At 39.7% G+C, this 144,179-nt stretch overlaps 4 protein-coding genes across 6 annotated transcripts in view; 3 read left to right on the top strand and 1 right to left on the bottom strand.

Moving 5' to 3' along the window:
• The first annotated feature begins 32,209 nt into the window (after positions 1–32,209).
• LOC134222667 (uncharacterized) lies at positions 32,210–35,462 on the top strand. Its single transcript, XM_062701827.1, has 2 exons — positions 32,210–34,168; positions 34,653–35,462. The coding sequence occupies exons 1-2, from the start codon at positions 32,210–32,212 to the stop codon at positions 35,460–35,462; spliced, it is 2,769 nt and encodes a 922-aa protein (XP_062557811.1).
• Positions 35,462–38,005, top strand: LOC134222666 (uncharacterized). Its single transcript, XM_062701826.1, has one exon. The coding sequence runs from the start codon at positions 35,462–35,464 to the stop codon at positions 38,003–38,005; it is 2,544 nt and encodes an 847-aa protein (XP_062557810.1).
• Positions 38,006–40,806: 2,801 nt separating this feature from the next.
• Positions 40,807–115,353, bottom strand: LOC134225337 (proton-associated sugar transporter A-like). Of its 3 annotated transcripts, none has more exons than XM_062705313.1 (7): positions 114,806–115,353; positions 57,140–57,202; positions 56,217–56,538; positions 55,851–56,113; positions 55,511–55,786; positions 41,377–42,311; positions 40,807–41,314 (listed from the first exon to the last, which is right to left on the bottom strand). In XM_062705313.1, exons 2-7 carry the CDS (start codon positions 57,174–57,176, stop codon positions 41,081–41,083), a joined length of 2,067 nt encoding a protein of 688 aa, XP_062561297.1. In that variant the 5' UTR covers positions 57,177–57,202; positions 114,806–115,353; the 3' UTR covers positions 40,807–41,080. The 3 variants fall into 3 exon arrangements, with proteins under 3 accessions (XP_062561297.1, XP_062561298.1, XP_062561299.1); XM_062705314.1 differs by lacking the exon at positions 114,806–115,353 and adding an exon at positions 76,750–76,819; XM_062705315.1 differs by lacking the exon at positions 57,140–57,202 and having other exon boundaries at positions 114,806–115,351.
• Positions 115,354–143,805: 28,452 nt separating this feature from the next.
• LOC134222665 (uncharacterized) overlaps positions 143,806–144,179 on the top strand; it is a 1,367-nt gene continuing 993 nt past the window's right edge. The window contains exon 1 of the mRNA XM_062701825.1: positions 143,806–144,179. This exon is cut by the window's right edge and continues 32 nt beyond it. Within this exon, the coding sequence (XP_062557809.1) occupies positions 143,806–144,179 (374 nt within the window).

The raw sequence follows: 144,179 nt of genomic DNA, 5'->3' as shown, positions 1-144,179 counted from the left end.
TCACAAAAATAAGAAACAACTCAAATTTATTTCCATTACTTTGTTTTTTTTTAGGACTATGAGATGGAGTCCAGGAGTAGTAACCCTATATGAAAAATACGAGACAAGAAATAGAACTTAACTCTCCACAACCTAAATTTTAATACAGTTCATTTCATTTATTTAGTCTACATCTATACAGATAACACTGAATCAACAATTTGACGCCACAATACACGGTTCGAGGCCGCATCTCTCCATCCTCGAATACGCCCCACGCTCGCCAAGTCGTTCTGCACCTGGTCTGCCCATCTCGCTCGCTGCGCTCCACGTCGTCTCGTACCTGCCGGATCGGAAGCGAACACCATCTTTGCAGGGTTGCTGTCCGGCATTCTTGCAACATGCCCTGCCCATCGTACCCTTCCGGCTTTAGCTACCTTCTGGATACTGGGTTCGCCGTAGAGCTGGGCGAGCTCATGGTTCATTCTTCGCCGCCACACACCGTCTTCTTGTCCACCGCCAAAGATGGTCCTAAGCACCCGTCTCTCAAATACTCCGAGTGCTTGCAGGTCCTCCTCGAGCATTGTCCATGTTTCATGTCCGTAGAGGACTACCGGTCTTATTAACGTCTTGTACATGACACATTTGGTGCGGTGGCGAATCTTTTTCGACCGCAGTTTCTTCTGGAGCCCGTAGTAGGCCCGACTTCCACAGATGATGCGCCTTCGTATTTCACGACTAACGTTGTTGTCAGCCGTTAGCAAGGATCCGAGGTAGACGAATTCCTCGACCACCTCGAAGGTATCCCTGTCTATCGTAACACTGCTTCCCAGGCGGACCCTGTCGCGCTCGGTTCCACCCACAAGCATGTACTTTGTCTTTGACGCATTCACCACCAGTCCAACTTTTGTTGCTTCACGTTTCAGGCGGGTGTACAGTTCTGCCACCTTTGCAAATGTTCGGCCGACAATGTCCATGTCATCCGCGAAGCAAATAAATTGACTGGATCTGTTGAAAATCGTTCCCCGGCTGTTACACCCGGCTCTCCGGATGACACCTTCTAGCGCAATGTTGAACAACAGGCACGAAAGTCCATCACCTTGTCTTAGTCCCCGGCGCGATTCGAACGAACTGGAGTGTTCGCCCGAGATCTTCACACAGTTTTGCACACCATCCACCGTTGCTTTGATCAGTCTGGTAAGCTTTCCAGGAAGCTGTTCTCGTCCATAATTTTCCATAGCTCTACGCGGTCTATACTGTCGTATGCCGCCTTGAAATCAACGAACAGATGGTGCGTTGGGACCTGGTATTCACGGCATTTTTGAAGGATTTGCCGTACAGTAAAGATCTGGTCCGTTGTCGAGCGGCCGTCAACGAAGCCGGCTTGATAACTTCCCACGAACTCGTTCACTAATGGTGACAGACGACGGAAGATGATCTGGGATATCACTTTGTAGGCGGCATTAAGGATGGTGATCGCTCGAAAGTTCTCACACTCCAGTTTGTCACCTTTCTTGTAGATGGGGCATATAACCCCTTCCTTCCACTCCTCCGGTAGCTGTTCGTTTTCCCAGATTCTGACTATCAGTTTATGCAGGCAAGTGGCCAGCTTTTCCGGGCCCATCTTGATGAGCTCAGCTCCGATACCATCCTTACCAGCTGCTTTATTGGTCTTTAGCTGTTGAATGGCATCCTTAACTTCCCTCAAGGTGGGGGCTGGTTGGCTTCCATCGTCCGCTGAACTGACGTAGTCATCTCCTCCGCTGCCTTGACTTTCATTGCCTGTACTCTCAGCCAGGGTTGGTTCGCTCTGAGGAGTATTCAAGAGAAGGTGTAAAAACTTCTCTTTTCTCGATCTGTTATCCGAGTGTATTGTGCAGAAATACACTTTATCTTTGTATGAAGGAGCGTGCGTAGCATCCACTCTTCGTCGCACAAGTCCACAAGTGTAAAGAGTACAGGAAAATGGTAATTTGCTGTTTACCAAAATGCATACATTTAGGCTATATTCTAAATCTTCCATGTAAATACGCTGTTGTGAGCGCCTAAACATAGGCCATTTTGTACACAATATCAAAACACACGCGACCGAAAATATTCTCACTCTTTATCGATCATGTTTCTCTTGGCTTCAATCACACGTACGTGTGAACGCTCTCGAGTGTGAATCAATACACTTCTCTTTATTTGTAAATTCTCTACACATTTCAAGACGAAGTGTGAGAAATGACCAACCCTGCTCTCAGCGCCATTCAGATGTTCCTCGTAGTGCTGCTTCCACCTTTCGATCACCACACGTTCGTCCGTCAAGATGCTCCCATCCTTATCCCGGCACATTTCGGCTCGCGGCACGAAGCCTTTGCGGGATACGTTGAGCTTCTGATAGAACTTGCGTGTATCTTGAGAACGGCACAGCTGTTCCATCTCCTCGCACTCCGCTTCTTCCAGGCGGCGTTTCTTCTCCTGAAAAAGGCGGGTCTGCTGTCTCCGCTTCCGTCTATAACGTTCCACGTTCTGCCGGGTACCTTGCTGCAGCGCGACCGCCCGCGCTGCGTCCTTCTCCTCCAGAATCTGTCTGCACTCTTCGTCGAACCAATCGTTCCGTCGACTTCGGCCCATATACCCGACGTTGTTCTCCGCTGCGTCGTTAATGGCTGCTTTGACTGTATTCCAGCAGTCCTCAAGAGGGGCCCCATCGAGCTCACCCTCTTCCGGCAACGCTGCCTCGAGATGCTGCGCGTATGCAGTGGCGATATCAGGTTGCTTCAGTCGCTCTAGGTCGTACCGCGGCGGTCGTCGGTACCGAACATTGTTGATGACGGATAGTTTTGGGCGCAGTTTAACCATCACCAGATAGTGGTCAGAGTCGATGTTAGCGCCACGATAAGTCCTGACGTCGATAATGTCGGAGAAGTGCCGTCCATCAATCAGAACGTGGTCGATTTGTGATTCTGTCTGCAGTGGCGATCTCCAGGTGTACCGATACGGAAGGCTGTGTTGGAAGTAGGTGCTGCGAATGGCCATATTCTTGGAGGCGGCGAAATCAATTAGTCGTAGGCCGTTTTCGTTCGTCAGCCGGTGAGCGCTGAACTTTCCAATAGTCGGTCTAAACTCCTCCTCTTGGCCAACCTGAGCGTTCAAATCTCCTATGATGATTTTGACGTCGTGGCTTGGGCAGCTGTCGTACTCACGTTCCAGCTGCGCGTAGAATGCGTCCTTATCATCATCAGTGCTTCCGGAGTGTGGGCTATGGACGTTGATTATGCTGAAGTTGAAGAACCGGCCTTTGATCCTCAACCTGCACATTCTTTCGTTGATCGGCCACCACCCGATCACGCGCCTTTTCATGTCGCCCATCACTATGAAAGCTGTTCCCAGCTCGTGTGTGCTGCCGCAGCTCTGGTAGATGGTATGATTACCTCTAAACGTTCGCACCATTGATCCCTTCCAACAAACCTCCTGCAGCGCTACGATGCCGAATCCACGGTCCTTGAGCACATCGGCGAGAATGCGTGTGCTCCCGATGAAGTTGAGAGATTTGCAGTTCCACGAACCGAGTTTCCAATCGCCAGTCCCTTTCGTCGCAGCGGTCTTAGCCGATGGTTCCGGTCCGTACTCTCTTGTTGATTGTTCGTTGCTTATGATTTTTTAAAGGCTGGCTTGCAGGGCCTGACACCAAACCCCTAAATTTCCGGAGGACCATTCCTCCTTATTTCCGGTGGACCATGGTGCACAGTTTCACTTAGAGTCCCTCGCTGGCACTCGGACGATGATCAGCCGCCCCTAACATGGAGAACAGACGCTGTTGTGAGCCGATCCTGACATGGAGAACAGACGCTCAATAAGATTTGCACCTCCGGAGAGGAGCAAACCCCTTCCCTGTCAGTATACGACCATAGTTCCCACTGGGGTTGGTTACCTGATCTTCCCTAAGGTTGCTCGTATCCCGGCGTAATACAGTTATTATACTGTATATTATAATACAGTAGGAAATGAAAGGAATTTAGGGTGCTTAAGTTTTTACGATGCTGATGTTCACATAGCTGACATTCTTGGAGATGTTTCACATCTGTAACGGGACAAACAAACATTTTCTTGGGAGACAACAATGACAGGAAGTCAAACGGACGGGGTCAACGACAGACATTGAAATGGACAACAAGAAGAAGACATTCGTTATGGGGTACGACAGACAAGGGAATGAGCAGACTAAGATTACAGTTCTACATCAGCAACAGCAACAAATTGGTGGACGAGAGACATATATTCTAGATCAAGGCCCGCCAACACTTCTCTAATAGGCTTTGGTTGTTTTCCTTGGACCCGGAGATGTTCAGTTAAAGCAGATCTGGGGCCGCGATTCTCCTCGCACGCCCATCCGACATGAACAATGTCCTGATAATCCTCGCCGCAAACACAGAGATTGCTTTCCGAGAGCCGTACTCTGAAAAGATGTGCGTTTAAAGTGTAGTGATTGAACATTAGACGACACATTGTTCGAATGAAATCTCGTCCCATATTAAATTTTTTGAACCATGGACGCTTCGACACTTGCTGGCGAATTGAATACAGCCATTAACCCAATTCCCATTTGTCCATTTCTGTTGCCAGCTGTTCAAGGTTTCCTGACGAACTAATGAGAAAAAATCATCGAAGGTGATTTGCCGATAGTAAATATCACCTTCCACAGCGCCCACCTTAGCCACAGAGTCCGCTTTTTCATTTCCCAGGATCGAGCAATGCGAAGAGACCCAAGCCATGGTGATTGTAAATTACCGTTTTGATAAAGCACTCAAAGCTTTCCGTATCCCGGTTAGAAGATACGCTGAGTGCTTTACAGATTTCTTTGACAGACTCTAGGGTACTTAGACTGTCGGTGAAGATAAAGAAGTGGTTAGGAGGTAGGGATGCAATATGCTCAAGTGAATAGTGTACAGCTGCTAGCCCAGCGGTATACACGGAACTAGGCTCTTTCAGCTTAAAGTAGGCGCTATGAAAAACGTTAAAAACACCGAAACCAGTAGAGTCATCCATTTTTGACCCGTCTGTAAAAAAGCTTCTCTCCTCGCTGGCATGTCCGTATTTGCTTGCAAATAATGGAGGTTTCACATTATCTTTTTTTCTTCTTTCTTCCTTCTTCCTTCTTCCTTCTTCCTTCTTCCTTCTTCCTTCTTCCTTCTTCCTTCTTCCTTCTTCCTTCTTCTTTCTTCCTTTTTTCTTCTTTCTTCCTTTTTTCTTCTTTCTTCTTGCCTTTTCCTTTTTCCCTCTTCTTTCTCCATCTTCCTTCTTTCTTCTTCCTTCTTCCATCTTCATTTTTCCTTCTTTTTTCTGCCTTCTTCCTTCTTCTTTCTTCCTTCTTCCTTCTTCCTTCTTCCTTCTTCCTTTTTCCTTCTTCTTTCTTCCTTCTTCATTCTTCTTTCTTCCTTCTTCCTTCTTCCTTCTTCCTTCTTCCTTCTTCCTTCTTCCTTCTTCCTTCTTCCTTCTTCCTTCTGCCTTCTTCCTTCTTCTTTCTTTCTTTCTTCCGCCTTTCTTCTTCCCTCTTCATTTTTCCCTCTTCTTTCTTCCTTCTTCCTTCTTCCTTCTACCTTCTTCCTTCTTCCTTCTTCCTTCTTCCTTCTGCCTTCTTCCTTCTTCTTTCTTTCTTTCTTCCGTCTTTCTTCTTCCCTCTTCTTTCTTCCTTCTTTCTTCTTCCCTCTTCCTTTTTCCCTCTTCTTTCTTTCTTCTTTCTTCTTCCCTCTTCCTTCTACTTTCTTTCTTCTTCCTTCTTCATTCTTCTTCCCTCTTCCTTCTACCTTCTTTCTTCTTCCTTCTTCCTTCTTCTTTTTGCTTTCTTCCGTTTTTTTGGTTCTTTCTCCCGTCTTCCTTATTTCTTCTTCCTTCTTACTTCTTCTTTCTTCCTTCTTCTTTCTTCCTTCTTCCTTCTTCCTCCTTCCTTCGTCTTCCTTCTTCCTTCCTTTTTCCATCTTCCTTTTTTTCTCTTCCTTATTCCTTTTTCCTTCTTCCTTTTTCCTCTTCCTCTTCCTTCTTTCTTCTTCCTTTTTCCTTCTTCCTTCTTCCTTTTTCCTTCTTCATTCTCACTTTTTCCATCTTTTTTCTCCTCTTTTCCTTCTACCTTCTTCCTTCTGCTTTCTTCTTTCTTCCGTTTCTTTTCTTCTTTCCTCGTCTTCCTTCTTTCTTCTTCTTCCTTCCTTCAGCCTTCTTCCGTCTTCCTTCTTCCCTCTTACTTATTCCTCCTTTTTCTTTTTTTCTTCTTCCGTTCTAATTCTTCCTCACTTCGCACTACTCACTTCTCACTCCCCAGTTCTCATTCGGCCTGATGGCCATTCGGTCTAATGACCATTCGGCCTAATGGCCTTCGGCCTAATGACCTTCGGCCTAACGACATTCGGCCTAATGACCCAGCATCGGCATAAGTACGTTAGGCATAAGGACGTTAGGCATTTCTTTTTCATTTTTTTGTATCTTTATTAGAGAGGCTTTCAGCCCTTGGCTGGCTCACCTCCGGACGTTAGGCATAAAATGACCCAAAGAACAGCCTATGACATAAAGAAGGCATAATTATGCCTAACGTCCATTATGGTCACTCCTGACGGAATCCAAGTTTAAAAGTGCTCGCGTTTTCGGGGGCACACCACTCGATTCAGAGGTGGCGCACAACTGTCATTTTTGTTTATTTAGCTTTGCTGCGTCGCAGCATGCGTGAAATAATAAAAATGACAGTTGTGCGTTGCTTCCGTATCGAGTGGTGTGCCCCCGAAAACGCGAGCACTTTTAAACTTGGACTCCGTCAGGAGTGACCTTATGCTCAACGTGGAGTAGTTACATGAATACAGCAAGCGAGTATTCAATCGTCGAAAAGGGGCGATCCATATCATCCCTGTCAGCAAAAGTATCACGTAACTTTTGCTTCACCGCTACCGAATCCTGACAATCTTTCTTTGCGAAGTCGAGTATCCACCGCGGCAAGCTTTCACGATCTTCGTTTACGGACGACGCGTTGCGCATTCTTTTCCCGACGTTCCACAGAGTTTCGCGCGATAGGCCTTCGACAAAAGTGCGCCACTATCCGCGTTTCTTTGGTTTGACCAGCTTCTTGAACTGGATCTCGAGCGTGATGTACCGTTTGTGAAGTACACCCGATTCTGTTTTTACACGATTTTTTTGCAAAGTTGCTCCATTTTGCATGATTCGTCGAAAAATCATAAAACTTTTTTTACACGGATTTTCAAATTTTGAACTGAAAACTTTTTTTACACGGAACGCATCCCCCATGTAAAAAAAGAATCGGGTGTACAATCGAACCGTGTTTCCAAAATTCTTGAAACGCGCCGGATTTCTCGCGATAAAGTTGTGCACACTCGATATCCCACCACGGACTATGTGGTTTCCTACGAACCGAAGCTCCTGGCACTGGCCGTCGTTGTACTCTTGTCGCGGAGGAAGCTATCTACTGTAAGCCATCAATGATGACCTCCGCATATTTTCCCCAATCGATGTACATCGTGAGGTCATATGAGAGGTCGATAGATACAGATAGTTTACGTCGATTGGAAATCGAGACTTCGATCGGCAAATAATCGGCAGATAGTTTACGTCGATTGGAAATCGAGACTTCGATCGGCAAATAATCACTACCATGGGGATCTTGGACTACGTTCCAAGTATGTACAGTCCAACGATAATGAGCTCGAACAAATGGAAAGATCTAGACGGCTCTCTCTTGCTGGAGGGGCCACTCGTGTAACTCCTCCTGCATTAGAAATCGACTTATAGAAGTCGTCTCAGAGGTCGATTATCATTGCTGAACGAATAGGAAGAACAGTTTTGACCATGTTCTTCACGGGGTCGGAAGCATCAAATACACTGTGTAACCGTTAGGTTCCATTAGAAGCTTGTAGCTCTACCACAAGTATAAAACACAAACAAAATCCCTAAAGGATTCCTAAAACACCCCTATTGCAAACTTAATGAAATCAGTGAGAAATATATTTCTCGCATTTCTCAGCAATTGAGTGCCGTAATCTCGTACTAAAATGTCACTGTCAGCGGTTGACACATATGTCGACCAGTTTGAACGAAAGGGACAAATCTATACTTGACACTTTCCCGTCCACAAACAGATGAAGCGCATGTGAGATGATGAATAGGGTGCATTAGCCGCGAATATTGTCCACACATAATGTTTTTTTAATGCAATAGCATTTACCTATAAAAGAAGGGTTCTGATGTGGAAACGCACTTTTTTTTTTTAACTAGTTTTATTTGCTAATTATCTAATACATGCATTCATCTCTTAGACTAGGTGTTCCGTGTTTTCTTAACACTATCATCCTTATTTGCTATGTTATAATTTTAGTTATTATTAATACATTTCAATTGCCTCTGGCAGTTAGAATTTTCCCTCTGGTTGAATTGAACCATGTAGGAATTACAATGTTTTCAACTTAAACTAATCTTAACCTATTTTATACTAAGGGTACAAGGAGTTAATCGTTGCAATAGAAGATTGCAACGATTTTTGTCTAAAATTGGAAATTATTTTGTTGGACATTTGTTGCAATGTCTCAATATTAGAAATTCTATGAAGTTCAATGGTACTATACCACGGAGGCAACTTCAGAATCATTTTCAGAATTGAAGTGCCTTCTTTCTGGTATTGCAGCAACTAGTCCATATTGGTACAGCATACAACATGGCAGGTCCATAGGCATAACTAGAGTTTCGGTCTAGGGGGGGCCATGGCACCAGCTGGTGGGATGTAATTTTCAAAGGCGATTTAAAGCACTGTGCGCATGGATTGCAATAGAATTTGACTAAGTTTACTAAGTGTTTTCTGATACGAACTGGTTTCTAAATCTATTTTTTTTCATCCTAAAAAACAAATTCTAACTAAAGCAGGCATAAAAGAGTTTTCCGATGATCCTTATGAAATCGCCAAAAAATTAAATGGAACAAGATCTTTTGAGGATTATAAAAATATTTCTTTAATGCAATCTCTGTTGTGAGTGCGAAGGTTGCCTAAGTTTTGTCCTAATACTTTCAATGGAATGCGTTGTTGATTTTTCTGTCATTGTAACAAAGATTCTTAAGTTTTATAATTTTATATCTTTCTGTGCCAGAATTATATAGCGAGAGCAAAAAGCTCCATAGGAATTTGATCAACTGTTTTGCGGCATACCTTGCGATTAACTCGAAGATTTTCGAAAGAATGGTCGTTCGAAATTTCATTGATCGGATTTGTGTACATGTGCTCATTTTGATGTAGTTGCTTCAGTCTTTTTTGAAGCGGATGGTAGTTTAATAGAACAGAAATATTTATATCTTAATACAATTATGTTTTTATGTTTCTGCGACCAGGATACTAGTCAAACAAAGGCAGAACAAATTTATTATTTTAAGTTAGCAACTGAATTAGAAGCGGCATTGATTTTAGCTTAAAAATCGAGAAAATGTTCCCGGGGGTCCAACTTAAATATTTCGATGCTTTGCTGAACAAATGGTCATAGATGTGATAACGCAACAAAAAATATGTTTATAGAAGTCATAATCAAAATTAAGAAATATGTAGGAAGTATGTAAATGAAATAAAAACTGACTAAGTTGGAATAACTTTTCAAAATTTTCTGGGGGGGGGGCACAAGTAGGTCTGGAGGGGGCCAGGCCCCCCCCGGCTCCCCCTTATTTACGCCAATGGGCAGGTCTAAAAATTTGTTTGTAAATCAAAAGTTTGTTCTTAAGACAAAGCTTTGATTTTCTGTTTATAAGTGGATATAGACACTTAATATATTTGTTACATTTGGCTTGAAGGCCTTCAATGTGTTGAGTGGTTGAATGCCCATGGCGAAAACCAAATTGCTCATCAGCAAAAATAGAATTGTCATTAATATGAACCATCATTCTATTTAAAATAATTTTTTCAAACAGTTTGCTTATTGAAGAAAGCAAACTGATTGGGCGATAACTAGAAGCCTCAGCTGGATTTTTGTCCGGCTTCAAAATTGGAACAACTTTTGCGTTTTTCCATTTATCTGGGAAGTATGCCAATTGAAAACATTTGTTAAATATATTAACCAAAAAGGAAAAAGGGCTCTCAGGAAGTTTTTTGATAAGTATGTAGAAAATACCATCATCACCCGGGGCTTTCATATTTTTAAATTTTCTAGTAATAGATCTTACTTCATCTAAATTAGTTCTTAGCGAAGGGTCAAAAACATTCTCTTGATTGAGAATGTTTTCGAAGCTCCGTGTAACCTGATCCTCAATTGGACTAGTGAGACCTAGAATAAAATTATGGGCACTCTCGAACTGCTGAGCAAGTTTTTGAGCCTTTTCGCCATTTGTTAATAAAATTTTATTTCCTTCTTTAAGCGCTGGAATTGGCTTTTGGGGTTTTTTTTAAGAATTTTTGTTAATTTCCAAAAGGGTTTCGAACTGGGATCCAACTTCGAGACATTATTCTCAAAGTTGGTATTTCTCAGAATAGCGAAACGTTTTTTAATTTCATTTTGCAAATCTCGCCAAATAACTTTCAAAGCGGGATCGCGAGTTCTTTGGTATTGCCTTCTTCTCACATTTTTAAGACGGATCAGTAGCTGAAAATCGTCGTCAATAATAATGGAGTTGAATTTAATTTCACATTTCGGAATTGCAATGCCTCTGGCTTCGACAATTAAATTTGTCAAAGATACGAGCGCATTGTCAATATCACTTTTGGTATCCAAAGGAATATTAACATCAAAATTCCTATCGATATACGTTTTATATAAATCCCAATCAGCCCTATGATAATTGAAAGTAGAGCTGATTGGATTATAAATGGCTTCTTGTGAGATTTCAAATGCCACAGGAAGGTGATCAGAGTCAAAGTCAGCATGAGTTACCAATTGGCCACACAGCTGACTTGAATCCGTTAAAACTAAATCAATTGTAGAAGGATTTCGACTGGAAGAAAAACAAGTAGGGCCATTGGGATATTGAATAGTATAATATCCCGCAGAACAATCTTCAAATAAAATTTTACCATTGGAATTGCTTTGAGCATTATTCCATGAACGGTGTTTGGCATTGAAGTCACCAATTACGAAGAATTTTGATTTGTTGCGAGTCAGAATTTGAAGATCAGCTTTCAACTAATTCTTTTGCTGCCCATTGCATTGAAAAGGCAAGTAGGCTGCAATGAAGGAAAATTGACCAAAATTTGTTTCAACAGAAACTCCCAAGGTTTCAAAAACTTTGGTTTCAAACGAAGAAAATAATTTATGTTTGATACGTCTATTAATGACAATGGCGACCCCACCACAGGCGCTGTCAAGACGATCATTTCTGTAGATAAAATAATTTGGATCTCTTTTAATGGAGGTTCCGGGCTTTAAATAAGTTTCTGTTATAATGGCAATATGCACATTATGAACTGTTAGGAAGTTGAATAATTCATCTTCCTTACCCTTTAGAGAGCGGGCATTCCAATTTAGAACTTTCACACAATTATTTAGATCCATTAAAACGGAGTCCGATAACAATTTTTTGTGTGTACTTTATACCAACCTGAACAGCTTCTGGTATGGTATTTGCTTTGAACATTGCATCAATCATGTGATGCAATTGTTCAGTTAAAAAATCAAAATCGGAAGCAGTCATGCTACCTGAATCGGCAACATGACCATTATTTTCCGTTGGGACATGGGTATAAACCTCATTTTGAGAAGAGAAAGTTTGTCTACCAGCAGCGATGTTTGCATACGTAGGTACATTCGAAAAATTGGAATTTACTGAAGTGCTTGCTACCCGTTGACGAGCGGCAAAATTTGTTTGTGAATTGTGGTGGGTATGAATTGCTCGACCGGTAACCGGTTTCGAAATTTGAGCGTTTGAAGAATAATGAATTATTCAGAGACTCCCCCTTCCTCTTGTTTTTATTAATGCTCATGGCTGAGCATGCAGACGTGACCTTCTAAGAGGCTTTTTTCCCAGAACGGTGTCCCTGCAGGATTACCACCGCTTGTCGGAATTTTACTTCCGCAAACGGGTCCAACGTAAAACGAAGGCACGGGTCCTTGCAAAGATCGTAACGGGATCAGTGGGTACAAATAGCGCTAAAAAGCATAGTTGAAATTAAAATAGCTTCGGGTAGTATTAAAAACTTCCTTCCGCAAAGAGAGAAAGAACCGCACAGCACGAAAGCACGATGCGGTCTGATGTGGAAACGCACTCTTTTCGCTTGTGATCCTGGACCGATTAGAAGTGCGCGCGTGTGTAGCATACTCCAAGATTTTGAGGTTAGATTGTGATACCTCGTTTTTGTGGAAATGGTATAATTCAGTGTTATTTTCTTAAAATAGGTTCAGCACCCGTAAAGCTAGTTTGTTAGTAACTTAAAACTAGTGTTAATCTGTAAATCCTGATGTTAATTATTTGTTAAAAGCTAGAGGTTCCTACTATACTGCATCTAAAAAGTGAAACTAAAACTAAACAGAGAAACTTGTAAGAAAAAAGTAAATGCGCAATTATGAAAGAAAAGTGTTAAAAAGTGTAAAGGCCATAACGACAGACACAGGGGTTTAATAGTGTGCTTAGGCCCAAGAAGTGGGCCTTTTTCTTTTACTCGGCAGTAAGTGGCCAACCTACGGCGAAATCAAGACCTTGGAGTGAAGCGCGTCGTGGCCAGGGGAACAGCGGAAGAAACAAGCAAGTGCGATATCCTTGCAGCAGGTTCGGAATGCTTTCCAGAACCGTCAGTGGTCCACCATTTTGTGGGATCAGAGTAGCCACTTTCTGGACGTCAACCAAAGCATCAGCGACGCCATGTTTCCATCGTTTTCCAGCCCGATCCGGTGTCATGAACGGCATCCTGTTTCCGGAACCGTCTGGAGATTTCAATCGTCCTTCGAATCCCGGACGAATCCCAGTTCCTCGAAGCGTTCCTCGTCCAAAGCCAGTGTATCACTCCTCGGCCAAATTGAAAACCAACCCGAACATCAGCAACGAACAAATAATGCTCAAGTACCCTAACCAAAAATGTGACGTCACACAAATAAATATTGTACATAGTGATTAAGGAAAACCTCTGTGATCATTATTTGGGAATCAGCCCTGTACCTTATCGTTTCCACAATGTTGTCGTTTGTTTCGTTTTCCCGTGCTTGAAAGGAGCATTCGAGCCTCGTCGTTCCGGTAGTCCGTCGAATGGAAGGTTTCTCTAAGTACCCCACCCCCTTTTAATATGCATGCTAATTTGCCGTGTTCCGCCTTACATGTTCCACGTCAGTTTGTCAAGGATTCTACCATCGGTTCCTGTTCACGTTTGTGACACCAGCTGACAGAAAGACAGAAAGATAGTGAGTTTGGTAATAACGATAACGACCCTGTAGATCCTTAACTTTAAGGCACCCGGGCTAGGGGGGTTTCAATTGAGGATGAGCTCCACCATACCAGAAAATGTGAACATTGGAGCGCTCGGAGGTTGTTCTGCTCGCTCTCTATGGCTCTATGCTCTCTTTCTGCCTGAGAAATGGCAATAATTGGGGCATCTGGGATTTTAGATGTTCCCGGAAGCGGTGGAAACTCTCGTTCATTTTGATGTGAAACCACAAAAGTCTCTCACTTATCATCTCTGTATACATATACGGATTTGCAGCATACCGTGAGAAGCTTTTTTTTCGGGAGACTTTACCTCATGATAAATCTCTTTTAAAAAAGCTCCAAACGTGAGGAGCACTGGTTCTGATGATGCATTTCAACTTATTCTACACTGCTGTGCGGTCTCCAACACAAAATGAACGAGAACAAAGTGAGAATCATCATTTCTCTATGGGGGCTGCTTATCCGATTCGGGTTTTTCGCACTTAAATACTAGTTTCGCACTTGTATACAGTTTTACCTTTCTTTTATCGTTGATCGTTATCTATTGAGAGCGATTTTTGCAAACCCTGATGCGAGAAGAACTAGAATACGCCATAAATAAGTGACTGATTATGGATCGACTGTACGATTGAATTATATTCATTGAACGGCTACTCAGTTTTACAATTTCAAAACGAGTTTATTATCCTTCTTCAGGAGGGAAATATTTCTGTTGTTTGTCGTTGTGTGTTTAATATAACTTGAACCAGCTATTTTTTCTAAATGTCCGTCTAATTTTTCCGACAACAAACAACAAAAATATTTTCCCCTTGAAAAAAAAAACACAATTCCCGTGTCGAAACGTCGGGTAGATAATAAACTCGTTGTGAAATTGTAAGACTGAGTACCCGTTCAATAAATATAAATCCATAAATCAGTTTGTTAATCCTAAAAAAACGAGTTGATTGATTTATTTGATTGATTTTACAAAAGTTATCACAAAGGAATTGGCTCTTTTTGAACTCCACGGTAGGTTAAATGAAAATCTGGAAATCATTCACATTGCGTTGAAATCAATCAAACCAACATCCACCGACAGCGAGCGAATCTTCTCTAACTCAGCCAATATATGTTTTTGCTTCTTGAAATCATACTTTCAAAAAATCAAATCGATTTAACAATAATTTTTGTTATTTTTTTTTAAAGTAATAAACGTTTGCCAACAAATTTTTTTTTCGGAGTTCATTTCTTGAATTTTACAAAAAAAATCCCGAGAAATGCGAACATTTCTATCACTAATCCCTTTGCCTTTTAAACGGGAGACTGAAAAAATAGAGCTGATCATAAACTCTGTCATAACTAAGTACTTGGTGGCTGGCAGAGAACGTGGCAGTCAAACGGTGTTGGTCCCGAGGTGAATGGGATGCGGTTTGAGGTTGTCGACGAATTCATGTATCTTGGAACACTCGTTACATGTGATGATGAGATTAGTCACGAGGTGAGAAGACATGTAGCGGCTGCAAGTAGGACTTTCTACGGTTTGCGTAGCCAGTTTAAGTCTCGCATCCTACAGACAAGTTCAAAACTAGCTCTTTACTCATCGTTTATTCGTCCAGTCGCCATATACCGCCATGAAGCATGGACGTTAAAAGATGCAGGCAATCGAAATCTCGGAGTGTTTGAGCGGAAAATACTGCGCTCAATGCTTTTCGGCGTGGTGAAAAATTATGAATAGACGCATGAATCACGTACCAGGTGTACAAAAATGCAGACATCGGCAGGCTGATCAAATACGGCAGATTACAGTGGGCTGGACATGTAGCGCGTATGCCGAATGAAAGTGCAATCGAGAAAGATGGGCGTGCAGGGAGACTGGCGACCTGGAACAAGACATTACATTCGGTTTTGCTCCGGACAGCACGGAGTGTACAACCATCATAGCAATAACGATAGCAAAAATTCCATCAATAGTAATAATAAGTTATTCAAGTGTTGCCTTTGAGCGGGCTTATTATACCGTCTTACCCTACAATAACAATGATGTGCGGTACACGATTCCGTGAAAATGACCTTAAAGAAGAATATTGTAAACGATGACTAGGCTGACGAAACCCCTTCCTTCATTCCTCTAGGGCTACCACCCGAAATCACTTTCAATCCTAAGGAGGTCCATGAAGCTTTTTTCTCACATAATAGTGTCGTGATATGATATATTGAGAGAAATCTATTATTTAATTCAAAATTATTAAGTTTCGATGAAACTAAACGAAATTAAAAAAAGAGTCTTTATTAGATTTCACGGAACTATAAGCGTACGCGTAGCTTTTCTTGATTATATCAAGCGGAATATAAATTCTCCCGTCTGTTTTTGTTTACATAGATTAATGATGCCCCATCAAATTATCAATTTAGTTATTTTTATATTACGATTATGCAACGCTGATAAAATCTAAAAAACAGAAACATTCTGCGACCTGAGCTGTCATTCCATTATCACGCGGAATCACTTTTCCAACAGCTTGATATTGCACCGTTGACACTGACGGATGACCCCACGTTGCTATTTAATCGACATTCGTTTCACTATGTCACGAAATTGTGCGACTTAATACCATAGCCGGAGAAGATCAACAAGAACACTTTTATTCGCTTCTCAAGACAAATGTTTGGATTGTCGGCTGATAAGAGCCAGAACTGGAAAGTTTTGGATGTCAACCGCTTCATGTGGGTTATTTTGTCATAATGTGTTGCGCGTTGGATGTATTATTTATTCTATCCATTGATCGCCTCACCGAAGACATTTTCTAAATTAATTATTTTTTAAGTAATTATCGAGTATGTGCTGAAAATAAACACCGGATACAAATCTCTAAGGTCTTTTATGATTTATCTTTTTTTTTGCTGTGCATACAATCATGGCGCAAATCTCGCAATTTTACTCTTTTTGCATTTTGTGAACACTTTAGAATGAAGATCAACCACAATTTCTTTATTTTGATTAATGTTCTGCAGTCTAGCATTAATCCCAAATTCTATGGAACGCTTGGGAGTTGGGAGTCCATCACGTCGAACCCACCATTGCTCATTAAACTGGAATCATTGCACGTTGGCCGTAAGTAAAAATGGTCTGAGATGTGAATAAGGGATTTTGTCTGTTGATTTGATACTGATTATCCATAATGATTTTTACAATTTTTGATTTACTTCAGAATGTCTGGTGCAGTGACAAATAACAATTCAACCATTCACGATCTTCTTCGTGAGAAAGACAATATTACAAATATCACAATATGTATACTACAATCAATCGCTATGTATTTTACCTGTTTTAAGGCTACCTTACACCTCGGGAAAATTTTCCGCCGGATTTTGGTCCACGTGCATTTTAAATGGGGCCGGGATTTTGATTTTCCGTGCCCAAATCCCTTAAAGGAGGCCTCACACCTCGGGAATTTTTTCGGAAATTTTCCCGAGGTGTAAGGTAGCCTTTAGGGCTCCCCCAGACCTAAGCGATTTCATCGCCACAACGGCGACAACTAGTCACCGCTATTCTATCGTTGGATCGCTGCAGGCAATGTTCTATACCAACTGCGACAGAATCGCGTCGCGTGTGTGGGAATCTTTATACTGAAAACAAATATCTAGTAATGATAACTTGAAGATGGCTTCATGGGGCGACTATTTTATCAACAGAAACATCAGATTTCATCGTCATCGTCCAGCACGGGAGCGTGACCCCATTTTCATGGACTTTATAACATTAATAAGCCGTCCTTGAGATCATTTCACTAAATGCAAAAGAGAACTGCGCAGAAAACTGTAAAATCATGTGCTTTGATTGTGCAGGATAGAAAAAAGGTTTGAATAGGTGTTCAACGCGTTTTAGTTTTTGATTTTTTTTTCTGCTGGAAGAACTACACTGACAATAGCTTCCATATGTGGCAGATCAACTTATACTATGGCACGTGTTCAGTTCCACAAGTGCGTGGTCAATTTCCAATTAGTGGATAAGTTTTCAGTTTGCCCAGTTCATGTTTTGGATTGTTATAAAAATCATCCAATCATTGAACATAACTACGCTGTTTTTTGTCTCGATAAGAAATGGATATTGTTCAATAAACTACGCATTGCCTCGCAGAGTGTACTGGATATAGAGGAACCAGTCCCATCCATCGTTCCAATGTAAAATATTTTTAAAACCCGATAAAATATTAATTAACACCAATTTCTTCACTTGTCATAAGACGAAGTAGTCTTAGTACTATCACATTTAATTCCAACGCTTGAGCGGTGGAATTCAATGGGACTCGTCATATGACAAGTGAAGAAATTCAACTAACCGCTATTAAAATATTGCTAACCATTTTCTTCGTTTGTTTGCTACAAAAACAAGAAACAAAGCTGTTAGTTCTAAAGTTTTTGATAGAATGAATTCGGCAGCAATGAGATTAAATGCTGGAACAGGAACCCTACTTTTAAATTCAATCCCAACTAAGCTCTTACCGTCAGTTAATCCAAGCGCCAGATGATTAGCAGCTTTGAAACAGGATATGAGCTGATCGATAATGCTTTGAATGCTTAGCAATCTGAAGACAGTCACCTGTTTCAGATCTGAAATATTCCAAGTAAAGAGCGCACCAAGCAATAATCCACCCTTTACAAATCTTTTTCTCGATTAGAAAAAAAACAAGTTGTCTGCAAACGCTAGTGAACATGGCATCTCTTTGTTTTTACTTCCGTCTCGATATATCTAAGTGTTTTCAAGTGCCGAAATCGTCAAAGCCGGATTGTACATGTCACATTATTTCAACTGGCACGGCACTGTTTGCTATTTACTAGCTTTTCAAATAATAGGAGATCAGATCAAATGCTCTCAAGGTCTTCTCGTCACATAACCTATTTGATTCTATAGGAGATGATGGTCCAATTTTGTCAAATGACTCCATGAAATAAAAAACCGTTTCGTTTCGTTAAATTCCAAAAATTTCGCCAGCAAAATCTAGCTTTTAACGGAATTAAAGAGAATTCGGAGCAAATTACCAATACGTCTAATTATATGATAAAAAAATCGGCTATGCCTCCGAACAAAATCGTGAAGATTGTAGTCAAGATTATCTACTCTATATAACGGGTGACCACTATATAGCGGGAATGGAAATAATGACTCGGGAAGAAAGCTACAAAGAAAAACAGTTCAATCTCATATACCTTATATAAAGAGTAGCCCTTAGTCTTTTAACTTAGATTAAAAAAGCTTCGGGTAGTATTAAAAACTTCCTTCCATTAAAAAAAGAACCGCACAGCACGAAAGCACAATGCGATCTGATGATAATTCACGAAAGTCAACATTTCTTTAATAGCATAGAGCTCTTGCCTTTGAATAGCGGGTTTAATATGTCCAAGCTTCCAGCAAAGAATATTTGCTATTCATAAAAATGTCCCCGTTCTGTTTGATTTAAATTTTGGACAACAAATCCTCATATGCAAATATCTGGAAACTACGAATGCAGAGAAAAGTGAGATCTTTTCTTCTCTATTAAGAAGAGAGCCATGACCTATCTAAAAGGCAAAAAGACAAATTTCTTAACTTTGTGAACTCGTCCAGCCAGCCTTGGGCTGAAAGTCTCGCTAATAAAGACAAAAAAACTCGTCCCAATTTGCGGCGAAGCACTAGAAGGGAAAGTAAATTCCCTTAATTGTAATCAGAGATCTGGCGAGTCTTCCTCCACCTTTCCTCAAACATTAACATCTTCATTCTTCATCTATGCTGATAAAATTTTGATGCTAGGCCAGGCTGAAGATTTTTTTTATAGAGGGATGAAGGCAAATCTGCATACAGAAACCTGAAATTATCACTCAGGGAGTGGTTGGCGCGGAAAGCAGAAGGCCAGCCTGCCGGACCCACTAAACCCACACAAGCAACAAAAGATTACTTGAGTTACCCTCTCTACAAATACCCTGGTTCCCCCAGGAACTGCCTCCCAGCATTACTTTTGGGGGATAGGCAGTACTTAATGTACTCGCTCATTCACGCTCACACAGGTACTCATCCCGTATGAGTCTTACTTGGGTGCTCTCTCTAACACACCCTCTGACACACCCTGACACTCTTTCTGACGCACCATATGAGTCTAACTTGGGTGCTCACCCTTTACGCACCATGTGAGACTAACTTGGATGCTCACCCTACCACCTGATTCACGCTCTAGCACACAAATCTGAGACTTATTTGGGTGCTCACTCTAGCACACCCTGCCACTCCTCCTGACACACGCTCTGACACACCATGTGGGGCTTACTTTGGTTCTCACTTCTGACATGCCATGCGAGTCTGACTTGGGTGCTCACCTCTAACATGCCATACGAGGCTGACTTCGATGCTAACTCTACTCACTTCTGCCATGCCTCGAGGTGTCGATAGCGATAGGTACCAACAGTTCTACGCTACGACCCTCCTACCTCGGCATATGCAGTCCATACTAACACCTATGTGGTCACTCTTCTGCCATGCCTCGTGGTGGCGACTGCTGATTTGTTCATAGAACGTGTTTATAAAGTTGCCCGTCAACATCTGGAGCATAAAATCCACTATTGTGTTAGAATGAGGTACCCGAGCAAAAAACAAATTTAGTGATTTTTTTTTATTCAGATTTTTGACAGTGTTCTAGAATATTGTGTTTTGAGAAACTTTGCTGAAGATACTAGGGTGGGTGTACCAATTGTCGCCATACATAAGAACAACAATTTTTTTAAAAATAAGTAAAAGGCATGTGGGTGGACTTTATATATCAAGCGAAAGGTTTTACTTCCTGCTCCTTAGAACAGCTGTGAAAACCACAATAAAATTCGTTATCATCAAAATTGATTAATCCATAATAGGAACGCATGCACCAGTTGTGGCACTATTCTTATTTTGGTTCCTTATTTGGCAAATCCCATTGTTTCCTTATGGGATTGGCCAAATTGGGACCACTAGTGCGACAACTGGTGCAAAGGACGTCAAAAATTAAGCAAAATCAATTTTTACAATTAGGCTTTGCTTGTTTTAGAGGAGATCAAAGGTGTTATCGTATCATATAAATATGCTCTATCGATATGAACTCGGTTTGCGGTGATTTGATTGACCATTTGGCATATAAAGCATAAAGTTCGACAACTGGTGCTATAGCCACAACTGGTATATCTAGCCTATGTGTTTTCCTCCTATTTTGAAGGGTTGAATCTTTGTTTTTCGATAATGCAATCCAGAACGAATGTAAAAATCGATTTTCAATACAATTTGTAAACTAAATATACAACATATGGACCCGTTTTGTATCACAAAACATTGAATGGCACTAATATACGATAATCTGCAGATAGTATGGTGTTTTTGATTTAAATTTCTATCAAATGTAACAGTTTTATCGAAAAAATAGGCCAATTTCATGATTAAATATCTGCCTTATAGGCACATTTTGGCAGCTAGATATGCGTTATTCTGAAAGCTTTTTTTTATATAGATGAAGCCGGCGGCTAAAGCTCAATTGGGTCTGATGAGGCTATTTGATTTCTGTTCAAATTTTTCTGTTAAAATTTTAGTTTTCGATGAATATTTCTCTTTCTCAACATATATCCGTTCCATCGACCTTATTGTGGATCTATTTATTATTTCTATTAGTAGGGTGAGCGTACCGGTTGCGGATAATCCAGTGCCCAATTTGGCCACCTTTTTAAAAACATTGATTTCAAACAAAATCGATGAGTTCATCGAATTCCTCATTTCCTAATCATTTCCTAATTATAAAATCGATGAGTTTCAGAAGTGAATTTGGCGAAATAATCAGTGTATTTTTTTATTTAGATCTTTGTTAAAGTGATATGAGTATACATTTATGAGAGCTAAAATATCCCCAATATTTCTAAAAATTGTCTAATAAATGGCGATACAGCCGAAAATCGGTACAGTATCCGTATAATACATGATTGATTAAACTACTTGCATCTTAACGTTAATCGATAATGTGGAAATAACTGCTTGATAAACAATTAAAGCAAATTAAATTGACACAAGAAAATCAGTACTTATCTTTTATTTACTTATCATGTTTGAGCACATATTTCTCTCTTCCATATCTTCAGGGAAAAAGAATATTATTTGTGAGCGGGAGTTCTAGCAATTTTACATTTTTTTATAGTCTTAGTACAAACTGGGTCTAATATTGAAACACAATATGTTTTTTTTTTGAGAAGTACACTTAATCAAAATCAATGAGCCTCATCAGATGCCAAAAATTACCTATAAGGCAGATATTTAATCATGAAATTGGCCTATTTTTTCGATAAAACTGTTACATTTGATAGAAATTTAAATCAAAAACACCATACTATCTGCAGATTATCGTATATTAGTGCCATTCAATGTTTTGTGATACAAAACGGGTCCATATGTTGTATATTTAGTTTACAAATATTGAAAATCGATTTTTACATTAGTTCTGGATTGCAATATCGAAAAACAAAGATTCAACCCTTCAAAATAGGAGGACAAAGTTTGTCAAAACACAATGTTCTAGAACACTGTCAGGGAATCGAGCAAAAAAAAAGAGAAAAAAATTGTTTTGCTCGGGGATCGCAATAAAACTTAAAAGTAAATTTTACGCTCTTAACCTTCTGTCTGTGCTCAAAAAAACTTACGTTGTCTGTGCTCTGGGGTCAAATTGACCCCAAATTGAAATTGCTATAACTTTTTCATTGTTTGGCCGATTTTGGATTTTTTGGGCTGTTTCGAAATATAATTTAATCATCTTTCAGTTCGTAGCCAAATATTGACAATTGGTGGGCGGGTACATCGCGGGGAGGGGTTTTAGTGAACAAGGGTACAAAAACAGTGATTTTTCATGATTATTTCACTTATATCCGAAAATCCTACCCATTTTGAACTGCACCTTTTTTAAAAAGGTTATGCAGGAAGGCGTGTGCTTTGGCATGAGGCGTTGATAAGTTTAGAACTTGGCCGCCAGGTGGTGGTATATTTGAATTCATTATTTTAGACTTCTCAAGATATTCCGATATATAGAATTCTCCTCAGTGTAAATATTCTCATCGCACAAATTAAAAATTTGTTAAAATGGCGTCTTGATCAAAGGTCGTCTAGTGGGAATGGACTGTCTAGTGACGGAAGTAATAATTGGGAATTTTACAAATAAGCGGCAAATTGGCTGATCTTTGGTCACGCATGTAGACCCAAAGGTCTGAATTCCAGGGTTTTCTTGGATGACCTGAAACATATTCTGTGAACACATTCTATTATTTGCAGCATCGCTGGAGCAGGTTGAATACAAAGAAAACTTTTGATGAACTCTACCACAACATTCACGTTTGCAAAAAATGCTACAAACCAAAATCCATCAGATCTCACATGGAACAATATACCCAAATATAACAGCTCACTAGCGTCGCATATTGGAAGAAGTGTTCATTATATGTATTGAGCACCGCTTTGTAGTCCTGGACATCCTGAACAATGTTGCCGAACACAACTTGGGTGTAGGTATGAGGGATCTCAAGCTAAAGCAATATTTCAAATATGCAAGAATATTGCAAGTACACTAGCGCCGCCTATTTGTAAATTTCCTAATTATTTTTTTCCGTCACATGACAGTCCATTCCCACCAGACGAAATTTGTTAGAGACGTCATCTTTACAAATTTCAAATTTGTGCGATAAGAATATTTACAATGAGGAAAATTCCATATATCGGAATTACTTGAGTAGTCTAAAATAATGAATTCTAATATACTGCCACCTAGCGACCAAGCTGTAAACAAATCAATGCCTCATGTCAAAGCACACGCCTTCCTGCATAACCTTTTTGAAATGGAGCAGTTCAAAATGGGTAGGATTTTCAGATATAAGTAAAATAAGCATGAAAAATCACTGTTTTTGTACCCTTTTTTACAAAAACCCCTCCCCGCGATGAACCCGCTCACCTATAGTCAATCTTTAGCAACGACCTGAAAGATGATTAAATTATCTTTCGAAACAGCCCCAAAAATTCAAAATCGCCCAAACATTAGAAAAGTTATAGCAATTTCAATTTGGGGTCAATTTGACCCCAGAGCACAGACAACGTAAGTTTTTTGAAAAAAGTACACTGTAGCGCATATTTTCAAGATTTTTCAAGCGAATTTGCACCTAGGAGACAGATCTCGGCGAGATTTACCAAACTACAAAAAATTAGGAGAATCGGTTGAAAACTAAAAAAATGGCAGCCACTCAAAGTGGCCTGGGGTCATATTGACCCCAGAGCACAGACAAAAGGTTAATGTTGTCGTGCAGCTTTATGAACACATTCTATGAATAAATCATGGATCTAAATCTGTATTAAACGTCTCAAAGTGGTTTTGACCGTCTTTTCTCAGAGTTGTTCCATTGAGCGCCAGATTCTCTGCAAGCTGCAGGCAATCTGAGTGATTGCAGTTGAAGCTGCGTTCCACTTCTCCACCGCGTGGCACATCCTCTGGAAAAGGGTATCCAGGGTTGTGTCCCGACCGCGAACGTCTAGCATAGCTCTTCTTTCGACGTCGAAACGAGGACATACGAACAGTATGTGCTCTGCAGTTTCGTCAACACCTGGGCAGTTAGGGCAGACGGGGCTCTCCGTGTGCCCAAACATGTGGAAGTACTGCCGGAAGCAGCCATGGCCTGACAGGAATTGTGTCAGATGGAAGTGAACTTCCCCATGGTGTCTCTCCACCCAGCTCGATATGTTAGGTGTCAGCCGGTGCTGAAGGTAGCTGGGTTCAATTCATGATCCGGTATCGACTTCCCTGCAAGGTACCTACATCATTAGGTACGGTGGTCTAAGCAGTCACTAGACGCGTGGTGTGGTAAGTGAAGGGGAAAGTAGAAGTGACAGCTGGCGAGTTGGCTGGCTAGCAAATTTGATATTCTCCACCCTTCGGTTTCCATGGGGTTGTTAGGAATGCAATCTTTCATAAGTCGCATAGTCTGCTAGATTTTTGCATAAAAAGAAACTGACCAGCTCTTTCAACTTGACGGCCGCAATGTCCCCGTGGGGCTAGGATAGGATGTGACAATTGAATTGCGATGAATATTTTTTATGCAAAATCCGCCCAACAATATATGTAAAAAATATCATGTTTTCTCGTTCAGTTCTCCCATTATTCGTTATGAAAGATGCTATGTACTATAAGTATGGTATGGTATGACGGCGAATGTGAGCAGTTAGTGAAAGAGAAGAATGCAGCATGGGCGAGATTGCTGCAACACCGTACGAGGGCGAACGAGGCACGATATAAACAGGCGCGGAACAGACAAAACTCGATTTTCTGGAGGAAAAAGCGCCAGCAGGAAGATCGAGACCGTGAAGAGACGGAGCAACTGTACCGCGCTAATAACACACGAAAGTTCTATGAGAAGTTGAACCGCTCACGTAAGGGCCACGTGCCACAGCCTGATATGTGTAAGGACATAAACGGGAACCTTCTTACGAGCGAGCGTGAGGTGATCCAAAGGTGGCACTACGAAGAACACCTGAATGGCGATGTGGCAGACGAAGATGGCGGTATGGTGATGGAGAACGCGCGCAGGACATAATTTTACCGGCTTTACGTGCGAGTAATACGAAGGGCAGGGATTGACACGAGTGGTACGATTTTCACGAAGTCCGTCCAGTTAGATGGTTTCGGCGACGACATTGATATCATGGCACGTAACTTTGAGAGGATCGAGGAAGCCTACATCAGACTGAAAAGCGAAGCTAAACGGAACGGAATAGTCATCAACACTTCGAAGACGAAGTACATGATAGGAAGAGGCTCGAAAGAGGTAAATGTAAGCCACCCACCATCGGTGGTGACGAAATCGAGGTGGTAGAAGAATTCGTGTACTGGGGCTCACTGGTGACTGCTGAAAATGATACCAGCAGAGAAATTCGGAGACGCATAGTGGCTGAAAATCGTACGTACTTTGTACTCCGCAAGACGCTCCGATCGAATAGAGTTAGCCGCCGTAAAAAAAACTGACAATCTACGAAACGCTCATTAGACCAGTAGTCTTCTACGGACACGAGGCCTGAAGAAATGCTCGTGGAGGACCAACTCGCACTTGGAGTTTTCGAAAGGAAAGTGCTGCGTACCATCTATGGTGGGGTGCAGATGGCGGACGGTACGTGGAGGAGGCGAATGAACCACGAGTTGCATCAGCTGTTGGGAGAACCATCCATCGTTCACACCGCGAAAATCGGAAGACTGCGGTGGGCCGGGCACGTAGCCAGAATGTCGGACAGTAATCCGGTGAAAATGGTTCTCGACAACGATCCGACGGGAACAAGAAGGCGAGGTGCACAGCGGGCAAGGTGGATCGATCAGGTGGAAGATGACTTGTGGACCCTCCGCAGGCGCAGACTGTGTGGTTGGTTGGCGACGTGCAGCCATGTACCGAGCCGAATGGAGAAGACTCTTATATACCGCACAGGCCACTCCGGCCTTAGTCTGAATAAATAAATAAATAATCCCATAGCGAACATTTCATTCAAGTACCACATCTACTATAGCGGCGGTGACAGAGCAGAACGGGGAGGTGGCTTCATGGTGATCCGGAAGCAGATGAAGCGTGTTATCCGTCGGAAACCGATAAGCAACCGCACTTACGCGTTGAGAATGAAGGGCAAATTCTTCAACTCAAGACAAAATTTTCAAAACGACTTATCTGCTTTTGTAAACAAAGATTCAAACGACGATTTGACGAATCTGATAGCTCTCCCACGCAAACCAACACCACCAATAGGTAGGTGAAGGTTTCCGCTACCTATTGATGGTGTTGGTTTGCGTGGGAGAGCTATCCTATTCGTCAATTCGTCGTTTGAATCTTTGTTTACAAAAGCAGATAAGTCGTTTTGAAAACGTTGGCTTGAACTATAGTCTGATCAGTCTATGTCCCAAGGAACGATAAGCCTGATGACGTGAAGGATGAGTTCTATGAGATCCTTGATAAGGCCTACGAAGAGTGCCCAACACACGATGTGAGGATTGTTATCGGAGATAAAAATGCGCAGATCGGAAGAGAAAGTTTCTTTCGCCCTGTCATTGGTACAGAGAGCCTTCATCCCGCTACCAACGATAATGGTCTGCGACTTGTAACCTTTGTTGCTGCTAGAGGGATGGCAATAAGCAGTACCTACTTTGCACGTAAGAATATCAGCAAACATACCTGGCAACGTCCGAGTGGAGACATTTGCTCACAGATAGACCACGTGCTGGTCAACGCACGACATTTCTCGGATGTTATAGATATAGATGTAAGGTCCTTCAGAGGTCCGAACATCGACTCGGATCACTATCTTGTAGTTGCAAAAATTCGAGCGCGACTTTCCAGCGTCACGAATTCACGAAACAACAGAACGATGCGTTTCAATATCCAACGCTTGTCAGTTGAAGGAGTTGCTGAACAGTACCACCAGAAGCTGAACGAGCGGATAAGAGATGCTACTGGAACTGACGACGTCAACAGATTGTGGGAAAATATCCACGAAGCTGTGACTACAACAGCGCAGGAAGTGTTAGGCACAGCGCACAATGGAACAACTCTAAAAAAAACGGTCTGTTGATAGTTTATACATGTGTAGGTAAAAACCTCCAGAAATTGTGCGAGTGAAAGAGTAATCGAAGCATATTAGGTCAACTCAGACTGCATTATGAGAGGGATGTGAGCCGCCACCTATACTACATGTTGTATGTGTTAGTCGTTTCAATTTTTATAGCGTCTTTGTTTACGAATGTTGAGAAGAAATATCCGATAAGAAATCAGTCTTAGTTCAGAAATCGTATAAGCTAGATCGATAAAATATAATCAATAGTTTTTGAATAAAGTGTAGTATGGAGTAGTGCAAAGTAATTTTTACCTGAAATAAATAAAGTGTAGTTATTGTGAAATTAAGTGACAATTTTACTTACCTGGTTATCTGGAACGGAACCTGCAAACTTTACATACCTGGATTCAAGCTAATCATCGTCGTCGTTGTCGTCTTTATCGTTGCCGTCATACCTGTTAAGGAAAGGAGAACTTGGGGCTGAATGTGCAATCAGCTGATTGGCACGGTTTAAACTGGTGGAATCTTGGTTGGAACACATACGGTAAGGTCACAACATTGGTGCCGTGACCAGGATTGTGTTCCAAGGAAGCAACGCGGCGTCTATTCGGCCACCATTACACGGTAGTAACAAAAGATACTCGCCATACTGGTGGTATCACAATTGCAACGGTTCGCCATAACTACATCGATTGTCTGGGAATAATTGGAGGCAGCCAAACTTCAAAGCCAAAAACTTCCAATTTGCAAGAACAGATTTGGCGCCATTCGGAACTGCTGGTGGGACCTGCTGGGATTGATAGTACAAGGCCTATTTGACAGGCTCACACGGTGAGTACCTGTCCAATAAACTGTTTTTCCGCTTTCATCCCCTTTTTTTTTTTTTTTTATTCAGACTAAGGCCGAAGTGGCCTGTGCGGTATGTAAGAGTCTTCTCCATTCGGCTCGGTCCATGGCAACACGTCGCCAGCCACGCAGTCTACGGAGGGTCCGCAAGTCATCTTCCACCTGATCGATCCACCTTGCCCGCTGCGCACCTCGCCTTCTTGTGCCCGTCGGATCGTTGTCGAGAACCATTTTCACCGGGTTATTGTCCGACATTCTGGCTACGTGCCCGGCCCACCGCAGTCGTCCGATTTTCGCGGTGTGAACGATGGATGGTTCTCCCAACAGCTGATGCAACTCGTGGTTCATTCGCCTCCTCCATGTACCGTCCGCCATCTGCACCCCACCATAGATGGTACGCAGCACTTTCCTTTCGAAAACTCCTAGTGCGCGTTGGTCCTCCACGAGCATCGTCCAGGTCTCGTGTCCGTAGAGGACTACCGGTCTAATGAGCGTTTTGTAGATGGTCAGTTTGGTACGGCGGCGAACTCTATTCGATCGAAGCGTCTTGCGGAGTCCAAAGTATGCACGATTTCCAGCCACTATACGCCTCCGAATTTCTCTGCTGGTATCATTTTCGGCAGTCACCAGTGAGCCCAAGTACACAAATTCTTCTACCACCTCGATTTCATCACCACCGATGCCAACTCGCGGTGGGTGGCTCACATTGTCTTCTCTTGAACCTCTTCCTATCATGTACTTCGTCTTCGACGTGTTGATGACTAGTCCGATCCGCTTGGCTTCCCTCTTCAGTCTGATGTAGGCTTCCTCCATCTTCTCAAAGTTACGTGCCATAATATCTATGTCGTCGGCGAAGCCAAATAGCTGGACGGACTTATTGAAAATTGTGCCACTCGTGTTAATCCCTGCTCTTCGTATTACCCCTTCCAAAGCGATGTTGAATAGCAGACACGAAAGACCATCACCTTGCCGTAACCCTCTGCGGGTTTCGAAGGGACTCGAGAATGCCCCTGAAACTCGAACTACGCACATCACCCGATCCATCGTCGCTTTGATCAACCGTGTCAGTTTATCCGGAAATCCGTTTTCGTGCATTAGCTGCCACAGCTGGTCCCGATCGATTGTATCATATGCGGCTTTGAAGTCGATGAATAGATGATGTGTGGGCACGTTGTATTCACGGCACTTCTGCAGTACTTGGCGAATGGCGAACACCTGGTCCGTGGTGGAGCGTTCGCCCATAAAACCCGCCTGGTACTGCCCCACGAACTCTCTTGCAATTGGTGCTAGTCGACGGCATAAAATTTGGGAGAGTACCTTGTAGGCGGCGTTCAGCAATGTGATTGCGCGGTAGTTGCTACAATCCAGCTTATCGCCCTTTTCCACTCCTGCGGCAAAACTTCCTCCTCCCAAATCTTGGTAATGACCCAGTGCAGCGCTCTGGCCAGTGCCTCACCACCGTGTTTAAATAGCTCTCCTGGTAGTTGGTCAACCCCAGGGGCTTTGTTGTTCTTCAGCCGGCCAATCTCCTCCTGGATTTCCTGGAGATCCGGGGCCGGTAGAATTATGTCCTGCGCGCGTTCCCCTAGGTCCATCACCATACCGCCATCTTCGTCTGCCACATCGCCATTCAGGTGCTCTTCGTAGTGCTGCTGCCACCTTTGGATCACCTCACGCTCGTTCGTAAGAAGGTTCCCGTTTATGTCCTTGCACATATCAGGCTGTGGCACGTGGCCCTTACGTGAACGGTTCAACTTCTCATAGAACTTTCGTGTGTTATTAGTGCGGTACAGTTGCTCCGTCTCTTCACGGTCTCGATCTTCCTGCTGACGCTTTTTCCTCCGGAAAATCGAGTTTTGTCTGTTCCGCGCCTGTTTATATCGTGCCTCATTCGCCCTCGTGCGGTGTTGCAGCAATCTCGCCCATGCTGCATTCTTCTCTTCTACTAACTGCTCACATTCGCCGTCATACCAGTCGTTTCTCCGATCCGGGGCACCGTGCCAAGTGCAGCGGTTGCGGTGCTACCAATGGTGGATCGAATATCTCTCCAGCCATCTTCAAGAGACGCTGCGCCTAGCTGCTCTTCCGTTGGGAGTGCCACTTCCAGCTGCTGCGCGTATTCTTGGGCTAGCCTACCGTCTTGTAGCCGCCCAATATTAAGCCGCGGCGTCCGACTTCGACGCGTGTTGTACACCGTCGAGAGTTTTGAGCGCAGGCAAACTGCAACGAGGTAGTGGTCGGATTCAATATTCGCACTGCGGTAAGTGCGGACGTTCGTGATGTCGGAGAAGAATTTACCGTCGATTAGAACGTGGTCGATTTGGTTTTCCGTTTCTTGGTTAGGTGATCTCCATGTGGCCTTGTGGATATTTTTGCGGGGAAAGAAGGTGCTTCGGACTACCATTCCGCGGGAGGCTGCGAAGCTTATGCATCGTTGGCCGTTGTCGTTCGATACGGTATGCAGACTATCCGGTCCGATGACCGGTCTATACATTTCCTCCCGGTCATGTCACCGATGACGATTTTGACGTCCCGTAGTGGGCATCCATCGTATGTCTGCTCCAGCTGTGCGTAGAACGCTTCTTTCTCGTCGTCGGGTCTCCCTTCGTGTGGGCAGTGCACGTTGATGATGCTATAGTTGAAGAAACGGCCTTTAATCCTCAGCTTGCTCATTCTTGCGTTGATTGGCTGCCACCCAATCACGCGTTGGCGCATCTTTCCCAGCACTATGAAGCCGGTTCCCAGCTCGTTGGTGGTGCCACAGCTTTGGTAGAAGGTAGCCGCCCGATGCCCGCTTTTCCACACTTTCTGTCCTGTCCAGCAAATCTCCTGCAGCGCCACGACGTCGAAGTTGCGGGATGTAATTCATCGTAGATCATCCTGTCGCAACCTGCGAAACCTAGCGACTTGCAGTTCCATGTTCCAAGCTTCCAATCGTGATCCTTTATTCGTCGCCTAGGTCTTTGCCGATTATATCGAGTCGCATTATCTCTTATATTGTTCGTAATTATTGGTTTTCCAGGCGGCTTATTGGGCCTGCGCAAACCTCCTGTCTCGCCGGAGGGCCGTCGTGTCAGGGCTGTTTAGCGTCCCACCTAACACCAGGACTTGGGCTTGTGCGCTTTGAGCGGCACACGGTCGCTTTGGCGGAGCCTACTTGCGGATACATGCAGCTTTTTATAGAGGTTTAACAGGGCCCACTGTCAAACCCCACCACATCCTAGGCAGGCGCCACAACTCGCAGATGGCCTGGGGAGGGATCGTCAAGCCCTTGGACAAAGTCCCTGCTGCCCCTGCTTTCATCCCTACCGGGTCATTTTTCTCGTTCCGACTCTCTGCACTACTCTGCACTTCATCACTTCTGGACTTGGCCGTCGATCACTTCCTAACGAGGAGAGATTCACTTGGAACGGATACGACATTAGGAGTTTATCTGGACCACTCATCATCATTGGGCATCATTGGGAACCACGGACGTGACAAACTTGGTGTTTTTTCAAATAAAAGTTGAAATTTGGATCGTGTCGAAACTCATTTACTGAACTGAGCCCTGGATTGCGCTTTTTTTCTTGCTTTGCTGATGAGTCTGAGATTCGCTGAACTGTGTGGGAAGCTGTTCCTGGATTTATTACATACAAGGCCTGTCGAGCAGGCTCACAAGGTGAGTACCTGTCCGATCATCTACCCTGTAGTGTGAAAGGTGCTTTGCTTGTGGAAATAATTACAGCATGGTGTGATTTATTATCTGGATTGCGGTACAACATTCGTGGTCTTTCCGGCGTGTCGAGCAGGCTGCCAAAAGAGTGTTGGATTAAGAATTCCGAGCGTGTGTGCTACGTTGTGGTGGACAGAATTAAATACAAGGCCTGTCGAGCAGGCTCACAAGGTGAGTATCTGTCCGACTATCCACCCTGTAGTGTGAAAGGTGCTTTGCTTGTCGAATCAATTACAGAAAGCAGTGATATATGTTGTGGATTGCGTCGATACAATATTGGTGGTCTTGAATGCATCCTGTCGAGCAGATTAACGAGAGAGTTTGAGTTGCGAGTTCTTTGATGAATGGCATTTCGGAGCGTGTGGACTAGGCTGTAATACGTTGCGGTGGAAAGAAATTGAATACAAGGCCTGTCGTGCAGGCTCACCACGTGAGTATCTGTCCGATAATCCACCTAAAGCGTTGAAGGTGCTTCTCCTGTGGCTTGTTTATAGAAATTTTCTATGGTGTGGATTGCGAGTGCGCTGGTGAATGGTAGATTGAGTCCTGTGAAGCAAGCTGTGGTGCTTTGCGGTAGAAGTAACTGAAATACAAGGCTTGTTTGACAGGCTCACAAGGTGAGTACCTGTCCAACGTATCTTATTTCTTTCGCAAAGGGTGCTTCGCTTTGTGTGTTTTTGCAGAAGCTTCTGCTGGTTGCTTCATCATACAATCTTTCATCGACTTCACGTGTCATCATGGGAGGAAAGAAGCTGGAGTCGAGTATAACTGCACGTGATAACATCATGGACTTCTTGATTCGTATGGATAAGTATCTGCAAAATACAGAAGCACCAAGTGAGCTGCACCTGAAGCTTCGATTGGAGAAATTGGAGGCAAAGTGGAATGAATTCGAGAAAATACAATCAGAGATCGAGGGCACAGAGGAGTATGAAGAGAACATCGATCAACACCGGCAAGTGAGGGGAGATTTCGAAGAAAAGTATTTTGAGGTAAGGGCAGGGTTGGAAGGAAAATTACCACGGGAAATACAGCAAACCGCAAACCAAAATGTTCCTGCGGCTGCCACTGGTGGTGAACACAACAATGTTCATACGTACGTCCGTCTGCCGCAAATCAACCTACCCGAATTCGATGGACATTACGAGAAATGGCTTGCGTTCCATGATACTTTCAAGGCCCTCATCGATTCTTCTCCGGAACTTGGTGACATACAAAAAATCCACTATCTCCGGGCCTCTTTGAAAGGTGATGCACTAAAACTAGTAGATTCGTTTCCTATGAGTGATGCTAATTATAGGGTTGCTTGGGACAGTTTGGTAGCACGGTTTTCAAACAAATATTTGCTGATGAAGCGCCATCTGAATGCTTTGTTTGAGTATCCCAAAATGCGGAAGGAGTCAGCAAGCAGTATTCATGAACTCATCGACTGTTTTGAACGAAATACTAAAATTTTGGACCAATTGGGAGAACGGACAAGCGGCTGGGGAGCAATACTGACACATCTGATGGTTTCCAAGCTTGATGACATCAGCCAAAAGCGATGGGAGGAGCATGCTTCGAGCGTCGAGGAACCGCGCTTTCCTGTTCTTATAGAATTCCTTAAGAAACAAACTCGGGTGTTGGATGTAGTTTCAGTAGATCAACGATTGTCAACTTCAAGTAGTTCGTTTTCAACAAACACTTACAAATATCGCCCTGCCAAGGTTTCCGTCAACTCAGCAACTGAAAAAACACTTCCCAACTGCATGATTTGCAACGAACAACACTACATCACACAATGTCCATCTTTCAACGGGTTACCATTGGATAAACGACTACAGTTTACAAACTCCAAACGTCTTTGCAGCAACTGTTTGGGGAGAAATCATCTTGCACGGGATTGTCCTTCCAAGTATCGTTGTCGAACCTGCTCTAAAAAGCATCATACGCTATTACATCCTGGTTTTCCTGGTTCTGGTTCCATTTCTTCGGTTTCCACAGCAGACATGGCCTTGCGAACTGCAACTCCTTCAACTTCTAGCGGGGCGCCGAACTCTGGTAATTCTGGTTCTAGTTCGGTTCCAACTGTTTCTTCAAACTTAGCGATGGGAGCTCACAGTTCGCATGTTTTTCTCTCGACGGTCCTGTTGAAGGTAAAGGATAAATGGGGAAGAACTCATCTCGCTAGGGCTATCTTGGATTCTGGATCGCAGGTCAACCTCATGACGGAACATTTATGTCAATTGCTAAAGTTACATCGAAGCGATAGAAAGGTGGAGATTAGCGGTATAGGACGTTCTAGGAAACAAATTGCCTATGAAGTGTCCACGGTTATCAGCTCTCGTGTCAAAGATTTCTCACAGCCAATGGATTTTTTGGTTATGGTTCAGGTCACCGACGATCAACCTTCTTCATCTCTGCCGCTGGCCAACTGGAAACCTCCTCTGGAAATGGAAATGGCAGATCCAGATTTTTTCCTATCTGGACCAATCGATATTGTTCTAGGATCGCAATTCTTCTACGACTTCCACCTTCTTGATGGTGGCCGGCTACAGATACGGAAATTCGACGGCACACTTCCAGTGTTCGTCAACACGGTATTTGGATGGGTAGCCGCAGGTGAATCAGGTTGCAACGGGACAGATTCGAAGGTCAGCTGCCACCTAGCAATAACGGACTCGTTAGACAAAAGTATCGAAAGATTCTGGAATAGGGTGGGTGTACCAATTGTCGCCATACATAAGAACAATTATTTTTAAAAAAATAAGTAAAAGGCATGTGGGTGGACTTTATATATCAAGCGAAAGATTTTACTTTCTGCTCCTTAGTACAGCTGTGAAAACCACAATAAAATTTGTTATTATCCTCAAAATTGATTAATCCATAATAGGAACGCATGCACCAGTTGTGGCACTATTCTTAATTTTGGTTCCTTATTTAGCAAATCCCATTGTTTTCTTATGGGACTGGCCAAATAGGGACCACTAGTGCCACAACTGGTGCAAAGGACGTCAAAAATTAAGCAAAATCAATTTTTACAATTATGCTTTGCTTGTTTGGGAGGAAATCAAAGGTGTTATCGTATCATATGAATATGCTTTATCGATTTGAACTTGGTTTGCGGTGATTTGATTGACCATTTCGCATATAAAGCACTAGTGCGACAACTGGTGCTATAGCCACAACTGGTACACCTAGCCTATAGAGGAGTTAACTGAGCAAAAACCAATGTCACAAGAAGAAGAAGACTGCGAAAATTATTTTCAACAAACTGTAGAACGGGATGGAACTGGAAGATACATTGTTCGGTATCCGAAACGTTTGGGATTCGATGCGATGATCGGCGAATCAAGGAGCATAGCAATGCGACGGTTTCAACAATTAGAGCGACGTTTGGGACGAGACGTTGACATTCGGAAACGCTACAACGAGTTCATGCTAGAGTACATCCGTTTGGGGCACATGAGGCTTGTTGGTACCGTTGAAAACCTAAATGATCATGATCGTACAGTGTTCTATCTTCCACATCACCCGGTGTTCAAAGAAGCGAGTACTACTACGAAGTTGCGCGTAGTTTTCGATGGTTCAGCAAAGACTACCACAAATCATTCGCTCAACGACGCACTGCTCACAGGACCGGTCATACAAGATGACCTTCTGGACTTGATGCTGCGTTTTCGGAAACATCCAATAGCCCTGGTAGCGGATGTGGAAAAAATGTACCGACAGATCCGTATACATCCAGAGGACACTTGTCTCCAACGAGTCTTTTGGCGTTTCGATCTTTCTGATCCAATTGAAGTCTATGAACTGCAAACAGTAACTTATGGTCTGTCACCCTCGTCGTTCCTGGCAACTCGAGTGATTCAGAAACTTGCCGAAGACATCGGATATCGATACGAACATGCAGCTTCAAAGATATCAAAGATTTTTATATGGACGATTTCATTTCGGGAGCGGATTCAATCGAGCAAGCACGGGTGCTCCGGCAAGAAGCACAAGCATTGATGGCAGAAGGCGGGCTACATTTACGCAAGTGGAGTTCAAACAAACTAGAAGTTTTAGACGATCCAACTAAAGAGTTAGGTAAAGGTCCACCAACGATGCGTTTCGAACCGGAAAAGATCAAAACACTTGGAGTTGCTTGGGAGATGGAACCAGACCAGTTCGGAGTGGAGGTATTGACACTGAATATTGATGAGCAATGGACGAAACGAAAAGTATTTTCGGCAATCGCACAGCTATACGACCCTCTTGGTCTCGTCTCACCAGTAGTCGCCTGGGCGAAAATAAGGATGCAGCATCTTTGGTTGATTGCAGTTGACTGGGACGATGTAGTTCCAGGAGATATTTGCGTCAAATGGCAGGAATTTTATCAGCAGTTACCTTTGCTACGATCGTTCAAGGTCCCCCGGTACTTGTTCACACCCGATGCAACAGATGTGCAGTTTCACATTTTCAGTGACGCTTCAGAGTTAGCATACGGTGCATGTATGTACGCTCGATCTACCAGCAAGGATGGAACAATCAAAACTGAGCTCATCTCGGCGAAATCTCGGGTAGCGCCTCTCAAGCGCGTGTGCTTGCCACGTTTGGAGCTCTGTGCTGCACTTCTGGGAGCAAAACTCTATGCTCGGATATCAGCAGCGCTGGGAATGGAGGAAGTTCCTTGTTGGTTTTGGTCTGATTCAACAGTAGCATTACATTGGATACGAGCACCATCAAGTTCATGGCAAACATTCATCGGAAATCGCACATCCGAAATTCAACGACTCACGCATGGTCACACTTGGAAGCATGTCAAAGGAGTAGATAATCCAGCCGACTACATTTCTCGTGGTATGCTGCCCAGAAATTTCCTCGAGAACTCTGTGTGGCGTATTGGTCCAGTTTGGTTACGTCAAGTAGAGGAAAATTGGCCAAAGCAATCGATAATGGAACCAATATCGGACGACTTGTTAGAGCGACGAAAGACTGTGCTGTTAACAAATCAGGTTTCTCCAGACATTTGGTTAATCGAGCGATACTCCTCATTCTGGAAGCTGGTTCGAATTACTGCGTTTGTTTTGCGCTTCATCTCCCGATGTCGTAAAAGAACCTTGCATCAAAATCCGTTCCTCGCAGTTTCGGAATTGCAATCTGCAAAAGAAACATTAGTCAAATCCGTTCAACATCAAAACTTCTCTGAAGAAATGAAGGCCGTGAGGAAGAAGGTATCCATACCGTCGAAGTCCCCGTTAAGGAATCTACAGCTTTTCATTGACCAGAAAGGCATTCTTCGTCTTGGTGGCCGGCTCCAGCTGTCCGAAACAGATTATCAAACTAATCACCCTATGATTCTCCCAAGAAAGCATCCTCTGACTAGGTTAATCGCACAACATTTCCACACCATCTCTCTTCATGCTGGTCCACGAATGACTTTGGCCACAATGCGGCAGGAATTCTGGCCTCTACGCGGCAAAGAACTGGCGAACTTAGTTTGTCGGAAATGCCATAACTGTTTTCGGCACCACCCTGTCCCTGTTACTCAACCGGTTGGTCAGCTACCAGAAGCACGAACAGCTCCCAGCAGACCATTTGCAATAACTGGTGTAGATTATTGCGGTCCGGTTTATTTGAAACCGGCCCACCGCCGTGCAGCTGCGCACAAAGCCTACATCGCCGTATTTGTCTGCTTCTCGACCAAAGCTGTCCACTTGGAATTGGTTTGCGATCTTTCCACGGAAGCATTTATTGCTTCCTTACGACGCTTTATTGCTCGCCGAGGCCTACCTGCAGAAATACACTCCGATAACGGGACCAACTTTCAAGGTGCCAGAAACACACTAGCAGAATTGTACAAGCTTCTCAATAATTCCGATCACCAGCAAAAAATCCACGACGAATGTACCAAGAGAAGCATAAAGTGGTTGTTCATCCCTCCAAGAGCACCTAACTTTGGAGGTTTATGGGAAGCCGCAGTAAAAACAACTAAAACCACACTGTCTAAAGTTCTTGGAAATGCCCGTTTATCATATGAAGATTACGCTACAGTCCTTACTCAAGTCGAAGCAAATATGAACACACGCCCGCTAACACCGTTGTCGGTGGATCCAACTGAATATGACGTCCTCACTCCGGGTCATTTTTTGACCGGATCATCGTTTGCAGCTCTTCCAGATCCCGATTACACGAATATTCCAGCGAATCGATTGAAGCATTATCAGCAGCTGCAGCAGCTTGTACAGCAACATTGGAGTCGATGGAGGAGGGAGTACTTGACGGAGTTAAATTGCCTGCGGAACAAGTCTTCAGCACCGGTCAATCTCTTCGTTGGGCAGTTAGTACTCGTGCGTGAAGATAGCAAATCCTCTACTGCTTGGCCGTTAGCGAGAATCATCTCCATTCATCCGGGGAAAGACAAAGTTGTTCGAGTCGTTACTGTGAGAACAGCATCTGGGACGTATACCCGACCATCATCTCGTATATATCCTTTACCTTTCGACGAAAACCAGATACAGTCGACAACACACGAAGAACAAGAGCCAGCAGCTGAAATAGAACATAATTAGTCATTGTTTGTACTGTTTAAAGTGATTTGTTTGATATTAATTAGGATACTCTGTGTAGCGAGTGAGAATTGTAAATTTGTAAACAAATTTAGGTGGCCAGCTATGTTGATAGTTTATACATGTGTAGGTAAAACCTCCAGAAATTGTGCGAGTGAAAGAGTAATCGAAGCATATTAGGTCAACTCAGACTGCATTATGAGAGGGATGTGAGCCGCCACCTATACTACATGTTGTATGTGTTAGTCGTTTCAATTTTTATAGCGTCTTTGTTTACGAATGTTGAGAAGAAATATCCGATAAGAAATCAGTCTTAGTTCAGAAATCGTATAAGCTAGATCGATAAAATATAATCAATAGTTTTTGAATAAAGTGTAGTATGGAGTAGTGCAAAGTAATTTTTACCTGAAATAAATAAAGTGTAGTTATTGTGAAATTAAGTGACAATTTTACTTACCTGGTTATCTGGAACGGAACCTGCAAACTTTACATACCTGGATTCAAGCTAATCATCGTCGTCGTTGTCGTCTTTATCGTTGCCGTCATACCTGTTAAGGAAAGGAGAACTTGGGGCTGAATGTGCAATCAGCTGATTGGCACGGTTTAAACTGGTGGAATCTTGGTTGGAACACATACGGTAAGGTCACAACACGGTCAAAACCTCTTTGAGACGTTTGATACATATTTAGATCCATGATTCGTTCATAGAATGTGTTCATAAAGTTGCCCGACAACATTTAAAGCGTGAAATTCACTTGCAGCGACGCCAACGAAATGGTTGGTTTGATGAGGAGTGCCAGCAAGTGATGGAAAAGAAAAATGTTGCCAGTAGTCGAATACTAGTGCCGTTCCAACAGAGTGCGGTACAGTATAGGAAGGGCAGAAGAGAAACGAATCCACCGCAGAAAAAAGGCAACACGAAGAGAGTGTGATAGCTGAAGTGCAGGAACACATGGATAGAAACGATATGCGGAGGTTTTACGAAACTGTCAATGGCGCGCGGCATAAGACTGCGCCAGTGCCCGCCATGTGCAATGACCGCGAGGGGAATTTGCTGACAGACACGACTATGGTGGCAGCTAGGTGGAAGGAGCACTTTGAAGATTTGATGAATGGATGTAGGATGGACATAGTCGGCGGTGGTCAAGCTGAGGAACCACCATCGCTGGACGAGGTTAAAAAGACTCTAAACGAGTTGAAACACAGTAAAGCTGCTGGAAAGGACGAGTGAGCAGCTGCATAAATCAATGCACTACTTATTCATAAAATATTGGAGGATGAAGAACTGCCTGCGGGTTTGTTGTATGGCCTCATATGCCCAATCTATAAGAAAGACTCGGCGAACAAAATCCTTTCGCGTATCCTGTTTAACAGACTGAGACCGCTTGAGGAGTCCTTCGTCGGTGAATACCAGGCAGGTCTTCGTGAGGGCCGATCAACGACGGATCAGATGTTTAGCCTGTGGATGATGCTTGATAAATTCCGGTAGTACAACTTTCAGACTCACCATCTGTTCATCAAATTCGAGGTAGCGTATGATTCAGTGAAAAGAAATGAGCTGTGGCAGATAATGTTCGAACATGGTTTTCCGGCGAAACTGATTCGACTGATACGTACAACGCTGGATGGAATCGATCGCAGAGCAGTAGTGGAAGCTTTACTGAAGAGAGTGACGGCGAGGATAGGCTTAACCATTAACTCTACCAAGACAAAGTACATGGTGGCAGGTAGAGATAGAGGAAGACCTAGTTGGTGTTGGTTCTGAGGTAGTGCTTGATGTGCTTGAAGTTGTTGAAGAATTTGATTACCTTGGAACGCTTGTGACATGTGACAATGATGTTTCCCGTGAAGTGGAAAGACGTGTTGCTGCTGCGAATAGGCCCTTTTACGGATGTGTATCAAGTATACGAAGAAGAAAATATTGTGAATGGTATAAAATAAGGCAGACTTCAGTTGGCTGGTCACTTAGTGCGAATGTCGGAAGAATCAATAGCGAAAACAACATTCAGCAGAGAACCAGACAGGGGCCACGAACCAGGAAGGCCACGAACACGCTGGCTGCACGCGGTAGAATCGGACCTGGGACCCTGAACGTTCGGGGAAACTGGAGGAACACCGTCCAGAACCGACCGATTATGGAGCTCTACAATACGCCAGGCATCATAGGTGTATCGACGCAGTAGCCAACCCGGTATACAGGTAGGTACACGTTTGGAAGATGTGGTAATCGCGGATGATATGAAAAAACGTTTGCGCCATTCATAGATACAGTCGTTTGAAAAAAAAACGCGTGTTTCAAAAAAAAAACTAAATAATTTTTTATCCGCATGAGATATGGCAACGCCAATTACATGAAAAATTGCGCCCTGCAAAGCTCAAAAAGTTGTCGGAACATCACATTGCTGAGGAATTTGCTACAAAAAAGTTAGAGCAAAAAGCTGCGTTTTTAAGGATCACTGGCTGAACTACAACTTTGCGGAACATTGTATACCCGTATCTCTGCAAATAAAAAAGTTTAATTTTTTGTTTAAATGTGGACTAATTTTTATGAAAACCCCAATAAGCCCCTTTCTGTTAGAAACAACTTTGTAGAACAAAGTTTTTTTTTTCTATCTCTGCTATTTTCGACTTGAAAAACTTATTACCATTTTGTCTGCTACCTGGACCAATGTGCATTGGTGTTATTCGACGGCATAGTATTTGAGGGGGTACCTTATGGATGGTATGAAGCTGATTGATCGCTGGGTAGCTGCCACGACTGAAAGTTTTAGATATTCACACAAAGCGGCCGAGAATAAAACTGGTTTATGTAAGGTTAAAGCTAATTAATATATTTCGTATGATATCGATAGTGTAGGGGTGACCTTAAACATACGCCTAGAATACATTATAATATGCACAACATTACCAGTAATGTAGAATGCATTAAACTTTATTTTACGTTGTTCGTTAACATATGATTAAGAATGATTTTAAAAACAAACATAAAACTAATCAGTGGAGGTCTGCTTTCGTTTTAATAAGATTAATTTAATTTTTTATTTGAGAACTTTTACGATTGGGCTACCTTATGACTGTTTACAAATCCATATAAACGACGCGCGTGGATAACAGCGCTGCAGTGAAACTGCAAATTCCAGCCGTATAGATAACGGCAGATGTACTGCCGAGTACTTCAATCAGCGATCCAATGCCCAACGAAACGATGATCTGCGCTACGAAAATCATTCCACCAACAACGGCGATATCCGTGGCCAATCCTCGCTTTTTCTCCGGTTTGTTCGTCTTCCGGGTTGCCTTGTTTGCTTTGAACTGAAAACGCCAAAATATTTTAGGAATTTATTAAAAAATGTTATTTCGTATTCATAACTTACTTGTCCTTTGGCGTGATATTGACCGAGCAGCAGGAACGGTAAGGTGAACAGCAGCGCGTAGACAATTCCTCCGGTAGCACTGAAAACGAACACAGTAATCTTGTTCGGGAACATTGCCATCAAAATCATTCCGATTGAATCGATCAGCAATCCACCGCAGTAGACAATCCTAGCGCGCAGCACTTTGATCAACTTTTCGATTGTGAACGAATAGCAGGAGCAAGCCAACGAGTAAATTGCAAGTCCAAAACATCCGTAACGAACTCCTTCCAGGTACAACTGGTAGGATTCGGATTGCGCCGGAGCAGCAGGGTTGCCCTTGAATACTTCCTCGCCGACGAAATCGGTGAAGTACAAACAGAAACTCAAGTGACCCATCCAGCAGAACAGATTCGTTACGCATAGAATAGCAATCGACTTCGGCATCATGATGACACTCTTCAGGAAGTCCTTCAAACTCATCGCCTGTTCCGGTTCTTCTTCCGGCTCCGCGTCTGTCAGTGCGCTTGCCTCCGTACTTTTGTCGACTTCTCGGCTTTCCGCAGCCAGTGCGTTATTGATCAACTGCGTCGCTGGGGGCTGTTGCTTTTCGTCGATGGTTTGCAACTGCATGGCAAACACTTTGCTCACATCCTTGATGTAGAATATTTTGTCGTCCTGCTTGGCGCGTTCCTTCTTCAGGATGGCTTCGTTCAGCGGACGCAGCAGCTCGTCCTGTTCCATCAGCTTCAGCGGAATCTCCTTGAAGCTGGTAACCGTGAGGAACAGGCAAATGATGAAGATGATCGTAACAATGGTGAACACGGTTTTGATGCTTCCGCCGAGAAAATCGCCGAACACAGTGTTGTCCCAGTTGATTCCGCCGAGAGCGTACCCCAGACTGCCACCGATGCCGGCCATAATCGAGAAGGTACTGCAGGCACGACCATGGTCCTCTGGAATGGGATAAGCGGGGAACGCGGTTAGATATTAGTGTGGATAACAGGGAATATGTTGATTTGAGAGATTTCTCAGAGGGTCATCTAAACGAATTTATTCTATAATGATGTCAGAGCATTAGTGATTAATCATAGATTTTTTAATCATGATTAATGAATAATGGGTTATTTAATCATCATTCATTAATCATAATCATACAAAAAATACGATTCAATCATTAATCACTAATCGTTAATCATAGATTTTTGCATTTAATCATTAATCACATTGTTTTGAGTTTATTCATTAATCATCAATTTTAATCATTGCATACACAGCTTTTATTCATTAATCTTTAATCATAATCATACAATTTCAAAGGCAAAAAAACATAATTTGGTCGAACGGTTACTTGACTATTGATCACCATGCTAATCATTTAATTTGATTATTCATAATCATTAATCATTAATCATCACCCAACCAGCGGATGGCAGATTTTAATACAGTTCTGCATAAGAACCTTGCAGAAACTGTATAATAATTGGGCATATACAAAATCTGTATTATTTCAATACAATTATTGTATTGAAATAATACAGATTTGTATTATTTTAATACAATATTTCTATAAAAAGCTTACAGAATTGTATATGCCCAGATTGTATACAATAATTGTCAGATTTGTTTTTTGGGTGATATCGTTAATTATTAATCATACACATATTGTGTCAACATTTAATCACGATCGGTAATCATTAATCATACTCCAAACGTTTTATTCATTAATCATAATCGTTAATCATTGTCAAAAATTAATTTAATCATTAATCATAATCATTATTCATAATCTTTAATCATAGAGTTGAATGATTTAATCATAACAAATTTAATCATTCATTGGAAGCTTTATTCATTAACGCTCTGAATGATGTCTAGAGAATCCTCTTGAAATCGCCGACAGAAGTGTCTCCTAAAACAAGCTTTCTGCAGCAAATATCTTAAAAGCGATACTCTTGCAGTTCTACAAAAAAAAAAGATAACTATTCAAGGAGTTCCTATAATATAGTTGCAACAAGAAATTATCTAAAATTTCCTCTTGATGTTTCTTTAAGATTTCCTTAACAAGTTTTCATATACAGTACTGTTCGGGAACTTTGTACGAAGTAAACTAGTCATAACTATTTCATTAAATGAAAATTGATCACAACATTTCCGAGCTGTTTAAAAATCCTTTCATAATCCCTTTATGAATTTGCTTTCAAACCTACGATTCTCCTCCAATTTTTAGTAAGATCTTTCAGAAAGCACTTAATGAATTCATTACGCAGTCATTTCACTCATATCATTCTATTTCTGTGGAATAAGATGAGAATCTTCTTCTTTTTTTATACATAAAAATGAATTTCTGTCTGTCTGACCCTAATAGACTCAGAAACTCGGTGTGAAATTTTGTATACAGGGTTTTTTTGGCCGGAGAAGGTTCTTCAGATGATTCAAGCCCCCCTCCGTCTGGAAAGCAGTAAAACTTAAATTGTGAATACAAAATAAATGTTTGTGCTAACTAATTAATTCTGGGCGAGACGAAGTTCGACGGGTCTGCTAGTATAGAATAAAGGCTCTCCCCATACCTAAGCGATTAAATCGAATCGCGTCGCGTGTGTTTAGGGGAACCTTAAAGCGCTATTCTCATTGCGCCGTGCCGGGGATGGGTCCCGGTCGGGTTATGTTTCAAATTGGTTGCATGTATTTTCAATGCAATCGTTCACATCGAACCGGCGTGCCGTGCCCGGGCTGTCATAAACATTTCTTGCCGACGATATTTTGTCTCCCCGGTTGCAGCTCGGTGGGCAGCATATTTTTGTTTGTGATTGTATGCGTGAGCAACGAAAGCCGAAAGCTTCTCGCATTTGACAGTTTGTTTCTGTTTTCATTTTGGAAGCAATCAGCAAAGTTGATAGATATTATTTTTCACTTTGAATACTTGTTTTTTGTTTTAACGGAGCTCATCGTGGCAAACTAATATAATATTTTTATTAGTAAATAGAATTGCTGCGTTCCTGTTTAGTTCGGGCATGGATTCCTCCGAAAGTGTTACCAGAGGAATTGCTGGAGAAATTCCGGGAGCAAAACCTGAAGGAGGAGGAGAACTTCCTGAAGAATTTGTTTTTAAATCTTTGTTATAGTGAATTTTTCAAAAATTAGGATGTTCATCACTATTTATGAAGTAAAATTTACGCAGGATTTCGTGACGGGATTCCCGTAAAACGCAGTTCCTGCAGCAAGTTCTTCGACAATCATTTCAGAAATCCCGCCGAGAATTACTTCAACGAGTCTCCGGAAATACTTTCATGAATTTTTCTACGAAGACTTACAGCAATTCCTCTTGGAATTCTTCAGAGTCTTACATCAAACATTCCTCCAGGAACTCTTTCTACAATTTCCCCGACAACTCCCCCAATACACCAACAAGAATTTTTCCGCAAGTGCCTCCGGGAATTTATCCTGGAATCTCTCTTGGCATCCCTTCTGGAATTCCACCAGAAAGACTTCCGCGAGCTCTCTCAAGATTTTTTTTCCATAAATTCGCCAGGAAATATCTCCTCTGAGATTTGCTGCTGGAATTTTTCCAGAAGTTTCCTTAAACGAAATTCCTGTAATTCAAGACAAAATTTTCAAAACGACTTATCTGCTTTTGTAAACAAAGATTCAAACGACGATTTGACGAATCTGATAGCTCTCCCACGCAAATCAACACCATCAATAGGTTGATGAAGGATTCTGCTACCTGTTGATGGTGTTGGTTTGCGTGGGAGAGCTATCAGATTCGTCAAATCTTCGTTTGAATCTTTGTTTACAAAAGCAGATAAGTCGTTTTGAAAATTTTGTCTTGAATTATTCCAACAATTCCTCCGAAAACACCTCCAAGAATTTTCCCGCGAATGCCTCTGGGAATTCCTCCTATAATCTTTCCAGGAATTCCTCGAGAGTATCCACCAGAAAGTATTCCGGGTGCTCCATTAAGAATTTTTCTAGAAGGTCTCTTAGAAATTCCTTGGAAATTTCTCCACGAATCCCTCTGGAAATTTCTTCAGGATTTCTTCCGGAAATGAACCGTCGAATTCCTCCGGAAAGGCCTACAGGAATTCCTTCAGGAATCCTTTCAGAAATTCTTCTGAGAATTCCTTCGGAAATTCTTCCAGGAATTTCCTCGGATATTCCTCCAAGACTTCTTCCGCTAATTTTTCCAGAAATACCTCCATCATTTTTCCAGGGATTCCACCGTAATCCCTCGGAGTATTCCTCCAGGAAATCATCCGGAAATTTCTCCAGGAAAGCCTCAAGAAATTTCTCCAGGAATTCCTAAGGAAATTTCTCCAGGAATTCCTCCAGTAAGTCCTCCAGAAATTCTGCCGGAAATTCCTCCGGGAAAGCCTTCGTAAATTCCTCCAGGAATTCCTCAAGAAATTCTTTCAGGAATTCCTCCGGAAATTCCTCCAGAAATTCCTCCGGAAATTCCTCCAGAAATTTCTCCGGAAATTCTTCCAGGAATTCCTTTGGAAATTCCTCCTGGAATTCCTCCTGGAATTCCTCCAGGGATTCCTCCAGGAATTCCTCCGGGGATTCCTCCAGGAATTCCTCCGGGAGTTCCTCCAGGAATTCCTCCGGGAGTTCCTCCAGGAATTCCTCCGGTAATTCATCCAGGAACTTCTCCGGAAATTCCTCCAGGAATTCCTCCGAGAATTGCTCCAGGAATTCATGCGGGAATTGTTCCAGGAATTCCTGCGGGAATTCCTCCAAGAATTCATGCGGGAATTCCTCCGGGAATTTCTCCAGGAATTCCTTCAGGAATCCCTCCGGGAATTCCTCCAGGAATCCCTCCGAGAATTCCTCCAGGAATCCCTCCGAGAATTCCTCCAGGAATTCCTCCAGGAACTTCTCCGGAAATTCCTCTAGGAATTCCTCCGGGAATTCCTCCTAAATTCCTCCGGGAATTCCTCCAGGACTTCCTCCAGGAATTCCTCCGGGGATTCCTCCAGGAATGTTTTCCGAGAATTCCTCCAGGAATTCCTCCAGGAATTCCTCCGGGAATTCTTCCGGGAATTCTTCAAGGAATTCCTCCGGTAATTCCTCCAGGAATTCCTCCGGAAATTCCTCCAGGAATTCCTCCAGGAATTCCTCCAAGAGTTCCTCCGCAAATTCCTCCAGAAATTCACCCGAGAGTTCCTCCAGAAATTCCTCAAGGAATTCACCCGGGAGTTCCTCCAAAAATTCACCCAGGAATTCCTCCGAAAATTCCTTCAGGAATTCCTCCGGAAATTCCTCCATGAATTCCCCAGGAAATTCATCAGGAAATTCCTCCATAAATTTCTCCGGAAATTCTTCCAGGAATTCCTTTGGAAATTCTTCCTGGAATTCCTCCGGGGATTTCTCCAGGAATTCCTCCAGGAATTCCTCCAGGAATTCCTCCGGGAGTTCCTCCAGAAATTCCTCATGGAGTTTTTCCAGGAATTACTCCGGAAGTTCCTCCAGGAATTCCTCCGGAAATTCATCCAGAAATTCCTCCGGGAATTCCTCCAGGAATTCCTCCGGAAAATCCTCCAGGAATTCCTCCGGAAAATCCTCCAGGAATTCCTCCGGAAAATCCTCCAGGAATTCCTCCGGAAATTCCTCCAGGAATTCCTCCGGAAATTCCTCCAGGAATTCCTCCGGAAATTCCTCCAAGAATTCCTCCGGAAATTCCTCCAAGAATTCCTCCGGAAATTCCTCCAGAAATTCCTCCAGGAATTCCTCCGGAAATTCCTCCAGGAATTCCTCCGGAAATTCCTCCAGGAATTCCTCCGGAAATTCCACCAAGAATTCCTCCGGCAATTCCACCAGGAATTCCTCCGGAAATTCCTCCAGGAATTCCTCCGGAAATTCCACCAGGAATTCCTCCAGAAATTCCACCAGGAATTTCTCCGGGATTTCTTACGGGAATTCCTTTGGGCATTTTCTTTGGGAGTTCATTTAAGAATTCCTTTGGAATTTCCTTAGGGAATTCCACTGGGAATTCCTTTGGGAATTCCTCTGGAAATTTCTCTGGCTATTCCTCTGAGAATTCCTTTGGGAATTTCTCTGAAATGCCTTTGGGAATTCCTCTTGGAATTCCTCTGGGAATTATTTTTCAAAATTCCTCTGGGAATTTCTTTGGAAATTTTTCTGAGAATTCCTTTGGGAATTCCTTTGAGAATTCCTCTGGAAATTCTTTTTGAAAATTCCTCTGGGAATTCTTTTGGGAATTTCTCTGTGAATTCCTCCGGGAATTTCTCTGTACACTTAGCTCATTTTACAGTATTCGGTAAATTTTACCGAAATCTCAACCGCTGAACTGTTCGGTACATTAATTTACTGATTTTTTGTAATCTTTTCCTTTGCTCAACTGTCAAAATCACCGAAACTCAGTAAAATAATTTACCGAACAGTTCAGCGGTTGAGATTTCGGTAAAATTTTACCGAAGTCGGCGATTAATTTTAAGTGTGTGGGAATTATTTTGGGAATTCCTCTGCAAATTTCTCTAGGAATTCCTTTGGGAATTTCTCTGGAAATTCTTTCGAGAATTCCTTTGCGAATACCTCTGGGAATTTCTTTGGGAATTCCTTTGGGAATTTCTTTGGGAAAATTCATTTGCTCAGAAAATTCCTACTAAATTTATCTGCGAAGATAAATTCTTTTGAGAATTCCTTCGGAAATTCTTAAAGTTCCCTTGGAAATTCTAGGAATAGAGAAAATAGTGGGGGTGGTTTTCAGGCGAAATCTTTCAGGAATTCCTCTCAAATTGTATTTGCTCCGGAAATTTTTCCCAAATTACTCTGAGAATTCTCTTGGGAATTCCTTCGGAAAATCTGGGAATTATTGCGGGAATTCCTTCGTTAATTCTGGAAGGACTACCAGGGGAATCCCAGTGGAGTTCTCGGAGAAGTACAGGAATTTAAGGAGACATTTCAAGAATGCTCGAAGGAATTTCTGGAGCAGATACCAGAGAAATTTAGGAAGAATTTTCATATGAATTTTCGGAATATCTACCAGAGAAATTCTCGGGTAAATACTCAAAAAAGGAATTTATGAAAGTATTTCCAGCGGAATTTTCTCAAGATGAATTGTCAAAGAAATTTGGGAGGAATTCCCAGAGGAGTCTTTTAATACAGATGTGTTCTTTGTGGAATAATTGAATTCACTTTTATGTGGATATCAGAACATTTCATTGCATTAAATTGAATTCAAATAAATGCGAATTGGTGAAACTAATAAATCTGTCTCTCTAAAGCGCGATTTCGACCCCACCAAACTGCTTTTCTCATTACATTTTATAATGTTTTGTTTTCGTTAATTTTATTTGACGTTCGTTTTCTATTCGAATATTATTAGTGTGCGTATATACAATTTACCCAGCCGGGATAACCCGGCGCAATTAGAGATGTCGTAAAATCCCGATTAATCGATTAGTAACTAATCGATTACTCTCGATTCCTGTCGATTATTGAATCGATTGATCGTTGGATAATAATCGATTCAAAATTAATCGATTATTACAACGATGAATCGATTAATCGAAGTAATCAATTAATTTGCGACATCCTTATGATGTCGTAAAATCCTGATTAATCGATTAGTAACAAATCGATTACTCTCGATCTCTCTCGATTATTGAATCGATTAATCGTTAGGTAATGATCGATTCAAAATTAATCGATTATTACAACGATTAATCGATTAATCGAAGTAATCGATTAATTTACGACATCTCTAGGCGCAATGTGTACTGGCAAATATCCCAGCATAAATTCGAAAGCTTTCTCACCCCGGCCCGGCCACAATAAGAATAGGCCTTAAAAAAGCAGTACGCCGGAAGAGGTCGATGGCGTCATGCTGACGGTGACAGTAGGCGGATATTAGCAACCCTATAACCAGAGACCGGCGGAGTGAAAAACTGTCGAAATGGCAACGTATGAAAATGCATGAAATCGTGAAAATGATACTGGCAGCACTTGAACTTTTTGCTTGCTTCTTATGGGCGCAAAAAGTAAACAAGTCGAAATGGAACCGCTTTTGATGGTTCGATTGGAAACAAGATGGCGTCTTCGCCGATCTCTTATTCTAGTATTTCTAGTGGATATTAAACTAAGGAGTTAAACAAACGTTTATACGGTTCGACATCCAGCTAGAATTACCAAACTTTTCCATCGCTTGAATAGCTTGTAGCTCCGACTTTTGCAAAAAAAATAAGGTGCTATTGACACTTTTCGGCTCAATTGTACATTGAAAAATATGTTAAATTTGAATTACCATGCATTTGTGAAGCCTGGCCACAAAGTCAACCAATAATCGACTGGTGTTAATTGGGAGGCCGTCAAGCGAGTCAACAAATATAACCAGAGTGTGAAAGGTAGGTTTAACGCAGCACTTTAAGCAGATGTAGCGACTGGACTGGTGATGAATGTAAATTCAAAATGTCAACGTCCGTCTATTTTTGATAGGAAAAACAGCAGTACCTCATATTTAGAGGCAGAATTATGCATCTTTTTCATCCCGTAACGCTGAATAGATACCTTCACGTGAGCTCTAATCTCATCCCTTTTCCGATCTAGGGTAATACTTCTTGGTAATTCAAAGAATCTATCGTATTTAATCTTGAAGCTGGTCAAAAACCAAAATTATTATTTATTAGCTAATTAAAATTATTAGCTTCGAAGACATTCTCAACCAAGAGAATGTTTTTGACCCTTCGTTGGGAACTAATTTGGATGAAGTGAAATCTATTACTAGAAAATTTAAAAATATGAAAGCACCGGGTGATTATGATATTTTCTACAAACTTATCAAAAAACTTCCTGAGAGCTCTTTATCCTTTTTGGTTAATTTATTTAACAAATGGTTTCAATTGGCATACTTTCCAGATAAATGGAAAAACGCCAAAGTTGTTCCAATTTTGAAGCCGGACAAAAATCCATCTGCCTCTAGTTATTGCCCAATCAGTTTGCTTTCTTCAATAAGCAAACTGTTTGAAAAGATTATTTTAAATAGAATGATGGTTCATATTAATGATAATTCTATTTTAGCTGATGAGCAATTTGGTTTTCGCCATGGGCATTCAACCACCCATCAGTTATTAAAAGTTACGAATTTAATTCGGCTCAACAAATCTGAAGAATATTCGACTGGAGTTGCTCTTCTTGATATAAAAAAAGCATTTGACAGTGTTTGGCATGAAGGTTTGATTGTAAAATTGATGAATTTTAATTTTCCTCTGTACATTATTAAACTGATCCAAAATTATTTATCAGATCGCTCACTGCAGGTAAACTATCAGAATTCTAAATCTGATAGATTACCTGTAAGGGCTGGTGTCCCCCAAGGCAGCATACTGGGGCCCATATTGTATAACATTTTTACTTCTGACTTACCTGATTTACCACCAGGGTGTTAAAATTCTTTGTTTGCAGATGACACGGGCCTTCAGTCAAAGGGCGAAGCCTTTGTGGCATTTGTAGTAGATTGCAAAAAAGTTTGTATATTTTCTCCACTTACTTGCAAAAATGGTAAATTTCCCCGAATGCTTCCAAAACTTAGTTTATAATTTTCCCACATAAGCCGAGAGCTTCTTATTTGAAACCATCTAGCAGACATATTGTCACTATGAATGGGGTTCCAATCAATTAGTCTAGCGAAGCCAAATATTTAGTACTTTTGCTGGACCAAAATCCCCGTCAGGTCCGTGGGTGGAAGCCTCAAAGCTTCGACAGCGAAGTTTTCACCGCGGCACTGGGACTGGAGGGTAACAGGCGAAGGATGCAGAGAGCCCGCTCTGAGCAGCTAAGGTATGAACACCGCTTAACGTTCAAAGCTGCGAAGTTGGCCCTTAACAAGGCCATCAGTAGTAGTAAAAGAAACTGTTTTGACAACCTATGCCTGAACGCCAATGCTAATCCTTGGGGCGATGCCCACATGATAGTAATGGCGAAGACCAGAGGGGGGCTGGCGCCTCCCGAACGGTCGCCAGAAAGGTAGAATCGCATTATCGAGGTTCTCTTCCCGTCCCATGCCACAAGTCCTTGGCCACCCCCAGCACCGCAGAACGCGAGTGCGGCTGAAGTGGCAGCGGTGACGAACGAAGAGTTGCTTGCGGTGGCCCGAACCCTCGACACGAACAAAGCTCCGGGGCCCGACGGAGTGCCAAACCTCGCTCTGAAGGCAGCGATCATGGCTAACCCAGACATGTTCTGGACGAGCGCAGTTTCCCCGATACGTGGAAGAGACAGAAGCTGGTGCTGTTGCCGAAGCCCGGGAAACCACCAGGTGACCCATCGGCGTACAGACCAATCTGCCTACTGGACACCACATGGAAGTTGCTTGAGAGGATTATCCTCAACAGGCTGACCCCGTACACCGAAGGTACGAACGGCCTGTCAAGCAATCAGTTTGGGTTTCGTAAGGGTAGGTCCACGGTGGATGCTATCAACTCGGTTGTGAAAACTGCGGAAGTAGCGATACAACGCAAGCGGAGGGGAACTCGATTCTGTGCGATTGTGACGCTCGACGTCAAGAATGCATTCAACAGCACAAGCGTTACTCCGGTTGGGCATTCCGGTGGGCCTGTACAACATTTTAGAAAGCTATTTCCAGAATCGCGTACTCTTATACGAGACCGATGAAGGGGAGGGTAGTGCTTCTATCACCGCAGGAGTCCCTCAGTGATCTATCCTGGGTCCGGTGCTATGGAACACTATGTACGACAGTGTTTTAAGACTGAAGTTCCCCCAGGTGTTAAGATCGTTGGCTTCGCTGACGCTGGAGGTTTACGGAGAGTCGATTGTTGAGGTGGATCGCTATAGTAGAGGAATGGATGAGCTCAAGGCAGCTGGGGCTAGCTCATCATAAAACGGAGTTGGTTGTTGTTAACAACCGTAAGTTGGTACAGGAGGCAGTGGTTCGCGTGGGCGACTGTGAGATCATTTCCAAGCGGGAGGTGAAGCTCCTCGGGGTGTTGATCGACTATAGACTGGACTTTGGCAGTCAAGTAGATTACGCCTGCAGGAGAGCTTCGACAGCTATTGTGGCATTATCCAGGATGATGTCCAATAGCTCGAGGGTGCGCTCCAGCAGAAGCAGGTTATTAGCTGGGGTTGCCGTATCTATCCTTAGATACGGCGGCCCAGCTTGGGCCTCCTCGCTTAGCGTCGAACGTAACCTGCCTCAGAGTGATTCCCAGGGGTCGACGAAACTGCCGAGCACGTACTATTCGTCTGTCCTCATTTCGTCGATGTTAAAAGAAGAATGTTTGAGGTCTACGGGAGGGCCACTATCCCGGATAATCTTATCCAGATAATGTGTCAAGAGGTTGAAAAGTAGAACGCGGTCTCGGCCGCTACCACTCAATTTGTCAGCATCATGCAGCGCAATTGGCGCGCCGAGCAGCAGTCGGGTAGCGCCGACTAGTGGGAAGCTAGTCAGGAGGTAGAGGAACTAGTGAGTAGCTAGTTGAGATTTGAAGCTAATGGGTAGCTAGTATGTAAGCGTGCGTAGTCGCACGGACCCCTCCCAGAAGTAATGCCGCAAGACTGTTCCGGGGAGACTCAGGGTCTGTGAACAGGGTGGTTTTAGCGGGTCGGCGGCAGCTAACCCCGTTCGCCGGTAGCCCACCGGTGTCTGGATGCAGATTCCCACCCTACTGAAAAAAAAAACAAATACACACACACAGACATCACCTCAATTCGTCGAACTGAGTCGATTGATATATAACACTATGGGTCTCCGGGCTTCCGATAAAAAGTTTGTTTTTGGAGCGAATATATAGCCTTCACTCGTACTCGTACTCATTTGCTCTTAATTTCCCATATCCAAATAATTGAATAATGCGGTCATATTTAGTACTTAATCTATTGATTAATGAACGCTTTTATTCGTTTGTGTGAATAATTTCCAAATGGTTCGATTCTCTATTTACATCGATTTGCTACAACTAAAACTAAAAATAATCAAAGAAGTATGTTTGTTTGCCTATGCTCTTTCTCTTGTTTTGGCTCATAATTTTTTATGGGATTCCGTTTTGGAGTGAATGATTCTTTTGTGCTGGCAAAAGATATTTATATTTCGAGACTGGTGCTGATGGGTAGTACTTGAAGGAGAAGTGTTTGAAGCAGAGCGTTAATGAATAAAGATTCCAATGAATGATTAAATTTCTTATGATTAAACCATTCAACTCTATGATTAAAGATTATGATTAATGATTAATTCATTTTTGACAATGATTAATGATTATGATTAACGATTAAAATAATTTTTGACAATGATTAACGATTATGATTAAAGAATAAAACGATTGAAGTATGATTAACGATTACCGATCGTGATTAAATGTTGACACAATATGTGTATGATTAATGATTAACGATCGATATGATTAATGATTAATGATTATGAATAATCAAATTTATTGATTTGCATAGTGATCAATAATCAAGTAACCTTTCTACCAAATTATGTTATTAAAGGTATAAAAATTGTATGATTATGATTAAAGAATAATGAATAAAAGCAATGTATGCAATGATTAAAATTGATGATTAATGAATAAACTCAAAACAAGCATGAATACGATTAGTGATTAATGATTAAATGCAAAAATCTATGATTAACGATTAGTGATTAATGATTGAATCGTATTTTTTGTATGATTATAATTAATGAATAATGATTAAATAACCCATTATTCATTAATCATGATTAAATCTATGATTAATCACTAATGCTCTGGTTTGAAGTTATTGAATAATTTATTTAGCTTGGAACGCTTGTGACATGTGGCAATAACGCTTCCAGTGAATAGGGCCTTGTAAGGCTTACGTAACCAGCGTAGATCTCGTTACATGCATGCATATGGAAACCAAATTTGCACTGCATAAAACTCCATCTTAAAGAGGTATACCGGAAAATTTTCGGAGTTTTCGAAAGAAAAATACTGCGTACAATACTCCGCGGGAACAAAACAAATGTTTGTGGTGCGGACCTATGTATCAGATGTACACCCCCGTAACGCTGGGTAGACACCTTTGCGTGGTGTGTTATGGTGTAAGATCTACCACAGTCAAATTGTCAGCTATCCAACGAATATACCATCCCGCTTCTCCAATATCCAACTCCGTGGTGCTTATGAGGGCGTCGCTGAGTTGGGGGCCTCTTATTTAGTAAGTTACATCAACACTTCCTTCTCCTCCCAAGTAACGGTGAAAATGGTCGTGGCCAGGAGTAGTAATCCTCATGCTTTTGTGATTTTTGTCCTAAATTGAAATCAAAGATCACACCCACCTTGATTTCCGATGGTAATCTGAATTAAGATTTCAAAAGAAAAACATGAGTATCACTAGTGTCCAATCTACGAATACGCCGTAACTATGCTATGCTATGCAGACCTATGCATCAGATGTACCGAGAAGAACATATTGTGAATCATAAACAATACGGCAGACTTCGGTGGGATTGTTACTCGGTGAAAAAATTGGAAAAAAAGATTTGTGAAAACAATATCCAACTGAGAACCGGATACACAGCAACCTCTATTAAAGATTGCTGAGTTTAAACTTTGGTTCGGACTCTGAATGTATTGGATGTATCTAAATGCACGCGATAGGCATCAACTATAAGGAGTTTTTCAACTTTGCTCAACTCATAAAAATTATTACCACATCTGTTGATCATTTATAAAATGACATTTGTGAGTCAAAAGCGCGAGGTGAAGACTAGGACGCCAATTATGGCATCCATTTTAGGACTCTGTGATTGTCCTTGAAATTCTTAATGTTAGAAGAAGAAAAACATTGAAACGCTGCTCATTACTGAAATTGCGAAGGTAGTTAAATTTGTTGGTTGATATTTGAGGAGTGAACTGCGAGGTCAAGTAAACAATGTTCTGTTGATATGTTTAATGCGATAGATTACTTTTACATTTTATTCTAATCATATTGACTATTTTGGCTTTTCTGTCAATCTATGGATCAAAACAACCAATTTGATGATAATGAAAAACAAACAATCGGAATATCATACCAAAAAGCATAGAATATAGTTGTTTTGATTCTAATACTGGAAATCCAAATAGTCAACAATATAAATTATCCTTAGCAGCGGCGAACTCTAATCAATCACGTATTAAAATAGTTTCAAAGGGTACAATCTTACCTGGCACGCAAATGTCCAACAGATAGGCACGAGCTGGCGTCTGCGATGTATCGGCACTGAAGTCCAACACCAGCGTTCCCAGAATGGTGAAAAAGATGGCCCACTTGTAGTCCATCGTGTGATCCAGTATGTCCTGTTCCACGCGAGTGAAATCGTATCCCACAAATTCCGTTAAATTCCCATTCAAAGCGTCACTAATGTTGTTGGTTGCCAAAACCTCACCTAGGTCACCAAATAATCGTCCGAAGTTCTCCCCAAAGGGAACCAAAATGCATCCTAAAATACGATAACAAAAAATTAGATTTTTTGATTAAGTTTGAAACATCATCACCCAACGTACCAAGCACCATCGTCACCGACAGGCCCAACAAAATGGGCCTTCTGCGGCCCATTTTTGCCGTGCATCGATCACTGAATGTGCCCAATATCGGAGCCATGAAGAAGCCAATCAACGGCGAAATAGCCCAAACCAGGGTCATGAGCTGATGCTCTACACCAATTCCCAGCAGAATCGGCGAGACGAAGGCCGTCTCGGCCGAGTACACGAACTCGATGCCCATGATGACGAACGAAAGCCGTATGAAGTCCCATCGTGATTTTCTCCTGTTTAGAATGAATCAGAACAAGCAATCAGAAATTGAGTCAGGTTGTTGATAAACATTTAGATCGATTATTAATGCCATAACTGCGGCCGGCATTCACTCACCGAAACACATGCGAGTAGTCCGCATCGTAGCGTTGAGCGTTCTGCTCGCGCATACGTCGCAGCTGCCGCACGAGCGGGTCGTTCCGCTGCTCGTAATGGAAATTGTTGAGCGCTCCGGAGACCATTCCCGTGTCTTCCGACGACGTGCAACCAGCGCAGGGAGGCTTCCTCGGGACGTTACCGTTCGGAATGGATTTATCGTCGTTGGTGCTGTTGCTGCAGGTGCAACCACTGGTCCGCTGCCTGTGATCGATGTGCTGAGGCCGACGATCTGTCCGAGCTCGTGGATGCTTCCAGATCGTGTTGCTCTCGAGGATGCGGGCTACAACGACATTGAGGGCACACTTTAGTTCCCGGAACATGGCGCGATTTTTGAATTTCCCCAAAACAGAAGGTTATTTATCGGATGAGAAGAAGGATTAGTGCCCGTTGTTGACGCCGTATGGATAATTGTGGGATAGGGAATGAAGAAGGATGGTTTCGTGCAGGCACTACTGGCAATGACTGGCAAACGAGCGAGAGAGAAAACCTGGTCAATGAGCCGATGATTTGCTGATAAGAGCTTCATGATGCTCTATGGTTGATTGGCCAGTCAATGCAACTAATTATTACGATGAAGGTTCGCCACGTAATGCACCTAATCATGACGGATGACGCTTTGATCTACAGTGACGGTTGGTACGATTCGAATACCTTTCCAGCATGCTTCGGCAAAGGTTTCGCGAGAAAGTGGATTTGCAAACGCCACTGTGCTGCAGTTCGGTGTTTGCTGTGCATGTCAATGAAACCGTCGACAATCACTGGATTGTGGATACAGAGTGAGGTTGAGGTATTATAATTGGAGTGTTAGAGTGAATGTTTCGAGTAATTTTGAGCGATTCCAATTAAAGTATGATTGTTTAGTGTGCGGTAGAAAATCGTACCTTTGAAGCAAACCACTGCATCGTTGAGCTTCCCCATAATGGCTGATAAGCTCGCTTCTTCAGCTGAAAAATCGTTGGATGGTTGAGTTAAAATTCCGCAAATTCATATTCTGGTATGACTTATTTTTTGTGGTTCAATCGATTTGACAATTTTGATGAAGTGGTGGTAAAAATGTCAAACATTCCTCTGAATGAAGTTTATATAATCAGTTGAATTGATTAAAATAAAAGAAATAAAAGACAATTTCTTTTCCAAAAAGTTTACAATAATAGTACCAAAATGTAACAATCAGTTCTATAATTAATTCCATATTCAATTTTCAAGGGACAGTTATAAACATGAGTTATCCTGCTCGTAGTTTAAAATAGAATTTGACAAATATTGAACTGTTTTTTCTTACTTCATGGCCAAACTGGCAGATCATTTCATCTGAACTTCTAGACGATTCTGAAAATCTAGGGCAAAAGATGAAGTTTTGTGTACAAACTGCATGGGATACTGGAATAGCTTAGTTACAAATAATGGTAAAATGAACCAGTATATGCAATACATTTTTTTTCCACGCAATTTAAATGGAATTTCGCATGTGCTTGTAGTGCATCTAACGTGATTAAACATTTTAGCTGTAGGGCTTTTGATTAATGTGCGTCGGTTGTTAGAGAAGTTGTGTGGATTCATTGTTTTGTTCATTGGAAATAATGAAGTGACAGGAGTGTTCGTTAGATTCGAAGTGTTTGAGAGAAGCATTAATTCATAACAATTTGAAGGAAAGGTGCCCCTCCTTTAAATTGATATGAATTAATGCTTCGTAGAGTAGTTGTCTACACGTCTGACTCTGAATCCAGATGTTCATAGGTTCGATTCTCAGTTCACAGACGAAAAATGAAGATTATAAAAACAAGTATCTTTGAAAAATAAATAAATAGAAACAAATGGTCGACAAAGTAGATCCATGGTTATGAACTCCACGGAGTAATAAATATTAAAAGGTTAGACATATGGCCTGCGGTGCCAGTCCAGTTAGGTGGGTGTGTGCGCAAAAGAAAAGCACTACCCAAAACAGAACGGAAAAGAAGAAGAAGAAGATATTAACTCAAAGGATCGAGCTTTGTCACCAAGAAGCGAGTTCTTGAAGATAGTATTGCTATAACTTGTGTGGCCATGACGATGATCATAATGTGCCATTATCGGATGCAATCTTGATATCTTAATCCTCCTGCAAAATTAGCTTATTCACGCCCATAAAATATCTTTTATTGCCTAATGTTGTTTGCTGTTTTTCAGACAGTGAGTGAGCACTGAGCAGGTATGGTTAAAGTTAAAAGAGGTTTGTGTTGCCCGCGGATGGCGAATTTGATTGCTGCCAGAACAGCACCGAGTGCTATTAAGATTGCACCGGGACTGGTGATGCATACCAAACTAGCAACGCGACGAACGAAAATACACAAACCTTGGTATAGTGGCACACAGTACGCCTGACCGCGTCTGTATTTGCACCACATTTATGATGCGCTGTAAATATTAAAAATGACACGAGAAACGATGGAAGCAAACGATTTGTTTGTTTCTCGAGGATTTAGTACTTGGGATGTTAGTGAATTAAGTCAGTTCTTTCCAATATATGTTGTTGGTTTAAACAAAAATGTCAATTAACTTTCGTACTAAAATGCATTCGAACGCGAACAGGAAGAAAAATCCATGAAGGTAAGTACATAAAATCATTCGTTTCTGAATGAAGAAAATAAATTGCAAAATACGGATTAGGGTTGACTACCGTCAACTACGAACACATGTGCTACTAAATGGGAGATATCAGCTGTTGCTGTTAACGCTCGAACTACAACGTATATGGGTGGACTGATAAGTGATAAAATGTTTGCTTTCTAACTGGCCACTGCAAATCGCTTGCCATGCCACATTATTATTATCAACAAGGTTATTCACCCTGTTGGCCTATGAATGATTGCAATATGGTAAATATTCGTAACCTGGAGAATTGATTTATGTCAGTTCAACTGACGATTGTTTTAGCACTTTTGAGCGACAGTCTCCCATGGTTAATGCCGTTTTACATATAGGATTGGATACGGCATTGGCAGGGTGTGACTATTCTAACAAAATACAAAAACATAATTTAGATACTAATACAATTTAAAGTCTAGGCATCCAGTTGAATAAGTTGAATAGAAATATTTGCGGAATTATTAGCCGAAACACATGTGCACATGCAAAATCCTTGGCATTATTGCATTGCTAGAAAAAACAGAACACGAATATTAAAATTTAACTTGCTGTCTGATTTACTATTTTGAATCGCCTGATTTTCCTCTTTATTAATTGTCACCAGAAAAAGCAAAAATATTCAATACTAGTTGACCCGAATTTCGGCTTACCCAAAATTAATTAGATAGCGTCAACATTTATTTTGTATTGACAATTTAAGTTTCAATATTTGCTCTACGATTCAATTTAGTTCAACAGAGCAAACGTCAAAGCCTCTTCTGTCCACATGCCAAATTTGGCTCTATTTGCTTGTTATACAGAAATTTGAGTTTAATTTGTATGGGAGTCCCCTTTGTATGGGAGAACGGGGAGGAGTTCCGCAGAAACATTTCTTGTCTTCAAAAACTTCCACATGCCAAATTTGGTTACGGTTACGGTTTCTCGAGTTACGCAGAAAGTTTTGTTTCATTCGTGTGGGTACCTCCTCCTATTTAGAGCGGGGAGGGGTTCCGAACCATCTTGGGAACCTTCCCCGATCTCAAAAACACCTGCATACATATTTTCATGCCGATCGGTTCAGTACCCTAGTAACATTTTGGTTTTATGCAAGTTTTAAAGAAATCATCAAGAGCAAATAATGGTTTTCATGACCGTTATAAAACTAAAAATGTTACTCGAGTAGTTTTCGAGTGAGGCAAATTTGGATTAGTTTCCAAGGTTGTTTTTCAGATAAGTTAACCCTTAAAGGCGCAAGGCGATTTTTTTAGAAATCGTCGGAAATATTTTTAACGTAAATAACCATTGAAATCATTAACATTAAAGGTATTTTAGGTTTGTTGTTTTAAAACAACATTGCGCATTTAAGGGTTAAGAACTTCGGATGTTCTAGGAACGGAATTTATTAATTGCATATTATTCGGCAACTTGAGAAATCTAAAACAAAAAAGTAGATCAAAAATACTGTTTTTGAGGTACACCCTAATCCAATTAGGTAAAATTTCTCTAAATCAGCCAACTTAAAAGCTACAGAAAAGCTTTTTTAGCAAAATGTATTCGAATAAGCTGCGCTACAACTTTGAAGAACACGATATGTCAGAATCCCGAGAAATAAAAAAAATATTTTCAATTTTTTTTTATATGATGGACCACCCTATTTTTGATAGCACCATAATGATGGCCTTACTATTTCGAACGATTTTGTAGAACAACAGTTTTTTTTTTCTAAAAAATATAGTTTTGGCTTAAAATGTATTTTTCCGCATAAATCTGTATCGTTGACCATACACCGGGCACCGTAATAAAGGCAGTTATTGAAGAATGAAAGAATTGTGAAAATCCTTGGAAAACTGTCAACAACCATCAAAGTAACACAGAAAATATTTGTTTATATGGCATCATTTGCTTACACGATTCGATGTCGAGTCATAAAACATTGACTCATGGAGGTTTGACTATAGAAACAAGACGTGCAGATCAAGCCCTGTAGCGCTGCCAGTAATTGAAGAACAAACAAGTTTTGTTACTCAATCGTGGTACGTTTGCATTTCAAGTAGTTCGTGTTGTCATGGGTTCCAGGTAGTATTCAAACTCCATCCATAACACTAATACGAAGCAGTTCATGCCTTGTAAATGCAAAATATGAATAAATTTCGACGAGTTAACTTCCAGCTGATAATGTGAGGATCAAATATCGAGGGGTAGACAAAATTGGGCCAATATCGCAAAGGGCATGTCCCAAATTTAAAACAGGCTGTCAGACCTGGGGGCCCTCCTTAGCTGTGCGGTAAGACGCGCGGCTACAAAGCAAGACCATGCTGAGGGTGGCTGGGTTCGATTCCCGGTGCCGGTCTAGGCAATTTTCGGATTGGAAATTGTCTCGACTTCCCTGGGCATAAAAGTATCATCGTGCTAGCCTCATGATATACGAATGCAAAAATGGTAACCTGGCTAAGAAACCTCGCAGTTAACCTTCTGTCTGTGCTCAAAAAAACTTACGTTGTCTGTGCTCTGGGGTCAAATTGACCCCAAATTGAAATTGCTATAACTTTCTTAATGTTTGGCCGATTTTGGATTTTTGAGGCTGTTTCGAAAGATAATTTAATCATCTTTCAGGTCGTTACCAAAGATTGACTATTGGTGGGCGGGTACATCGCGGGGAGGGGTTTTAGTGAACAAAGGTACAAAAACAGTGATTTTTCATGAGAATATTAGTTATATCCGAAAATCCTACCCATTTTGAACTGCATCTTTTTTTTTTTTTTTTTTTTTTTTTTTTTTTTTTTATTTCTTTATTAAAGAGGCTTGCAGCCCTAGGCTGGCTCACCTCTAGTGAACTGCATCTTTTTAAAAAAGGTTATGCAGGAAGGTGTGTGCTTTGGGATGAGGCGTTGATAAGTTTAGAACTTGGCCGCCAGGTGGTGGTATGTTTGAATTCATTATTTTAGACTACTCAAGTAATTCCGATATATAGAATTCTCCTCAGTGTAAATATTCTTATCGCACAAGTTTAAAATTTGTTAAAATGGCGTCTTGATCAAAGGTCGTCTAGTGGGAATGGACTGTCTTGTGACGGAAGTAATAATTGGGAATTTTACAAATTGGCGGAAAATTGGCTGATCTTTGGTTACGCATGTAGACCCAAAGGCCTTAATTCCGGGGTTTTCTTGGATGACCTAAAACATATTCTGTGAACACATTCTATTATTTGCAGCATCGCTGGAACAGGTTGAATACAAAGAAAACTTTTGATGAACTCTACCACAACATTCATGTTTGTCAAAACTGCTACAAATCAAAATACATCAGATCTCACATGGAACAATATACTCAAATATAGCAGCTCACCAGCGCCGCATCTTGGAAGAAGTGCTCATTATATTGAGCACCACTTTGTAGTCCTGGACATGCTGAACAATGTTGCCGAATACAACTTGGGTGTAGGTATGAGGGATCTCAAGCTAAAGCAATATTTTAAAAATGCAAGAATATTGTAAGTACACTAGCGCCGCCTAGTTGTAAATTTCCTAACTATTTATTCCGTCACATGACAGACCATTCCTACCAGACGAACTTTGTTAAAGACGTCATCTTTACAAATCTCAAATTTGTGCGATAAGAATATTTACAATGAGGAAAATTCCATATATCGGAATTACGTGAATAGTCTAAAATAATGAATTCAAATATACCACCACCTAGCGATCAAGCTCTAAATGAATCAATGCCTCATGTCAAAGCACATGCCTTCCTGTATAACCTTTTTGAAAAGGTGCAGTTCAAAATGGGTAGGATATTCTGATATAAGTAAAATAAGCATGAAAAATCACTGTTATTGTACCCTTTTTCACGAAAACACCTCCCCGCTATGTACCCGCCCGCCTCTTTGATAACGACCTGAAAGATGATTAAATTATCTTTCGAAACAGCCCCAAAAATCCAAAATTGGTCAAACATTAAGAAAGTTATAGCAATTTCAATTTGGGGTCAATTTGACCCCAGAGCACAGACAACGTAAGTTTTTTAAAAAAAGTACACTGTAGCGCATATTTTCAAGATTTTTCAAGCGAATTTGCACCTAGGAGACAGATCTCGACAAGTTTTATCAAACTACCAAAAATTAGGAGAATCGGTTGAAAACTAAAAAAATGGTAGCCACTCAAAGTGGCCTGGGGTCATATTGACCCCAGAGCACAGACAAAAGGTTAATAACTGTGGAAGTGCTTAATGAACACTAAGCTGCGAGGCGGCTCTGTCCCAGTGTGGGGATGTAATGCCAATAAGAAGAAGAAGAAGAAGTCAGACCTGTAGTTACTCATATGGACCTTAAGGTCTTTCTGCAGAAATTTCTTGAATGACCATCAGCGTATGCCATGAACGCATTATATGTTATGCACCACAAAAGGCATATACAGTCGACTCTCCACATCTCGATGTTCTGTATCTCGATATCTCTCCCTATGTCGATGATTTCCTCGGTCCCTTCAATCTACATGCATTTGGGCATTCTTCATCTCGATATCCTCCCTATCTCAATATCTCTCTATCTCGATGGGTTCTAATCATATTTTGTTCAGGATTCACTCTCCTTATGTCGATATGTTCGAATTTTTAGGCTACTAGACCATCATAGGACAATAACAAACACATCAACAAAAGAAAAAGACGTTTGTTTTGTTGTTGTTTTTCATAGCAACGAGCTTTTTTGGATCTAGTACTCATTTCAATTTTCCTTCTATTCCTCGATCTCTCCCTATCTCGATGGTCCCTACAATATCGAGATGTGGAGAGGCGACTGTACAACTTTTGATTGATCTCAGGTTACGCGTGTAGATCTTAAAGCCTTACTCCGGGGATTTCCTTGATGGCCATGAACATATACAATGAACACATCTATTCTAAGTTCCTCAAGCAAGATACCACTTTTGGAACAAGCCGAAAGATCTCTGGTTACGGGTCTAGATCAGACGCTTTGTTCCAGGGATTTCCCAGGGACGCATTCCCGAGTAGCACACTTGTCACATATCAGTCACTGTGACTCATATGCGAACAGACCCAGTAACACTGGAGTTGCTGCAACCAAATTGATCTGAACTTGGGTTATATCCTATGTATAGGATACTGCAGCATTTATTAATACTTTCAGATACTTTATCACCTATCAACTCAATCACCTAATCAAGTAACGGAAAACCAAATCGACCACGTTCTAATCGACGGTAAATTCTTCTCCGACATCACGAACGTACGCACTTACCGCAGTGCGAATATTGAATCCGACCACTACCTCGTCGCAGTATGTCTGCGCTCAAAACTCTCGACGGTGATCAACACGCGTCGGAGTCGTCCGCCGCGGCTAAACATTGGGCGGCTACAAGACGGTAGACTAGCCCAAGACTACGCGCAGCAGCTGGAAGTGGCACTCCCAACGGAAGAGCAGCTAGGCGCAGCATCTCTTGAAGATGGCTGGAGAGATATTCGATCCGCCATTGGAAGCACCGCAACCGCTGCACTAGGCACGGTGGCTCCGGATCAAAGAAACGACTGGTATGACGGCGAATGTGAGCAGTTAGTTGAGGAGAAGAATGCAGCATGGGCGAGATTGCTGCAACACCGCACGAGGGCGAACGAGGCACGATACAAACGGGCGCGGAACAGACAAAACTCGATTTTCCGGAGGAAAAAGCGCCAGCAGGAAGATCGAGACCGTGAAGAGACGGATGAACTGTACCGCGCTAATAACGCACGAAAGTTTTATGAGAAGTTGAACCGTTCACGTAAGGGCCACGTGCCACAGCCCGATATGTGTAAGGACATAAACGGGAACCTTCTTACGAACGAGCGTGAGGTGATCCAAAGGTGGCGGCAGCACTACGAAGAGCACCTGAATGGTGATATGGCAGACAACGGTGGCGGTATGGTAATGAAACTAGGAGCACGCCCGCAGGACATGCGACTTCCAGCTCCAAATCTCCAGGAAATCCAGGAGAAGATCGGCCGGCTGAAAACAACAAAGCCCCTGGAGATGACCAGCTACCAGGAGAGCTGTTTAACCACGGTGGTGAGGCACTGGCTAGAGCGCTGCACTGGGTGATTACCAAGGTTTGGGAGGATGAGATTCTGCCGCATGAGTGGATGGAAGGTATCGTGTGTCCCATCTACAAAAAGAGTGATAAGCTGGATTGTAGCAACTACCGCGCAATCACATTGCTGAACGCCGCCTACAAGGTACTCTCCCAAATTTTATGCCGTCGACTAACACCAATTGCAAGAGAGTTCGTGGGGCAGTATCAGGCGGGATTTATGGGTGAACGCTCTACCACAGACCAGGTGTTCGCCATACATCAGGTATTGCAGAAATGCCGCGAATACAACGTGCCCACACATCATCTATTTATCGACTTCAAAGCCGCATATGATACAATCGATCGGGACCAGCTATGGCAGCTAATGCACGAAAACGGATTTCCGGATAAACTGATACGGTTGATCAAGGCGACGATGGATCGGGTGATGTGCGTAGTTCGAGTTTCAGGGGCATTCTCGAGTCCCTTCGAAACCCGTAGAGGGTTACGGCAAGGTGATGGTCTTTCGTGTCTGCTATTCAACATCGCTTTGGAGGGAGTAATACGAAGGGCAGGGATTGACACGAGTGGTACGATTTTCACGAAGTCCGTCCAGTTATTTGGCTTCGCCGACGACATTGATATCATGGCACGTAACTTTGAGAGGATGGAGGAAGCCTACATCAGACTGAAAAGCGAAGCTAAACGGATTGGACTAGTCATCAACACGTCGAAGACGAAGTACATGATAGGAAGAGGCTCAAGAGAGGTCAATGTGAGCCACCCACCACGAGTTTCTATCGGTGGTGACGAAATCGAGGTGGTTGAAGAATTCGTGTACTTGGGCTCACTGGTGACCGCCGATAACGATACCAGCAGAGAAATTCGGAGACGCATAGTGGCTGGAAATCGTACATACTTTGGACTCCGCAAGACGCTCCGATCGAATAGAGTTCGCCGCCGTACCAAACTGACTATCTACAAAACGCTTATAAGACCGGTAGTTCTCTACGGACACGAGACCTGGACGATGCTCGTGGAGGACCAACGCGCACTGGGAGTTTTCGAAAGGAAAGTGTTGCGTACCATCTATGGTGGGGTGCAGATGGCGGACGGTACGTGGAGGAGGCGAATGAACCACGAGTTGCATCAGCTGTTGGGAGAACCATCCATCGTTCACACCGCAAAAATCGGAAGACTGCGGTGGGCCGGGCACGTAGCCAGAATGTCGGACAGTAATCCGGTGCAAATGGTTCTCGACAACGATTCGACGGGAACAAGAAGGCGAGGTGCACAGCGGGCAAGGTGGATCGATCAGGTGGAGGACGACTTGCGGACCCTCCGCAGACTGCGTGGTTGGCGAAGTGCAGCCTTGAACCGAGCTGAATGGAGAAGTCTTTTATGTGCAGCACAGGCCACTCCGGCCTTAGTCTGATGATAAATAAAAATAAAAGATACTTTATTACTGCTTTCAGATGAGCTGGTAGATCTGAAGTTCTAACTCCATGAGGTTCTTAATTCACTCATAATTCTTGAAAATAGGGAAGATTTGCTTATCATGTATTCATATATCTACATGGACCCATAGCCGTTGTTCATTCACTTGAAATACCTGTTGTTTAGTTGCTATAGACCAGTGGTCCCCTGCATGCTCACTATCAAGGGCTGTATAGCAATTTTGAACTGCTAAAGCGGGCCGCAATACATTTGCAACATTTATTTTTTTATTTCATGACGAATTTTAAAGCCTAATTAAAATGATTTTTAATATCTATTTCACATTTGAATAAAATTTGTTGCCATGAATCTTCTTCAAATTACATACTAGTAAGAACAATTCATTCTACTGGTTTTATCGCCGTAGCTTTCTTTTAGTTTATACAGTTTTATAGTAGCGGAAAATCTTTTCACAACAACATGTTTTCAGCATGGTTTGCAGAACATATATTGAGCTATTTTTCAATTGATCATATGTCGTCCGATTCTAAGATTTTGAATTTTTGTTGATTCGTTACAAATAGTAACGATTCCTTATCGGTGCCAGGACTTCTAATATGCTAAATTCATGCGAATGAATGCATGAAAGAAAGAGACTTTGTTTAGCTTAATTGACTTTGATATTTTATTTGCTATTTGGGCAGTCAAAATATTGAAATCTCCCAATTCTGCGTCATTGAACAGATAAAAAGTGAGACTTCGAGACTCCACTGATTATAATTTTTCGTGTCAAATAACGACAAACACGTTTTGAAGCCAGGTGAGCTTGCCAGCAGTTTTGAATAAAAATGGAATAAATCAGAGTTCTGCACTATTTATCGTGTTTCCAGATTTCCGATTAACTGATTTTTATTGAAACTTTTTATTAATTGAACAATCTTAACTTTGTTGAATATTTTAGTTACCGTAATCCGGGGAAACATTGATAATTTTTTTGTTTGTTTTGTGAATATTTCCTCCGTAAGTGAAATCATGGCTTTTCCATATTTTAAAAACGAGGACTGCTACACGTAGGAAGAAAAAGGCTGTCGTTCTTGATTATTTGATAACTTAAAACATTTTTTAAAAATATTTTTTGTCGAGTTTTTCGAATTTTTAATTTGGGGTAACTTTGATCAATCATTCATCTATAGAGCAAGCGTCGGCAAACGCCTTAAGGTAGGCAATGATAGTTGGAATCTCTTACACTGAGGCGATGTGCCATGGAATGTATGGGAACAAAATTGTCAATGTCAGGATGGTAACGAAAATGTCATTTTCATTGGCACCCTAATGTGCATCGATTGTTTCGAGAAAGGCATCATCATCGCTAGTGGAATTATTTGGTTTTTGAACAATACAAATCAAAATTTCGAAACAAAAACTATAGATCAACTAAGAAAATAAGATTACTTATCACATAACTATAGGTACGATTTTAATTTTTGCCTTTCTCGTACAACAAAGTTGTACCGAAAGGCTACCATTTCACTCCGAATACGAACTTTTTATATATGTCTCAGAGACCCATAGTGTTATATACCAATCGACTCAGCTCGACGAACTGAGCACATGTCTGTCTGTCCGTGTGTATGTGTTTTTTTGTGTATGTGTGTGTGTATGTGCGTATGCGTACAAATTTTGTAGACGCACTTTTTGGAACTTAGCATTGCCGATTTACTCGCAACAAGTTGCATTCGTTGAATGCGGTCCCATTGTTTGCTATTGAAAATTGGCCCGATTGGACATTGCATTTAGGAATTATTGAAAAAAAAAATTGTTTTTTCCCAAGGGTCCCCTCTTGGAAAAAAAAATCAAAATCTAAAAAATATTTATAATTTTTATCTTTCAATTTGGCGACAGGCTTACACACTAACTTTTATATTTCAAGCTCGGCAAAATTGGGCACCGCTATTTTTTTTTTTATTTTCATTTATTTGATAGGCTCAACCGCCATTCTAGCATTACAGAGCCGATTTGCTTATATTAATAACCCTTTTTGTCGTTTTTAAAAATATTTTTTCTAGTTGGTAAAACTACATTTTCTCCTGATAGAGTGGAAAACTCATCAATTTCAGTGCAGCTGCCGTCAGCAGCCTGGGCCGCGTTCGAGAAACACTGCTCCGAACATATTTTCTTCTTCTCATTTGCCTTACGAGTTGACAGCCGTCGCTTTGTTCCTGGTTCATTTGTGTTAAGAGATACCGAGCTGGATGAGTCGTCAAATGATACGTTGTTTTGATCGGATTCGCTTTCACCTTGTATGGCAATGGAATGATGCACACTAGCCAATATTTCTCCAAACTCTTCAGTAGGAGAAGGAGAATTTGCACTGATTAGCGGCGGGAAGTTTTCGAGGTTTTTTGCTGTAGTTTCGGTTGAGGATGAAGTAGATGTTGCTGTTGTTTTCGGAACTGTTGCAGCAACTGTTTCCGAGCACTTGAACTTCGGATGCGCTAATTTGCCACATATACGGCATGAGGGTTTTTGGCCGTTATAAGTACACAAGCTCTGGAATCCACTAATTGTGATGTACGAAGGAATAGGTTGACGTAATCGCATGTGCAGGACACGCACACCGTTATATACACCGGGGAAGTAATGTTTCCATCGCTCCCTCGACACTGAAGTTACTGCACCATACTGCTTCATATGCTCTTGGACGACAGCGTTGGTCATGGAAGTAGGGAGATCATGTACACGAACTGTTGTTATTTCTGCGTCCACGTAGACGTGAATGGAAAATTTCTTATCTCCACAATGAAAGTGATGTTTTAGATTGTGCCGGGTTTCATACCGGCATGCAGCTTCAAAACTCGTCATTTCAATGAACACGCACCGTCGGATGTTATGAAATTGAATTTGTTTCACCTCCGAAAGATCTAATTTCAATTCATTTTCCAAAAACTTATGTACTTTCCCCGCATCAGGTCGCACTGGGAGTACATTAAAATCCACAACAACGGTATTCTGACGAGATAAATTAATTGTCGCCATTGTCACAGATTACTCAAAAATATATGTAGTTCTCTCGTGAAACAAAGAAACGAATGAAAATGCGTCCGACGCGTAGGAGCTCTGGCTGTCAACTGGGGCACCGCTATGCACAGAAAAAAAATTCCATGGTAACAATTACTATTTTGTAGACTAAGCCATGTTTTTAAAACAACCACAAATTTTCAGTTAACCATGCATTCCACCACGACCACAGTTGATTTTTACTGCGCGCATGGTAAAATCAAACGGGTTTGTTGTCTGCTGAAAATCGTCGGTGCGTATTCTTAAATTAACCCTCGGAATGGTCGTTTCGACCGCAACATTTTTTTGCGTGTGGCTCAACAAACCTAGACCAACATTTGAAAAGGGCGTAACAGCCAAAATTTATTCCTTCTGATTCTTTGTCTACATATAAAGCTATATATGTGGAAGAAGAATCAAAAGGAATGAATTTTGGCTGTTACGCCCTTTTCAAATGTTGGTCTAGAAATTTCAAAACTAAGCTTCGGCAAAACATTTGTTTTATTACTGGATTACTGAAAGCGCAACCGATACGTCACTTTTACTGAGATCTCAGCAAAAATCATGTTTGCTGAGACTCGGCGCCGCTCATCTCGGGAAAATAAACAAAAAATGCTAAGATCTCGGCGCAAAAACTAAGTTTGTAGCTTGTCAATATTTGGTATTTTCCCCTGCTAAATGTGTGGAAATAAATTTTAATAGATAATCAATGTTTTTTTAGATATTTTTTATCGATTTTATTTTGTTAGTGTAAACAAATATGCCAATTACTCTCGCATGAGAATGCATTAGAAAGTAAAACGAAATTTGTTTTTGACATCTTCTTCTTCTTCTTCTCCTCATTAAGCACTTCCACAGTTATTACTGTGAGGTTTCTAAGCCAATTTCCTATTTTCGCATTCGTAGGGGAACTGCTCCGATCTCAATCTCACTGTACATATATCCATCTCATCGCTAAACAAAGAAATACGGCACGAAATTCGTCGCTTCTTTTTGTCAACATGCGTGCTCACTGCTGAAAAAAATCACAAAAATAATAAACAAACCAAATTCCTTTCCATTGCTTTGTTTTTGATGGGATGGAAATAGGAGCTATGAGATGAAGTGGCGAACGGTTCCCCTATATCATGAGGCTAACACGATGATACTTTTATGCCCAACGAACTGGAGACAATTTCCAAAATTGCACCAAAATATAATTTAAATATCAAAATATGCTATGGATAAGAACAAACCAATGGCACATGATATTGATCACTTCTTACAAATAGCATAACTTGATCTCATCATGATATTTTAGTGCAAATCATTGATATTATTGTCTGATCTTTTATCTCTTATATCAATCATGTCCATATCACATTTTGCTATCTTATCAACATTTGATATTATTGAGCTATTTTCGTTTACTCAGGTTACCGCACGGCTAAGGAGGGCCCCTGTGACATACAAATAGCAATATGGGTTTCTGGATGAAAAAAAAATTAAAAAGGTTTGATTAACGTTCACTGGGAACATAATATGTGCTTCTAAAGAGGAGATATCAGCTGTTGCTAAAACCGCTTTAACTACAACGTAAATGTGTGGACTGATAAGTGATAAAATGATTGCTTTCTAAAAACCACTGAGAACTGCTGCCTCATTCTAATTATCAGCAAGGTTATTCATCTTGTTAACCTTGGAATGATTGCAATATGGTAAATATTCATGACCTGGGAATTGAATTATGTCTGATGATTTTTTCAACCGGTTTGAAAAACATTTAGTCATTTCCGAAGTCGTTTCTTCGATTCCTCATCAAAGCTTTCAATATAAACAAAAAATAATATTTGAGCATCTTTTTCAATAAATGATAAATTGACAAGAATACATGCGAAAAATAAAAAGATATGGTCAAAATCAACAAGTGATATACATAAGCCATGTTAAAGTAAATAACAATATTGAACCGCCAGCTGAGTTAGAAGCTGGAAGAAAATGGACCACACGGCCATATTCAACAGGAATGGGAAGTCCAGAATCTGGATGTGATGGGAAAAGTCAAAAAAATGTCATGGCATTGCTATTACTACTTTCTTAAAAACTTGTTTCAAAAGTCATTTACAGGTCCGGTTTTTTTTATTAACATGTAGTACTTGAAGGATCCTAGAACTTTGACGAACAGATCATTGTTCTAAATACAAAGTGTGAGCCATGAGAGTGAGATTAGAAAAATGTCACGGAATGTCATGACATTAATGTCATTTGACACTAATTCGGCTCTCACGCCGCCAATATCATATTTAGAGAAATTACCTGTTAGAAAAAGTTTGCGGGTCCTTTAAGGGCTACATGTTTATAAGGAAAACATAATTGTAAATGACCTGTGAGAAAAGTTATAAGCAAGTTTTTTTTTTTTTTAACTTATTAAAGTGATTTTTCAAAATTAGAGTTCATCACTAAATAAGCAAGTTAGTCCCATGACATCGATATGACATTTCCCGTCACTGGTCCAGATAGTGCCACTACCAATACCACATGGGCAGAATAACATTCCATTTGGCTGAATTGTTCGCTTGGCTGAGACGGTTTGGCCCAACATTAATTTGGTCGGTCATTTGGACGAAAATGCCGTTTTGCCGAAATGGTCATTTGGCAGGAAGTTTGGCTGGATAGCTCATATGGACGACCTATACGAGCATTTTAATCAAACGCCTTATAGAATTTGCCAAAAGAAACCGATATGAATTTCAAAAGGTGGCCTTACACGGAGATTTGAGAATACTCATTAAATGTTTTAAGATCACCCACCTCTAGAATCTATATGAAGCTGTCAAAAAGATGGATGATTTCAAATTTTGCCAAATGGGTGAAAAGTGCCACTTTAGACAACGAAGTGGGGGATTTTCATCCGTTTATGGGTGAAAAAATAGTTAGTATAGTTTTTCGGGAAACTTCAGTTCAGAATGGTGTTTTTAGAAAATTGAATGTTAATAATTATATGGCAAATTAAACAATTAATTCGCAAAACGACCCAACAAACATTGGAGACAGGAAAACGCTTCTACAGCTAAAAATAGTCTTCTTCAGCTAAGCAAAACTAGCTTATTCTTCCTAAATTGTTTGTTGGGGAAGGACACATCCATCCATCTAAATCTACAGAGCAAACGTAAGTAAAATCTGAAATAGTACAGCGGAGGACAATATGATGTAATTTGGATGCCTAGATTGAGACCTAAACGACCCAGAAGTCAAGCAAACTGAATGCTACTGGAACCCCAACTGGAACATCTTTGAATATTTAAAAATAAATGGCTGACTTAACAATTTGATATGATTTCTATTAATTCAGAACTTAAATCTTAAACTTAACTTAAAACAGTACTTAATATCTTAAACTTCTGTCATGTATAAAATTAAGAGGAGTAATACATGAATACCGTGGACCCCCAGTGTATGACCGTTTTAAATCTGAACACTTTTTAATTTGAACCCCGTTCGTTTTAACATCGTTCAAATTAAAAATGGTTTAAACTAGAAATACTAGAATAAGAGATCGGCGAAGACGCCATTTTGTTTCCAATCGAGCCGTCAAAAGCGGTTCCAATTCGACTTGTTTATTTTTTGCATCCATAAGAAGCAAGCAAAAAGTTCAAGTGCTGCCAGTATTATTTTCGCGATTTCATGCATTTTCATACGTTGCCAATTCGACAGTTTTTCACTCCGCCGGTCTCTGTTTATAGGGTTGCTAGTTTAAACATCATTTAGCACGTGGAGAAAAGAAAAACGGAACATCGTGAAACGGAACGCAGAATCAAAGCAAACCAGCAAAGAGAGCAGCCAGAAACCATTTTTTTTCTGATTCAAATAGAGTAACCAGAAGTTCAAATTAAAATTGAGTTGCACGGTGTCTTTGTCCAAACAGGCTTTTTTAAAAAAAAATCAGTGTCTCTTAATCACCCACTACACGAAAGTAAAGGTTTTCCTCTTTCACCAAAATTAGTAAAAAAAATTGTTCCATGACCCCCCGGTAGAACATTTTATTTTACCCACGATATGAAAGAGGAGATCATGTACTTTCGCGCGGTAGGTGTCTCAGAGGTACTGATTTTTGGAAAATAATATTTCCCCACAGAGACATCGTGTGTTATGATAGTATGAGACCTCTCCTCTTTCTGGAAGAAGGGGGAGGGGGCTCTCATACAAATAAAAGATAAATTTCTGCATAACACAAAAACTAATCAAGCCAATAAAACCAAATTAGGCCAGTGGAGGGTTTTGAAGATAAGAAATACTTCTGTGGTGGTATGAGTCCCATATCCCCCTGGTACTGATTTAGCAAAAGAAATAAAATTTGAAATGTGGAGGTTTTCGATGACAAGGTGGTTCAAGATCCCTCTTCCCTCATGAATGGGGCAGATCATCTGCTATGCGAATTCAATTGACCTTTCCCGTCAAAAATTGTTTCTCGTTTTATTGTCTCAGTCGATTCTTTGGCTTGTTTTTTTATTATTTGTTTTTAATTTTAAAAATATTTAGAGGCGTCAAACAATATGGGTTTTTTGGGGAAGTTGACCTTAAATAAAATAAAGAATCGATTAAGCGAATAAAAAATTTTGACAGGAAAGGTAAATTGTCCCTTCAGAATACTTCATCGTCTCTCTTGAGAAAGAGGTTTCTGAAGGGTTAAATGAAATCTAATCGCAGAGTAAACGTCAAAACATAAATTATGAATACAAAAAATGTTTGTGCTAACTAACTTTTTTAGAGACGAAGTTCTGACCCGTCGAACTTCGTCTCGCAAAAAGTTAGTTAGCACAAACATTTTTTGTATTCACAATTTATGTTTTGACGTTTACTCTGAAAGTTGAAAATAAATTATCTCAAATTAAATGTACCGAATGCGTACCTCCCAGGAAATTTTCAATATGCTTGAATATTTCCCAGAAATTCAGTGGCCTGCTGAATAGGCGGTCGATTTTTCGAAAATCTCAGCAAAACTCACGATTGTAATTGGTACGCACCTTCCGGAAATGTAGTTGTAATGTGTTTTTCTATGAGAATTGCAAAGATTTGTTTATGGAAATTTAAACGAATTTTCGACGAAAATTTCTTTAAAAAAATATTATGGAATGATCCGATGAAATTCTAAAAAATTTTTTCGATGAAATTGAAAAAAAATTGCGGCGAAATTAAAAATAATCTCCACGGAAATTAATAACAAATAGGGTTAAGGCAGGTATTTTCGTCTTTTCGTCATAGTCTCGAAAACCAATAAAGGAGACACTTTTTTGACAAACTTATTCGTATCAAATCTTAGGCTCAGGAGATACGTTCTGCTATAGTGGAGCTCTAGCGAATGGATGTTGCTTTCGATGGTCTTAGCCCGTATGACGATGGACGGAAATACCTGCCGTGTCCCTATATCAAGGTAATTTTCGGAGAAATGCAAAAAAATCCATAAAAAATCAAAAGAATCTTCAAAAGAAATTCAGAGGAACTTTCAATTGAATTGTCGGAAGAAATCCGATAAAACATTGAAAAATTCACTTTTAAAATCATGATATTTTTCCGGAAAAGTTCAGTCCAAACGCAACCAACAATCGTCAGACAGATTCACGCCACCGTATGTCTACTTAAATGGCTTTTCAGCGCCGCCGATGATTTTTGGACCGGTGCACACTTCCAACTTCCCTCAAAATTAACTGCCAGCGCGTTACCAACCGCAAACCGTCTGATTCGATGAGACAATCAACGCGTATAGCTTCCATCTTAGGATAAACGGCAATTCAATTCCGTTTCCAATCCAATTCCGGCTTGACATCTACCAGATTTTGAACCAACATCAGGTGAATTTTTCAGCGCCGTTCACACTACAAAAGTTTTTGAAATTGATTAATCCGACGTATCGGCAAACAAAACAAGCTTTAAATCCTTGAAATAGGTAAAATAAATCACCGAAACCGTCGGATGCAGAAGTAAATTTGTTTTTGCTGCTTTATAAGACTGCAACGGCCGAGATCAACTTAATTTTCACTTTTTAGAATGTGCTGTTTTTTTTGCATTTTATACTGCAATCATTTATTTACCTACAATATAACCCGGATCTCGCAATGTTCTGCGTCTGAAACACGATTAAACGCGCACTCTTAATAACTGTGGAAATTCTAATGTAGAACCATCGAGTGAAAAGAAGACAATACAATGAAATGTTTGACGGGAAAGGTCAGTTGTCTATAAACAGTATGAAACGATTAAAAATATTATCTTATCTATATAGTATTAGTGATTTTTCAACAGAGTTGAAAATGTTTCTCTGTGTTATCATGTATTTTTAACAACAAATTGCTCCTCGTAACTCTATTATTGTCACGTCTTCACAAAGCAATTAATATTATTGGAGTTGTTCAGATGTCCACTTTGAAACCAAATATGTTGCTTTGTGCGAAAGTTGCCAATTGAACTTCAAATCTGCGTACTCAAAACAAATTAACCAATTTTTTTTTCAGAAGATGTCGGATTGAATGCTCATCTGTTCGTAACTTCACCCGCTAATTGAATAATGAATGGCACCGAGAGTACTTTTCGGTCGGACTTTGGATCAAATAAAAAGTAATCCATGTATTCACATTTAAGCCAACGAATTATGACGGTATTCCAGACAAAGATAATAATCACTGCAGTAGTAATTACTGTATCAGCTAGAATTAAAGCTTGTTGTTGTTATGTCTTAGGTTCTTAAGTCCATGATTCAGCATTTATTTAGTTTGCCCTAGGTAAGTTACAGTGGTGCAGCCGTTTACTTTCAATCTGCTCATTATCGGACCATAAAACATAACAGTTGCATCACTGTCGCGTGATAACAGAACAAACAATTCTATTACAGCACTTGTTCAACGCACTAAATAACTGACATTTCTTCAAACGGAGTGCCCTCTCAGCCGGGCACTGATAAAGCCTCGATTCGTACTCGGTGGAAATTAACTCTCTCCCAAGAAAGGTTTTCAAACCAGAGATGGACCTGCTTAATCAGAATTATTGTCACTTTCGTACTGAACCATTATCAGTGGAGCTCCCATAAGTCAGTATCGGTCAACGCACGCGGCGTGCCCTTTCTCCATGGCGCTCTCAATTAAATAATTACCGACACAACTCTACGAACGATTCGCGCTATTTGACCGATAATTCACTATGACCGGCAATTTTCCTACCAAACCGAGCTGCACTCTCCCCAAAGTCAGACTTATATCGTTCGATGCACTCTGTCGCCCATCCATAACTAATTCGATTTTGATCCCCGCCACAAATAGCGTTTTAATTCGCGCTCTTCTCCATTGACAACCTGCAATTACCGTTTTTCTTTTTTCGCGCAAACTGGCCCGCCGTAGTTTTGCCAACCGGATGGGAACCACTCCTTTTCCGGGCGTCGTCGATTCAATCTCATCCGAATGGATCGATCCATTCGGTGCAAAAGTTTAACTGTGACTACTGCCCGATGCGGTTGCATGTTGACCGGCGGGGATTCATCCGTCAACGCCGGGCGGATGCCCTTGTCTAAGGCAGCCACCTTAAGTGGTCCTTTAGTAAGCAACAATGCGACGACCGGCCGGTCAACCAACGGCGACGATTAATGGTAGGGTTTAATCTGTTTTGAGAGGTTTTTTATTCTGTGTCCGTAGTTGATAGAGTATCATGTTTATTCTAAATTGTAACCACGACATTATCTCGTGACAGTAGCTATGGGAAACACATTTTTTTCCCAGTGGAAAATAACTCGCATTTATATGTGTTCCACATTATTGTCTAGTAACTGGAATTCAATAATACATCAATTGCAATGAGAAGTTTATTCGACCATTAGTAACATATTTATATTATAAATTATTTATACAAATAAAATTGAGTTTGAGTTTTCTTTGCCAAGATTCAATTCGCGGAAGGATGTCCCATTGTCCGATTTTCAAGAATCCTACATTGAAAATAGTATTCGATTTGCCATGGAGCCTACATAAATAAAAATCAAACCCATCATGATATGTTTTCTACCTACATATTACCCGCTTCGGTTGTTTTGTTAAACACACTGCGGTCGCTTTTAACGCGAATGGGTTTAGCCAATTTTTCGGTCTACTTCAATTTCCACATCTTTCCACCTGATTTTTCTTCGATTTTTTCGTGGGGTGATGATGATTTGATGAAACCTAAAGGCAGAAATATTCGAATACAAACCACGTAAAAAGCAACCTCAATGTAATTTAATTACACACAAAATAGTTATTTGATTTGTGTTGATTTTTCCAGTTGAATAAATCAAATGTTGCATTGCCACGAACTACTTACCTACACTATTTTTTTTCCAATGACAAAAATGGGCTTTAATATTGAAGTCTTCAGCGTTTCTGCCAGTTGCACTTCATATGAGCGCTCTTGCCAAACCATCAATTTAATGCGGGCAATAATAGCAGAAACAGTTTCCGATATGTGTTGCATCGCTATAGACGAAACATGATGAGATCCACTATCTAGCCTGCGTACGTAAGCGTAGTATCCAATCGTTTTAAAAAAGATTTTTGAGATAAAGGCTACTGGAGACCCCAAGCAGGTAATCAATTGATAAAATTATTCAAAAAAAAACTATCAGTTTGCAAAGCTATGCAGTGAGCAGAGCCGACTTTGTAAGATTGCCATTTCATTGCAATGGATTTCGTTGAAGTGTTTGTCGGCTATGCAGTCTGATGACCAGCTAAAACGCTATATAAATCCTGATCGGATGTTTCGGTACCTTTATTGATCCTTTTTCCATGGATTCTGTAGATGCAGTGTATAGTTATAGTAATAATCAATTTTTAGTATAATGTCTTACAAAATAGCTCAGCGTTTTTTTGTCATAAAGTGTCCTTCGTATAGTCAAATAATTGAGTGTTCTGAACACCTCCACGGGCAATGGATTTCTTCAGAAATTTCGTTACCTTGTTACGAAAATTTACAGTTTATCGTTTACGTGCAGACATATGTATCTATGTACCCGTAACGCTGGGTAGATACCTCTTCGTGGTGTGTTACGGGGTAAGTTCTACCACGGTCACATTGCCAGCTACAGGCACATCCTGACCCAACGAATACCTTCCCCATATCCAACTCCGTGGTACTTATTCCTTCTCTCCCTAGTGACGGTACAGATAAGCGTGGCCAGGAATAGTTATTCTAATGCTTTTGTCATTTTTGTCATAGATTGAAATTAAGGACTACACCCACCTTGATTTCTGATAGCAATCTGGACAGAGATTTCAAAGGAAACATGAGTATCACTAGTTTCCAGTCCACGAAATAATTTATAGTAATTTATTTATTTTCCATATTTCATTATACTTATTTTTCATATTTCACTCTATTTATTTTTCATATTTTTACATTTTAATTTTTTATGTTTCCATATTTTTATAATTTTATATTTTTACATTGTATATTTTTTTAGTTACGTATTTTATACCTTCCTAATCTTACACTTTTACGTATATTATTTTTGTGTATTAACATTTTTATTTTATTATGTTTTTATGTTATCATATTTTCATATTTCTCCAAATTTAACATTACACCTTCTTATTTAATATTTAATGTTTTAATATTTTTAAACTTTTACATTTTGTTTTTTTTTTCATATTATAATATTTTTATGTTTTCCACATCCTTAAATTTTTCCTATTTTTATACTTTTATATGCTCACATTATGATGCTTTTATATTTTTATATTTTCATGCTTCAAATTTATTATTCTTGTATATGATCATATTTTTATACTTTTGTATTTTTAAATTTCAAATTCCATATTTTAATCTTTTTTATTTTCATATATTTCATATATTTTGTATTTTCATATATAACTAGCCTTATGTACCCGGCCTTGCTCGGAATTGCCAGTTTGATTCGCAGTTTTTTTTTCACAATCGGAAAATGAATAAACCAATTGGTCAACAGGATAATTGCGTTTTCTTATCGATACTTCATCATTTGATCAGAAGAAGGCAGATTTCATTTGAAAACATTGACTGGTTTTGAAGAAGGGAGCAAACCCATAATCGCCATATTCCGGGCAAACGTTTATTTCTAAAGAAGGAAAAACATCCACCGATGCCTTATTCCGGGCAAACGTCTATTTTTAAAGAAGGGATCACATTCACCATCCAGAAGGAAACACATTAATCATTGCTTGTCACTGGGCAACCATAATTTCGATAAATGGTTAAATTGATCGATAACTAAACAATACAATAATGGGTTCAGAAGTTAGGCTGGAGCATACACACAAACATACAAACATTGAGTTTTATATATCTCGGTACTTATTCAAAGGACGTATGTGATTTTGTAAACAAAGATGCATACGTCGATTTGTCAAATATGATGGCACTCCTACGCAAACCAACACAACGAACATGTAGCCGAAACCTCCCCTACCTGTATGTGGCGATGGTTTGCGTGGAGTGCTATCAGATTGCAGAAATCAACGTTTAAATTTTTGTTTACAAAATCACATACGTCACATACGTTGAATAAGTATCCGAGATATATAGATAGCTAATAGCTATATGTATTCGGCTTTGCTAGGGACTGAAAAGTAAATTATTCAATTAAAATGTCCAATGCTGTAGCACAAAACCCACAGAGGTAGATCTACCGCTCATAGAATTGTTCCTTTGTATCAATCTATTTTTATATATTTGTTTGGCCCTTCTACCTTTTCAATAAACATCTTCCAAAAATAGAGAATAAGTGTACCAAATCTGGTTGTAATTTATCCTGGGAGTTACACTGAATTGCTCATTTTTTTAAAGACAACCCTTCCCCCATAACTTCCCTTTTTCCCCAATGACCCTCCCACCTCCTTTGTTATCTTCTCCTTGGGATAGAAAATGTGTACACCAATTTTGGTTGAAATCGGTCCTGGGAGTTAGGTGTTACACTGAATTGCTCTTTTCTAAATACAACCCTTCCCCTTACCCTCCCTTTTTCCCAATGATCATACCACCCTTTGTTATTTTCTCCTTAGGATAGAGAATGTGTGTACCAAATTTGGATGAAATCGGTCCAAGGGGTTCAAAAGATACACTGAATTGCTTGTTTTCTGAACAATACCCTCCCCCAGCCCCCTCCCTCTTTCCCAAATTACACTTCCATATGATCGACTACTCTTAGTGAATATGTGTACAAAATTTGGTTGATATGGGTACTGGGGTTGGGAGTTACACTGAATTGCTCGTTTTATAAAGACAACCCCTCCCCCATACCTCCCTTTTTTTACAATGACCGCCCCACCTGCTTTGTTATCTTTTGTTTAGGGTAGAGAATGTTTGTATCAAATTTGGTTGAAATCGGTGCAGGGGTTCAGAATTTACTCTGAATTACCCGTTTTCTGAACCATACCCTCCTCCAGACCCTCCCCTTTCAAAGATTACACTCTCATATGGTTGTCTCCTTATATTGAATATGTGTACAAAATTTGATTGAAATCGGTCCTAGGAGATGCAAGTTACACATAATTGTTCGTTTTCTAAACAAAACCCCTCCCCCTTTTCTAAATGACCCTCCCACCCCCTTTGTCAACTTCCCCTGAGGATAGAGAACGTGTGTACCAAATTTGGGTGGATTCGGCCAAGTGGTTCAGAAGTAGTTAGCGAACATACATACATAGATTGGTTTTTATATATATAGATTTGCATATTTACATATTTCTATATTTTCATATCTTCATTTTTCAATTTCTTTTTTCAATTTTATTCTCTTATTACATTATATTTTTAGGTTTCTTATTTTCATTTTTTCATATTTTCATGCTTTTATATATTTTTATTATTGTATTATGTACCTTCATATTTTCATGATTTAACATTTTCATAGTACACTACAAAACATCCCAGGCATGAAAGCTTCACAACCTGCCATGTAACCTTTATGCAGACGACGTCCTGGCACATGACCTGCTATCTGATACTCATAACATTCTAAATAATAATTAAATTCATTACAATTTCCAGCTTTTTCTACAAGAGATGTACATCCCTGAGTAAACCTCGGCTCCTAGTTGATGTTATATTCTAAAATATATATAAAATTTGATATAATTTCTTATTATTATGTTATTCATTTCACTACATATTTATATACAACTACCAAAATAAGAACTTAAAAAGAACGCGGTGCGTATGGTACGGTATGTCCACGCATCCTTCAACCCCTGTAGATTCGTGATATGTATCATGTTGAAGTGACTACTTGAACACGATACATCTCTAAGAATCATCTCTGCGGCAAACACAACGCAGTGGGCCTGGCCGCTTTGAAGTTTATGTCATACCACTGGTATGCTGTGAGCCTCAATATTGACAAGAAAAATTATTGGGCGTCATCTAACTCAATGATTTTCCAGGATGCTTTCTTTGTACTGGCTGCGTTTGTGTTCGATTAGATTAGATTAGATTAGATTACGTGCAGACATATGTATCTATGATTATCGGAAAGTAATAGGATTCAAAAACGAATTAATTAACCGTTCCAGCCCACAATGTGATCAAACGGAAGAAACTGCTCAGACAGGCTCTTCCACCGTTGAAGTGTCCTTAGTTAATTCGAGTACCTGTTTGATCTTTTGAGCGCAGTAAGTATCACTCGATTCAATTAGGTCAAAACAAGTATAGTGACTGTTGTTTCGAAAGTGAAGAGTGTCGACTTGATACTGTTTAGAAAAAAAAAGTTCGTTCATTCCACTTCAGATCGGCATCGATAACAGTCGTAATTAAATTTTTTTTCCAAGAACTAAAGTCAAGCGTCATCGATGTAAATTGATAGCAGTTCCATGTTGATGAGAATAGTTTCCGTTTGGGATTAAAATATTCGCTTTGATTTATGTGAATCTGGGCAGGCACTTAATGCACTTCAATGGATAGAGATGCATGGTTACTTACGAAACTTTGCATTCCTAGCCCCAGAGTCGTAAGACAAACATTTCTGTTATATTTTTGTGTGATACAAAAAAACATTCGTACATTTTTTAGAAACTTTTGCTTCTATGTTTACAAGCTTGCATGGTGGGTCCAATAAATACGTATACGAATAACTTAAATCGTGGGGCCTTCCTTAGTCGTTTCCTAACGATTCGATGTCGTTTTATACCCGAATATGTGAGGTGAGTGAATGCAGGGTGTAGTGCGTGTACGAACTTCAGCTCTTCGAAGTAAATACATACATTTATTGATAAAGAAAATGCATATACGTTAAGCACCTCACTGAATAAAATCAATAATTGACTGATTTGTATCCTCTAACACGATTTTCATCGGTACCCAAAAATTGGTGTTCTTGTTAGGTACTCCAATTAGGTAATTGCTTTCATCCATTAAGAACTGGAAGACAACGCAGACGAAGATCTTGGATCATATCAGTACGTTTATTTTGAAATGCTGCGATTCAATACGTTTTCAAACGTTTCAACAAGGCAAAGGCATGACATCATGATTATTTGATGACACTTTCGACAATGTGTTAGATGATTATTTTTTTTCTTTGTTCGGGATGAACCACTGCGTCCATTTCATCGAAATTTTGTAGTATACCCGTGTCATTTGTTTAGTGCATATCTTTCTGCTCCATTTCTATTGAGAAGAAATGAAGTAGTCGTTTTTTATTTAGATATTTTCTCAAGCTTAATGCAAGGCATACTATCAAGAGCCGTGAAGGAAAGGACCATGAACATATCGCCATTAAGACACGCCTAGGCTGCATCGACTTTGGAAATAGCACTAGCCAGGAGAATGTTGAGCGGTATGTGAACTACCACAGCACGCAAGTATGCGAATGTAACCGAGATTCAGACAAAGACCTTCATAAAGGTGTTAAGGCTTACTTCTCGCTCGTTAGCCTCGGTGTCGTAAAATCGGTCAAGGCATTGGTTTCTCAGCCAGATCAACAAGCACAAATGCTCTTAGAAACACTTACTCGACGCATAGATGGCCGATATGAATGAGGCCTTCTTTGGAAGTACGAGGATGTCCGACTCCCGGATAGCAAAGCAATGGCACTGAGGTGGTGGAAGTGTTTAAAAAATCGCTTGAACAAAGACCCCGTGTTATCCGAAGCATTAAATGCGAAAATCACCGATCACATTAGCAAGGGCTACATAAGGAAGTTAACAGTGAAAGACCAACAAAATCCACGTTCCCGCGTGTGGTATCTTCCTATTTTTCTGGTGGTCAACCCAAACAAACAAGATGAGCAAGATGACGGGCAAGATGAGACTCGTGTGGGATGCCGCAGCCACTGCCCACGGAGTGTCACTCAATACATTTTTGCTGAAAGGACCTGACCAGCTGGTATCTATTCTATCCGTGCTGCTACAGTTCCGAGAATTTCGCGTGGCAGTGTGTGGTGATCTCCGCGAGATGTTCCATCAGGTAATGATACATGAAACCGACCAATATTGCCAGCGCTTCTTCTGGATGGACGACAACCAAGCGACGGAGCCGAGTATCGACGTAGTTCAAGTGATGACCTTTGGTGCTTCCTGCTCGCCTAGCATAGCACAATACGTGAAGAATTCTAACGCTAAACGGTTCGAGCGAGATTACCCGGAAGCTGTGAACGCTATCGTCAAACGGCACTACGTGGACGATATGCTCGTGAGCGTAGAGTCCGAGGAGGAAGCAATCCAGCTTGTAAAGGACGTGAAAAAGATCTACGCATCGGCCGGTTTCGAAATGTGGAACTGGATATCGAACTATCGTAACGTCCTGGAAGCGGTTAATGAGGATACGACGAAGGAGAAAAATCTCGACATCGACGAGGAAAGTATCTCTGAAAAGGTGCTAGGCATGTGGTGGGATACGATGAAAAACTGTTTCACCTTTAGATCTCCACACGATATGACGATGAACTCATCTCAGGGAATCGTCGTCCAACGAAAAGAGAAGTTCTACGTACGCTAATGATGGTGTACGAGCCATTAGGACTCATCGCACACGTTATGATGTTCTTGAAAGTGCTACTCCAGGAGGTCTGGCGAACATCAGTAGGCTGGGATGACCCGATTGAAGATCCGCAGTATGAGAAATGGTTGGCATGGCTAGCGATCTTTCTGCAGATAGCAACAATTGAAATCCCACGCTGCTATCGAACTCTAACACCCAGTGGAATAGCTACCGTAGTGCAAACCCAAGTAGCACACGCAACATCTTCCAAAAATCACATTGTTTCTATTCAGTTCCATTGAAGGCATTGGAGAAACATCAAAGCACGAAGCCTACCTATGTGATAATCTTATACTAGCATAGGAAAAATCACAATAATAAAGTCATTCAAAAAATCCACCTTTCTAGGTAAGCCTCACAACTCGCTGAGAAGGAAAAGCTGGGACATCATCCTTTCATATTAGAGATATTCTCATACTTTTCATATTCTATAATTTTATATTTTCGCAAACTCGTATTTTAATATGTTTTTATTTCTATTTTATATTTTATTTTTTATTGTCGCACATTCTTACATTTCATATATTTACCTGTTACCTGTACCTTTTTATTTTTATTTTTTTATATTTAATTTTTGTACACATTTTGCCATACTTTTTATCCCTATTTTTACAAACTTTAAAATTTTCAACTTAAACTTAAAATATTTCAACTCGAACACATTTTCATATTTTTTTGTTCCCAAAATCTCATAATTTTAAATAGACGTAGTAGTGAAAATTAACTTAAAACACTCCCGACGGAAATAACCTACTCGGTTTTAACAACTATACCAGTAATTCCAGTAATTTACCAGTAATTCAATCAAATCTAATCCGGGTATTCAACGAAGCTTACATTTAATATAGGATATGAGGAAGCAGACAGTTACGCGAATGAGATGTGAAAAAATCCTGCGAATTTTGAAAGTGGTTGAACCTATAGACACTATAGGTTCCATAAACGAGCGCAGGAACGGTTGAGTCATTTCGATTAACTGTGTTTTTCGACTTTCACTGTGTACCACGTGAATTTGACGTCACACGCTCTGATAATTGGATTGCAATCGTGACGTCAGTTCGTTTGGCTACACTCGCCATCACCTCAGCTTGTCTATGAAACCTATAGTGTCCTCGGGAGTTGAAACGGTGACCTCGTGGAGATTTTATATTTTTATATATTTCCATTTTTTTACACATATTGTATTATTTTCATATTTTCATTTATTCATAGTTATCATAATTTTATAATTAAATGCCTCATATTTTATATATTTTTTTATTTTCAAGCACTTTTTAATTCAACTCTACGAGGCGAACCGGTCCAGGGCCGAAAACCTCATTAATAAAGATATTAATAATAATTCAACTCTCTATGCTCATTCCGCGAATAGACTCGATTGGTGGGTGATCTGGTGACGCTGATTTCTTGAAGCTGAAGTCCTTCGGTCAGGGACACTGCACTATGGTCCAGGATACAGATTTACGCGGAAAGATGAATTTTACGCCAAAACTATATTTTTTAGAAAAAACTGTTGTTCTACAAAATTGGCCATCATTATGGTTCTACCAAAAAATAGGGTGGCCCATCATATAAAAAAAATTAGAAAATATTTTTTTTATTTCTCAGAATATTGACATGTTATGTTCTACAAAGTTGTAGCGCAGCTAATTCCAATCAATTTTGCTAAAAAACTTTTTCTGTAGCTCTTAAGTTGGCTGATTTAGAGCAATTTTACCTAATTGGATTAGGGTGTACCTAAAAAAAACAGTATTTTTGATCTAATTTTTTTGTTTCAGATTTCTCGAAAAAGTCGTCTTCAGGTGACTTTTAGAGCTCAAAAAAATGCAACTTTTGATGGGTGAATATGCACAATATCTTTTTCTGATCAAAAGTTATAATCATTTTTCTGTCAAAATTACATTTTTTTCATAAGTTGATATCTCCGGTTAGGGCAGACCAAAAAAATATGTTCACACGGCATCTAAAAGAGAAATTAATATTCTTCATTATGTCAAAAAATTGGGGATATGTTATTTTTTTATCTCAAGTTTCACCAATTTTACTAAAATCATGTTTTTTCAAATAAATTGATATAACTCGACAACGGAAGAAGATACAGACGATATTATTATAGCAAAACACGCGTTTTGAAAAGCCCAAATGTCTTAAGAAGGTGATATCCGTGAAAAATAAAAATTGAAATGAGCAGATCATAAATCTTGTTTTTTGAGGGACACCCTAATCCTGGTAAGTCAAATTACTCTAAACAAGTGAGCTTAAGAGCTACACAAAAAGATTATATAGCAAAGTTGATTGAAAAAAGCTGCGCTACAACTTTGTAGAACATTTTACGTCAATATTCCGCAAAATAAAAAAAATTAAAATTTTACATTTTTATAAAATGGCCCACCCTATTTTTCGGTAACTCTATAATAAGGGCCCAAGTATCCAGAACAACTTTGTAGAACAAATTTTGTTTCTCAATAGTATGCTTCAGACCGAAAATGCATTTTTTCTCGTAAATCTTGCAATACGAATGATAATGATAAAACTTATAAAAAGTGTTAGAGCTGTAGATTTTTTATTTTTCATTTCTCACGAATGTCATCTTCTGAAGACTTTTGGGGCTTTTCAAAACGCGTGTTTTGCTATAAGAATATCGTCTGTATCTTTTTCCGTTGTCGAGTTATATTAATTTATTTGAAAAAACATGATTTTAGTAAAATTGGTAAAACTTGAGATAAAAACCCAACTTAATTCACCGAGTGGTGATACTGCCTTTCTCGCATTAGCCAAGACACCAACCTTGTATGGCGCTTATATAGCTCGATTCCATTTTCTTAATAACTTTTAAACGCAATGGTTTATCGTTATCAAATTCAATAGTGATCAACAAGGCTTTGTCCCCTGTCGAATGCAACTTGTTGCGAGAAAATCGGTTAAGAATTACTATATGAAAAAGTGGCTAATGTTTTTCGGTTTTCGTGTGCACACACACACACACACATACACACGGACAGACAGACATTTGTTCAGCTCGACGAGCTGAGTCGATTGGTATATAACATCATGGGTCTCCGAGACTTCTATAAAAAGTTCGATTTTGGAGTGAAATGATAGCCTTTCGGTACAACTTTGTTGTACGAGAAAGGCAAAAAATAACATATCCCCAATTTTTTGACATAATAAAGAATATTAATTTATCTTTCAAATGCCGTGTAAACATATTATTTTGGGCTGCCTTAACCGGAGATATCAACTTATGAAAAAATTGTAATTTTGACAGAAAAACGATTATAACTTTTGATCGGAAAAAGATATTGTGCATATTTACCCATCAAAAGTTGCATTTTTTCGAGCTCTAAAAGTCACCTGAAGACGACTTTTTCGAGAAATCTGAAACAAAAAAATTAGATCAAAAATACTGTTTTTTTGAGGTACACCCTAATCCAATTAGGTAAAATTGCTCTAAATCAGCCAACTTAAGAGCTACAGAAAAAGTTTTTTTTAGCAAAATTGATTGGAATAAGCTACGCTACAACTTTGTAGAACATAACATGTCAATATTCCAAGAAATAAAAAAAATATTTTCTAATTTTTTTTATATGATGGGCCACCCTATTTTTTGGTAAAACCATAATGATGGCCTTACTATTTCGAACAATTTTGTAGAACAACAGTTTTTTCTAAAAAATATAGTTTTGGCGTAAAATTCATCTTTCCGCGTAAATCTGTATCCTGGACCATAGTGCACTGTGAACTATTTTTCAAATAATGTAATCCCAATCTAAAAATTTATATTTCCTTTTTCAGCTGAAGTAAGTGTTGCTGGTGAAGTTTGTTTCACACCAAGGATCAGTTTGCTCTCCTTTGATTTTCGTAAATTTCAACGTTTTTTTCTATACTTAAATTACCACGGAGCTCCATATATTTTGAATAATTTCGCATAAACATTTATAAACAATCATCTTGTCATAAACGATTTACCTAACCAAATGACAATTATTGATCTTCACCTTCAGAAACATTGGGTGCTGACGAAGATTCTGAAGCAGCATCACACCTCGCATCACACTACAAAGTCTAATATTACTACAATTAATTATTTCAGAAATATGCTGCAGATTGCAAAATAATACAATTGTTTTGCCAAAATTTATTTTTTATATTACATTCAAGAACAAAACATCACCTCTTACAATATCAATACTAATAAAAATATAATATTTACGCTTTTTCGCCAAAAAAAAGCACCCCTTAATAACCCTTCCAAACTCCAACTCCAGTTACCTATGAAGGTCGCGCGAGTTCTCCGCATCTTCTTAAGTAGGTAACAATTCCCACCCAAATCCCCACTGATCGTAAGGACCTGGCCAGGTGTTGAACAAAGGGATCGTTGAATGAAAAACATGCCAAGCCCCAGGCTGTTTTTCTGGCGCATCTAACGTCCCTATCGACAGCCAACCCAGGATAGTGTGCGGTCAGATATGCTATGCTATGCTATGCTATTTTCTCAAGCTTAATGTAAGGCCTCTTTAGATTTAGGTACCGCTATGTATACCTTTGGAGAAATGGCTTATACCAACTCTCAAAGGCGCGCCCCTCAATCAGTTTCGGCTCAACAATAAGGATAATACTGATTTTGGCCATGCATCGGTACTGAAGTTCAAACATATTTTTGCTTCTTCTTATGAGTTCCGAATTCGTTTTTGTACAGAGATCTGATTTCATTGCGTTTTGGCATTTCTGAATCTCACCTTTACACAGAGCTCTAATCAGTCAGAGGGTTCAGCAGATCCACCAAATTCGTATCCGCTTCTTTCCTAATTGATCAGCGCTCTAGAGCTTGAAGATTCATGTCGTCGACTTCGAAACCAGCCTAAGATTGAGCTACGTTTTTATAATTTACTTCATTGACTCCATCCTAAGGGAGGAAAAGATGGGTCATCTAAAAGCAAATTATAGTCGTTCATACTCTTCCGATTATCACTCATAAGTATTACAAGAATAATAAGAACTAGAGCACAGTGTGGTAGATCTTACTTCTTAATGTACCACGAAAAAGTGTCTACCCAGCATTACAGGCTCCGTTAACTGCCTGGCTAATTGTTTCACCCCCCAGGCCATTCATCTCCTCGGCACGGGTCGCCTGACACCTTGGGATTCGGGGTTAAGGACGTCATATTGTCAGCTTCAGTGTTGTACCGAGCCTGGCGATATGCTCGGATTTACACCGTTACGCACTACTTCAGAGTATCCATATCATAGCGTAACGGGATGATTTTAGATGATAGAAACATATCATCGAAAAATCTAAATTCCTTTTGGCGATTGCTAACCGTTTTTTAATTAATTTGCTTCTTAGTTAATACTTGAGAAGAGTTTAAAAAAAAATTCCCGTCTGCTTCCCCGTGCAATTTTTTTTTTCAAATATCATCCTTCGACTTCTCCTTCTTCATGCAACCTTCAATCGCCAACAGGAAAAATGTAGCGATAGATGCATTTCAAATCACGCATCTGTCACTTGTCTACTGAAAAATATATTGTATAGGAAGAAGACGCAATAGACAAGCAAAGTCTGCTGTAATCCTTTAATTGAAACAATTTCAATTTAACCTCATTCGATTGACAGATAACAAAGCCAGCAAATGTTTTTTAGTGATGTTCTTTAGCCGGAAAACTTCTGGGGGCAAAATGACTTTCTGTCGACATTTGTATATAAGGAAACAATAAACCAAACGCTCGCGTGATTAATCGTGCGTGGTACATCGTAGGTTAGTGTCATGCCCGCTAAGCCTGACCTACATAAAATTGCGTCGAATTCGTCTCCAAAGATTGAGTAGAAGGTACTACTTCAATAGACGATTGGGTGGAAATTAAGAACGATCTTCCATCATTTTTTGATACAACTGATTAACAAGTTTACCTATCTATCTGAGTGCATTTTACAGCAAACAAATCCAAAATTTTATTTAAACCATCATTTCATTGAAATAGAAACATCTTTTCCTTAAGTTTTGGGTTGTCCCATTTTTAACAGTATGTCAGGCTTATGTCTCAGTAATAGCTAAATGTTTCATCTTTACCCGAGCAGCCGAAAATAGCTCAATAATATCAAATGTTGATAAGATAGCAAAATGAGATATGTACATAATTGATATAAGAGATAAAAGATCAGACGATAATATCAATATTTTGCACTAAAATATCATGAGAAGATCAAGTTATGCTATTTGTAATAAGTGATCAATACCATGTGCCATTAGTTTGATGTTATCCATAGCATATCTTGATATTTAAATGATATTTCGGTGCAAATTGTTGATATTGTTGCCTGTTCTTTTATCTCTTATATCAATCAAGTCCATATCATGTTTTGTTATTTTGTTCATGGCTTCTGCCCCGGTATGATAATTTGGATAGCATTAAGTCTCGTTTTGTTACATCTGGTTCATATGGTTAGGCTTTTTGCTACCCTATGACGTTAGGAGACTTTTTCCGCTGACGAAAATTTCCAGCTTCGCATATGTGCATATATGCTGTGATGAAGCGGATCAGTACTCAACACAGCTGATAAAGATGCTCCCTGCCTGCTCGTAACAACAATATTCTATTTTTGGAGCTCATTATTCACCGATTCACGCGGAGAGTAAAATTCCATACACAATGTTGCGTGATGTTTCGGAATTTTCCATTGGGCATGGAAGCCAGTGATAGAGAAAGTATTAGCTGCCATTGATTGCGATACACTGAAAACGGCTCAACTGTTGAAGTAAAATTAAGTACCTGGAAAGTGTAAATCAAGTAGATGAACTAAATGCACAAAATGAGTCGACCATGTACCAAAAATCTTGTCGTAAAACCATTTTTTCGGAGCCACATTTTGCAGATTTGACATTTGGCATTAATTTGACAACATTAATACATATCGAATAGGGAACAAACAATCTGTTCTCTTGTAGTTTATCTCTTTTTCACCACCTGCCACTCGAATGACCCATTTCGCAATTGGCAGAGTAAAATTTATCGATTGACAACAATCTCTGCTCCATTGAGGCGGCATGGAAAAACGACAAGAGTTAACAAAGACTGACTAGATTTACGTTACAGTGTTCAAATATATAAATATATGAGACGAAATTTAGCAACACTGACCACATAAAATAGTACTTATGTACTTATCAAAATACTCTTATACTGTATGTTATGGAATAATTCAGCATTGTTCTAAATTAATCGGGTCTCGTATTTTGGTTGGAATGATTTGTTGGGTTCATAGACATTATTTGCTTTAACTATCAGTGATTCCATGAAAAAAAGAATAGAGTCGAAAAAAAAGTTCTCCAATTTTGCTCAAAATGTGAATGAAAGATCTCCACCGAACATAATTAGACACGTATTTTTTTGTTCCTCTTGTCCAAAAAAAAAGGCGTTTCCAAAATAAAAAAAATCCAAACCTCCATAATTTTTGAACGAATCTTTTGGAACGAATGAAAAGATTTTAAATTTAGATTTTAGAAAAAAATGTCGCATGGCATGCGTCTTTTCGGTGTCGAGCTAGTAACTGACCAAACATAATAAAGTTTTTCAAGACTGCATGATTGGTCTCATGTTGAATGTTGATTTTATGATAATGTGTTCATCGAAAATACGTTGAGGAGATGGAATTTTAATCTATAAGTGAAACTTTTACAAATTCAGATTTTTACCATAAAATATATTTAACCGCGTAAATGCACATTCAACTAATGCTCTGCGATACAAGATATTTTTGCAAGACATAAAATAAACCGAAATATTGATTTTTTGTCGAATATCGGAACGAAACATTTTTGTACCGTGGATAATCAAATTTCGGGAGAGTATTATGGTCTATGTTCCTTCCACACCAACTGTTAACATAACTGAACCTGCCAAATAAATTAAATGGTAAAACAAAATCAAATTATACATAGATTGTGGAATATTTAACATATATTTATAATAAAAATTAACTAGAGATTGAATAGGGCAGATAGAAAATGTTATATTTGTTGTCTTATTTGTTTCGATTTGGAATTGTATGAAAATATTTTTTACGATTCTGCAGCGACATTGTAAAGTCGATAGTTTCGCAGTGTTGATTGTAAATGTCCATTATTCGATTCAAAGGTCCAAATTTGGCATAGTTTGTTCGATGATAGTTTGTTATAAACAATGTACGATTTCGAAGTTGCCTTGAAGGAATATAAAAGTTTAATTTTGATGAGATTTCAGGGGAATCAACACGTTGCGTAACGATATCATTTATGAAGGAAACCATTCCAATTCACGCCGCTCTTTCAAAGTCTGTATGTCAATGAGCATGTAGCGTGCTTTGTATGATGGCGGTGGAAATGATGTCCAGCCTAATTTACGAAGAGCAAATAGTAAAAAGTGCTTTTGTACAGATTCTAATCTCCCTTCGTGCGTGAATGAGAAAGGAGACCATACAATACTGCAATATTCCATTATTGATCTAACATAAGCTACATAAAGTGTTTTAATTGTATATGGGTCATGAAAGTTATAGCAGAAACGCTTTATGAACCCTATCATGGTTATTAGCCCTGTGAATGATTGTGTTGTAGTGGTCTACGAAAGAAAGTTTAGAATCTAAGATTAATCCTAAGTATCTTACTCTTTTACAATTTTCCACATTTTGATTCCCTAATGCGATTTAAATGTTTGGTATTGTTCTTTTTCTGCTAAATGATATTAAGTTGCATTTCTTTACATTCAGTTCTAAAAGGCTTTTCTTGCACAATATGTAGAATTTGTCTATTTCATTGCGGAATACATTGATATCGACTTCTTATTTCCATAAATAGCTTCATGTCATCGGCATAAATTAACACTTTAATGTTTTTCAGAATGAAGGAAATGTCGTACGTACAAGATAAAAAGAAAGAAGAGGGCTCAAATGAGAGCCTTGAGGAACTCCCGAAGTGACTGGAATTGGTTTTGATTTGTGTCCATTAATTTGATAATGTGTTGGGGCTCAGTTAGGTATGATTCAAGACATTTCAGGAGTCGTGGTTCAATTCCAATTTTGTGTAGTTCAAAAAGCAGCATAGGTATATCAATGCGATCGAATGCCTTGCTAATGTCCGTATATAGAGCTTTTATGTACATGGTTGCCGAGCGACCTTTAAAAAAGACGTGTTGCGTGTCAGTTAAGCCCCAAACGCAATATAACGGAAACGGCAAATTTGACACAAAATATATGGGCCAACTGTCAAATTTTCCGTTTCCGTCGCCGTTCCGTTGTATTGCGTTTGGGGCTTTACTCTGTTTTTGATTTGCAAAAAATAGCTTCTCGTTGACAATTGCCTCGAAAAGTTTTGGAATGCTAGAGATAAGGGCTATGCCACGATAATTACGTACGTCTGATTTTGGACCAGATTTAAATATTGCCTACTAGAAAAGAGCTTTTCCATATTTTTGGGAAGATTCCAGATTCTAAGGACTTATTAAAAAGCCAATATACAGGAGTAGTGAGTTCTTTTGCTATTTTTTAAATAAATACTGGTGGAATCGTGTCCGTGCCAGGTCCCTTGGAAGCATCCAAGTTCATTAGAGCGTCGAAATTTCCTGGTCTTGAATTTGATTTACACCAACATCTCTGAAAAATTCTGGATAAAACGCGAAATAATCGCGGTCGCGATCTTCTTCCGAAAATGTAGTATAGATTTCTTGGAAAAAATTGGCAAATAAATTACAGTTTTTTTTCCGAGCTATCGCCAACATTTTTGTCGAGGTGCATTACAGATGGAAAATTGTCTGATTACAATTTTGATTTACGTAATTAAAAATGTTCTTTGGACAGGACTTTATTTCAAGCTCAGTTTTTGAATTATATTCTTCAAGTGAATTACTGATGGCTAGATTCAGTTGGTCGCAGATTTCCAATTATGTCGCCAAGTTTCGATCATTCTCTTCGTTCTTGTAGATTTGATGTGCTTGTTTATTTTATGTTTGCAATTTTTCAAATTTTTTATTTGACTGTTGGACTTTTTGTATTTCCTTGTCGCCATTTTGTCTTTAGTGAAATTTCTTGTTTAATTATTTGCTGTAAAGTTTCGTTTAAAGTGTATGCAGCAGTATCATTCGTTATAATTGACTGTCAATAATAACTATTTAATCTTAGTTTAATTCTTTCATAGTCTGCTGAATGGTATTCGAAGACTTCCTCGTATTCATAGTCGTTGGGTCTTTGGAGGGCGTAAATGATTAAAGAATATTTTATTGCTGTGTGAAACGCAAATTGATCCCTTTCCAAGAACTTGCTTTGATAAAATTAGAAAGGTGCCCTCAGATTTTTTAAATATTTTCCCTTCAAAATACGCGGAATTATCGAATTGCTGTGCGTATTTATGAACGATTTTTGTTATTGAATTCGAAAGCACACGCAATTTTAAAATTTGGGGAGACTTGATCCCCTTTCTATGAGATCTACGCAATAAATAATTTTTCCAGCCAACCCTTCATCAAATCCGTCAAATCTACAAAAAATTAGAAGCCTAAGAATGGTTTTTAATTTTTTTGAAATTTTTCACCAAGTTTTTGTATGTGTGACTAACGGGGGATCAAGTGTCCCCATATTGAGGCAATAACTTCAAATCCAAATATCCTAAGACTCTGATGGAATGTTGACATTTTCATCAGTACAGATCAATAAGCGTATTTATGGCTTGTTGCTGTGAAAAAACCAAAGCATTTGGTCATTGTTATGAGAAGTTGTTCAAATTTTACGTGGCCAATAAAAAAATCTTTAGGAAGGTCAAAACATACAAACCGCCCTGCAGAATTAATAAGGCTGTCAATCCAAAAAATAACTCACCACATAAAGGTCATTTGCCTAGAGGATCTATACTAAAAAATACGCTAGAACAAAACTATTTTAGTTTTCGATAAAACAGCGGGTGATCAAGTCTACCCACCTTTCCCTATATGGACGCCATATACAGATGTGCTCGACTTGCGGTTAGCGGCAGTGTATGAAGTGAAAGTAATGGGAAGCTTACCCCTAAACTGTATAAAAAGAAACGCTGCAAAAGCAAGTTTACAAGGCCTCCAAGGTCTCCAAAATCGATAACTGAAAAACTTTTCATTCGTGCCAAAAGGTTGCAAATCGGTCTATTGGCTCAAAAGTTATGAAGGTATAAGAACATTTTTTTTAAAACACCTTTTTTTTTTGTTTATGTATTTTCGACGGGCACATTATCATAAAATCAACATTGAACATGAATTTTTGAAGTACTTTATTATGCTTGGTCAGTTACAAGCTCGACAACTTGATTTAACTGATTGGCATTTTGAAGTGATGGAGACGCATGCCATTCCACGCGTATATAAGCAAAAATCTGAAATTTAAAAAAAAATTTAGCTCAAAAACGGCTTGATGGACCTTTCCAATTTTTGACTACATGTGTAAAAACGTTTGAATTTTTATTTAAAAAAAAAAAATAAAAAAAAGTACAGTCGGTGTGGTCCAAAAGGTTGAAAATAAAAAAATCAGATATTTTGATTATTTAAACATCTCAAAGCTTACTATTTTTCTTGAGCGATATTTTTTCTAAAATCTATAATTGAACATCTTTTCAGTTGTGCCAAAAGATTGCAAATCAATCCATTGGTTCAAAAATTATGGCGGTTTGAAAAAAAAATTGGAAACGCCGTTTAGAGTGGTTTTACGCTCCCAATAGTCAGCATCACTAGAAAGCCGCCCCTCCAAATTTAAAAATTTTCCTCCTGGAGATTTTTGCTCATCTGGCACTGATAAAGAGCAAACGAAATCAGAGACACCACTAATTAAAAACAATTTTGTTCTGAGATAGAAATAGAAAGAAGGACGGATTCAACCATGGAGCACTTTTAAAGTTTAGTTGCTGGTTCTAAGCTCCAACACATAATAGTGAATCTATGAGCAAAACATTGTTTCAAAAATGAATCCCACACTAAGTCAAGTTCAACAGATGGAATCGAGAAAGGCTGCATCACCACAGGGGAATAGGGGAAGGTGGTCGGTTGCCGGCACTGGTCGGGTGTCTTTTGACAAATATGTAATCATGCATGCGCTATATCAGCGGTTCTGAACAACCCCCCCAAAATCTGTGTGTTCAAAAGATCAAAGGAACATGGCGTCAAATATACAAATTTTCAAAATCAAATTTTGTTTTTGTCTTTATTAAGATTTTCGGCCCTAGGCTGGCTCATCTCTTAATATTTGAAATCTTTTCTTTAAGTCGAAATAATTTTCCAATGCATTTTCGCTAACTTGATGTTGTCAGAAACAGTTGCATGCACGAAGTGAAAAGTTAGAAGTCAGAAGTGAGATATAAGAAGTTATAAGTGAGAAGTGAAAAATAAAAAAAGAAAAGTAATAAATTCGAAGTGTTAAGTGAAAAGTGAGAAATTAGAAATGAGAAGTAAGAAGTGCGAAGTAAGAAGTGAGCAGTGGGAAGTGAGAAATGAGAAGAAGAAGTGAGGAGTGTCAAGTGAGAAACTCGAAGTGTGAAGAGAATAGTGAGAAGAGAAGTGAAAAGTGAAGAGTAGTAAAAGTAGTAAAAGTAGTGAAAAATTAGAAGTGAAAAGTGATAACTGAAAAATCAGAAAGCAGAAGTGAGATATAGAAAGATAGAAGTAAGAACTGCGAAGTATGAAGTGAGAAGTGAGTTGTGGGAAGTGAGAAATAAGAAGTGAGAATTTAGAAGTGGAAAGTAATAAGTGAAAAGTGAGAAGTAAAAAGTTTATTTTATTTATTTTATCTTTGATTCAAAACCACACAGACATCCTGTTTCTGAAAACAACTTCACTAACATTAAAATCAAATATATCACATACATCGTTAAAAAAAACTCCAACACCTGTCAAGAGGTTTGTTGTAACCGTAAGCATTGCGGTGTACCGGGGGCCCAACGCAATTGGGGATTGCGTAATCGGCGGCTAGGTGCGGGGAATTTGATTTCCCGGAGCACGCTACTACGTTAGAAGTTAGAAGTGGAAAGTGATAAGCGAGAAATTAGAAGTCAGAAGTGAGATATAAGAAGTTATGAGTGAGAAGAGAGAAGTGAAAAAAAAGAAGTGAGAAATAAATAGAGAAGTGAAAAGTTAAAAGTGAGAAGTGAGAAATTCGAAGTGTGAAGTGAGAAATGAGAAGTAAGAAGTGATAAGTGAGTAGTGGGAGGTGAGAAATGAGAAATGAGAAGTTAGAAGTGAGAAGTCAGAAGTGAGAAGTTAGAAGTGAGAAATTCGAAGTGCGAAGTAGTAGTGAAAAGTTAAAAGTTAGTAGTTAGAAGTGAAAAGTGATAAATTAAAAAAGAGATGTTAGAAGTGATAAATAAGAAGTTATAAGTGAGAAGGGAGAAGTGAATAGTAAAAAATGAGAAGTGAGAAGTGCGTAGTGAGCAGTGTAAAGTGAGAAGTGTTATGTGTGAAGTGAGAAGTAAGAATAGAGTAGTGGGAAGAGAGAGGTAAGATGTGTGAAGAGAAAAGTAAGAACGTATGTTGGTCTTCTATCGTTGGTTCCTATAACCAATCAAATTGACCTAAAAGCGGATCGTATAGGTATCGTATTTGAATTAGAGTGAACAAACAAGTTCAGGACCACAAACCCAATTTTCAAGACGGGTTGAAGTAAGGGCTCAATCCAATTTCAAGTATTTTTAACTTTCTCAGTAGATCCTAGAAAATAAATATACTTTCCCGATCATTTGCAATGACTTTCATTTTTGTATCACTGGAAAAGCTTCTGATTGAATTTGTTCAATACGAGAAAAATAAAACTTCTTTAGTAATAAATCACGAATTTTAACGCTCCACAGTTGTGTTAATAGAAAATCAACACATTTTAGGATCCATAAATTATCACGTTTCGTGCAAATTTGATTTACTTAACTTTTATAACTGGAAACGAAAAGGTTTGCTCATACACACTGAACGTAAACTGTTCATTCGCTTTGTCAGAAAATGCAAAACAGCAAAAATATTAAAAAAAAATCGTTGAAATTGCTTTAAAAGTTTTGATCTGAGTATACCTAAACGACTGTTTCCTTGCTATTAAAAACCTAATTTATTGTAAATAATCTTTGTTTACTGCATGATTTGATTTTTTTGTTTTGGTTTGTAAAATATTGAGATTGAACACAAAATTACAATTTTTTTAAGCAGTTTTAAAAATTATAAAATTAAAAATTTGTTTTTGCTGTTCTCTGCAAAATGAAAGTCATCATGCATAAAAACATGGACTTATATTTAAAATAACGGTAAAATTGATTGAATGTAAAAACTGAAAAAAATCCTTACTAACCGCTATTCGTCTGGTTGACCTCGGCTTATGTGCAGGCTACCATGTAAGAAAGTTTAGCTTTATAATCTTAAATATCTAACTTTTCAAGCAACTTTGCAAATATATGAAAAAAAAAGTTTTAATGCCATTACAGGTTTGTTCTATTTCTGAATGTAGTTTTCTTCGATTCTGTGCTCTTTTGGAATCACATTCTAGCTTTCATCTACCCAGTGACTCAATAAAATTGCATTACCATCTTTTTTCTCCCCACGAAAATTTTACTCAGTGTACGTCAAAAGCAGGACTATGTACTCATAGTTTTGAGTAGTCCCGCTTTTGACAAAAATTGAGTAAAATTTCCGTGGAGAAAAAAATACAATTTTACTCAGTAACTGAGTAGATGAAAGCTAACGTGTATAATAAACCCATTCTGTAGCACGCTGTATGCACGCTCCTAACTTCTTTCCCACATATTGTCCCCAGAGTGAGATAATTTTTAATCGTGCACATAGAGAACAAAGTGGCGCTCGCTTTGTTGTTAATTGATCTCCTGCCTGGATTCCGCACGAGCAGTATAAATCGAGCAAATTTCCATTCTGCTGCCAACCGCACTTCAACTTCGAACCAAGTGTTAATTGGTCTCAAACATAAATCGAGTCATTTGGAATGCTCCGGTTTGCCTTTGAACAAAACCGTCAAAACAGATGACATCATCGGCTCTTTTGTACATTTGGGGGTGAGTTTTAATTTCAGCCATCATCATCATCGGTTAATACTGTGTGAAAGTGTTAACACGTATGTCACCAATGCGAGGATTATTTAAACAAATGACCGACCACTGAACGTGACAGAATAAGAATCGACTTGATTAACATATGGCAATATTGAAATGTATTCTTCAGCGATCCGTGCGAATATTGTGCCTCCGAAAGTCAAAACGACTGTGGTACAGTGTTGGAAAAAATATGAATCACGATTCAAATCACGCATGAGCCAAACTTACCACACTCATCGGCCATCTGTTTGGGCGAGGTTAGTTTGTATGTGAAAGAAAACGGTCAGCGATTCTCCCCGAACATCAAGCATTTATGTATGTCGTTGGTCAGTTTACTCGCATGCGATTCAATTGTGGGATTATTTTAACACAGATTTGAAAATTCAATCAAGATCTCAATTAAGCATTACTGAGCTATTTCCGTTTGAACTGCATCCTGATTAGAAGTCCTTCTCCATTCCATTGTTGCACTAGTGCTGTTTATATTTAGCTACAACCTATCATCAATGCACATAGCTATTCATCACTATCATCAACAGCAAGGTCCTTCAAGCACTTCCATTTGCTACGCATCCAAGCAAACCTATAGCCTGCCCATATGTACATAAACTTACATGAGCTTGGTAGATAAAGGAATTCCTTAGACGAAATTATCATTTCTACTGCCATCAGCAACATCAAAACCAACAATCAGCGTCAGCAACAGTCAGCCGACCTAAGGCTTATTAATTTTCATAAGACATCTACGAGCACTCTAAGGTACCATCGTTGGCCATTACAGTCAACATATTCAATAAATTTGTATCGCGTGCAACTTGGTCGTTCAATGTTTATACACACTGCTGCTATAGATTGCAGTCTAAGGAGGATGCCTCTGACGGTTCGTGTTTTAAGTAGATGGAAATGCGTACGGAAATAGAGATGTTTTCATTGTACGGCTGACAAAGTAATTCGATCTTAAGGATCTGTTTGAAGTTTGATGTTGGGTGATTGATTATAGAGCAAGGAAAGAGAGCATCAGGCAAAAATAGTTGTTTACATAGGATTATGCTTTTCGCGAATTTCTTTCACCCGTTTTTTCGGGTTGAAATTAAGAAGCGCGTACAAGTACAAAAAAAGTAATTTTACAACATGTTACAGAAAAATGAGTTTTGACGGAATGAGTCATTTGAGCAAAAAAGCTATTCAGCCGAAAATGGTACACGGCTGCGTTTGGTCTAACCGGCCGTATGGTCAAAAATGTCGTTTTTGTGAACAAGCTTCTTCTTCAATGGCTCTTCATTCCAAGTGAGGCTTGCTTTTCAACTTTTTATTTTTCACATCACACTTTTCACTTAAAAAAAGTGAGACACAAGGAGAGAGACGAGGAAAGTAATCAGTGAGGAGTAAGCAGTGAGAAATAAAATGGAAGAAGTGACGCATCTCGCTTCTTATTTCGCGCTTCTTATGAAAAGTTAGAAGGGAATTGTCTCACTTCTCACTCCTTATTTCTTACATTGCATATTTAACTTCTCTCTCCGCACTTCTTATTTTTTGCATTGAGAAGAAAGATGTGAGAATAGATGACTGATAATAGAACAGTGAGACGAATTACTTCCCACGTTATATTTCTCATTTTTCACTTCTTATTTCTCACTTCTTCTTAATTATTATGAACTCATTTTGCTCGTCCACTTTTGTTCGGCCAAACGACCGATTAGTAAATGGTATTTACGGTCGTACGCAGAGGTGTGCGCCGTCGCTGCTGCCGACAGTCTTTGATATCACTCCGCCAACAATATTTTTGCATCGGCGCGCCGCCGTGTAAAACCAATCACGCCGCTGATCCATAATATACCAAACTTCCAAATTTCCGCCTTTTTTCCGAAGAAATTCTGAAGAATTAGTCCGTGGAGTCTCCCATTGGAAAGAAAAACTTCCACGCGAACAATTTCTTGTAGAAACTCTAAAGAACTTCCTATGGAAAATGATAAGCAAATTTTCTTTTAAATTTAAGGCATTTCTCGTTGAAATCAAATTGTTTTACTTGGAATGGCCGTTTGGCCAAAAGTCATTTGGCCGTATATGTCATTTGGTCGAACAAACTATTAGGCCAAAACCCATCGGGCCGCAAATGGCATTCAGCCGAATAGGTCATTTGGCCACAAAGTCTTCTCGCTGAATCGATCATTTGATCGAAAATGACGGTAAATCGGAATAGTAGTTGGCAGAAAGGGTCAGAAAGCCGGAATAGTAGTTGGCAGAAAGGGCCGCACGGGTCGACAGTTTTGGCCATATAACCAGTTCAGCAAATGACATATTCGTCCAAATGACCTATTCGGCCAAATGACCTATTCAGTCAAACGACTTTTCGACCAAATTTTTGGTTCGGCTGTTGTATGTCGCTTAAAGCCAAATGACATTTTCGACCAAACCAGTTGAGTCAAGCACGAGACACTGAAGACGACCTTACTGTTGAGGTCGAAATACGTATCTGACAAAGGTACAATAAAGTAGTGGAATTAAATGGAATAGTACAACCCCTCTTATGACAAGTGACTTAATGATCGTTTCGTCTTTACGTGTTATTCGGTCAATTTGAACGAATAGCTTTGCGCCGAATGACTTCCTGTCAAACGGCGGGAAGAGACGTTTAGCCGAAAGTTACGCGGTGGCTGAAAGCCAGAATACCAAAAGTTGTTTGGATGAATATGTCATTTGGTCGAGCAAACAATTAGGCCGAAATCCATCTGGTCAAAAATGTTATTTGGCCGAAAAAGTCATTTTGCCGAATAGGTCATTTGACTAAATATGTCATTTAGCCGAAATAGACAAACGGTCGAATATGTCGTACAGCTGAACTGGTCTACTGGTTGAAAAAGTTGTTTGACCAGGTAGATCATTTGACCGAAATGATCGTTTGGCAGAAGGGGTTAGACGAGTAGCCGAGTAGACATTTTTGGCCATATTACCCGTTCGAAAATGACATTTGTGGCCATGCGACCATTTCGGCCAAACGTCATTTCGGTTACATGACCTTTTCAGGGAATGACCGTTTTGGCCAAAAAACCTGTGAAGACAAACTACTTTTTCGACTAAAGACAAACTACTTTTTTTTATTTGTTTTCAACCGAATAACCGTTTTGAAAAAAAAACAAACGTTCAACTCCGCCAAATGGAATTCGGCTAGATGACTTTTGGCTTAACGTGTTATTTGGCCAAATGGTTTTCCGCCGAATGATTTTCTGTCAAACGGCAATGTATAATACGAAGAATTTCCCGTAGAAATTTTCAGATATTCCATCAAAATTCCTCTTTGAAATTTAGAGCAGTTTTTCGTGGAATTTGAAGATGTCCCAAAAAATTAGTGGAAATTGCGGAAAATTTCCCACGGCAATTCCAAAGAATATCCGATGAAAAAAAAAATTTCTCGTGCAAATAAAATTTCTCGTGCAAAGGACTGTTCAGTTTATTGAGAGGACACTTTTGAATGACGATATAAAACAGATAGATTGGTCAATTTTGATGGAGTTTGATTTATCGTATATTAAAATACACTGTAATTTTTGAAAAGAGATAAAACAGTTTAAATCCAACAACATGGCGCATTTTCAAAGCTACTTGAATTTCGAGAAAACATAACTTTGTAAAAAAAAAAATGTAAATCTGCATGTCGACAAAATCATCAACAGGATAGGAAAGAAACATATTGTCAATGATTTGTTAATATTCAGACACAGAAGAGCTTGAGGCAGCTCGAAAACGGAATATAAACTCTTGGAGGTGCTGAAAATACAACAAGTTGACATTGTTATGAATATCGCAAATTTCTGAGTTAGAATTGTTTCGTTGATAATTGGATTTCATTTCTAGAAGGTCAGATAATATATTCAACAAAGGAAAACAGATTTCTAAAAAGACTGATGGTTTAAAAAACATCGACAATGCAAAGTGTCCTCTTTATAAACTGAACAGTCCTAAACTGACATTTCCCGTCAAAGCTTTCCTTGGAAATTCTGTGAAGTATTTCCGTTGGATTGAACGAAGCTATACAAGCGAATCAACATGCGCTGCCGCTTCCTCAAAATATCCCAAGCAACAATTTCCATGCTTGTTGGATTTATTTAATTCTTATAGTGGATTTATCATAGTAATCACCATAGCTAGTTGCTCAGTTTTATTGTCGATCTTATTGCTATCAATAAACTAATAAACCTCTCATAAATATGCTAAAAAAGCTTCAAACGTCAACCGCCTATTGACCTTATAAGCGGCTCTACAGTTTGTGATGGAAGGCGTGATACATCCTATTTTTATAGCTCGATCAAAACCAAATTTTTTGGTCGTAATGTGGTCAAATGAGTAAAAGAATATTTGCATTGCGAAGAGTTTATAAAGGTATTTAACAAGAGCAGCATTTTTCTAATTGAAATTTATGATGGCCATATTGAAAATGGAGAAGCATTTTTAAGACGGTAAAATTTATCACTGACATTCATGATTATACAATCATAGATCATTAATCAACGGCTACGCAGTCTCATATGATTAAAACAAATTTTTATTCGTCCGACGTTTCGACACAGGATTAGTGTCTTTTTCAGAGGAAGAAGACACTAATCCCGTGTCAAAACGTCGGACGAATAAAAACTCGTTTTATTCATATGAGACTGCGTAGCCGTTGATTAATGATCTATGATTAAAACCCACAGTTGTTTCCCAAAAAAAAAATGATTATACAATGTTTTCACTTTTTTGGTCATTGATCTGCATTAGAAATATGTTGGTGAGAAATGTTTGTTTTGTTTTGTTTACTTACAAGTCAGAGTTTCCAAATCGTTCAGAAAATTTCTCGCGCGGTAATGACTGCCGTTTTTTTACATTTTTCTAGGCAGTCAAGTGTCAAAAAACGGCAGCCATTACCATGCGCGAAATGCTGGATACGTATTTATTTGATCGCTTGTTGGAAAAAGTTGTGTTAAGAAGTTTCAACTAATTATTGGTGAAACTGGCAACACTGAAAGAGGTGAAGTAAAGAATATGTTGGGAAGAAAGGTCCGGTAGAATTCAATACTAGAAAGTAAGATTTAAGACGTGAATCTCTATGGTGAATAATTGTAAGAATAATAAATTAATCAATTTGTAGCTTTGAAGCTGATCAAAACGAGATCTGCTGTCAAATGGTATATTACAGGTTGTAAAATGGAATGGAAGTCCAGCTTGTCAAAAGCCTTTTGAATAATTTAGAGATGTTTTACAATTACTGGCGTACTACAACCCAAACTTGGGGATGACAGTGGCAGCTGACGCATCACAAAATGGTTTGGGAGCAGTCCTGCTTCATCGATGTCCAAATGATTCGTGGATTCTTGTCAACGTGCTTCTCGTACAATGTCTGATGTTCAAAAGAAATAACGCTCAAGGAGAAAAGGATGAACTAGCATCCCAAACAACATTTTTGGTTTCCTAACGATATTGCAACAAAACATCTTTGAAGCCAGTATCTAACATAAATGTTACTGGGACTTAGTTTCACCGTGTAGTATTTAGAAAGCATTTAATTTTGCAGACGAATCACAAACCACTTCTTGGAATCTTAGGAGGAATCTTAGGAAATTCAGTACACACAGGACACACAGGACTTGACTTCAGCAGTTTTGTTTACGCTGACGTTCTTTTTCGGTTGATTGGGTAACATTTAAAACTCGATGAAGATTATGCTATTGCTTGAATGCAAACTAAATGGTAACAGGTAAAATAATTCGCAGCCGAAACTGTATCAGTTCTTCCAATTACACATCAAATTACCAAGTAAGAATCGGAAAAGAATATCCATATTCAAATGGTCCTCAAAGAAGTTAAAGATAATTGCGGTCTTCCGTGAAACATCCCAATGAAGTTGCATCATTCTACAATAGACATGAAGCAAATAGGTGCCTGATGTTTATAGATCGAATCAGCATTCCGCAATCATTACAAGCATCTCTGCTCAAGCAGTTGCATGTTGGCCAGGAATGCAGACATGTGCATTGCCTCAATATGGGTGCAGATTTTTAAGATTTTGACCATAAGGGCCTATTGGGTTGCATATTCATATTCGAAATGAACAATATCGAGCGAAATGATTTGTTTAAAAAAAAAGCAGCGTCGTCTATAATATTTTCCTCGAAGGTAAAAAGTGATAAGCGAGATTTGATTAGATCATATGCTTCTTCTTCTTCTTCCTCTTCAATGGCTCTACATTCCAACTGGAACTTGGCCTGCTTTTCAACATAGTATTCTATTAGCATTTCCTCAGTTATTAATTGAATACTTTTCGACATTCTGGCTACGTGCCCGCCCGTGTACCGTCCGCCATCTGTACCCCACCATAGATGGTACGGAGCGCTTTCCTTTCGAAAACTTCAACTGCGCGTTGGTCCTCCATCGTCCAGGTCTCGTGTCCGTAGAGAACTATCGGTCCAATGAGCGTTTTGTAGATTACCAGTTTGGTACGGCGGCGAACTCTATTCGATCGGAGAGTCTTGCGGAGTCCAAAGTACGTAAGATTTCCAGCCACTATACGTCTCCGAATTTCTCTGCTGGTATCATTTTCGGCGGTCACCAGTGAGACGTACACAAATTCTTCTACCACCTCGATTCTTGTACCAGTCCGATCCGCTTAGCTGCCCTCTTCAGTCTGACGTAGGCGTCCTCTATCTTCTCAAAGTTACGTGCCATAATATCTATGCCGTCGGCGAAGCCAAATAGCTGGACGGACTTATTGAAAATTGTACCACTCGTGTTAATCCCTGCTCTTCGTATTACCCCTTCCAAAGCGATGTTGAATAGCAGACACGAAAGACCATCACCTTGCCGTAACCATCTGCGCGTTTCGAAGGGACTCGAGAATGCCCCCTGAAACTTGAACTACGCACATCACCCGATCCATCGTCGCCTCGATCAACCATGTCAGTCTATCCGGAAATCCGTGTTCGTGCATAAGCTGCCATAGTGGGTCCCGATCGATTGTATCATATACGGCTTTGAAGTCGATGAATAGATGATGTGTGGGCTCGTTGTATTCGCGGCATTTCTGCAGTACTTGGCGAATGGCGAACACCTGGTCCGTGGTGGAGCGTTCGCCCATAAAACCCGCCTGGTACTGCCCTACGAACTCCCTTGCAATTGGTGCTAGTCGACGGTATAAAAACTGAGTTTCAAGGGGAATTTCTCATAAACTTGAAAATGATCATGATTTTTACGAAGGATACATTCACATTTCCACTAGAAGTTATTCAGAAATTCTTCCGAATCCCCAACGGATTATCTTCAGAATTCTCAACAGAAATTCTTCTGCATTTCCACGGAATTTTTTTCTTTGATAATGGTTCGACTAGAGTATTTGTTCTTATCTTCTGTTTTTTCTTCAATCTGAGATATTCGAGCGGGTTTTGCCCGACGTTTTCGTCCGCCTATTGATCGTCCAAAACTGTCGTAAATATAACCACCAAAACGCTACAATCCCACGGGGGTCAGGTTCCGAGAACACGGTCCCCGTACGTCGCCAATTATCGTACGCTGGACCGAACCCGAACCAAAAGTTAGGTAGCTTTCTTTTAGTCCTCACCCGGTTAATCGGATAGGTACGTAAAGCCGGGCCGTGAGGCTACTAGCTCGAGGGGATGGTTCTCCAGGAATACAAATCGAAAGCCTTCCGTTAATTTGATTAATTTGATCGTTTTCACGATCGCTCAAGTCGCCATCTTATGGAGCCCACTGGCAAGCCGCCGATAACTCGGCACCCCACCGAAAAACAGCCAAAATCCCGCCGTCGCTAAAAACAATCTAGCTCAGGTATTTATTTATTTATTTATTTAATTATAATTCATCTGACAGCTTAGTCTTAATGAATGAAACTAAAACTAACGGTTACAATAATAGTGACCTCTTCACCCTATTTTTAAAACGTTCGGGTGCTTCGCAAAAGTCAAAAAGCTCTTCAACCATTGTAAATGTCCTGATAATTGCAGACTGGTTCGTTGTGCCCAAAGAACGTACGATGAAATCGATCCTGCAGTGATCGTTGTCGAATAGGTCGTTGAGTGGCACGAATATCCAGTAGCCCGAGCAACTGAGGAAAGTTGATTTCTCCGCGCAACTGTCTAGCCATGAATGCCGCTTGTAGCAGCTTTCACCTTCTTTCGAGGGTGTCCATATTAAGCAATTTGCACCGAGCAGGATATGGAGGAAGACTAAGTGGATTACGCCATGGTAAATTACGCAGGGCCATTCGAATAAACCTCCGTTGGACACGTTCAATTCTCAAGTTCCATACAACGTCTTTCGGAGTCCAGACAATAGAAGCGATTTCCACGATAGGCCGCACCAGCGCACAGTACAAGGACTTCAAGCAGTGTGGATCAGTGAAGTCCTTCTACTTGAGCCATAGTCTCCATAACACTAATACAAGTGTGAGTGAAGTTGAGCAGGTCCGTAGTGACTGATCTACCCGGCATAAAACCATGCTGATCGGTAGTGATGTAGTTTTTCGATTGGCTAAGAATAACATCACTGATAATTATTTCGAATAATTTTGAAGCTGCAGACAAGTTGGTTATTCCTCGATAGTTCTTGACATCCTTTCTATCACCATTTTTGTATACCGGAAATATATAGTTTTGCTTCCAAATGTCCGGAAAAATGCCGTCGTCCAGTAATCGATTAAAAATGGAGGAAAGCGGCTCAGTAAAAACAGCTGCACAACGGCAGAACACAGCAGATGGGATGCCATCAGGACCAAAGGAGAAGGAGCTTTTCAACTTCCAGAGGTACATTTAATGATGCAGATTCAGCTTCGGCGTCTGTTGCTTGCACTGGCTCGAACACTGATGCAAAGAATTTGGCGAACATTTCACATCGTTCCACAGGTGTATTTGCTTCGTCGTTATCGTACATCACATTACTTGGTATGGACGAATTTTTCCTTTTGCTATTGACAAATTTCCAAAAATATTTCGGAATACGCCTAAGACTGGTTTGTACCCTCATAACATGTGCCTTATACAGAGTTGAATTCAAACGACGGTATGCATTATGCTCTCAGCAGACTGTTTTGCACGATGCTTCCGTTGACTGGCATTTTTAACACGTTTTAGGTTCCGAAAAAAAGTTGTACTCCACACGGGCGAAAGTGGACGACGTTTTGGAGGTACGTTTAGTTGTAGCCATTGTTGAACGATATTACAGAAACTGTCCGCCATATCATTGACATCTTGGCAATCATTCAGGTAGCCCCAATCAAAGGTACGGACATAATCAGATAACGCGTCATAATCGATCTTATTGCAATCGGGAATCGGTTCGTAATTTGTTGAATAATTTTGTTTAATAGGAAAGATCATTTCTAACGGAGGGTGATGCAAGTCGATAGGCAATAGTGGAACGGCTGCCGTGTGGAAACCTGAAAATCATGGCCATGAATAGTTACCGAGGTGTTTTAAAATATTATTCCAGGAACCGTTTGAGAATTTCCCCTGAAGAATTGTCTCAAAAAAGTCTGGCAAATCAACAGCACGCGAGAGTGGCAGTACCGAAGTTAATAAAAACCTCATACGATTTTGTGAACGGTTATACATACGTCAATTTATATGAAGAATTGTGCTGAATTTCAAATAAGAAATTGTTTCAGAATTTCTGAAATTTTTTTTCAATTCCACGGGTAATTCTTTGATACCGCAAAAACTGCCAACGAAAAAATTATTTTTTTCAATTTTTGTTTATGTGAATTTTGAATTTTGAATCAGTTTTCAATGTTTATGGAAAATTCTTTTAAATCTTTGTGGAATTTTTTTTATTAATTTCCAAAGAAAATTTTGGTTTTCCAATGGAGTTATATTTTTTTCGAGTAGTTTTTCAAAAAATTCGAAACCTTTGGAATATTTTTAATTTTTTTTATTGATTTCAAAGGGCAATCCTAATTCCAAAATTCGGACGAGTCTCTCAGTGAAAATTTAAATGTATTTCCGGTGAAAATTCAGAAGATATTCCCTAGAAATTTAAAAGAGTTTCCCCCGGAAATATATCCTTTGGAAATTTCGGAAGAATATCCTTTGAAAATTCGGAAGAACTTCTTAAGGAAATTCGGAAGAATTTCTTCTGGAAAATCGGAAGATTTTTTTCTGGAATTTCGGAAAAAAAAATCTTCGGAAGAATTTCTTCTGGAAAATCGGATGAATTTTCTCTGGAGATTCGGAGGAACATTTAGTGAGGATTTTTGCAGAAGTTCGATCAATTTTTCGTGAAAATAGCAATGAATTTTCCGAGGAAATCCGGGGAAATTTCCCGTAGACATTAGAAAGCATTTTCCGTGGAAATTCCGAAAAATTTCTTGCTGCAATTATTTAGAATCTCCCGTCAAAACAACAATTCCGTTCAATAAATATCTGGTGGAATCTTTCTGGTGGCATTTCCCGTGAAAATCGTTAAGAGTTTTCCAGAAATTTGAAAAAAAAAATATCCAGTGAAAATTCGGAATACAGGCATACCTCGATAGTACGTACACCTGCGTTATTTTAGTGTACGTACTATCGAAGCGTACGTACTATCGAAGCGTACATACTATCGAAGCAAAAAAATCCGAACAAAATTTTTTTATTGGCTTTTTTGTTCTTTAAGGAGTAGAAGAATGTTTATAAAACCACCTGGAAGCCAAAATTTTGATAGAAGGCTCTGTACTCTAAGCATATTTGCATTTGATATAGTACACACTGGACCAACAGGACCCGGATTTTTTTTAAATGGTGCCTACATGTAGCATTGAGCAAAATCATCGTCTTTGTAAATTACGAAATATTGTATTTTAATGCTTCGGAACATCCATAAATTACGCAACATTTTCAGGAGTAACATTTATAGGAGTAACGTTTTAAAGATGACATCGTATATAATTATGCATGTTACTACAAAACGCGACGATTGGAGATGGTTGATAGATCTCTACATTTTACGTAACGTATTTTATTGATTTCCCCTATAAATTTTATGGGAATGAAACGCTTCAAGGTTGCCCTGAGCTGTCAGTGTCGTTGCGACTCTATTGGCTCCATTGACGCTTTCTTTCCAAAGCGACAAACTGTGGCAACAGCCGCATCGCGTTGGTTTGGAGGAACCTTTATTATGAATCGTAGTTATATGAATTCATAACACTAAGATGAGTATAAAGATAACAAGAAAACTGATTTTGAATATGTAAAAAACGATTTTTCTAAGTTATTTTAATTTTCTCGTCTTTAGAATCGTTTTTGCCTTTCTCGTACACCAAGGCTATATGTCCGAAAAGGCTATATGTCCACTCCAAACATTTTGATAGGAGGCCCGGAGGGTAAACTTTCATATACCGAACAATTTAACTCGACGAATTGATGTAATGTCTGTTGATAAAGCCTTTAAATCTTAAACATTGGATGGCGATCTAATCACAACTGCAACTAGCGTGGAGCTGATCTCTGACCAAAAAGTGCGACGTGGGAAAATATCTTTGGCAACATGGCCATTAGACCCCAAACATGAAGATTCTTTTTCTGAAAATGTGGAAATCGATCTTCAGGAAACTAACGCTTCTAGCTTCTAGAACGGCTCCTTGGTATGTGTCTGAAATCATTTCATAACTTTTTTTTTAAGTTTGTTTGGGCATTCAAAAATATTTTTCTCAAGAAAAAACTTCTTATTCAAGAATTTCTCCTAGATTTGTTTCAGATACTTTTCTAGGAGTCCCTCTGAGAATTTCTTTAGAAAATCCATCGAGAATTTATCCAAAAATCCTCCTGGGACTCAAACCAGGAACGCCATCGCGCATTTCTTCAGAAATTACTTTAAAAAATTCTCCAGGAAATCCTTTGGGAACTCTTTCAGATATTCCTTCAAAAATTTCATACGAAATTCTTCCTGAAAAAGGAACTTTCCAGAGTAATTCTTGGAGAAATTTTCTGCAGAATATCTTGAGAAATTATTTGAAGAAATTTTCGGGGGAACTTATAAAGGGATTTGTGGAGGAATTTCTGGAGGAGTTCTCGAAATAATTTCTGGGAAAATTCTTGACGAAATTTTTGGGAGAATCCATGAAGGAATTACTAGAAGAAAAAATGGGAGAGTTTATAGAAAAATTGGCAGGGTTATTGTTTTAAGATATTGATGCAAATTTCTGGAAGTAATTCTCGGAAAATCCTATAGGGGTTTTTTAGATGATTTTTCATTGATATTTTAGGCGGAGAATTCCCGAAGAAAAAATCAATGAACAATTTCCCCAGAAGAGTTCTTGGCTGTCGAGGGCTTCCACGTTAGCTGCTGAAGAAATTCAAAGGGAATTTCTGGAAAAACCTAGCAGTAATCAATGAAGAAGTCTTGGTGGAATATCAAAATGATTTTCTGGTGGAAAAATTTGACTAGCGCATTCCCATGAGTCCTAGTAAAATTTTTGGATGAACTACCAGAGGAATTCCTGGTGGAACTTTCGGAATAATTTATGGAGGAGCTTCCGGATGAATTGCTAAGGAACTTCCGGAGGAATGTTTGTAAGAATTTCTGGAGGAATTCCTGGAGGAACTTGCGGGAGAACTCCTGGAGGAACATGTGGAGGAACTTCAGGACGAATTCCTGGAGGAACTTACGGAAGAATTCCTGGAGGAGCTTACGGAGGAACTTCCGAAGAAACTTCCTGAGGTATTTCTGGAAAATTTTCCGGAGGAATGCCTGAAGGAACTTACAGAGGAATTCCTCGAGGAATATGCAGATGAATTTGTGGTGGGACATGCGGAGGAATTCTAAAATTTCTAATGCACGAAATTGATTCTCGCCGCCGCCAAACATCAGCCCCCGCCGATAAAATTTTAATCGGCGCACAGGTCTAGATTGAATATCAAGTGAAATACTGTATGGAATTTTTGAACAATCTTCTAAGGTATCCCAGGAAGAGCCATTGGGAGAAGCTGCTGTTCCAGTAAGACGTCTTAGAGAAATCTTAGATGGAACTCTTGATTGAATCTCTAGTGGAATCCACTGACGAATGTTTTAATGAACTACTGGGAAGACCATAACTATTATACCAAATAAATAAATAACTGAAAAAAAATAACAAAATAAATAAAATAAAAATTCGACTAAATAAATTTATCCTCATTTTGGTAACACTGCTATTTTTTTTTCAATTTTTTTTGTCATCAACAAGTGGATAGATTAGAACTAAACTTACTGTAAAAACTGAATATGTAATCATCTGTTTCAGATGTTCTTAAAATTGTTCAAAATAATAGTATAATTTGTGTTACGTAAGACTGTCAAACATTTATGACACGCTGCTTTTTTAAAGTTTTTCTACTAAATTCGTTATCACAATAATGATGTTTAAATCAGATGTAAAACTATTACGTAGTATATGAAGGACCTCACGCATGTAGTATGATCAAAATATATTCAAACTGAAATCGTACAGAGAATTGAACGAAAAAAAAAATGTTTTGATGTACGTACTATCGAGGTAAAATGTACGTACAATCACAGAGAACAGACATTGAGGCTCGAACAAAATTTCGAGCAAAACATGTGTAAAAAATCAGACCGAACCTCAACGCCATTGACGTCGACATTGCAACTAATAAGCTCTGTTTCACATCACGATGGCGCTGGTGTACTGTTGTATGCAAAACGACACTAGCGCACTGCGGCATTTTTTGCTGATGCTAGCGCTGATTCCGCACGGGATAACGACGACATTCCAAAGTTATTTCAAAATGAACAGTAAAAAGTTCAAATTTGTTAAAATGTCCCTTGGAATATTGTGGAAATTTTGTAAAAAAAATACATTAATGGTAGAACGGAAAGGTTTAACGAGGAAATTTGCCAGAATTTCCTGTGAAAATCCAGAGAATTTTACAATCCTTGGAAGAATTTTCCTCGACATTAATTCACGTAAAACTTAAAAATGAATTCTGAAAATTTCTTATTCAAATGTTAAAGTATTTCCCGTCAAATCCTAGAAGAATTTCCTGTAGAAAGTCCAAAGAATTCCAAATGAATTTTTCAAAGAATTTCCCTACGCACTAACTTTTTCAATTTCGAGCTCGGCAAAATTGGGCACTGCTGTAGCGCAGTTAATTTCAAAACTGAACTTCGGCAGAAAATTTCATTTATTACTGATTCTCAGCAAAATATTTACTGTATCTCGGCAACTTAAACGTCACTTTTACTGAGATCTCGGCAAAATTTCATGTTTGCTGAAACTCGGCAGTGCCCACCTCGGGAAAATAAACAAAAAATGCTGAGATCTCAGCGAAAAAAATTAAGTATGTAGAAAAGATTTCTTAAAAGAAAGCTTTAAGTATGAAAAAGTATTTACGACTTATCACAAATAGTAAACATTAGACTTTGAAATATTAATTTTTATTGGATGGGATGTACTGTTTGGAAGTTGGCTTTCTCAGTCTGAAGTATCAAAACGATGGTTTATTTACTTTCCCGACGTTTCGTCATCGGGCAAGTAAATAAACCATCGTTTTGATACTTCAGACTGAGAAAGCCAACTTCCGAACATTAATTTTTATATGGTTTCTTTACCTATTATCTATTTATGGAATTAGAATCCCTAATAACATTTTGATCCTATGATGATTTTATAACACTCTTGAAGAGTAAATTATTGTCGTTATAAAACTTAAAATGTTACTTGGGATGAATAACTTAATAACATGGTAAATATATAAAAAATAAATAAAAATTTGGAAACATAAAAAGGTATAGTTAAACTGTTGTTTACAAAACAACAAATATGTACAAGTATTCATAAGTCCAAATTTAGTCGAAAATTGACAGTGTAGGACGCACTGTGACCATACCTAAAAACGAATTAATATAGATAGCATTCAATAAATAATTACTATTTGTATGGCTCTGATTCCAAATGGATTTGATAATTATCTTGAAATCGAACAGTACACACACATCATTGCATCAAAAATGATTTCAGGTTGGTAATAAATGCGACCGTATGCAAAAAGTTGCCATTTACAATCGAGTTTTATCCAGTTTGATTGTACATGGTCGCAATACCATAAAAACGTGAAAACAGAAACAATAAATTTCAAGGCAGAAATGTATATGCAGATATAAATTGTATAACTGTGCAGGAGGTATGATGGAAAATTATTGCAAAGTAATGGTTGATGAAGTATGTACGAATAAATCGTGGTATTAAAGGATAATAGTAAGCATGATAGTTTACACCGTTATCCAATGGATATTCATCATTGTGCAACAGCGGCCAAATCCTTCTTCTTGTAAATCACTAAACGAATAAAACCCATCGACTCACCTTAAACTTAATTCTAAGGAGCAGTCCGGTCCTGCTTCAGATGTGACCCTTGATGCTCTCCAGGTGGACCTCCAGTCGTAAATGCTGACTACCTCTCTGCCGATCGGTGCTGGCAATACTACTACTTATCAAACTGTCGTAATACTTGATGCGGCGTCTTCGGTACGAATGGCTCAAATTCAGCGGGCGGTCTGGATCTTTTCTCATAACTTTGGTACCTCGCTGGACCGTTTGACCGGATTGAATACCCCTTGCGACCTTCAGCAGGTCTGTTGTCCCTTTGTGCGCGACGGAACTAAACACGAAGTTGTCTCGTTAACACTGAACACCACCACTAGCTAACCTCCCATGCTGGTCAGGATGCGTTGGAAAATTTTAGGCACATATGGCCGGCAGTGCACTGGATCGATTACACAAGAAAGGAAAATCGCGTCCCGGAAGTTTGAATTTTCCGACCGACTCGTAAGGACCGCGCAATCGCGAACAGGTAAACAGAGCGCTACTCTGAAACCGCACCACCCGACAACGTTCGTGACGAACTGTGAGAAGAGACTACTGAATCGTGCCGTCCGCGAGCTCTAATTTATACACTTTAGACAATAGTGAAGGCGGACCGGCGGCAGTCAGTCCTGTTTGACGATGGCTCTTCACTCTTTCGTTCGTAAATAATCGCAGTTCTTAGCGTTGTTTCCATGTAGATAGCGCGAGACACAATTGGATGTTGTCCATCCGTACACAACCACACTTTCTGTAGACGTCGGTGCAGGGACGCGTGTCTTTTATGGCATATTACCTTCTCTTCTGACTGAGCAAACGCGAGATAACGTCTGGCAGCGACCTCTTCATATGATCCTCGTCGACAACCGCGCTGTGTACACGCACATTCGCTGAGTGACTCCGCGACTCTATCGGTTTTATATGCTTTTACCAGCACTTTCCGTCGAAGTGTAGTTCGAAATTCGTAAACAGGTTTTTTTTTTTCTCAATCACGCATTCAGTGTTTCTTCGCTGGGTAGCCGCCGGCCGCTAGGCGTTGCAAAAACCGAAACATATGGTCGTAATAAATTTCGTCGCACTCAGCACATGCGAATCCTGGATGCAGCCGGTTTTCAATCCACGACAGCAGCGCTGCAATTTTCTAAGCACCCGTGTTGGCAAACTCGCAAAGCCGTACTAAGCGTTATCTACGGAAGCGTGACATAGATTTGAGTTGCACATATTGTGCGATGTGATAAGACCCGACATATAACACACGGTGAGCAGAGTTTGTCCAGAAGGGGAACGTGCAGAAAATTCTGAATTAATTTATTAGTGTATTCGTTTTATTTTTAATCATTTTGCAGTAAACAACCGGGTGCCGGGGTGACGCGCGTAAGAATAAATAAAGTGGAACGGCAGCGTACGACGCATGGATACTGACTCTATATTTGGATGCCGGCTAATATGACGCGGCGCGACGCACAGTGCGTTGATGCATAGACAAAAATCGAACTTTACGTTTCGACCGTTCATTCACCCGAGGAAGGGTATGCAAACCGCTCGAAACTCGACTTTCTATCCGAGGCCCTGAGAAGCAAGTCACATATTATATACCCGTAGGTTCAGGTTGATGGACCGGGCACATATGTTGTGTATATGTAGGTGCGTGTTTGTGCACTAGGGTGTCCCAAAATTTGCAATTTGGATATGATGCTCAATATTACATTCTACAATTTTATGTTTATAGGGCAAAACCAGAAAAATAATTTTAGGTGCTTCTGGAGGTAGTATACATTTTCAATATGTGCCCAATTCAATTATTCCGTTCATTTTCTTCAAGTGTTGCGAAACTTTCGTCCATACAACACTTTATTCTGAAAAATAATCTTCAGCATGTAATAATGCAGTTTTCATGAAATACTCATTTGCAACATGAAATACTTAATACAACATTTGCATAGAGTGGTGAAGCGTGTCAAGGTGATTTATGAGCAAAGTCATCCAGTATGCTCAACCCACTGGTATGGATCTAGAGTGGACTATGTGGTAGTGCCAGTGCATGCAGATCAAGAGAACTACTGTGCAAGACGCCGGATAGATAAAGATATTTTTTATCAAGGCATGGGGTTAATTTCATGTTGTCGATGATCTGTTGCGGTCGGAAGTCTACTTTAAATTCAGCGGCAAAGTTTAAAAAAAATCACCCTGATTTATTTGTTACACTCTCCCTAGTTATTGTACCACACTCATGGCACACACAAACCGGATCGATCCCTTCGAAAACAATCCATAACTCCACAATTGGTGTCTGCAATGAAGCCATTTTTATTTTTATTAAATTCCCGAGTGCTGTTCGATTGAGTTTTGGATAATTATAACTTCCTCATAATTGAAAACAATTGGTAAAACAAAAACAAAATAAATAAATAAATCAAAAACAATTGGTACTACAGAAACTCTCATCGAATGTATTTATAAGTTGATCATTATGACATTAATGGGACACCCTATAGGGCACGTCTATAGGTGGTATGCATGCGCATTACAAAGTAATGTCACATATGCTACTCAGCTGTGTGCGAACCGATTTGAGTGATTGAAGCGGTAAAGTTGAACGCTACAGTAAAGCAAAACCATGAGATGAATATATTACTTTTTTGCATTTGTTCAGAAACGGCAGAAGGGTAGTAATTTGAATATATCAACCGATTTATTCAAATATAGTTTTTTTTTAAATTACGTTCCTGCTTGTACAGTAAGCGATGAATAAAGATTCATCATTATTAGTAATAGTTCATTTTTTTATCTCTATGGAAACTCAGAAATAGTGAATCATACTAACTAATTTAAAGTGAGATCCAATTTTGATAGTCGTCAGTTGTATGTGAAAAGGCTTAAAAGGGTTGTTCTACCCTACCTGTTCGTAACTTAAAAAGAAGTGGAAGCATTTTACTTATAATCCCACATAAAATGAAATAAATTATGATATGAAACTTATATTCTATATAGCTTCATGTGAGGCAATCAAAATAAGGTGGGACTTATACTTCAATAGCATTTCGGTATCAGAGAATAGATTTCTTTTTCCTATCCACCGCGTATAATTTGCGATGGAAGGCGCTTGCTGTAAAATGACCGTGCGTGACAGCACGCATATGTATGCTTGGGTTTTCATACACAGTGATTGCGTTGCGAACCTTCGTAGTTACGAATCACGCTTGACCCTTTTGCATACGGGATTGATTTTCTCGAAATATTATGTTAGAAAAAGTGAAAACTCTCAGGTGTTAAAAAGCTCTTTTGGCACTCATAATTTACAGAGAAAAGGTCAAATCTTGTCGACATTCAAATTAGCATAGCTTTGTTGAAAATTTTCCGATTTTCAAAAAAATATCACATCAAAAGACGCAAAAATAGTTAGGAAGTGCTTTGGGATTTTTACATGGGTGTAATGAAGATTAGTGCAAAATGCTCTGCTCAGATTTTTTTATGTTTTACCCAAAACAAACCAAAATAGGGTAAAATGCCCAATAGTGGACCCCCTAGTAACGGAATTTGGTTCTTCTTGTCGTAAGGAGTAGAGATTTTCAACATAATAATTATGTTTGATATCTAATAAAAAGTTCTGCATCTCTTCTTCACGATACATCCATAAAACACTCAAATACACGACGTTTTTGGTTGAAATCAACATTTTAAAGTCTGACTGAATTTGCCCTATAGTAGTTGCCCCCTGTGGGTCCATAATAGGAAATGGCTTCCCTATGGTAGACACTTTATTTGATTTTAATGTTCCGTTTCGGGACGTTTTTCTTCCCTATTATGGACCCCCAAAATATTCGTATAATGGACACTCTCGTGTTTATTTTTCATAGAATTGAAGTTAAATCAAAGTTAGAATTGTAAAAAATCAAAATCAAAATCTGCTTTCCATAGCATTTCCAATGCAAGTAATCAAATCATAGGACTGTAAGGTAGGTTTTCCCGATGGAATTTCTTAGCAAAATGTTTACATTGAGCTGTAATAATGCTAAAATGGCTGGAGGGTCCACTATTATCTGATTTGATTGATTGGACTATAGGCTGTAAGTCCGTTACCCTACTTATACATTATACACATAATTATTGTCACATATACAATTGTCCTCTTAAAATAATCTTAATCTATCACGAATTACTTCTTTTGTCATGTTTGTAGAAATTACATCTTGTAGTCTGTTAAATTCATTCATGAATCTGCTGGTAGGTTCCTGCTGCGTGTAGTTCGTTGATCTAAATGAAGGATCAAAGTCCCTCCGACGACGAACTGTAACCGGGCCAGTGTTGAAGTTAAGCCGGTTATAGAGATATGGACTACTTATTCGCCCTCTCAAGATGTCAAGACTAATTCGCCCTCTCAAGAAGACAGATGATTGCTGACGATGTCAGCAATCTTATGTCTGCTACTGATGGCGTCGAGGTCGAATAACGAGCAGAGATTCTCATACACCCGTATCTCTTCTCTCCATCCAAGGTTTCTCCCAGCAAATCTTAAAAACTTTCTCTGTACTGCCTCCAACCGTTGAATATGTACTTCATATTGTGGCCGACACACCACACTCGCAAAATCCAGTTTAGTCCTAACGAGGCTAACATAAATTGTGACAATTGCATGTGTATCAGTAAGCTCACGTCCAAACCGTCGGTTAAGAGCAAAAAGTTCCCGAGCAGACGAAAATAGCTCAATAATATCAAATGTTGATAAGATAGCAAAATGAGATATGGACCTGAATGATATAAGAGATAAAAGATCAGACGACAATATCAATATTTTGCACTGAAATATCACGAGGAGATCAAGTTATGCTATTTGTAATAAGTGATCAATATCATGTGCCATTAGTTTGTTCTTATCCATAGCATATCTTGATATTCAAATGATATTTTGGTGCAAATTTTTGATATTGTTGCCTGTTTTTTATCTCTTATATCAATCAAGTCCATATCATGTTTTGTTATTCTGTTCATGGCTTCTGCCCGGGTTGCAATGTCTCCTTAATGACTATGTTTATGTGTTCGTTAAATGCCAGTGACTGATTGTTACGCCTAAATCTCGAACGCTATTTACTCGTTGCAGGATTGCATGACCCAAACTGTAGGTGAATGATATCGGCCGAACTCTTCTGGTGTAGGTAATCACCGAGCATTTGCTTACATTGACGCTGCACTAGCAAATCTTTCAAAATTTCGAAGATCTTTTTGCAACAATAAACAGTACTCAAGGGCTTTCACTGGCATAAAAGTTTCTACGTCGTCGGCATTGATCAACACTATCGCGTTAGTCATAAATGACGGAAGTTTATTCATGACCATGGCAAAAACAGCGGGCCCAAATGGCTACCCTGTGGAACTCCTGAATTAACAAGGAAAGAAGCCAATGTATTGTTTCAAACTCTCTCATACTGAATTCTGCCCAACAAATATGTTTTAAGGCCCAAATTACCGTAATCCAGTCATTGACAAGAAAACAGCCACGTGCTTGTACCACCCCCAGGAAAAAATCCGCCCACTGAGGAGAAAATGCATTCCCCAGCTGAATCGGGGAAGCACTCTTGGTTTAAAACTACATCAACATATAGTGGTGACTTCAATACATTCGTGGGATGCTTCATTTGGATAAATTTCGTAATATTATTTAAAAAAACTGCCTTTTGCAGAAAATATTGCAAAGTTGAAAAAATATTTTTCCAGGAGGGGAAACCGTTGATTTACTCTCATGCTCTCTTATACTTTGCAGATACTCGAAAATCATCGTTCAGTGTTGCGTGCTGATTTGTTCTATATGTTAGGCGTGTTTTCTCGAATATGTACGTAAACATCAAGCAATAATCTATGAAAATGATGTTTTTCATGCTATATATTGACACTAAATATTAGATGTGAGCTAGAACTGTAAAAACGCAAGCATTCATAAGCAACGCAGGTTATTTATTTTTTCATAATTCAAGTGTTGATAATGTAATGTAATGCTAAAATAATAATGTAATGCTAAAACGGCATCACTTTTCATGTACACAGAGAGAAGACCGATCATATGGTCATGTAAACAATCCATTGAATCTGGACGAACATTTGAGAAGATAGTCAACTGCATCATAATTTTACATTCATTTAAAATGCATGTAGGAAATTGTGTAATTAGGAGAAGGATGCACAACAAATCAATCTCAGATGCATGTTTGAGGTTGTTTATTCGTATCACTATAATCTGTGCACTGTACAGGTATTTAAAAGGATGTTAATATTTTGTGGAAATATATAGAGTCTGATACCTTTTGAAGTGTTTGTATACTTTGTACAAAATCAGATCTGAGCGAATGAGTAGGCTCTCCGCAAAAAAAAAGAAGCGAACAGCAAGAAAAAGAAGTCGATTTGATGTATGACATTTGAACCTTAATCCATTCGAACAACACCCCTTCGTTGCCAAAATCAGCTACCACGCGCATTATACTGTCTATCCCAACAACATCCAATGCCTTACTCATATCCGTATAGACACAGTCAACTTGATAGCCTTTAGACATATAGTCCGTAAAGCTTAGTATGGAGATCTCAAGGAAAAGGGTCAAGGAAAATTTGATCTAATTACCAAAGTAATTGTGACATGGTGAACGTAATTGAACAAGTAGGCGTGATTGAACCTGAGATGATTGAACGAGTAGCATTTTCTGAACTCATTCAGTCAGTTTGGCAAAATGTCATCAAACAGGTGAATATAAATAATAAATTTAAGAAAATTATATTTTTAATGCATTTGTATATCTTTTAGGCAGTTGCTGCATCGACCGTTTTGGATATAAAAGCTGCCTCGAAAAGCGGAGAAGGTGGGATGCAAAATCCCATGCAGGAAAACTTCTTGAAGGCAGAGTTGAAAACGAATTTCTCAGTTCTACAAATATCAGTTGTAGTCCAACCATTTCCTCATTGGTTGGACTACAACTGAATATTTGTAGAACGAGTTTGAAATTGTTGAATATTTCCCTTGTGAATAACTATTAATTCGTTTTATTTTAGCAGTCTGAAGACTCTGCCAGAGAAGATAAATTGTTCGTCAAATTTTCAATATGCCGAGAAACAATTTGACCGTCTTTTCAAATTCATTGATATAAAGATGTTCAAGGTTCCGATACAATTCAAACAAGCTTTCAGTAGAGCTGTTTTTAGTCAAGCTGATGCCTTTTCTTTGTTATTTGTGCGCTTTCCCTGACCCGTGCGAGAATTCCTTAGTATTAGAAAGCCATTTCCGTAAATGGAAACCTTCGAAAGAAAGGACATGACTGACTGCGAGGCCTAGCTTCACCCGTTAAAGAATGTTATGCCAAGATGCGCGTTCGGTGATTTCTCGCATGACATGTCGTGAATTTGTTTTAGTTATTTTCACAATCCCCGTCCACTGAAGGCACAATATTTGAGTCTCACCAAGTTCTATCACTTCAGCGTTTTTTTCCTACCCATCGTCCAACAATTTATTACCAGACTAAGGTCCGGTATGTTAAGGTTTTCCGTGTTGGTTCCTGCCAATCACCTGACCCTGATCCGCCGAGGCAACCATCGTCGAATTTATCGCTCTCCACTATCGAACTTTATTCGCTAAACGTTCCAATGACTCTATACTGCCAAATTCGTCTTGATCTTCCTTTCTCATTTTTATAATCTCTCGCAGACAGAATGATTTTTCCAATACTGTTTGCTCCAATTGAGGCTTCAACTGCTCGAATTCCGGGTCATCCTACGCTTTTTTTCTACTGAGGCACTAGTTTTGTCTTCATATACTTGCGTTCTTGTTCGGGTCGTTTAAAGGTCTAGGTCTTTATAAGGTTGGATTGTCTTTGCCCTAAATTATTAGAGTCTAAAAATACTTTTATTCGAAACCATGTGTTTCAAGTCGATTAGAAGCGAAAGTCATTTCTGGTTAATTAGCACTCTCACAACCAAGCATGCCAAACAGTAAGAACGCTTTTATCAAATCGTAAATAACTCAACTGTTTGAACAATTTTGCGACTAACAAATTTTCCCGTCTTTCAAGATTTATCTAAGACGTTAAGACCTCCGATCAGATCAAAAATGACATTTCTGGATCTCAAGACGTCGGAGCATATATTTCATATAAATTGCGTTGTTGTTGCTGACAAGCTCGATGTTCATGCTGATATTAGTAGGATATGTTGGAAGTTTCCGTCTTCTAAAAATTCAGGAGGTCAAAACCATGTTGTCACAGATCATATTATTACACACAACTCATCCGCTTAGCGGAGCTAGTGTATATAGGAATACTTGTTGGATTTTTTAGAATACGTAAATTAAGAAAGTTATCATCCGTCGCAAATCAAATTATTTTTGGAACTCATCCGCCAGTTTTTTATATGAATGGCTCTACATTCCAACTGGAGCATTTTCTCAGTTAATATTTGAAAGCTTATCTAACCCAACATTGCATGAGCATATACGAGAAATCTCTCAGCAACTTCTTGGGAGTTTCCCATAATTTCATGAAAGAGGAAATTCTGCAGAGCAGTTTCTGCGAAATAACACACAATAACATTTTATGGGAAGTTTCCAAGGGAATGAGAGATTCCTGGACAAAAATTTCGGTAGAAGCTCCTGGATGAAAAAACGAGAGAATTTGCCGAAGAATATGAGGGGAAATTTGTTTAACCCCCCGTTACCAATCCCCCTTTTGAATATTTTTTTTGTCTTTAAACTTTTTGTCATTTTAACATTTAACAAATCCTTTGAATTTCCAAACAAAATACCAAGAGAATTCTCCTCAAATATCGGGGGAAAACCTCCTGAAACTCCAAAGGAAATTCCCCTGAATGCATTGGCGTAACTACAGGGGGGCTAGGGGGGGCTATAGCCCCACCTAGAATCACGTTAGCCCCCCCTAGAATTCCTACGACTTTGCATGAGTATGGCAGTATGGCACATATCTAGCGCTCTGATCATATCTGGGCATAACTGCAAATAATGAATTCTTATCATCTCTCTCTACAGTGAGTTGAATATATTTTATCATGTTTTCTAACTTCGAAAAATTGATATATCTTGGGTTATGAATGCTAAACACGAAGGATATTACGCTCTTTTTATTCTCATCAGCTACACATATAATTGCTTAAGGTGAATTGCGTACGAATCTAATTTCTCAAGTAAATTACACTTTCGGAGGAGCATAATGCCAAAACACAATTCGTTTTCAGCACGCACACAAATGTTTTTTAGATGTGCTTATCACCTATGCATTGACATTTGTGCTGCCAAAATGAGAAATGAGCCAAAGTGAGATATGTATAGGACTTCATGGTTACAGTCATTTTGGGACTCTGTCGAGATAAATGTTGGAGTTGGAACAGTATTTTCATGCTGATTCAATGCTGATTGAATAAATAATAGAAGTAACAGACTAACAGAACAAATACAATAGCTGAGATTTTGATTGAATAAAGAAAATTCAAGTAAAATAATAAACTGCCTGTATTATTTAAACAACATTAAAAAGACAATTGTTTAATTTCTAACAAATTTATTTATCAGCAAATCAACTCTTTAAGATTTTTATGGTTACATTGCGTTGCATTGCATTGCGAGTATTTTTTAAAAGTGTGCCTATGACCTCTAGCTTTCAGACATTTCTTTCTGCAGATTTCTCTGGTAAAATATTCAAGCGATGTTGCTGCTATTTCCCGAAAACTTTGAATTTCCAATTATCTTGATAATACGAAAAAAAAATTCCATAATCCTTGAAATCCGAAAACAGCTCGGTAAACCCTGAAATTTCAAGGAGAGGTAACTAAAATGTAAAAAGACACCGTCTTCGAACAGAGGTCGTACAAACTGAGCACTGAACACTTAGCATGAGACAACGGATAGGACACATAACAGTGGAGACCAGTGGAGAATTTTTCGATCACGAAAAGTTTCCTCCTTACCGCGGAGGAAACGAACCCATACTCCCTAGCACATGATTCTAGATGATTGACGTCGCTATGAAGCCATGAAGCCCACAATAACTTGAAATTATTTCTAATGGATATGCAAAACTCTAAAATCGTATGTATCTAAAGCTCTTAAGTTTTTTACGTATCAAAATTATTGGGAATCCCACGACATTTCTAGATTTTTATGTCAGAGCTGTTCAAGTCGTCACTGGATGTATTGAAATAGCTGTTTGGTAGGCCAACGGGCAGTTGAACCAAAACAATAACTTTTTTGTGTTTGACTGTAAGAATAGAAACAAGTTAGCCCCCCCTAGAATTTTTCTTTAGTTACGCCAATGCCTGAATGGTTTGATGAAAACCCAAAATTAGATAAATGAATTACAAAAAATAAATAAAATGGAATTCATTCAGAAGTTCCTCCCGACATTCCTTCGAAAGTTCCTCCAATACATCCTTCGGGAGTTGCTCCAGAAATTCCTTCGGAAGTTCCTCCGGAAATTTCTCCTGCAAACTATACCGAAGTTTCTCCAGGGATAACTTCGGAACTTCCTCCAGTAATTCCTTCCGAAGTTCCTCCAGGAATTCCTTGAGAAGTGCTTCCAGATTGCTCTGGAAGATCCTCCAGAAAATTTTTGGGAAGTTCCTTCAGAGATTCCTTTGGAAGTTCCTCCAAGAATTTATTCGGAAGTTCCTCCAAGAATGTCTTCGGAAGTTCCTCCAGGGATTCCTTCACACGTTCCTCCAGAAATTCCTTCGAAAGATTCTCCAGGAATTCCTTCGAAAGATCCTCCAGGAATTCCTTCAGAAGTTCCTGCAGATTGCTGCGAAAATTCATCCAGAAATTCGTTCGGAAGTTCCTTCAGGGGTTCCTTCGAAAGTTCCTCCAGGAATTCCTTCGGAAGTTCCTCAAGGAATTCCTTTGGTAGTTACTCCAGGAATTCCTTTGGATGTTCTTCCAGGACTTCCTTCGGAAGTTCCTCTAGGTAATCCTTCCGAAGCTCCTCCAGGAATTCCTTCAGAAAATCCTCTTCGGTAGTCCCTTCGGAATTTCCTCCTCCAATTCCTTCGAATGTTTCTTCTGGATTTCCGTCGAAAGTTCCTTCAGGATTTCCGTCGGAAGTTCCTTCAGGAATTCCTCCGGAAGTTCCTCCAGTGATTCCTACGTAAGTTTCTCCAGGAATACCTTCCAAAGATCCTTCAGGAATCCTTTCGAAAGTTCTTCCAGGAATTCCTTAGAAAGTTCCTCCAGAAATTCTTTCGAAAGATCCTTTGAAAGTTCCTCCACATTGCCGCGGAAGTTCCATCAGAGATTCATCAGAAAGTTCCTTCAGGGATGTCTTCGGAAGTTCCTACAGGAATTCCTTCGGAAGTTCCTTCAGGAATTTCTTCGAAAGTTTCTCCAGGAATTCCTTTAGCAGTTCCTACAGAATTTCCTCAGGAATTTCCTTCAGGAATTCATCCATAAATTACTTGGGAACTTCCTCCAAGGATTCTTTAAAGAGTCCCCTAGGAATTCCATCGAAAGGTGCTTAGAAAGTTCCTCCACTTTGCTCCGCAAGTTCCATCAGAAATTCCTCAGGAAGTTCCTTCAGGGATGTTTTCGGAAGTTCGTCCAAGAATTCCTTCTAAAGTTCCTCCAGGAATTCCTTCTAAAGTTCCTTCAGGAATTCCTCTGGAAGTTCCTCCGGGAATGTCTCCGAAAGTTCCTCCAGGAATTCCTCCGAAAGTTCCTCCAAGAAATCCTCCCAATGTTCATTCGAAAGTTTCTCCAGGAATTCTTCCTGAAGTTCCTCCAGGAATTCCTCCAGACGTTCCTCTCGGAGGAACTTCCGGAGGAATTCCCGGAGGAACTTCCGGAGGAATTCCCGGAGGAACTTCCGGAGGAATTCCCGGAGGAACTTCCGGAGGAATTCCCGGAGGAACTTCCGGAGGAACTCCCGGAGGAACTTCCGGAGGAACTTCCGGAGGAATTCCCGGAGGAACTTCCGGAGGAATTCCCGGAGGAACTTCCGGAGATATTCCCGGAGGAACTTCCGGAGATATTCCCGGAGGAACTACCGGAGGAATTCCCGGAGGAACTACCGGAGTAATTCCCGGAGGAACTTCCGGAGGAACTTCCGGAGGAATTCCCGAAGGAACTTCCGGACGAATTCCCGGAGGAACTTCCGGAAGAATTCCCGGAGGAACATCCGGAGGAACTTCCGGAGAAATTCCCGGATTCCTCCTGATTCCTCCGGAAGTTCCTCCGGGAATTCCTCCGAAAGTTCCTCCGGGAATTTCTCCGGAAGTTCCTCCGGGAATTCCTCCGGAAGTTCCTCCGGGAATTCCTCCGGATGTTCCTCCGGGAATTCCTCCGGAAGTTCCTTCAGGAATTCCTCCGGAAGTTCCTCCGGGAATTCCTCCGGAAGTTCCTCCGGGAATTCCTCCGGAAGTTCCTCCGGGAATTCCTCCGGAAGTTCCTCCGGAAGTTCCTCCGAAGTTCCTCCGAATTCCTCCGAAGTTCCTCCGGGAATTCCTCCGGAAGTTCCTCCGGGAATTCCTCCGGAAGTTCCTCCGAATTCCTCCGGAAGTTCCTCCGGGAATTCCTCCGGAAGTTCCTCCGGGAATTCCTCCGGAAGTTCCTCCGGGAATTCCTCCGAAGTTCCTCCGGGAATTCCTCCGGAAGTTCCTCCGGGAATTCCTCCGAAGTTCCTCCGAATTCCTCCGGAAGTTCCTCCGGGAATTCCTCCGGAAGTTCCTCCGAATTCCTCCGGAAGTTCCTCCGGGAATTCCTCCGGAAGTTCCTCCGGGAATTCCTCCGGAAGTTCCTCCGAATTCCTCCGAAGTTCCTCCGGGAATTCCTCGGAAGTTCCTCCGGGAATTCCTCCGAAGTTCCTCCGGGAATTCCTCCGGAAGTTCCTCCGAATTCCTCCGAAGTTCCTCCGAATTCCTCCGAAGTTCCTCCGAATTCCTCCGGAAGTTCCTCCGGGAATTCCTCCGGAAGTTCCTCCGAATTCCTCCGGAAGTTCCTCCGGGAATTCCTCCGGAAGTTCCTCCAGGAATTCCTCCGAAAGTTCCTCCGGGAATTCCTCCGGAAGTTCCTCCGGAAATTCCTCCGGAAGTTCCTCCGGGAATTCCTCCGGAAGTTCCTCCGGGAATTCCTCCGGAAGTTCCTCCGGGAATTCCTCCGGAAGTTCCTCCGGGAATTCCTCCGGAAGTTCCTCCGGGAATTCCTCCGGAAGTTCCTCCGGAAGTTCCTCCGGAAGTTCCTCCGGAAGTTCCTCCGGAAGTTCCTCCGGAATTCTCCGGAAGTTCCTCCGAGAATTCCTCCGGAAGTTCCTCCTTTAATTCCTCCGGAAGTTCCTCCGGGAATTCCTCCGGAAGTTCCTCCGGGAATTCCTCCGGAAGTTCCTCCGGGAATTCCTCCGGAAGTTCCTCCGGTAATTCCTCCGGAAGTTCATCTGGGAATTCCTCCGGGAACTCCTCCGGGAGTTCCTCCGGGAACTCCTCCGGGTTCTTTAAGGAATTTCTTTCAAAGTTTCTACACAGGAATTCCTCCAAATGTATCTCCCTGAATTCCTTCGGAAATTCCTCCACAAATTCTCCCGAAAAATCTTTCAGGAAGTCCCCCGGAAGTCAGTAGTTCTTCCAGGAATTCCTTCGGAAGTTCCTTAAAGAATTCCTTCGGAAGTTCCTTCAAGAATACCTACGGAATTTCCTCCAGGAATTCCTTCGGGATTTCTTCCAGGAATTCCTTCGGAAGTTCCTCCAGGAATTCTTTTCTTTTGAAGGTATTCCTGGAGAAACTTACGTAGGAATCACTGGAGGAACTTCCGGAGGAATTCCTGGAGGAACTTCCGAAGGAAATCCTGAAGGAACTTTCGACGGAAATCCAGAAGAAACATTCGAAGGAATTGGAGGAGGAAATTCCGAAGGGACTACCGAAGAAATTTCTTGAGGATTTTCTGAAGGAATTCCTGGAGGAGCTTCGGAAGGATTCCTCCACAAGAGGAACTTCCGAAGGAAGTCCTGGAAGAACATCCAAAGGAATTCCTGGAGTAACTACCAAAGGAATTCCTTGAGGAACTTCCGAAGGAATTCCTGGAGGAACTTTCGAAGGAACCCCTGAAGGAACTTCCGAACGAATTTCTGGATGAATTTTCGCAGCAATCTGCAGGAACTTCTGAAGGAATTCCTGGAGGATCTTTCGAAGGAATTCCTGGAGAATCTTTCGAAGGAATTTCTGGAGGAACGTGTGAAGGAATCCCTGGAGGAACTTCCGAAGACATTCTTGAAGGAACTTCCGAATAAATTCTTGGAGGAACTTCCAAAGGAATCTCTGAAGGAACTTCCAAAAATTTTCTGGAGGATCTTCCGGAGCAATCTGGAAGCACTTCTCAAGGAATTCCTGGAGGAACTTCGGAAGGAATTACTGGAGGAAGTTCCAAAGTTATCCCTGGAGAAACTTCGGTATAGTTTGCAGGAGAAATTTCCGGAGGAACTTCCGAAGCAATTTCTGGAACAACTCCCGAAGGATGTATTGGAGGAACTTTCGAAGGAATGTCGGGAGGAACTTCCGAATGAATTCCATTTTATTTATTTTTTGTAATTCATTTATCTATTTATTTGGGTTTTCATCAAACCATTCAGGGGAATTTCCTTTGGAGTTTCAGGAGGTTTTCCCCCGATATTTGAGGAGAATCCGGAGGAATTCCCGGAGGAACTTCCGGAGAAATTCCCGGAGGAACTTCCGGAGGAACTTCCGGAGGAATTCCCGGAGGAACTTCTGGAGGAACTCCTGGAGGAACTTCCGGAGGAATTCCCGGAGGAACTTCCTGAGGAACTTCTGGAGGATTTCCCGGAGGAACTTCCGGAAGAACTTCCGAAGGAACTTCCGGAGGAATTCCCGGAGGAACTTCCGGAGGAATTCCCGGAGGAACTTCCGGAGGAATTCCCGGAGGAATTCCCGGAGGAACTTACGGAGAAATTCCCGGAGGAACTTCCGGAGGAATTCCCGGAGGAACTTCCCTAGGAATTCCCGGAGGAACTTCCGCTGTTTTTTCTTCTTCGATTTTTCCTTCGCCCTTCCTTCTTCATTGTTCCATCACCCTTTTCCATTTCAGCTTATTTCTCCGTCCTGCTCTTTCTACCTATAGCCTCTGCATTGAATTGTCTGTTCTTTTCTCGCCCACACCTTCTCTCTTTTCCTAATGATTATCCCACTCTTATAATCTTGCCCGGAGGATACAGAATGTTTTAACCAAAAAAAAATTAAAATGAGAAATAAATAAGTAATATATATTAGCAAAAATAGGCGACGAAATTGGTGCTGTATTTCTTTGTTTCGCGACGAGATGAATATATGTTCAGTGAAATGGAAAACGGAACAAACATATGTTGGTTTTTATTAGATTCTGTATTCTTTATTTTCGACATATGCCATGTAGTGCATGTGATCTCAGCTAGCTTAATTCATATAATTGTATGAAAAGATATTAATCATTAATCGTTCTTTATATATTTCAGAGATGTCATTAATTAGCTTTATTGGTCTGTCGGCGATGCAGCATATCGGTTTACCTATACGATACCGTTATTTCAGTAAAGAAGACTGTTATTTATTGAGAAAATTTAATTTAGGAGTAAAAACAATAATTTTCTCGTTTTATTTTAAAGCGCATAGAAATATACTCACCGAGATGGTTTACAATTATCAAACTGATCGAGCAAGTCTAATTAATTTGAACTCCTTTACACAAAATGGGCATACATGAAATAATTAAAATTGTGGCCATGATAGAGCGCAGAAAAGAGAGTTAATGTTAGAATCAATGCGGGTTCACCGTTCTACTTTTCCTTTTTGTCAAGTGTGGGCAGAACATCAGAAAGCTCCGGATTACGAGCCCGTACACCGGCCATTCAAAAAAAAAAAAACCTAGTAGAAATAAAATACATAATATGAAATACAAACTTATGCTATGCTTTTAATTATATTATTAATGATTTGTTATAAGTATATATATGATTAAATATTATTATTTAAAACAATACAATTATATATTGAAAACCATGTACAAATGTTCGACAATTCAAATCCATTCAGAAATAAAATAAATCATCCGTACAGCCGCTTCTTGATTAATCGCAATCCAACTTAGCTGCATTCATGAAAGCTCGCATACACTTGGAGCTGATCCATTGACTTATTGGTACTCACATTTACTTACTGGCATCCTTAATAACTCTTTTGCACTCACTGGTGCTTATCAACATTCACTGCAACTAAAAGATTAAATGCCAAAGATTTATTTATTAGATTATTAATTTATTTTTTTAGATTTTATATTCCCCTAGCATGAAATCACTGAGATCCAATCTCTCCAAGCTTAATTTAGTTTAGTCGTTAGCTGTGATCGTTAGATATGGTTTGACAACAGTGCAAACTTACAGTTCTTATGATTACAAGCTCTCAGGAGATAAGCCCTAATTATAAATTAATAGGTATTCGGTTCAATTCTATATCATCCTTTGATGCATAGCTGCAGGAGATTCCAAAATGTTAGCTGATGATTTTTGGAATTTCATTTGTTTTATCAAATATTTTTCCACCCTCTTGACTACTCGAAAATTACTGAGACATATTTTTAAAATGAAATTTTTAACGTTTATATGATATTAATAATTGGCATATTTGGCAAGGTAAATGCTATGAATGACGTATAATTTATACTAAGTGTAATTGAAATAAAAAGTCTCATTGAGTGGTCCTTAGCCCCGGCCATAAACCTTGTATCCCTACATCTTCGTGGTGCTGATTAATCGGGTAACCAACTACGGTAATAACTTTGGCCGTATTTTGACAGGGAAGCGGGGTTTACTTCTCTCCGGAGGTACGATCATTTTCGGATTACAACAGCGTCTGTCTTGTAAGTGGCGGATAAACATCATCCGACTAAGCAAAAGTGTGTCCTTTGGAAATTTAGTGGGTGTGTCAAACAAGCAACGAATATTCCACTAGAACAATCGGCGAAGACCATAGTGACGATAATGGTCAAGGGATTGGAAGTTTGGTCGAGCTGAAAATTTCTCAACTTCGTCGAGAGCACACGCATAATTGCCAGTATGCAAATGGATCGCTGGTTCCATATCGTAGCGCTGCAAGAGGTGTGTACCATTCACCAGAACCGTGAAAAAACACACTAGCCGAGAATAGATTTTATAGCGATGAATGATATGCAGAGATACATATGCACTTCGGAAGCACTGATGATAGTGCACTGTACGCCCAGGTCAAACGCTAGTAAGGCAGCTGCTCTAGTTACGCTCTTGATTGGCTATTGAAAACTTCTGCACCCACCGGCAAACAAGAATGGCCTGCAAGCAACTAAATATTTGATCGTTTTCATCACTTCCAATGGCATGGCCACTCGCAGCACCTTCTAGCTTTGTCTTATGTATCACAACACACCCGGAGATCGCCACAGCCTAAAAGATATACCGCAGTCAATAGCGAACAAAAAACAAAAGCAATATGGAGAAACCTGGAAAACAAACGTCACTTTACTTGCGGAATAATGCATCAGAGCATTATTCCGCAAGAGAAGATGTCAGTCTTTGTTTTCTTGACTGCCCCGCGCCTGCTATTACCGAATTATTCGTTTTCCTTGTCAGCTCCGTACTGTGCAAGGAATTTAAGTAGCGGAATCATTCCTTGACCACTACTTGTCCTATCTATTTGCACAGTACTTTAGAAGTCCATACCACCCTTAACCATGGAGTTGATTTCACACAGGTTTGTCGCAACAGGATGTGACAATAGAATTGCAACTGCCTTGTTGTTTCCTCAGTCGATTGCTTTGACGAGGAGGTGGCCAGTGCTTCCGAATATTTTTTATGCAAAATCCGCCGAATAGTATATGTGAAAAAATCATGTTTTCTCGTTCTCTTCTTCCATAATTCGTAATAAAAGATGCTACGTACTATCAGAAAAAAGTTTTTACATGGAGATGTAAGAGTTTTACAGTGGAATGGGTAAAAAGTTGGTCAATAATGCATCTCATCGAGTGTTTTAAATTAGCATAACTCTTAAGAATCATGCATACATCATTTGCAGTCTAGCATAAATTAATTTTTCCCAAAAAATAAAAAAACAAACTTTTGAATTTTGTCAAAAAATTCAGTTTAATTACCCAGCAACACGGCCAAAATATCAACAAGCTGCCCTTTTGAAAATGTGATACCGCCGATCGAAGTAATCGATTGTCATTTTCACCCAATCAGCAACCGGTACGATTTTGACAGAAAATCGGTACGATTTTTAATGACTAATTGGCGCATGTCACAACCAGTCTTCAAGGTGCAACATGTGTAAGATGTTCACCTAAGTGTGTGCACCCAATCAAACATTGCTTGCTATGTTCGAACTTGCACATAGCAATCTGAACACGAGCCTGAACTCCGATACACCCAGGCACAATGTACAATGTTCAAACATCGAGTTTAAACTTGGGTTCAAACATGTGCGCTTGCACACGAGAATGCTACGCTTGGGTAAATGAACGGGTTGCTAGGGAAACTATTGTTGATTCTCCACGTTTCCCAGCTTTGTTATTCATATCTCGAATAAGAGAATTGAACCAAACTTCAATGAAGGTATGATTGAAAAATTGAAACATGTTGTGCACATTTTTCGCACTTGCATAACGAAGCGTTTATAGAGGTGAGGTCTTGATTCAGGCCTTCCATTCAGGACGTCTTAGGTTCGAATCTGCTCTGAGTGGAGCTTTTTGTTCCATTTTCGAGGTTGTGAAAGCAATTCTTCTTAGGATTTCGGGATTCTGCAACCACCAAAAACTGATTAGTTCATATTTCTAAAATTTTGGGGTACGATTTTTGTGACACGTTTATATGGGAATAATTCATTCTACTTACTTTGCGGTAGGTAGTACTTGATAAATATACCGAGAATCTGAAGCGAAGTTCTGGGTTTGGATAGAGATTTCTTTATTCCAGGGAGAGGGTTTTCGACATGTTTGAAGAACCTTATGATCAACGGGGCTTTAATTCCAGTTTCGTAATTTTTTAGATTGTCATAATTGGAGATTTTATCTTTTATGAGAGCCATGTAGTTTATAAGACTTTTATGTTTAAGGATTTGTGGGCTCATTTCTGACCTGGAGCTCCATCGTTTGTGAATTTTCTATGAATTGCATAATGTCATCGGCGTATTATTTATACATAGCAATATAGAATACATTATGAACAGACCCCTACTATCTTTTTAAATTTCTATCAATTTGAATTTTGGTTAACAACCTCCCTCCCCACTAAAAGTGTGTCTTAGAACTTTTTGAATCAACATCTATATTTTATTCACGATATGCAAATCCCATCGTATCTAACAAAACAAAATGCATGCTTGCATATGTAACGGATAAAAAATAATTAGGGGCTACATTTCAGACAGACGAACAGAGACTTATGTATTTTACCTCGTTTAGAACATAAACACAAGGACACTTTAAATAATCGTTACATTGGAGGCTGCCAGTTTTCTTACTGGAAAAATGCACATAATATTCAGTTGTTATGAACATTAAGAATAATATCTGAAGATTGTATGTAAAATGTTGAGTAAACGAATTGTTGTGATATTGAGATATCTGTGCAACTAAGTGCAAACCACCTGACAAGGGCTGAAAAGTGGTATTTATAAAACTAAAACTATTCATGTGCCATTCCTAAAAAATCCATAAACAAGGATTCAAACACTAGTGCCCTGAGTGAACGTCAAACGAGTTACCGCTAGGCCATCACCGCTACTCAAGAAGAGAAACCACTTGACCAATATGAACAGATGAACAGCATGCTGTGTGTAAACTGATGTTTAAATTTCCATGTTCAAACCCGTATGTTTGAACTTGGGCGCACACTAGTGTTCAAACCGGGTGTGATTTTGGTTAGGTTTATGATGAACTTGGTTTGGATCTAGTATGCATGTTTGAGTGCGAACTTGCACACGAGAAAACTGCACTTGTTTAAACGGTGTCAGGCCATTTGGCCGAATGCCGTTTGGCCGAACGGATCGTTTGGCCGAATGCCGTTTGGCCGAATAGTTAAAAAAAAATTGACCTCAATTTACGAGTGGTCCTTCTTCCTACTTGCTTCTTCTTTCTTTCTTTCTTCTTCCTTCCTTATTCCTTTTTCCATCTTCCTTTTTTCTTTTTTCTTCTTTTTTCCATCCTCTATCTTCCTTCTTCCTCCTTCTTCCTTCCTTCTTCCTTCTTCTTTCTTCCTTCTTTCTTCTTCCTTCTTCCTTCTTTCTTCTTCCTTCTTCCTTATTTTTTTATTCCTTTCTTTTTTCTTCCTTCTTTTTTCTTCCTTCTTTCTTCTTCTTCCTTCTTTCTCCTTCTTTCTTCTTCTTTATTCCTTCTTCCTTCTTTTTTCTTCCTTCTTCCTTCTTCCTTCTTCCTTCTTCCTTATTTTTTCTTCCTTCTTCCTTCTTCCTTCTTCCTTCTCTTCTTCCTTCTTTCCTCTTCCTTCTCCTTCTTCCTTCTTCCTTCTTTCTTCTTCCTTTTTCATTTTTTTTCTTCCTTCTTTCCTCTTCCTTCTTCCTTCTTTCTTCTTTATTTTTTCTTCTTTCTTCTTCCTTCTTGCTTCTTCCTTCTTCCTTCTTCCTTCTTCCTTCTTCCTTCTTCCTTCTTCCTTCTTCCTTCTTCCTTCTTCCTTCTTCCTTCTTCCTTCTTCCTTCTTCCTTCTTCCTTCTTCTTCCTTCTTCCTTCTTCCTTCTTCCTTCTTCCTTCTTCCTTCTTCCTTCTTCCTTCTTCCTTCTTCCTTCTTCCTCCTTCCTTCTTCCTTCTTTCTTCTTTTTTCTTTCTCCTTTCTTCGTCATTCTTCCTTCATTCTTCGTCATTCTTCCTTCTTCCTTCATTTTTCTTCCTTCTTCCGTCTTCCTTCTTCCTTCTTCTTTCTTCCTTCTTCCTTCTTCCTTCTTCCTTCTTCCTTCTTCCTTCTTCCTTCTTCCTTCTTCCTTCTTCTTTCTTCCTTCTTCCTTCTTCTTTCTTCCTTCTTCCTTCTTCCTTCTTCCTTCTTCCTTCTTCCTTCTTCCTTCTTCCTTCTTCCTTCTTCCTTCTTCCTTCTTCCTTCTTCCTTCTTTCTTCTTCTTTCTTCTTTCTTCCTTCTTCCTTCTTCCTTCTTCCTTCTTCTTTCTTTATCCTTCTTCCTTTTTCCTTTTTCCTTCTCCTGCTTCCTTCTTCTTTCTTCCGTCTTCCTTCTACCCTCTTCCTTCTCCCTTTTTCCATCTTCCTTATTCCTTCTTCTTTCTTCCTTCTTCCTACTTCCTTCTTCCTACTTCCTTCTTCCTTCTTCCTTCTTCTCACTTCCTTCTTGCTCTTTCTTTCTTCCTTCTTTCTTCTCTCTTCTACTATCTTCCTTCTCCCTTTTTCGTTCTTCCTTCTCCCTTTTTCTTTCTTCTTTCTTCCTTCTTCCTTCTTGCTTCCCACTACTCACTTCGTAAGGAAACGTATTTCAACTATTCGGCCAAACGGCATTCGGCCAAATGGCATTCGGCCAAACGACATTCGGCCAAACGGCATTCGGCCAAATGACCCTAAACCGCTTAAACGCGGTTAATGTTTTCGTGAAGACTGGTCACAACAGACTTTCCTTTCAAGAACCCATGCTGAGCTGTCGAGTCGTTCGTAGAGATGGGAATAAACTAGTCGTTCAAACAATTTCGGCATCACGGATTCAATTACGATACCACGGTAGTTTTCTGCATTACAACGAGATCCTTTCTTATGTAGAAGATTTATGTGCGAGATTTTCCATAGTTGCGGGAAGTAACCAGATGACAACGAAGAATTGAAGAGAAAAGATAGGGGTCCTGCGAGTTCATCCTTGAGTTCCTTCAAAAGCTTAGATAGGATTTTGTCGGGCCCCGCCGACTTGCTTATGTCTAGCTATTGGTTGGGGGTCCACTATTGGGCACTTTACCCTACTCAATCACCTATATGAAAAAAAGGGAGATTTAGACATCATCTTTCCATAAGCATGTCTTTTCTCCAGTCCTACATACCGTACCGAAGTCCCGAAGTGAGGGGAAGGGTCGTTTGGCAGAAACCCATTCGGTCGAAAACCATTTGGCCGAATGCCACTATGCCGAAAGTTGTTTGGCCGAATATACCATTTGGCCGAACAGACCATTAGGCCAAAAGTCATTTGGTCGAACGGGTCGTTTGGCCGAAAGTGTCTTTTGGTCGAAAGAGTCATTTGGCCGAAAGGGTCGTTTGGCCGAGAAGGTCATTTGGCCGAAATGGTCGTATGGCCGAAAGGGTCATTTGGCCGAAAGAGTCGTTTGGCCTGAAGAGTCATATGGCCGAAAGGTCATTTGGCCGAAAGGGCCATAAGGCCGAAAGGGTCATTTGGCCTAATAGGACATTTGGCCGAATAGGTCATTTGAAAAGTTAGATATTAGGAGTAAGAAGAGAGACGTTTCAATTCTCATTACTTATTCTCATTCCTCATTTCTGTAAAAAAAAGAGAAGCGCGAATTGAGTAGTGAGTTGTCTCACTACTAACTTCGTGCTTCTCGTTTTTTACAGCGAGAAGTAATAAATATGGAGTGAGAAATGAGACGTCTAACTTCTCACTGCTTATTTCTCACTGTAAAAAATACTAGTGCGTAGTGAGTGTGAGACGTCTCGCTACTAACTTTTTACAGCAAGAAGTTAGAAATAAGGAGTGAGAAGTGAGATGTTTCACTTCTCACTCCTGATTTCTCACTTATCACTGTGAAAAGAGAGTAATGCGAAGTGAGTAGTGAGACGTCTCACTACTCATTTCGCGCTTCTCACTTTTTACAGTGAGAAGAGAAAAGTGTAGAGTGAGAAGTGACACGTCTCTCTTCTCATTCCTAATTTCTCACTTTTCAAATGACCTTCTCGGCCAAGCGACCCTTTCGGCCAAAAAACCCTTTCTGCCATACGACCCTTTTGGCCAAATGACCCTTTCAGCCAAATTACACTTTCGGCCTAATGACCCTTTCGGCCAAATGACCCTTCCGGCCAAATGACCCTTTCGGTCAAACGACCCTTTCGGTCAAACGACCTTTTCGGCCAAATGACTCTATCGGCCAGATGGATTTCGGCTTAGTGGCATTCAGCCAAATGGCTTTCGGCCGAATGGGTTTCAGTCAAATGACCGTTCCCCGCCAGGACATTTGACCGAATAGGATATTTGGCCGAATAGGACATTTGATCGAATAGGACTTTTGACGGAATAGGATGGCCAATGCGCTGAGAATCGTTCAAGGAACTACAAAAATATCACTCACTAATATATGCTGTTGCCGATGATTGTTGCTTTTCTCCAGCCATAAACTCTGGTGGACGGTTGCACATGAAACTGCTTTTATTTTGCCCAAGGCATTCGTTTCATTATTTTGTCTTGTTAGGTATTTGATATGATCCATTGGGTTCTGATGAGTGACCACCCAACGATTGCTTCCAGCACTATGGGTCCAATTATCTATTGCCGCTTTATAGGTACACGTATGGACTGCACTTCATATTACAGTTTCCGGGAGATATTGCACTGGATTTTTAATCTGATGACAAACAATTATCGTTTTCTTAACTAAAAGTTTGATAAAAAATTGAAGGGCGTAGAATTTTTAAGTCAGCTTTTCTTCGACCTACTTCGAACTCCGACTACAACATTAATCGTAGTACAGTAATCAGTGTTTCTACAAAAGATGTTTTAGTTACTAGATAAAGATTGTCGCTTCGGTTCCCTTTGTTCTGCTGTCCGAAACATGTGTGGTACGTACCTGTCAAATCGTATGGATTTTCCTTCTTTGACATTTAGCTCCCCTATCCTTGCCAGCAAAAGATGTTCCGGACAGCGACGACAGCGACAATCTTTATCTAGTAACTAAAATATCTTTTGTTTCTACTAGAAGACGCCATCTTGTTTCCAATCGAACCGTCAAAAGCGGTTCCAATTCGACTTGTTTACAATTTGCATCCATAAGAAGCAAGCAAAAAGTTCAAGTGCCGCCAGTCTTATTTTAACGATTTCATGCATTTTCATACGTTGCCATTTCGACATTTTTTCACTCCGCCGATCTCTGGTTTCAGGGTTGCTAGTTTTTAGTCCATTAATGACTAGAACGATTAACGCTGCACGAGGAATTGAAGGTCAAATTCAGGTACTGGTGATGTGAGAATGTGATATGTGAGCACCGCTAACAATAAAAATATTTAGGGTAAGACGGAATAATATGCTCCCTTCTTGAGGTTATACCTATGAAAACTTTTTACTTTTCAACGCAATTTATGCAAACTTTGTGTTATTTGGTAGTCCAAAACGTCGCAAATGCATTGCCTTTGATAGTCATATAAAAATATTACAGAGCACACATAATAAAGCTTTTTTGGAAATGTGGAGAAAAAATGTATTTCAAAAAGTGCCTGGGCAATACGCTTCATCGTAACCAAAAACGTTTCATAGCCCTTCACTAGTATTTGAGCTATCCCATAATAAAAAGGTTTCAAATCCTTATGTGTTTGACATTAAAAAACCAACCTCCATTTAAGCAGGTGTGAATCAGATTTCAATATTTTCCATATAATTTGGAAGCAACTACTGCAGGCTCGCTGCGCTTGTGTCCAGTTGGTAAGGGCATACCTATCGTCCTGCATACACTGGGGCGTTTTGACCAGTGAAACAACTGAGTGTTTCGGTGCAAGTTTTGCGGACGGTATGCTAGAGTCGCTCCAGAATGTTGAGCAAACATTAAAAGTTACATCAAAACTGTAACTTTTTGTATTTTACTATTATTTTCTTTATGTAATTCAAAAATACTTCCACATTCACATAGTACGTATAATGGTTTTACAAATATTTGAAGGTACCAACTGATTTTTAGTTAGCTAAAGTTTTCTAGAAATCAAAGGGAGGCGTTTTGGCCAGGTGGGGCGCATACCCAAGTAACCAACGGCGCTACAGTAATAGGAAGTTTATCAGCTCCTCAAAGTACGCTTCCGAATTCGGCATATCACATATCACGTAACAGCTTATCAAAATCCAGAAAGTGATTCTGTATTTCATCGCCTTCGTTCATCTTCAACTTTAAAAGCTTCCTCTGCGTTGAAACCTTTCCGTTTCAACACCTTTCTTGGCGTGCCCCATAAGTTAGATGCACGATAGCTGATTTGTACTTCCGATCCTTCTGAAACCGTTGTCCACGTTTAGCAGCTTTTCCACTGCATAGGCCATTCCAGAGCCTGAATAATAATAACAATAATGGTCTCACCCTTAGAGCCAGTATCTGCTCGAGCCCATAAAAATATGTCTGACATACATCTGGCTATTTCAAATGTAAGAATAGTTAAATACCACCGAAGGTGAATAAATTAATGTTTTATCTTTTCCTGCTATGCGAACGAGTATTGACCGGCTGAGGAAAGCGTCACATCTAATGACACACGCATAGAACTGCACACGATTCGAAGCGAACTGTATGCGTGTAGCCAAAATATCTGAGTTGACCAGCATGAGCCAAGGCTGCGGTGAGATGTCTTCCGAACATAAACCTGAATGATTATGATGGCAATTTTGTGAAATTTCAATGTTCCGTCCTAAAAGAAATGATTCTTCGGAAAATCTGTAAATAAATTTCCTAATATCGGTTGAAACAAGTTCTACCGAGTTCCATCCAAAAACATGTAACTAGATCAGGTCTCCATTCGGAGCATTTGTACAAAAACCGCACAAGTCCGTTTCGCAAATTTCGAAAAGATGACGAAATCTGTTTTCAAAACGAAACAGGATAAAATGGTGAAATTGTTTCGCTGCAGAACAAGCGCGATAGATAAACCTGTACTAATCGTTGAAAATACGTTAGAAATGTAATGAAATTTGCTGCTGATTGCACACATATTGCTTTTTGTGTTTCTGAACCATGGTTACATTGAAATCAACTACACTTACATACAAAAGTGTCGCTTATGCCGCTTCTTTAAAAAATGATTCATCAAGTCAAATGGGTAAAACCGTGGGACTGTCAATCTGGATACAGCAAGTTAAATTCTTGTTTGGTCGAGAATCTTCTGGGGTTGGGAAATTTTCTCTCTGGGTACAATGTTTTTTTTTTGTCGTGAAATGTCCAAACACATGCAAAGAAAAACCTTCAGACAGAAATATGGAAATGTTCACTTATTTCGTAGACTGGTCATGTTATGATAGAAACGTAGTGTACGACGCTGTAGGAAGAAAATAATGGATTGTTGGTATTTTTTCGTCGTACGAGGAAGGTCTCAACACACGAAATCTCGTAAAAACAGCTGCTACTGTTCTGTTTACAACGTATCAGCATCCCGATAGTCAGTGACCGACGTAATGACGGTTTTTCCAGGCAAAATAGGAAAAACTTTACCATCCAAATTGGTTATTTTTTCCGCGTCACATACATTTTGACTAATCGGTTGTACATCAGTATTACAAGCATAAGAAACCTAGCACCGATGTGATTGATGCTATTCTAGATTAATATGATCGAAATATTAATATATCAGTAAAATCCATTAACTTAAACGACAGAGTTCGAAGTCGAAAAAAAGACCATTTGGCTTGCTACGGTGTCTCCGTAGATGCTTTTAGAGTAATTGCTGTGATTTTCTGCTTTCAAATGGCTTGACTTGACTTTGATATGAGTTGAAAAGAGTGAGTAAGGCACTCTTAGGCGTGCTGGAATATGGTTTTGTAGAATAATATTGTCAAAGCTCGGAAATAGTAGTTTGTGCAACAAGTTGCAAAAAGATGATTTTTTCAGCACGAGCTGTACGTTTATCCAACGAGGCTTGCCGAGTTGGATAAATACTACGAGTGCAGAAAAAATCGAGTTTTGCAACGAGTTGCACACGCTATTTTTTGCAATGACGAAAAATGAACTTTAATTTCATAAATCTGTACCAAAATTTACTCCACATGATCTTTTTTGCCAATAAATTATGTTGCTGCGGAGAACAAACAGATTCCATGTTACCGTGTCACATTGCATAGTTCGATAAGCCGTGAGGCGATAGATGTACTTGCCTTTGGAAATTTTTGATGTCATGTCCACCAAGCTATTTAATTTATTACGGGGCGCATACAATACACTATTTGAGCACATACCCAAGCTAATTCAGCAAAATGAAGTCATGCAACTTCTGTTCTGATATTGGTTTTTCATTATAGCACCCAAATGAGTGTTATTATGAATATTATGCAACCCATTTGAGTTGCATAATGTTCATTAAAGCACCCATTTCGTTGGTATGGAAAAGAGGGCCGTTTTATCACTCAAAGACAAACTGTAAACCAGATATTATGATCAGGAATTGCAAAAAAGGATGTTTTCATATGACATTGCCCATTTTTATTGTAAGAAGGTGGTTACAGGACGGCACACACAAATAATGGAAGAATGATGTGTATAAACATCTATAAACGTTGTTGAAATTTGAAATTCCCATACAAAATGTACGAAAAACCATTTCACCAAAGAGATTGGTTTTAGTTTTTCGTTCATCGTAAATAGAAGAAGCAAACGTATATAAATTAATAAAAGCTAGACCGTCTATTCTTAAGTGATGCGCGGTCGTACAAATGCCAACTTTGTTGTTGTTGTCTCGCCCAAAACTGATCAATTTGCTGATATATTTTTTACGTACACAATTTATTTAAAAAACAAACCGGTTTTTTAAAATAATTTTTCCTTTTTTTGACATTATTTTATCATGATATTTTTTTTTAATTCATTAATTTATTTATTAATTTATTAATTTTATTAGTTTAGTAGCCAAACCAAAAATAACCAAAATCGATCTTTCCGTTATCTGATGATAATGTCAACTTAGATGACATGATTTGAAATTATCATACAAAATGCACGACAAACCATTTCATCGGAGAGATTTTATTTCGATTGTCATTTTTTTTTTCAAAAAGAAAGGGATATAATATAGCAAAAATTGAGCATTGAGTGATGCGCGGTCGTACAAATGCCAACTTTGTTATATATATATATATATATATATATATATATATATATATATATATATATATATATATATATATATATATATATACAGCGATTCCACGGGAAAAGAATAGAGTTGAAAAAAAAAGTTGTCCAATTTTGCTCAAAATCGCTTGGTATGTTCTTCATCGAAAATAATTAGACTCGTATTTTTTTATTTTTTTATTAGGGTGACCATGTTCGATATAGGGTTACCAGAAAAATCGCTATTTTTCGATTTTTATATTTTCAAAAAAATCATAACTTTTGAACCACTCGATTTGCAATGTTTTTTGTGGATAGAAAGCTTATTGCTTCTAGTTTTTACTAAAATTTTTGGTTTGGTGTATTGGTGTACTCAAATTTGCAAAAATGGTCAAAATGTTCGTTTTTTTTTATTTTTGAAATGTTGGACAACAACGACTATATATTTCTATATTTTTTTTTATGAAAATTCAAATATTTTTACATAACATATCAAAAAATTAGAAATGTTCATCGAGCCGTTTTTGAGTTACATTTTTTTGAAAATTTCAAGTTTTCTGCCCATACACATATGGAATGAACGTTATTCTCCACTATTTCCAATAGCTCAAATTAAATCAAAAGTATGAAAATGTTATTCAAGAGGTCTCGTTTATTAGAAGAATTTACGAATCGCAATAGTTGAAAATAATTCAATCGGAATAGTCTGGTGTTGTTATTGATGACTTCATTCTCCAAAATCGGCAAAGCAATATGTCGTTTTTCAAAAAGGTTGGTTTTCAGCGATCCATACAATAGGTAACCTGCTTTGTTTATATGTTTTCAATATTTTTGATGCAGGTAATTCATTGTATTTTCTTTTTTGATTATGATTCATCTGTCTCCTTTTCCTTGTTCACTCTACCTAAATGATACCCAAAGGGACTATTTAAAGTGGTCTATAAGATAAAGTATATGTCAGTCAAGAAAATCAGTGAAATTGTCCAGTTGCCTTACTGAAGAAACGTTTAATACAATGAAGCACGAATGCTCAAGCCATGTTTGGAGTAATTGTTACAGGAAACTTACTCCTAAACTGTATGATTATGCAGCGGAAAGGAGAATAAAATTGGATAAAAGCTGTTCCTACATTTGTAATACCTGCTATTGCCGATTTTATCGCATTATCAAGAAAGGACACGAGCCAGCAGCTCCAAGTGCAGTTAATATAGAATGTGAAAATCAAGAACTCACCGTTTCTGAACCATCGAAACTTGATGATCTCGCCGTTGCCGGACCATCAGGCACCAATAATTTCGCCGTGGCGGGACCATCTAGAGTGAACAATTTCGCCGCACCAGCAAACATCAATAATGGTGGTTTCGAAATAATCGATCCCAATGCCGCTGG

The sequence above is a fragment of the Armigeres subalbatus genome, chromosome 3 (genome assembly GCF_024139115.2).
Source record: "Armigeres subalbatus isolate Guangzhou_Male chromosome 3, GZ_Asu_2, whole genome shotgun sequence".
NCBI classification, from domain to species: domain Eukaryota; kingdom Metazoa; phylum Arthropoda; class Insecta; order Diptera; family Culicidae; genus Armigeres; species Armigeres subalbatus.
This window is presented reverse-complemented; position numbering and strand designations above follow the sequence as displayed.

Coding starts and splice junctions, on each gene's coding strand:
- LOC134222667 (XM_062701827.1), top strand. CDS start 32,210: ATGGGAGGAAAGAAGCTGGAGTCGAGTATAACTGCACGTGATAACATC. Junction 34,169..34,652: donor TCGAAAGATTCTGGAATAGG/GTGGGTGTACCA, acceptor TGGTACACCTAG/CCTATAGAGGAGTTAACTGA.
- LOC134222666 (XM_062701826.1), top strand. CDS start 35,462: ATGGCAGAAGGCGGGCTACATTTACGCAAGTGGAGTTCAAACAAACTA.
- LOC134225337 (XM_062705313.1), bottom strand. CDS start 57,176: ATGGGGAAGCTCAACGATGCAGTGGTTTGCTTCAAAG. Junction 56,539..57,139: donor TGCAGTGGTTTGCTTCAAAG/GTACGATTTTCT, acceptor ATGTCGTTGTAG/CCCGCATCCTCGAGAGCAAC. Junction 41,315..41,376: donor AATATCACGCCAAAGGACAA/GTAAGTTATGAA, acceptor TGGCGTTTTCAG/TTCAAAGCAAACAAGGCAAC.